Source organism: Scophthalmus maximus, chromosome 4, assembly GCF_022379125.1.
Source record: "Scophthalmus maximus strain ysfricsl-2021 chromosome 4, ASM2237912v1, whole genome shotgun sequence".
Lineage (NCBI taxonomy): Eukaryota > Metazoa > Chordata > Actinopteri > Pleuronectiformes > Scophthalmidae > Scophthalmus > Scophthalmus maximus.
Genome location: NC_061518.1, coordinates 6,051,352 through 6,172,682, shown reverse-complemented (window position 1 = coordinate 6,172,682; position 121,331 = coordinate 6,051,352). Strand labels below are relative to the sequence as shown.

Sequence of the window (121,331 nt, the reverse complement as noted above, 5' to 3'; positions counted from 1 at the left end):
GTCAACTTGCTGGAACTGATTTTTTTATTATTATTATTATTATTAATAATAATTAGCTTCCTGTGAAAGAACTTTTCTGCTCTGCTTTTCATTTCTAAATGAGATAATGGGCTCCTCCAAATTGTTCTGCCTTGTTTACACGACGGTGTAAAGAGGCTGCCGTGTCCTTGGACGTTTCTGTTGTTGTTACAGTACATAAAGTGCTTCATGGCGAGCTCAATTTTCTGGTGATTTATGAATGGACTAGCTCATAAAACTGCACGTAGTGTGTACACGCAATCAAAATCCACGTTACAGTGAATTTGGATTGTTGCATTTACTAAGTAGAAGTCACACCTGGCCGAGCCACTGAAGAGCCTGTGTGAACTTTTAACATTAAGTGTCACCGTGCTAAGCAGATACGTCCCTCGAAGGATACATTTGTTGTGCATACAGTTACAGTAGATGGTTTTAAAAAGTCAGCCATAATGTGGACGAAATTGAGAAGTTCAGGAAAAGAGTCATCTGCCCACCAGTTAACCCTCCGCCCGAAAAAAGGTCGTCTGGAGGAGACGGACAACTCCCCGCTGATGCGTTCAGTGCCCTGCTCCTCCGCTGGCCTCGCTGAGACTTCAGCTGTTCGCTGCCTTTTGTCGAGCAGTGTGAAATCATCTTTCAAAAATCTTTCACGAGCTTTTTTCATAGTTTGCAGGCAAGGGTGCGAGGGCAGCAACCTTTTTTATCCAGCACGTCAGCTTTTTATAAATCATCTTCTAGTTTGTTTGTTTGTCTCTCTCGCTCTCTTTTTTTTTTTTTTGGTTTCCTTAAAACTTTTATTTCAGGGGTCTATGACTTTCATAGGATGATGTTAATGCAAGACAGTGAATGTGCTGTAAACGCGCAGCTGCTTCACAATACACCGAAAACATCACTGCATGCTCTATGAATTCTGCCTTTAGTCTCTTGCACGTCTGCAGGAACGTACATTGTGTGTTTGAAATTAAAAAAGTTAATAATAATGTAACATAAGCGGTATTGTATGTGTGTGTTCCAGGTATCACCCTGTTGTGGGGACCTGAATCTGTTCATATACTCACATTATGGGGACGTTTCTTCCTTATGGGGACAAAAAACAATTACAAAACTGAGCACTCAAATGCATCATGTTTCAGCCACGCACCTCATCTAGCGTTAAGACAATGCCTTCGTGTTAGTCTCCAGAAAAAAGCAATGTAAATCAATATGATATTCTCTCATTTGCACACGATTTTGTGTTTCAGGTATATGACCCCTCGCAATACCTCTGCCAGGGAAGTCATGTGATTGGTTTGGTCTCTATAGCCGCGTTTCTGCCGCAGGAACTACACCCAGCAGCTAGGGTCTACATTTTGTTCCTGAGTAATTTATTTAACCTCGAAAAAGACCCTGCTTGGGACGTGGTACTGAGGGGGGCGGGGCTGCAGTGCTGAAGAATTGTGATTGGTCGAGGACTCGTCGCATTCTAAAAGCCCGTTTTGATTTTCCACCGCGCTTCGTCATGGACCCGCAGAGGAAAAGCTACGATAGATGGACCGACGGCGAGGTGCAGGCTCTGCTGAGCATTGTGGGCGAGGACGACGAGTTCGAAGGTTTTTATTAAGAGAAGTAAATTAATGAATCCAGAAGTTGCACTTAAATGACACAAAATAGAATATGAGCTTTTATTGAAATGGTTCGTGTGCGTTGTTGTTCAGTGTTAGCTCGTTTGTTTCCGTTGTTGTTCAGTGTTAGCTCGTTTGTTTCCGTTGTTGTTCAGTGTTAGCTCGTTTGTTTCCGTTGTTGTTCAGTGTTAGCTCGTTTGTTTCCGTTGTTGTTCAGTGTTAGCTCGTTTGTTTCCGTTGTTGTTCAGTGTTAGCTCGTTTGTTAACGTTGTTGTTCAGTGTTAGCTCGTTTGTTTACGTTGTTGTTCAGTGTTAGCTCGTTTGTTTACGTTGTTGTTCAGTGTTAGCTTGTTTGTTAACGTTGTTGTTCAGTGTTAGCTCGTTTGTTAACGTTGTTGTTCAGTGTTAGCTCGTTTGTTTCCGTTGTTGTTCAGTGTTAGCTCGTTTGTTTACGTTGTTGTTCAGTGTTAGCTCGTTTGTTTATGTTGTTCAGTGTTATCTCGTTTGTTTACGTTGTTCAGTGTTAGCTTGTTTGTTTACGTTGTTGTTCAGTGTTAGCTTGTACGTTTATGTTGTTTTTCACTGTTAGCTGGTTTGTGTACGTTGTTGTTCAGTGTTGGCTGGTTCGTGTACGTTGTTTACAGTGTTAGCTGGTTCGTGTATGTTGTTTTTCACTGTTAGCTGGTTCGTGTACGTTGTTTACAGTGAAAGCTGGTTCGTGTACCTTGTTTACAGTGTTAGCTGGTTCGTGTACGTTGTTTACAGTGTTAGCCGGTTCATGTACGTTGTTTACAGTGTTAGCCGGTTCGTGTACGTTGTTTACAGTGTGAGCCGGTTCGTGTACGTTGTTTACAGTCGTAGCCGGTTTGTGTACGTTGTTTACAGTGTTAGCCGGTTCGTGTACATTGTTTACAGTTTTAGCCGGTTCGTGTACGTTGTTTACAGTGTTAGCCGGTTCGTGTACGTTGTTTACAGTGTTAGCTGGTTTGCGTACGTTGTTTACAGTGTTAGCCGGTTTGTGTACGTTGTTTACAGTGTTAGCTGGTTTGCGTACGTTGTTTACAGTGTTAGCTGGTTCGTGTATGTTGTTGTTCAGTGTTAGCTGGTTCGTGTACGTTGTTTACAGTGTTAGCTGGTTTGCGTACGTTGTTTACAGTGTTAGCTGGTTCGTGTACGTTGTTGTTCAGTGTTAGCTGGTTCGTGTACATTGTTTACAGTGTTAGCTGGTTCGTGTACGTTGTTTTTCACTGTTAGCTGGTTCGTGTACATTGTTTACAGTGTAAGCTGGTTTGTGTACGTTGTTTTTCACTGTTAGCTGGTTCGTGTATGTTGTTTACAGTGTTAGCTGGTTTGTGTACGTTGTTTACAGTGTTAGCTGGTTCGCCTGATTGGCATAAGCTTCCCGGAACTTCAGGGCGCGGTGGAAACGCAGACAGCAATGGGCCACAGGATCCTTTTAGTTCCTGGTACTCATATACTGTAGTTCCTGGTACTTTTGGTGGAAACGCAGCTTTTGTTTGTTAGCAGTGTGACTCAAAAAGTTATGGACGGATTTCTAGGATGTTTTCTGGTCAAGGAGTTAGTTCGGGGATTTGCTCAGCCTGGGCGGAGGGCTACGCTCTGCGAGCGCTCTTGTTATTAAAATGCGATTAGCTGGAATACAGTTTGTCCACATCAGGAGTACGGACGCGGAGCAACCCACATGGCGACAATATGTTCTCCCTAATTGCCGACATGCTCGCGGGACGTTAAAAAATGGTTCCACCGTGTTCCAGCATCTGTGGCCGCGTGTTCCTTTGACGGGGAAGCAGGAGAATGACCAGCGGAACTCATCGTCACAAACAAATTGACAAATGGAGAGGAGAGCGGGAGCATACGGACGTCGGGATGGTGTTGTGTGGAGCGAGCCGTCATTACTCACAGGCCCGTGTTCCAGTCATGAGGTTTATCTACGGGCCTGATAAAGTGGAGCAAAACATATTGTGTAACAGATTGCAATCTGGGCGTCTCGGATTGGGGATGAAGTTAAAAACGCGTCTGAGGATTTGTACAGTAGAGGAGGGGGGAGGGGGGGGGGGTGGTACATAGAGTACATCAACAGATTTGTCACTATTTCTTTTTCCCCCCCCAGAGTCAAAGAGTGAGCGCTGCTGTATTCATAACCGCCTGCACGTATCATACGGTGGAGTTTTTATGGTGCAACAACAACAAAAAATCACTGTTCTATTTTCAGGTTGCTTGGCAGAATGCCGGCGGTGTCGGTTACAGCTGCGGCGGGAGCTCATGAGGGGATGAATCCTTCTATCCTCATCTTCTACGAACTCTGTAATTCCCCCCCCCCCCCAAAAAAAAGACCTGAAATCTGTTCAGGTGGAATTTTGTAACAACTTTGGCAGAATGTAGTTGGTTGGGAACAACCTAGAAAAAAAGTATGGTGACTACACGGTGTTGACACGGGCTGCGTAGTGAAAACTTCCATTCCTCTCTGTTTCCTGTCTACTCTGGAAACCAGTGTAACTGTGTCATGCTGCCAACGCACAGTCACTGCAGAAAGAAGACTGAAGCCCTTAAAAATACCTTTTCAGTTCGTGGATAAGTGAGTGAAATATGAACTGTTGACTTCTTTATTTGTTGCAGTCATCAAGGAAAACAGAAACAAGTTTTGTAGACGTTAGGGATCAGAGTGAGTTCGGTTCGTGAAAACACAACCTGTTCACATTCCGCGTCTTGAAATACAAGTCGGTTTTGGTTTTTAACCACACATGGCAAAGGTCGGGGCGGAGGTGGGGGGGGGTAGGATGTTTTTTTGTTAAAAATCAAAAAAAAGGTCAACGCTTCAGTTCTCGTGCTTTAAGTCAGCGCTGACTTTTGCTAGTGTTGAAGATCCCAATCTTTCCCTTGACCTTAAGCAAGTACTCTGACCCGCATGAACCATCAACAAAACATTACTCATGCTTTTAGGTGCCAGGAGGAGTTGAAAACAAATTCATTTTTCCAGTGACCAGTTTGCAGATATGAATCAGGGGCGGACATTTTTTTGCATCGGCAGTCGAGAGTTAGCAACGGTGTGTGAATGTTTTACTGTTATGTTGACGAAACAGAAGTCCAGGGGGCCCGTTCCCCGTAAGTGATTCACGAGCATCTTTCACGCGGACTGCAAGCAGTGGCTGTGTCGCATTGTTGTCAATAATCCCCGCTCGCAAATTTTGGACGTATAAGAGCAAACTGCTCCAATTTTGGTCAGCAGTGATTTTTCATCAGCAGAATATGTCAAAATGAGAAAGTAAAATAAACTAACCCCGCAGATGCATTTGGCAAATTTTGCGAAACAGGCTCCTGCAGAACATCACATTTTCCTCCAAATTGTATTTTCTGGCACATATTAGTTGCACAATAACTTAATGCGTTGGGCACCTGCTGAACCGTTATGAGTCACATTTTTCTTGAAAGGCATTTTTCCTATTCCGGACATTCTCCTCTTTGTGTGCTGACGTACTGTAAAGTGAATCAGTGCAGGCGTGTTTCAGCCGTTCCCATTTCTGCTCTGTGTCTTATGCATTTGAAAAAGTGCCGAAAAACTAACTTTTGCTTGGACTTTTTTTTTCCTTCATGACACTTTCCTTTGTTCCTTCCGACTGCGAAACCCGCACCACAGAGCGCCACTGTGTGGCCGAGCCCCGGTGCACTGGAGCCCGACCGGAGTCACCTTGTTGTCGGGCTCGGGTCCAGGAGGAGACAGTTATGGCGGTGAACCGACACCCTGAGAGCGTCGCCCAAGGACGTGTCGGCCTCTCGCTGCTCTCCTCTGTTTTGCAAGGCGAGCCCGACGGGCCTCGTGCAAAGTGCCTGCAGTGCTTGTGGACAGACACTTAGTTCAATCCACAATAAATTCATCCTTAGTTGCCTTCATTATTCCTCCCTCATCCCCGTCTACCGGTTTCCCTCGCAGCGCCGCGTTGCCCTCTCTCTTCTGTACGGGGGCTACCTCCGTCTGTCACTGCAGGTGTGTTTTGGTGTCTCGCCTGTCTTTCCTTTGATCACTGTTGTACTACACCGGTGTAAATTTTTTACCCTCTTTCAGTTCTTTGTCTTTGTAGTTCTGTCTCGCCGAGATGCTTGTTTGTGTTTTTGTTGTTGAAAGAAATGGAAGATGGAAGACTCATCCCTTCAGTACTCCCCCCCCCCCCCCCCCCCCCCCCTCAGCCAATAGAACATATTTGGCAATCACGCACAATATCAGAGCAGATATTGAATGCATCTGTCCCGGTGCACTCATTTGCTCCCTCTTCAAACAGCTGACTGGCCTCCGGCCGTCCTGAGTCCTGCATGTCCACCGATCTGTAGTCACAACATGTTTGTGCGGTTCGGTCGGTCTGCTGTCGCCGGCTGCGGCGGATCTTTCCTGGTTCGCTCCTTGGTAGTTTTAATAAGATTGGCTTGGAGGCGCGAAGACGAACTTCAACCCAGCATGAGCTCGGAAACAGATTATAAATAGGAGCGGAGGTAAACAAGAAGCCTCACCGATATTGTACATGAGATGAAATAACATCAACCTATTAGGATTATGATAGCGCACATGTTGACATGCCACAAGAGGAGAGAGAAGACGATATTTTGGAAAAGCTGGAGCTGTGGGGATGTTTTTATTTTGTGAAAAATCCTCCTAACCAAAAAAAAAAATGGGATGTAATTTTCACATTTTTGTCAAATTGTGAAAACCAGAATCATTTTTGTGACAATTGTCTTCAAAGGGGACATATTACGCGAAAATCACTTTTTCAATGTTTGTGCACATAAATGTTTGTATCTGTGGAGCCTGTCGGCCCACAAACTGTGAGCTGTCTGTCGGTTGGACTGAGCGCTCGTACGCTGCGTGTCGTCCACCTGCGATGCACCCGTTGGACGGCACCAGCTGTCAATCACTACTCAGATGTTTGCTAACATTATAGCCAGTGAGAAGTAGAGTCATTTTCTCAAAGACTTCCATGCAAACAAGATTTATTCTTGCAACCAGTGGAGTCACCCTGTGCTGGCCATTTAAGAGAATACAGCTTTCAGGCACTTTTTGCGGATTGGCTTCACTGTGACTACATCCATTTTTATAGACAGTCTCTATGGTGCAAACGGGAGGAACAAGCCAAATGCGGAGCGAGAGGCCGCTACATTCGTCACGACGTTCTGTGTGGAACCCGGAAGTCAACAAAACAATCGTTTGACATCTCCATCTCTCATGGAAATTGGGTTTTATTATAGTTCCCAGTGATTATCAAAAAGCATTTTTGCCGAACAGCCCAGCCCTGGTCCATGTTCAGTGGTTGTGGCTGCACAAAATATTCTATTGTCAAGTGTTTAGCTGACTTTTGCGAAACAGTGGTAAATTTGGTTTATGTTTTTCAAATGAAGAGCGTGTGTGTGTGTGTGTGTGTGTGTGACAGTCTGGGAAATAATTGAGTTTGTGTAATGTTGTCGCGGCACAAAGCAGATTCCCTGAGGGCCGCGGCACAGTGCAGAGTGACGACTGTATGAACAGTACAGTTGCACATCTGGCTTTGATCACCATGGTGACGGGGGTTCAGAGAGTGACAGGGCGAGCGGTGCAACGGTGGCAGATCCTCGCGGGAATCATTATCCCGTTTAGTGAGACTAATGAGAGAAAAGGTGTTGCACCTCCGCTCGCTGCCGCCGCCGCTTAAAAGCACAGTGCGCACGACCCTAATGTGCACAGGCTCACGCAGAGTAAAAAAAGACTGGCACATTGTGCGTCGCAGATGCAAACAACCCCCACGTCTTGTAAGCCTTACCAAGATAGACACACAATGACCGTGCGATCGCAGCCCCTAAACAAATGAATACACTGTTCACACTTCAAAACATGAGTCATGTCGACAAGGGGGTGTTCAAAATGCTTGTATGTCTGGTCTGCGATCAGAGATCATAGTTTTACATGTTTGAAAATGTGTCACAATCAGGTAATAATAAATATGACTACAAGAAAAACAGTGTGGGCAGTGGGGGGGCGGGGGGGCAAGTGAAGACAAATTTAAAAACAATGGTGTTTTGATTAGAAAAAAACAGTGCCACCAGGCGCCAGAGTCAAACGCCGCATCTACTGTGCCCCCCTGGAGTATTCTTCAAAAGAATTTCATTAGCGATTGTAACACCGGTTAAATTGCAATTATATCACTCATTGGCCCGCACTGGGGGACATTTTAGTGAGTGCAAACTGCAGCTTTACAAGCACACGTCGATACGTTTAGCCCTAATGAACGGAATCGGAGCGGTCGCCAGTACACGTCGTGTTCGCGTCATGATGAGAGGAGCAGGAGCGGCTGCCACACGGCCCTCCGCTCTTAGTTACACTTTGACTTAGGCTTGATTTTGAACACAAATCAGGAGTCATGGCAATCTGACAAGGACGGGCATCTGCAACAGATTCAAAAAAATGAAAACTTCCAGAGTAAAGCCTCCCACAAACCGGGTCACGCAGGCTGGAAAAGAGAAAAAAGACCCGTTCTTGTGTATTGATTTGTTTGTTTGGCGTCTCAACACCAACCGAGGAGCTCATCCTCCGACGGACACAGTCACCTTTTCTTCTCTTTTCTTTTTTTTACACGCGATGGCTTCGCTGTCACAAACACATTATTCATCGGCGTACAGGTGTCTGGCAACATGACGCGCTCACGCCGGGACGACCTGACCGACCTGACCCTCGCATTCATTGAAGCGCCTGCCTCTTCTCTTCATGCGTATTTTATGCAGTCCTGAAACAGGAGGCCGAGAATGAGTTTAAATTGGACTAAATGACAACATAGGATTAGCATGTATTGTCTGTTTCAGCACAAAATGTGTGTTCATTTGTGTGTTTTAGTTACATTATTTTTCATAATGTCATTATCTCACAGGCTTCTAAAAAGACAGATTTCTTTTTACGACCCGTGGAGTCGCCCTCTGCAGGTGCTTCCAGAGAATGCAGGCTTTCAGCCACGTCCGCATTGGCTTCATTTTCCCCGAACCCGGTGACTACGTCCCTTTTTTCATGTACAGTCTCTGCTTCAGACGCGCCCACACTGCCCCTACTGCCCGTGTGTGCACTGCACCTCGTGTGCGCGTGTTAGTGATTTTCGGTGCGATGCTTCAAATGGATGCAGGATGTGTGAGGATCATGTGAAAAGTGAGCATGTCTCCGGCTGAGAGCGGCTGTTGTTGCTGCTGCCCTGTGAAAACAGATTAAAAAGGAAGAAAAGATATACTGATCTTTTTGTGCTCAATGACGTCCCCGTTACCTGACATCCTCATCTGTCTTCGATATGTCTTTTCGGGGTTTTTTTAAAAGGTTTTTCTCACCGCAGCCAAGAAACTACACTTCAACATCTCAGTCAGGGCTTCATGTCCAAGTCCATCGATCATGCACAATGGGGTTGTTTTTTCCCCGCTACGGAGGAAAAGGCATTTTGAAATAATAAATGACCTGTTGCTGAGGATTACTACCCGTACTCACACACACACACACACACACACACCCATTTGTGCAAACATTTCTCCACAGCTTAACAAAACAAGCAGTTCTCCGTGTGTGTGTGTGTGCACCAGGGGGTCGGGCGTCACGTGCCGAGCGCTGCCAGAGCCGAATGCTGCGGTGAACTGCCGACAACTGGGGACCGGTGCGGGACCAACTCTTCATCCCCAGTTTACTCGCCGCCGCGGGGGCTCCCGAACCAGATAAGTGAGTATCTTCAAATTAGAGCGCTGGCACTGACTTCAGTGCTCAGTCATGCACCTGCTCTGTGTCAGCTCTCTTCTTTTTTAATGGGAGAAGTGAGCTCAGTGTCGGACGGCAGGAGCAGGCGACTGTTGTCTGGTGGAGCGCCGGAACGCCGGGAGTCGGTGCGGGGACATGGGCTGAGAGCTGAGGAGCACGCAGCTATGGGCAAGCCACAGGCTTTTACAAGTCACCTGGAGCGCACTCACATGGGCTGTTGGCAAAGGAACGGAAACGACTTCAAACCCCGTCTGTCCAGTCACGACCCTCCATTTTCCAGATCAAGAATAATAAGAGAGGAAGATGGAGACAATCACGGTCATCACCTACAGGCTCTCTCACTTCCGTCCTTTCCCCGACGGCTTTTTCCCGACCTCCACATTCACAGCTCAGCTTAGCACAGTTCCTTCCATCCAAGTGAAGTGTTGGACCTTCATGTGCCTTTGAGCCCTGAGAGCTCGCAGCACTGCAACTTAAAGCCCCAGTGTGTCATTTTTGTACTTTTCTGGCGGCATCCGGTGGTAAAGTGCAAACCGCACCCAACCGAGCGACCGACGGGGGACACTTTATGGCTAAATCCATTTCCGATTTCCGGCGGCGTCTGAAAATTCGACATGACGAATTCTGGACAGTTTTGTGCAACAACCGTATTCAACACCACGTAGCAAACATGGCCACTCACACGGAGGTCGGGTCCACCTCATGTAACTATATTTAACTCATTCAAAGTTGACGATAAAACACTGGTTCTTTGTTGCAGGTGACTATACATATATGAACACACAGTTATGGGCAACATATTCAATTTCTGTGACTACGTTCTTCAAAATATTACACACTGTAGCTTTAAGAAAACACGTGCAAATAGACAAAACACAAGCAAACTGAGAAAACACCTTCATCCATCTGACAACACTTGCGCAGCATTCAGAACACGCGCCGCAAAGCAAATTAAGAAAGCGCGCTGCAAATAGACCGCAACGAAACGGAGGACACTTAAAAGTGACGCACGCGTCTGGACACGAATTTGTTGTTGCCGTAGAATTTGGCTCAGGGGGCTATTAAGGTTCTCTTCCCATCAGTGGTGTTGGAAAATAAGAGATAAACATTGTAATCGCATGATTCATGTGTTGTGTTTGCCGCGCACGCGCTGTCAAATTGATGAAGATGTTTTCCCGGTTTGCTTGTGTTTTGTCTATTTGCACGTGTTTTCTGCGCGCTCTCAGGGCCGCCATGATTATGGAACTATCGTGCACAATTTTCAGACGCGCTCACAAAACAATCGAGAAATGAGAAAATCCTTTTTCATAACAACCCTACTGTTTGACTTTTTCCAAATCCAAACGACTGTTATTACGTTCGACGTCATTGTCTATAAATAAAAAAAAGCAGAGCTGTTGTCACGGGGTTGATCCGAACACACACACATGTACCAATCATATTGCGGTTCAGGGAATCAGAGGCGAGTCACGTGATCTTCACCTGTGGTGTGAAGCGGAGTGTGTATGATTTCCCCCCCCCCCCCAATGACGTCATCGTGCTCGGTGGCCATGGACCTTTCGGAACAGAATGAAAACATCTCAAATATTTAAACAATACCCAACTGAGCTTATCATTTTAATTCGCTCTCTCACACTGATGAATTCTTCACTTTCCTGACCCGTTGCAGCCTCGGTGTCAATAAAAGCTCTGTTATATGCAGTGGGAGACCCCTCCCCCCTCCCCCCTGTATAAGACCCTGTGATCAATAAAGCTCATAAGTCTTTTCCTCCAGCTGGGCAAGCTTCTGCTCCCTTCCCGCCGAGACTCACTGAGCGTCAGACAGACCAGACACTCCTCCTAAAAAAGGTGCCTCCTGTTGCATACAAATCCCGAGTCTGTCCTACCTGCTCTGCTCCGCCGGGATCTGCCACATGCACATTCCTCCCCCGGGACCCCGAGACAACCGGACAAGTAGATAACGTTTTAGTGAGTCTCGGGCCAAGAAAGAGATTAATGTCGGGGGGAGATACATATTGTCGTGCTCGTGAATGTGTCGGTGTGTTTTGAGGCTATACTTTAATGCATGCACTCGCATGCGACAGTTCGGCACATCGCTGTCGTATTTGCCTAATGAAGGAATTAAGATTAAAATGGAGTTTAGGGCCAAAAGCCACAACTTGCTCCAGAAATAAACAGCTTGTCTCGTCTAATTTGCAAATCTTGTAAGGTGTTTCAAAATCCCTTTGATTCGGGGACCTCCCCGCACTGCAATGTAAATCGGCTGCGGGAAACAAATGACTTCTTCTCCATGGCTTCATTAATATTCATGCGCATGTCAGGCTGAGCATGCAGTCGGATGACTGGGCACAAACAGGACTCTCACTTGGGATGGACGGACCGAGGCGGGCTGGGATGAGGGCGTTGTTGCAGCCACACATGCTCAAATTCCCACAACATTACCAGGGATTGCATGCAACACACACACACACACACACACACACACACACACACACACACACACACACACACACACACACTCACACTCACAAAGCCCCATTCAGGAGTGAAAAGCACGTCGGTTCTGGAGTCAGTGCCCAGGCACGGGAATATATTCCAACCAACGTTACACGTGGCTACACCGCTAATAGGAGCAAGAAGGTTGTGGTGTAAATGAGGACATGAGGTCCATGGGGGGGGGGGGGGGGGGGGGAGGAAGGGAAGATACTGACATCCGGGTGGGCAGGAAGCCCACTGATCCTCCCCGAGGTCCGACAGTCAGGTCAGACAAAGCAACGCGTGGTTTGCCTGCAGATGCCGAAAGCGGCGCCATTGCCTAGAAGTCGAGGTTTAAAGGCGCCGGTGGAGAGGCCTTAATTGCTCTTTTGCTCCGAGTCATGCCGCAGAGTAGTCGTGTGCAATTAGCGAGCGGTTCGATTGATGTGTTTGTGCGAGCACAAAGGCGCACACTGTGGACACGCATGTGGAGCAGACCAGCTCCGGAGACCGAACTTTGTTGCGTTACCTTGATTGTATCCTCTGGGCAGATAACACTGCCGTGTGATTCGGGGGCGCAGGAGGCAGCTCCGGCTCCTCCGCTCGGGGAACCGCCAGTCTCCCACTCGTTTGAAAATCACAGCAACTTCACAGTCCGTCTGAAGAGTCAAACCACCACGGGCGTCTCCTTGCACAGCGACGGCAGAGGCCTTATCTGCAGCACTGAGATGCACAGGACAGCTGGAGCATTTCATTTAATCCAAAAAAAAAAAAACATCCATGTGATCAATTTGTACTTGTCAGCAGTTTTTAAAAAGTCACATTTAAATCTTCAAAAACATACGGCAAAAAAAGATTCCATAGAGAAAGTATTTTTGATGGTGTTGAAGATGCCTCCAGTGGCTGATGGTATGCACATATATTATTATGTTGCACTTTATTTTTGCTCTGACATTTCAGGGGTCACTCACGAAGAAGTGCTATGGTTTGGCAAGAACAAACACAAGCACAGGCGGGCGGGAAGCTCAACCAGCCGACAAACGTATTACTGAATAGTATTGAGTTGAATCGAATTGAAAATGTGTTTATTCTGAACATGTAAAGAAAAAAGAAACAACAAAAGAAAATAATGAAACAAGTGGACAGATATCGAAAAGTAATATTCACAAACAATAACAGCATGGGGCAAAAGAAACTGTCCAACACTCGCTTCACATGTTTTTGAAAAGGGGTGAGGAGAAGAAGAACTTATTTAATCCCACCCCTTCTCCCCATGTCGTCTATAATTAATAATTAATCAGCTTCCTTATTGATTGAAATCTACACTTTAGTTAATATAACTTTTATCTTTATTGCTAAATTCATAACTAATATAGTTATCCTTATCAAAATATACTCTTTTTTTTCAATAAAAATAAATTCATTACCAATTTCATATATCTTAATCATATTGTCTAGTTATATTATATTGTCTAGTTATCTTTTTATAGATTTATATCATATATCTTAATCATATTGTATAGTTATCTTATATTGATATATAATCATATAAAATACAATATATGCATCTAATACAGAATATATGCATTCAAGATATATTATACACATACACCAGCATATATATACAAACATACATATATACACATTTACACATACAAACATATGAGCACATACTGTATATATATATATATATCAACTCCCATATTCCAAAAATCAAATATCTACAAATATACATTATTATTTACAATGGTAGTGGAATAAGATCACATGTATACTGAGATGATCAAGACGCTGTAACAGTTGGTTTCAACAGCAACATGGATATGTGTAATTACAACTTTCATGATGTGTATGGGTGATGAGTAGGTCAAAAGGGGGGGAGGGGGGGGGGGCGGTAATTCCACCGATGGCTGAGCACAGTCGACTGGCTGCTGGAAATAATATATAATTTGGCAATGCGTAAGTGGTTTTCTCCTCCTGAATAATATCTGATTGTTTTTCCTCCAGAGTGTCTTGTTTTGCTTCATTTACTTTGTTATTTTTATTTGTTGCCAGATTGTGTAAAAAAAAAAGAAAAGAAATCCCCAAACATTAAAAAAAAAAAAAAAGGTAATGAATCTGTATTTCGAGATGAGACTCAACTGGACTCTGTGTACTATTGATAATACTTCATTGATTTATTCATCTCATTTAGGTTTTTGTTTCTTGCGGGCAGCAAAAAATAAGCAAAACCCCTGTAAACACCACACCGATATAATCACCTAATTAAGGATATGTGGCGAATTCTTTTTACAGAATGTTAATCCAGCAGAGCAACATTAGCAGTGAGCTCACGAATTCAGATTCATTTTACATCTCTCATTTTGTCTTTTAAAAAGGCACAAACCAGTTATGTTGTTCTTCTGATAGATGCATCAGATCAGATTACATGTAGTTTCTAGAGCTTATGGAAAAAAAAACCTCAAAAGATCCTCAAAATGAAATGATGAAATACGAATTGTCTCGCAGACCCCGTCACACTGTCTTGTATTGCCATGTATCGGAGGTGAATGTGGTAACTGCATCATCGGTTCCCAAAGTTCCCACTCTGGAGTGTGGACGTGAGCCTTAAACTTGGTCAAAGTGATGTGTTTTCAAACTTAACAAAACTTTTGAGCGGGAACGCAGCCTCAGTATTCATTAAACTTGATTTCTGACGTTTCTTGCTGCCAGTGTTCTTGTTCAAAATATTGTTTTTTAACCAGCCATTATGTCAACTCCAGCTTTACCGCAGTGTCGACTTCTCACACTTATTTGGAACTGACGGCCAGAAGAGGGGAAACTAAGCTCTTTGTGGAATAAGATCCACACGTGTAGCCCGTAATGAATACAAAAGGAGCACCGACTGCCAGTTGCTCTATTCCTCATAAGTGGCGCTCTAATTAAAGCAGGGAGCTTTGTCTTGCCGGAGAGAAGAAACCAGGCTCATTTAAAGTGTCTGGAGAAGACAGAGGGAACCGTAGTATTACAGTAAAACACCCACCCGGCGGTTGGTCAGAGGCTCGGCGGCAGCAAACACAGTCCCTGAAATAGAACTGTTGAATATTTTTCGACGCACAATGGCAATTTGCAGAGCATTATGTTATTCCAGTCCTCTGCTTACAGTGCGTCTCCATGCCTCGGTCCCTGGAGGCTCTGTTTGTCTCAGTCATGTGGGATTTAAATGTACTCGGGAAAGAGTTCGCATCGGATGTCTTGGAGGACTCGTCAATGCATATGAGAAAATACTGCTGTGTGTCGGATCTTTAAATCACTCGAGAGGGAGCCGTTCCTTTGTGGTTTTTAATTGACACAAGTGGACAGGAAAAATGTGACTTTAACTGGGGGGTGGGGGTGAGACTCCCGTGTGTGTCTCGCGTACTGACTGTCAGGCTACAGGAGCCGAGCTGCCGCACGGCCTTTCTCCTGCCGTCAACGCTGCTCCTCCAACAACGTCAGTGTGCGCGTGGTCAGCGTGTTCCCACGCCGCGTGTCCCGCGACAGACGCGGCGGAGCACTCAACGCCGCCCGTCCTCGCAGACCGTCGCTCCTCCTCGTCCGTCTGCCCCACGTCCACGGGATTCCAGTTGACAGCAGCAGACGTGTCACGGCCGGGGCTCGGAGACCAAGCCCGAACAAAGGCAGGTGGAGGCCGAGTAGGTCACTTGTCTTCTTGAGGACTTCAATCCCCTTTGAAGGGGGGGGGGGGGGGGGGGGGTCTTTAGAATTCTGTCTGTCTGCGTTAAAACTCTGGTGTCATTTGAATGGATAGACACATTACATCAGCATCAACATCGGCCTTTTGTTGGGGAATTTAATACAAAAAGAGGCAACATTTTGAGGCTTGGCAAGAGTTTTTGTATTTTCCTGTCATTTGTGTCATGTGCACACGGCAATTCATCGGTGAGCCACAACGTGAAAACCAGTTTAAATGTTTTGGCCGACTGGTATTAGTGCCCAGCAAACACAGATGGAGAAGACACCAAAAAACCAAACAAGAACATACCCGACCAGAAGAACTCGCCAAATCGAGGACATCTTACTCCAAAGTCTACCTCTCATGTATATATATATACATATATATATATGTATATATATATATATAAAATAGACAATAAAGCAATGAGCACTTTGTCTTCAGTGTCACCTAAATCACACAAGTCTTTCCCTTCAGGGAAAACTTTAAAAGAAAAAGATATGTTTCTAGTCGTTCCGGGAGATAAACGTCCGCATCCAGGAGAGATCTTTCACTTCTGCTTCAAGGCTCCCCAGTGTACTGTAGTTCTGTTCATAAATGTGCTCTTAATTTAGATTTTTATCCATCAATGGACCATCCTGCCTTACAAATAGGAGATGGATAAAAGATTTCACCTCTGTAGTCCATGTCCAGTGCGAAACGTCCTCATTATATATCTTTCTCTTGAGCTACATGAAAATCTCTCATAAACTCATATCATCTTATATTTATGTACAATATTATACCACACTATACTCACACAAAATATACATTTTAAAGGACAATATATTGTGTTGATTAATCAGAACATGTCCATAGGCAAATACAAGGATAGATTTATTTAACAAACGTCCCATCGAGGGAACTCAAGTCCCTTTCTAGGGAGTGGAGCTGTTGGACTGCAAGACCGTGTCAGATAACACGTGTCCAGAGGCGATGACACGAGGGGATTCAGATATGTACACGGGGATCTTATCCCGTCTGGGATCTATGCTGAGCCAAGCGACCCGAAACCGCAGCGCTGATACGGACAGTTTTCCAACGACTGAGGCCCAGGGCACAGAGGAAACGCTAATCCGCGATGTCATCGAGAAGATACTTACACTACCCACGATGCTAATAGTGTAACATCGAAGTCTCCGATTGGTGGAGCTCACTGTTTCTACGGGAACGCTTACTACACCCGCAAACTTCACCCCTGGCTGGTGATGCTGCGTTCCGTTGTACTCGGATCTCGTCGGGGGTCGGGGGTCGTCGTTCCATTGTAAGAACTGGAAATTACAGACCTGCGAGTCGGAGGTTGCAACTCGGACGCCTTCTTAAGTCGGAGCTCCGACTCAGAGGGTCGGAGGAACCGAACCAACCCCGACTTCGGAGTTCCGAGGTGGAATGGAACGCAGCGTGAGTTACTGGTAGCCACTGCTGCCCCCGAACTCCACGGCCGTTTTACACTTTTTATGATGATGAAGGTTAAATCCAAGAAGAAGCTAAGCTGTCGTAGGAAATGCCGTTTGCTCTTACAATAATTATGTACACAGGCTTGTACCTTTTGCCTTTTCTTCCATTTTCCAATTATTTTTGTGCTCCGAATAAATCGTTTTATGGTAACGATTCATCGCGTGGCTTATTGGCTTGGTGCCAGGCTTTAAAAGTCTTGATATAAGGATTTTAATGAAATGTCAATGGAGAAAAAATAAATGGGAAATTCACTTCCAGAACCGTAGCTGCTCCAAAAAGTGGACGGTCACTGTGGCGCCCTATATCATCATCTCTCTGGCCCACCCAATGAAACAAATACACCAATTCTGCACAGAAGCTTTAGATTATTTGATTTTTTTAAGGCAGGAACATCAGCGTCCCCTTTCCCCAGTGCGTCGACCTCTCCCACCGGTGGCTTCCTCCTGTCGGTGGGTGCCCACACCCTGTTCACATCTCGCCATGTTTGGCTTAAGAGAAAGTCCAGGGAAATCCATCTCCGAGCATCTTCGAGAGGGGTCTGGTTCAAGGGGTTCCCTGGAGTTCTCCTTCTGGGTGGTGGTGGTCAGAAATCCAACCAACCACTCCGCCGTCAGTTTCGGTTAGCTGGAAGCGTGTCCCTGGAGGTGAAACAGTCAATTTATTGATCATTGTTCAGTAAGTCCGCCAGTCTGCAACTAATTCAATTATTAGGTCTGTGTTTAAGTGGGTTACTATGTGGTTGCAGTTGCTCAGTTGGGCAGATTCGCTGCTTCTCATTGTCTTGCTCGGCGCGATAGGGAATTAGTATCTGTAAAAAATAAAATAAGGAAAAACGTAATTATGGAAAATATATTTTTTTGCTCTGTTGTGACATGACATTGACTGCAAATAATCAGAGGATTATGTGATGATGAAAATTAGTCACAGTTGCAGTCCTACATAATCAGCTCGTATGTCGGTTTCAATCATATATCACACATCCTCATTATCCTCGTCTCTCTCTCCTTCGGTTTGTGCCACGGCCTGGGGAAAAGAGATAAATGAAAAGAGAGTCCTCACTCTCCCGAAAACAAAGAAATGATTCTGTTGCATGATGGTCTGCACTGGACTCGAGCCAACCCCCCCCAGGCTTTTGTCGCAAATTTGTACTATAGACAGTAAGCTGCTGCAGGTTGCATGCCATGGTCTCAAAGAGATTTTACCAGTACATTTATTATGAAAGTGGGCTAATAATGGTGGTAAGCACTGTCGCATCACAGCAACGCGGTTCTGGGTTGGAACCCGACGGCCGGCCTGGGTCTGTGTGGAGCCTGTTGTGGGTTTTTCCCCCGGCTTCCTCCCACAGTCCAAACACATGCAGCTTAATTGGAGACTTTAAATTTGCCCGTAGGCGAGTTTGGTTGTTTGTCTTCACATGTCTGCCCTGCGCTACACTCGCGACCCGTCAAGGTTGTACTCTGCCTCTCGCGAAACAATGTCAGCTGGGATTGGCTCAGCCCCCCCCCTTGAAGGACAATCGGTATTGCAAATGGATGGATGGACAAAAAGAAAGTGCAGTTAAATTCTTACAATTTCAATCGTGTCCAATTCAAACCAGTGATTCATGAAAGTCTATTAGTGCAAGTCATTAATGTACAGTATGTGCTAGTGAGCCAGGTGGAACCTTGAGGGGTCTCAGTCGTCTTGAAATATGTAAAGTTAAAATTATACAGTCATAGTGTGTTACAAGTTTCATTATCTGTACTAAAATTCTGTGATGAGGGTTGAAGATTCATGGTCATGAGAAAGAGTCTGTAAAATGTGTCAGTGAACAGGGGAGGTGTTTAATTAGTTAACTTCATTTAATTTTTTAAAGGTTAAAAAAAAAGAAAGGTATTATGAGTAATCTTATCTGCCAAATACCATTAATCTATTTGCCGGAAGCTAATACGTTTAAGCCTGGCGTCCATACTGCTTGGCAGGGTCTGACTAAGAGCTCATCCACTGTGCACCCACCTACACCTGCAACCGTGCACCGATTGGACGGTAGTAGTTAGCTGTCAATCACACTCAATTAACTCTCAAATCAAACGAGAAGTGGTGTCGTTTTCTCATAGTCTCTTCTCGCACCAAGTGGAGTCGCCCTCTGCTGGTCATTCCAGAGAATACGGACGTCAGGCATCATTTTTCCCCGAGCCGTTGACTACAGTATGTCCATTTGTACATAGGCTGGTCTATAATTCGTTTATTAAGTCGTTTTGATAATTGTCTCATAAGCAAAGAGACGTTTATATCACATATTCATGAGTAAGTTATAGTGAAGTTTTGTCGAGCGAGGTGAGAGCGAAGCCCCTGCTTGTTTGCTGAGTACAACATGTAAGTTCTTCCGTCATCAGGTTAATTAACCTGCAGAAAAATCGAAATGTATTTTACAGTTGTTAAAATATTGTTTATTTAGTAACTTGTATACATTAAGTGTGAGTTTAACTGAAGCTGCACGTTTACCAGTAACAGAAGAGAACATTTGAATTCTGTCTCAGAAATCCTACTGTGTGTATTGTACTGTGTTACTCTTGTAAAGTATATGAGGGTGTGTACTCTACTGAAAAAAATAAAACTGTCTTGCGGGTTTATTAGCAAATTGTGTGCATATGATTATCAAAAATTCTCACTGAGGAAATACCAGCACATCACCATTTCTTATGGGCAGAAAAAAAACTACATTTGAATTCTTTTAACGCCCTAATAGTTTTAGCACCTGACCTTTTCTTGTGTCCTTGGTGTTTCTGTGTTTTGCAATACAAGTCATCCAGAAAAAAGCAGTGTGAATTACTTGACATAATACGGAACATTCTACGAGAGCTAAAGTTCACAAAAATAGAGCTGGACTTGACGGGGTTTTTTTTACGATTTAGAAATTACACCTGCGCGCTCTTCTCTATTGTCTAGTCATTTTACCATGTCGCAGTGTGGCAGAGAGGCTCAAGTGACTTTATCTGTGTTTGCTCAGGCCCTTTATTCGACAGACTCATGGACGAATGCCTCAGACACACACACACACACACACACACACACACACACCTTGTTGTGACACAGTCTTTGTGTGACTTCCTTGAGTAGTATTTGAAAAATGGCCATGTGGCAGACCAGGAATCATAAGTGGTAAGAGGAAGCACAGAAATGTTGGCATTAAATGTTGCATATACACAGTCACTCATTACAGTAAGAACTCTTCTTTGTGTTCGGCACAGGAGTAGTGTTGGAGGGCCGTGGATATAATTTCCGTGTGAACGACTGGGCTTTTTCTTTTTCTCTTTGTGTTAAAAACCATCCTGGTGTTATTTGGGAAAGATATTTGATTCTGCACATGTACATCAGGATAAAATTATTGACAGCAACAGACCACTGCAGATGATTAACATAGTACAGACAAAAAACACCTTTACACCATTTTATGCACTGAAAACATTCATCAAGTCTGTGAGGAAAATCTGCAGATGGCTCAGTTCCTTGTAAAGATTGATGTCATGCGGTTCTTGTAATAGCGACGCCATGTGAGCTTGTCAGCTACAGTGAGACACAAGTCATCGGACGTATGAGAAGACTAGAAATATCTGAATGCACATAGCTAAAAACATGCACATGCAAATGCTTCCATCATATCTATTAAACTATGACATTATGAGTCTCAATAACAGCATACGTACCTGAAATTAACACAACTTGCATTCGCTCATTAGCTGTAAATAGATTCCAACACACTCATTTCACTTGGTTTGGATATATATACCAGCTGTCAGTAATATACAGACATAACACACCAGTATTCTTTCACATTAGTTACAGGTGGAACGTGTGTTCAATGAACTGAACATAACTCGAAGGAAATATGAGAATATAAGGCATCTGTGGTGTAAAAGTGTGTCTGGATGAAAAAAAGAGGAAAAAATGAAAAGTGCTCGTATGCGGGGGCCATATGGGGGGTTCAGCCCTCGACACTGGCGCTCCTGGAAGACGGACAACTGGAGAGAGTGCCATCACTATATCGTGAGTCATGATATTTTACTGATTGATCACACGCGGTCAGGTCCAAGTTATCATCCGTGCACACTAGTCCTGTTCCAATGATGAAAAAGGTGCTTTGGGTGGTTGAGGACTTTCAGACATTTTGATGTCTTAAGTAGTTTGGTTGACATGTGGAATTCCTTTCTTATTCCGCAGTTGAACCTACCTATATACCAAAACAAAATTTAAATGAGCTGAAAGGACAACAGAGTAAACTTGCACCGAGTCAAACTGAGGTTAAAGCCGCTGCAGTGAATGGAGTATTTTACATCAACAATGGATCACACAACATGTTTTTTCTTAACTTCTACTAGTATTTCAAAGCGGCTGCTGGTTGTGATGAATTTACTCGTATATATGGAGTTGTATAGCAACTGCCAGCTTATTGCTTTGTTTTCACAACCAACAGCCATTTTGGCACACTGTCACTGCTCTCAGTCATTTTGCCTGCAGCAGAGAGCAGTTTTCAGTAAAAAAAACAAAAAAACTACAACAACAGACAACAGTTACCCACCTAGCACCAAGCAACACACACAGCCAGGCACACAAAGTTAGCAAAGTTGCTGGGTGAACTTAGTGAAACATTTAGCAGCTTCATAGTTAAATATTTCCCTCAGGATATAGCAGAGACCATGAACTGAGTTATGGGTGTGAATATTGGACTTTAGACCAAAAACAACTCTGGATACATGTGTTGCTCTTATGCTGTAACAATTGTCAATATAAACCTTGTCAAATATATTTGGGGGAAAAATCACCCAATGTGGGCGGTCCTGTGTTTCCTCCTTCAACCTCGAGGGTCCTGCGCAGTATCTTGTCTGTTCCTAGGATTGTGCTCTTCTGGACAAAGATCTAAGATGTTGTTAGCTGGAGCCGCTCTCTCAGTTTGGGGGTCACTATCCCCGAGTTCTCCGATCACCACCGTTGCCTTCACTTTCCACATCTGTCCTCTGTCAGCCAGAGGTATTTTGAGAGCTTCTTGTGTGCCTTCTCCTTGACGTCGCTGTCGCTTGGGATTATTACTTCTATCACTTCTGCTTTTCTTCTGTTTGTTGACCACCACAGTGTCTGGTTGGTTAACCATCACCCTTTTATCAGTCTGGGTCATGAAGTCCCACGGGACCTCAGCTCGGTTGTTACTACCAATTCCTTTCTGTGCCCTGCTATGTGTTGAGCCATGTGCCTACTCATCTCAGCTGCTATGGCGCCTGACAGGAGCGTCCATGTTGTGCAGAGGCAGGTTATTGGCCAGTAGTTGGATGGAATAACTCCCTTCTAAGGGATCCTGGCCTCTAGCCTTCTTCTCCGTGGGGGGATACTGCCCTTTATCATCTTGTAGCCAAGCATCTCCAGGATCACTGCTGCTTTAGTTCACATCAGCTTGTTGGTCTCAGTAATGGTCACAGTAGGGATAGTATGTAGCGCTGCCTTCATATCTTCTAGCAGGTTTTCAGAAGGTACTCTGTCACTAAGCCTTGGTAACTGGCCACAGAGGTTCCAGCTATCCATCATCAACTTCAGTTGTGACGGCAGTTTGCGAACAGTGGACACTAATCTAGTAGTTGTTTGACTGTTTGGTTCGATGTTGGGTAGATAGTATCCATCAGTCCCACATCCTCTGCAAAGATCCCCTCTCAATGGGGTTGCATGTATAGTAGCATCCCAAGAACTCCATATTCTCCATCCTGGTCAATATTTTTATCTTTTATTTTGTATTGTTCTAGTGGCCCACTTCTCATCAGGTTGCCCTGGTTCCCCAAGATCTGGATAGGGCCTTGTTGACCCGGCAACGTCTGAGCCGGTTTGCTTCTGTTATTTGCGTTCTCACTCATGTCAGGGACCGATCCACATATTTGTCAAGTATTATTTAATCCATTCTTTAATAACTTGCTTGTTCAGGTTTCTTTTTTGTTGTCCTTGTTCCTAGAAGTACATCTATTTATACACAAGCAATAAGAGCAATGTAAGAAAAACAGAATCAAATTCACATACTCGGCCAATAAACCACCAAATGCTGATAACCTACTGGAGTTAGAAAATTGAGCAGGAGGAAACAACAACAACAACTACAACAACAACAATAATCCGTGTTCATAGTGCATCATGGAAGTTGACAATGAATCTTTAAACACTACCGGCTCTCAGTCATGTTATTCTACTGCTGCCAAGGGACGTGACCTCTGACAGGCTTAGCATAGACTCTTTTCCACGTGTACAAATGTGTTTTTTTCTTCCTTTGCAAATATGGAAAAATACGATACCGCCCATAGAGAGTTTTATTCTTGCACATTGTAACTGCCTTTAACACATCAGGCTGATCATACTGACTTGCTGTGTCATTTAACAACTCATGGGGGCCATTACGGTATAATTAGACGCTGCTTTTCTCTACCACCAACATGTGTCCAGACCAAGTGGATCCATTCCCCCCGCTGGGAGCACTCCAAACCAAGGTGGAATCTAAGCCCCCCTATAATCTGCCTTGTTATTGAATTAAAGGCTTATGTCTGCTCTTCACGAGTATGTCAATTACTCTTGATTCAATGGTGCACTCACGCATTTCTTTTTCAAATAAAAAAAAAAGAAGAGGAAATCCAGTGCTCAAATAGAAAGTAATGCACGTGTGAGGTGATGCACGGCAGGGAGAAAACCACACTAAGATGTAGATTACTTTCTCTCAGTAGACCTATATTGTACCAATTAAATAATTCAGTCTGTTTGTGCTGTTCCGGTAGCAGTTGCTGTAAGTGGTGTGGTGACAACCTTTTCAGGGATGTAAATCGGCCATCACCAGCTTCCTTCAGTTATATCATATCCCAGAATAGTCTTGCCTATCAGCCGTGAAACATGCTCAAAAGTTAACAGACGCAAAAGTCTGATCTTTTTGAAGAGCAATGATAATTCATACGAAGTCAATCTTTTGAAGATGCAGAACAGAGTTTACACGGCTCCGGCTTTTGTTTCATTTGTCGTCCACATTTGACGAAGAGGCTATTTATACAACTTTAAAATGTCTTGAGGCGAAATTGACTTCAGACACAGCAGTGTTTGTCAGTGGGTGTACAAGACGAAAAACAGGGAAAGAGACTTTCAGCTCCTTGCAGAATCAATTCATGTAGAAATTATGTCTGTATGAGTGCGTATTGTGGAAGTGAAAAGCAAAGATACTAAAGAAAAGGCTCTGGAAACATGTTTCATAAAAAGGATAAAAGATGTCCCATTTTGTTCAGTGTTTCCGCATGGATCAAGTCAAGGGGAACAATCTGAGGGGGAACAAAAGGGATTCATTTTTAATAACATGTTGAATGTATTTATTACCCATCAGGTCTATTCTTTTCTGTAAAGTTGAATGTTTCAAAACACTCCCGCACTGACACGTGCATTTAAATGTTTCAGTTCGAGCCTCTTTCATACTGGTATTTCATATCAGTGTCATACTGGTACCATCTGTGCTGCTTAGAATCTGCTGGTAGAGAGCGAGAGAGAAAGAAAGCCAATGATGGTATCGTGCGTTGAGAAGACTACTGTACTGTACTGTGCTTCGACTGAGGTCAGAGAAGATGTAGAAGAGGGCAAAGGGTTTACTGGAGCCTTTCAGTTGTAAATAGGACTAAGTAGTTAAGTCAGTTGTGTGGAAATGTACTGAAGTCCCCTGGTTCAAGCTTTTTACTGTATATAATATATTTTTGGAACCAGTGGAGTCGCCCACATACAGACATACAGGAGTTGATTGTTGAGTATAAAATGTGGGGGGAAGTTTGTAGTTACATTAACTTATTATAATATGTCATGAATATGATGCTGGGAGAGTTTTTTTTCCTTTTTTAGTCTTTTCTGCATCCCAGTGACAGGTACAAGTCACATTTTAGTGACAGATTGCAGGTTTCTCCTGAATGTTGTTCACATGCTCCCGTTGTCATAACACCCCATATGGCTGGTTAAAAACAAAAAAATCCATCTCAGGTTAACAAAAATAACCCAACGCAAGCTCAAATAAAATCCACTGTCTCACGACAAACTGCCACCTTCTCCACCATTGCACACCAGCGGGTGCCATTTTATCTTCGCAGCCCCACCTGACCTGGGGGGGGGTAAACAGGTGCGAGCAATCCAAAAATACTCCGTCAACGAAAGAACAATTTGAGCTAATGACTTTTTGCCGACAATTTAAGTGAGTCAAGAAACACACTGTAGCGCGCAAATGAACACGCACATCAAACTTAATAGAACAGTTGAACATTTCTTCACCACGTGGGAGGTGGCCAATCGCAGGGGGGTCGATCGCCTGTCTCCACTCACCAACAGAGCCGAAAAAGAAAGACAGCGAGCAAAGAAAGCAAAAGCAGACAACACAGAGCGACGACGACCCTTTGAACAAGTTGACTGTTTCGAGGGCAGATTCATCAATTTAGAAGAAACTGGCTTGTGTTAATTTGACCGGGGATTCGGTTAATGATTCAACACTTAAGATGGATTTGAATGAATGTTTCAACACATGGAAAAGCCATCGGAGCTCAGGGGAGAGAGAGGGAAGCAGCCTTTTTCCCCACACTCAACACGAATGAGGTCCGGGCATCACCACGAGGCAAAGATGAATATAGTTTTCAATGCCTCCGCCTCAGTGGTAGTCCTTTAGCTAAGTGATTTCCTGTCTTGTATTGATAACAACGCAGGTGCTTTATCTCGTCCCCCTCCCTCTGTTGTATAATGGCTTAGATTAATAAAACAACTGCATCAGACAAACCCCGAGGTCTTCTGGGAAACCCGCGCAGCCCGTCGGCATCCCCGGGCAAGTGGGCAGTCTGTAATCTACATCCTGTTCATCCTGTCGTGTGTGAGTTAGACCAGCAAGTCGAGGCAAAGACATGGACATGAGGAAAATCCTCCACCTGTGTCACACGACTATTTCAACCTTTGCCCCGTGCCTCATCTTACAGTATGTTGTGTAGCTGCCAGGGGTTGATTAGTGATTCCTGGTCATTATTTTGTCCTGACAAAATGCTAGGACGTCGTGGAAAAGACCAACACCCACATCAACCAGCTGTGCAGTCCACCACACACACACACACACGCACACACACACACACACACACACACACGCACACACACACACACACACACAGCCAAATGTGTACATACAAAGCTGCATCTCTGTGCATCATAGTGGTATTGATTTGTTTTAAAGAACCCATTAACCACAGGATATACCATACACACACTATATATATATCTATATATATCCAATCATGTTGGCATTATACTTAAGGAGGCCTCATAACCAAATTTTAACCCAGGAGTAATGGAATTTAGGGACAATTACAAATTAAGCAAATGAAGTCATCAGGATAGATTATAAAGGTTTTGAGTCTGGTCAAATTTCGTACTTATTTACTTACTTAGCTGAACTGTTGGCTGACTGCGGACAAATCGGTTTGCAAAGTCCTACTAGTAGCTAGCCTTCAAAAGACATATACCTACCAAACCACCACAGAGTGCAAACCAACCAATTCACATCACACATGACGTGCACTATATCCGCGACGAATCATTGAAGCAACCGATTGAGAACCAGCCTACAGCCATTCTGGCTTCCTCGCCCTGTGCAGCTTTGCAGATTCATGCTATTGTTACCTTCATATTTTTTTCTCATCTCATTTCATGTTGTGGGAAAACAGAGAGAAGATGACCAGTTGCAAGGCAACAGGGTGAGAGACAGAGAGAGAGAGAGAGAGAGAGAGAGAAAAACACCTAGGGAACTGTAAATTCACAGATTTATTTTCCCTTACATGTTCTTTTACTCTTAAACATAAAGCTGTGGAAAATGAAAGGTCAAGGGAAAAATTGGGTGTTCATCTGTTTCCCCTGACTGCTGCGTTCAGTCTACCAGAGGTCGCGGTATTGTGCGAATTACACATTCATTCAATGTTACGTGCAGCAAGATCATATAACGCTGAATATTTTAAATAGGTTGGTCAGAAATCGAAATAATGACTTTATATGCCATAATCAGTAGTGTAATACATTTTTAGAAGTAACCCCCCCGACCCCCACAAACATTGCTGGTAACACACCGTGTTTGATTTCCCTTTTCAAAATCATGTCAGAATTACAGCTACATGGACATTATCATCCCCAAGGTCTGGGACGTAAAACTGTTAGTGGGACGTAAATAAAATACGAGTGCAATAATGCCGTGTGCATTGCATGAGAGGGCACGGCATCTCTGAGTGCCCGTGTTTCCATCGGCGGGGGCTGCATGCTCTGATTGATGAGGCGATTGAGGCCCGGGGAATTTGCTACAAATCAGCAGTGTTGTTACGAAGGCCGGCCGGCGAGTCTGTGATCCTTGGATCTCTACAGTGTCTCTGCTGCTCTGCCCGGGGACAGCGGATTCCACAGCGAGGCCTGACCTCTGCGGTGAGAGGACAGCCCGAGCAATGTTTTTGACGCAGACCACTAAGCCGGCTCGGCTGGTGAGAGAGACTTCCTACCAGTTGCACGCACACGCACACACACACACGCGCACACACACACACGCACACACACACACACACACACACACTCTCTAGTCTACCCTAGTCTACCACGCTCGCCCACAAACCCCGGTCCTCCTGCTGCCAATAAAAATATGAAGAGTGAAGACAGTGCGACGGGGCTTCCTGCAATGGCACAAGGGGAGCGCGGGTAATATTCAGACAGCTTTGCCTCAAACAATGAAATCAAACAGAAGCTCCCTGTGGAGTTAGACGTCTGTTATTATTAAAGGCTGTTCTCTCACTGTCAGGGTCAGTACCAACCCTATCACACCCATGCCCGGGAAAAAAATTGAGAAAGCAAAAACACACACACACACACACACACACACACAAAAGCTCAGGGTGTGCGCTCGAACAACATACTGTTGAACGGTGCCCTGTGAAATAAGCCGCTGCCCTTGGACAAGGTGGAATCTTTCTTCAATTTGAATGATTTCAGCTCTCTTCTTTCTTTCCTTTTTTTTGTACACACAACAATGACATATTACACGACCCAGTGCATATACAGTAGCAGCTTTTCTATAAAAAGAATTGGATTTCTCAAGTACTGTGATGACCTCAGCAGAACCATCGCTCCCACGGGGATATTTGCAGCTTTGTTCAGTTGTCGGAACCATTCACTCATTTCTTTTTTTTTCCTCTTTTCACAGAGATACTTGAACATAATTGCGGCAACCCTTGGGACTAAATGTCTTGTTCTTGTACACAGATGAGTGCATTGCGATTTTTTATCAGGAGGTACTAAAATCTTTACTGTACCCTCTTGATTAAAGTGATGTTAAGTGTGACAACAATCCGATCGGTGTCAAAGTTTTCGTATGAACAAAGGGAACCTGGTCTTACTTGAGAGCTCTTATTTCTATTGTCGTGCCCAAACTTCTTGTGAGCACTGAGAACCGGTCGGTCACAAAAGGAAGATGTGTTTGAAAGTATAAAAAATAGCCAAACTCAAAACAAAGAGAGAGAAAAAGCCACCGCTTGTGAACGCACCTCAGCAATTGAAGCAACGATAAAGCCAAGTGTAATAATTGCAAATGAAAAATATCATTCAAATCAGGGGCAACAAACAATCTTGCCTGCCATAAAAACAGCAATGGTGTAACCTTAAAACTCGTGTTTATAGGACTGGCCTCCGGCCGTAAAGACAAAAAGAGAACGATGAGCCAGCTCTCGGGAAGGAACGGAGCCATAAGATCCGGCTTGCTTCAAAGTGCCATAATTCCCACTCCTCTACTTGCAAATAAGTCCGGCATCCTTTTATTTATTATTAATTTGTAAGCATTAAAAATGTTGGTCTCACACGATATTCCACGAGTTTTTCCTACACTGCCAGGCACAATATGCCCAGGGTTAGGGTAACACTTGGGAGATTTCAGCAGAGGTGAAGAATCAAGTACAGATGTTATTGGGTCAGAGTAAATGAAGATGGAACACAACATAATGAAAGATTTCATGTCCGCCTGAAAAAAAAATTCAGAGTGAATATCTCCTTTGTAATAATGCAGATGAAGCCCATTCATCTTGAAATCCATAGAACAACATCTGAACATAATCTGTGCCCAATTTCATGCTGGTCAAGTGAATCAGGGCCAAGTTACAGGCTTTAGTAGGGACGTGGTCAGACGGACTCTGTTCCATGTGAGGTTTCTCACTGATTACATCTAATAGGACTGTTTTAATGAAGACGAGTGAGCATCTGTCTCTCCATAAACGATCTTTGTAGTGCGACGAAATGTCGTCAGACCTTCGAACAGACTCCAGGTAAAGTACAGGGGCGTGTATCTCAGCAGCGCATTGGTCAAGCTGGGTGATTGACACGTCTATAGAACCGTCAGAGCCAGTAGAATCGACGGACAGCATCACGGACACCATTCGCTATCTGTGAGGGGGCGAACCCACTGTGACGCGTTTTTCCCCCGACGCCATTTGACATGCGACTTCCGCATGTGTAGTCGGAGTAGGAGGAGCAGGCGTTGATTAACATCTTGAAATGACGAGCGGTCTTTGTGCTAAACCAACGGAATCGGATTTATGGATCAAGACACAACTTTTCCTGCAAATACTTCGACGGTAAGACATAATTCACGTGTGTCGCTGTGTTGATACGAACATTGATCAGCGGCTGGTGAGCTGAATGTTTGTCTGAGAGTCATAGAGGAAGGACAGTGTTTGAATCTGCAGAGGCTGGGCGTTAGCATGATATGTAGCTTGTGTTGTTAGCATGTCGGTAGCAGCGGCTATGGAGTCTGACATCGGTGATATACCATCACGTGAAGTTGTCGTGTTTATGTGATATTCTGACTCAGTTGCTTGGTGTTTTACTTGTGTTTCGTGTCGGTGAAGAGGGTTGACATCACGACAGCGGCGTGTAGCCGAGCGTCTCCTCGTTCTGTGCAGATGCCGCGTGGCTTCATAGCTTCATGTTTAGCATGTAGCATGTGTGATTCAAGATTTAATTTTTACATGTCACTTTTTGATACAAACCTTTTTTTTACTCTTCTTCGACTGCTTATTCGATGACAGTTGGTCGGAGAGTTATAATAAAAACACGAGATTGGAATCAGTGAACTCTGAGCTTTCAGCTGATATGTAGCTTGTGTTGTTAGCTTGGATTATCACGACTGTCACATGTGCACATATCGGACATTAGTTGTTGTTGTTTTAATAGTGTTTCATAATGGTGTAAATGGTTGCTATGAGGTGTAGCCAAGTTTCTAACCGTTCTGTGAATATGCTGTGTGGCTATACTGCTTCACGTTGAGAAAAATGATGAGTAATTGTGGTCAAATTGTGTCGGAACCGAGGCCTGATTAGGTCTCCATGGAGACGGTCAAGTTTGTCATTGCTGAGACTCAAGTGTCTTACACAGGAAGAGTGTTTGATTTAAAAAACTGTCCTGATTTCCAATGTTTTTAATTTGGATTTGGAGAGGATACCATCACACAGCTCAGAGACACAAAGTATTAAAAAGACACGTGCTAACCTCAATCAGGTAACTTTTTTCATACATAACTATAATTTTAACCAGCAATACACGCAGAGAAGTATATGTGAATTTTTGAAACCTGTCTCTAAAATAAGTTCACTCTGTTTGTGATAATTGTACAGTTTGAACTCGAATCTGTCATAGTTTAAGTTTCCAAGGCCAGACAAATTGCGGTCGTTAGTTATGCCAAAGAAAATAAGTTTCTACATGTAAAATATTAATGAATCAAATTCGTAGATGTACCTGTATGTATATAATGTATCACCGTTAAAAGTTTACGACAAAACACATTTCCGATGACCCGAATGGTTTATCTATCGTATTATTTTTTGATTTCCTTTTAAGTGGATGGTGACATTTCATAAGCTTTTTGCTTTTGCCTCTTTGAGATGGAAATGCACTTTCCATGTCTAAATGTTCTGCACCGTTCTGACCTAAACGTTCACCGGAGCTTCCACTCCACTGAAGGAATTGGAAATTGGCACACAGACATAAATGTCACATTTCCATTATGTTTTCTACATTGTTTTTCACCATTTTAGTTTCTGACTATTGCTGTTCTAGCCGTGGCATCCTGTTACACCCTCAATTACTGCAATAAGTGCTATAATGGAAATGAACAAATTCATAATAGTCGCATTACGGCACTTGATCGAATGGTGCATTGATTCACATTTTCCTCGGTGAATTTCTCAAAATTCAGTTAGTGTTTGTCTTGTTCGGACAGACGCCCACCTATTAAGACTGTAAAATGCATAGTGCTGGGCTAGACTGGAAGGCTTGACAGGCATAGCAACTGTAGCCTTGGGGGGGTGGGGGGGGGCTGAATGACGGGTTTGCTGATCTAGATAGGGGAAAAGGGGAGTTGCTGTTCTTTGTAACCGCAGTAATCTGGGGGGAAAAAAGGTCCTTCAAAGACCCTTTCTGTGGCCAAGCGCCATTGGATTCTGTATCTCTTTCATCTTTTCTATGAAGTGGGCATGTGTGTGGGTGGTGATGAACATCACACATTGCCTCTTTCCTGCCCCCCCACCCCTCACAATTTCCCCCCCCCCCAAACATAGAATGGTAACAGTGGTAACACAGTTTTCTGTCACCATTTCAAAGCAATTGAGCTTCAGTCAGTAACATAATTATTTTAAGATCATTTTTAGAAAGAAATCATACATTATATAGGTCTTATGCTTGCAGCAATATCGTATTCTAGTGTCAAGTGTCATAATATTTTCATTTACATTGAGCATGGACAACTTGAGATTGATGTAGGCCTAGTGCATGTCACATGAACCCTGAAATGATCCGTCACCGAACGCTTTGAAAAATATCCAAATTCCCCCGTGAACAGATGATTAACAGCCTCATCTGCCGTATAATGTGTCTATTTTTAACGTATTCAGTGGAATGCATATTTTAGCAAAATCCCTCGAGTATTACAGGAAAGTGTGGCAATGTCACTGAAATGACTGTGTCACGATACATACCACAAAGAACAGAGACAGAAATTTGTAATTTTGTGCACCAATTATGTGATTGGTTTGGTTGTACCGGTTGAACAGTCTGCACTGATTATCGCCTAAATTATGCAATGTCAAGTCACGTTGTAATGTGAGTGTAGCTCATCTTGCATTTGTGTTAGAATGACTGGAAGCACTTGGTGTCTGGCAGCAGCAGCAGCTCAAAAATAAATTGAAGTGTTTCTTTCCTGTGCTTTCTGGTGAATTCTTAGTTTATTACAAAATCATACAAAGTTTTGGTGTCATGTCAATACCATGTACAGAACATAACATATAAATTCAATATGTTAGAGTTGGTATAATTTACACATCAAATCTCACAGAATGGTTCTTTTTGATGAGTGCATAACAGTTTAGAGCTGACAACATATTTCATAATATCAAATCATGCTATAATACCAATTATTTAAAGTCATGTTGGTTTAAAAAGATCGACGGTTGTAATGCAGACATGTAAATTTCATATTGCCCGCTCACGGGCAAAAGTGAAACAGATCTTCACCATGAAAAAGATCTTAAAAAAAAAAAATCAGTCTCTATATACAGAATATGTGTACGCATAGTCAAAAGGTTTGATTTAGTTGTGGAAAAAGCATTTTTTTCATTACTTTTATGCATTGTTTGTCAACAAACATGTTTTAGAGAAATGTACCATTAACATTCCAGCTTCCATTGTCTGATATTACAGCTCAGATACTCTCTCAAATAATCATGGCACACATCCTCCATCCATGTAGCAGCTACGTATCCAGGTCAGGTTCCTGCTAGCAGCAAAGTAAACTTTACAAAGAATTCATCATTTCCCCCGACAACTTCTCTGTAGCTACACTTAGGTGTTCCCCAGGTGCCTCCATGCCAGCTGGGAGACACGGTCCCTTTAGTGTGTGCCGGCTTTACCCCGAGGTCTCCTCCCATTCAGGCATACTTCCAAAAGGAGGTCACTGAGGTGACATTGAAGTGCAGAACCATACCCAGTTTGCCCAAACAGATGGAGAAAGTGTGTTAACCAGCAGCATCCAGGGTTGTTTTGAGCTGAATGTTGCACGAAATGAATGACGGGGAGTGGGGGCAGGCAGTCAGCATCAGTCATGGTGATGATACGAGGAAAAGTGGCATCTCATAAAGGTTAGATTGCAACATGAGCAATGTGAGCTTCATGAAGAGGTCAAAGCTGTCAGGTGTGCAGCTCAGAAAAACGGAAATACAGAGGGTTTCCATACCAATATTCTCCTTAACATAAATTGAGGATAAGTGTCTCAACGATATATATCACTTTGAAATTATTAACTAATCCTCCCCTCAAGGAATTAATAATGCCTTCGTATGTTTTTGTTTTTAAAGCCCCATAGTGATTTTAATGTTTTGGCAGATCGATGTTTTCTTAATAGTTATTTGAAGTTGGCTCTCTAGGACTATGTTTGGTTTGATGTAGAGTTCTCCAGTTTTTCGTGCCAACAGTTGAGGCAATGTTGCTTTGGCTGTGGTTAAGGCCAAAAGAATATTCAAACATGAACTCCTAAAATAACGATAGCTAAGGTACTAAAATTCCCTGGCACACAAACGCCATAGCCATCATGATTAGGGAAGCAAACGTGTGTTCGCCCTACAACAAATATCCTCAAGACGTTTTTTTGTTCAAGTTTTGAGAAATGTATGCACCAAAGGGGTGGTTTTTTTTTTTTAAACTAAATGAAAATTTTCCTTTTCACCTTTCTTCCTGATTCTGGTGTATTTCCAAAGCTCTTTTACATGCTGGAGATTTATTGATATACAGTATCAAATATATTGGCTCCACCCGAAATAACAAATAACAGGCTCTTTACATGTGCACATTAGTAGTCTGACTACAAAAGAATACATTTTTCGTGACCATTTTACTGAGGCAGGGGATCAGTCTCCTGTTTGAGGCGAGCATGTGATTAATGACTCGCACAAAAATTACTATTGGCAGAATACAGTAAATAATGAACTAAAAATGAAGTGTGATTATTGCTTTTCTGTTGCATCTGTACTGTGAGCCGCGGTGTTCATATCTACAACCTGATGTGACGAGACTCCCTCAGAGCTGACTCTGTGGAAACACCATCATGGAGACGGTGTGAGTGTGAAACAACTGTTTCCGTTATTGCATGTAAAACAGCACCCAGACAGCATGACTTCCTCTTCCACTTTCTGATTAAGAGTTGACGCAGTTGGATATAAACAGAGGAAAACACCTTGGCCCACTTCTTGTCGATGGTGTTGTATCGCACAGAAGTCTAACTCTGTGCTTGGTGTCAGCCTTTTTCTATTATTTTGGCCAGTAGTACAGATGTCATGCTGATGCCATGCCGGCAATGCAGTATGTTTTGCAGGTATGCTTGGCATTGCAGTTGCCAAGGTATATAGTGTTGTTTTCTGCAAGATGATACTGTATTCTTGACACACTGCAGATGCTGCCGTCAAACCAGTTGAGATGATGCAACAGCTTGCCGATCAGACAGAGCTTTTTTGCAGGTTGCACAGTTCGAGGTGCACTACGCAGCCTATCTTTCTGAAGCCTACAATTAAAAGAAGAGCAATGCAGTTAGTTTTTTGTTGTTTTTGTTGCTTGGCAACAACAGCATAACCTGCCCTTAACATTACCATATTTTCTTTTTGGCGTAAACCCACAGATTTGTGCATATCATTTTATATATAACAACAGCCACCACCAGTTTATCGTCTACTATTGTTACTAAGTAATTGTGAACATTGTCACCACCGACTCAAAAAGCCCGACTCTCAATTCATCCAACTGGACAATGGGGAAAAAAGAAAAACGCAAATGATGTCTGACTCCATTCTGCTTTGAGTTGAAGATTTATCAATCAGCAAAAAAAGCCAGAGGCTCTAAGTGTCTAAAATGTGAGGTGTTCAGGGCTCATTAGCAAAGTGTTTATATGCATATGGCCTATAAAAGAACTGAAAGGACCCATCCCATTATATAAACTTCATCCCGTCTGATCAGGGCTTGAGAGGGCTCTCTCTGTCTCTACTAAATCGCATTTGTGTTGCCATAAATGGTGGTTTCACAGTGAAATAAGGGGTAAAACGTTGTGACAAACCTCTACTGTAACCTAAAAACTAAAAAAATCAACAGCGACGACAGAAACATTGCTCGACTCCCCAAACAGTTTCATTTGTCCAGTAGCGCTGACGAAATGTCAGGGACCACTACAACATGTCCACAGCCGTTCACATGCACTGCAATGTAATGACTTGGCTTTTTTTTTTTTAAACGTGTACAATATTCAACAGTCCTCTCCTCCTTTTCTGTAGTTTTTAACCATAGCAGAAAAGATCAGATTTAAAATAAATAAAAATCTCCAAATGAATTATACTGGGATCCAATAATATGTAGTGATGCTTGGTTCCTTGCTTGCTGCATGTGAGTATTAGTGTTAACACCTGCTGTTTCTTTTGTTTCTTAGCATTAATCTGAATATTTCTCAAAGAGCGTAAAAATATATAAACCAATATTTGGTTTTTTGCCTGTTTGTCATCACATTAAGTGACTTAAGACAAACCAAACCAGACCAGACCAGAAAAGGGTAGCCCACTGTACTCTCAGCAGACAGAATTTACACCCGCCTGCCACCGAAGCAAGCCAATTTTGTTTTTGGCCACTAGTCAAAGATAACAGCTGTACACTTTGCAGGTTCAATGAACTCTACCAGCCCCTGGCAGCCAGTTATTCCTGTGGGAGAGGATCATAATTAGAAACATTTTGGGTCATCTTAAGAAAAGAGCCTGGGTTTGTAATGGAGGACGCAAGGAAGGAAGGAAGGAGAGAGGTTTAGCAAGACAGTGGCAGAGACAGGTAAAAAGAAAAAGATACCTAAGGAAAAAAAAATAGTGGCTTAGTGTCAGGGGCTAGTAAAAATGAAACAAATAACCACAAGCCTCCAGTGCTACGTTTTCTTTTACTTCTCCCAGCAAAGGTTCCATGGTAGTCTTAAATAGATTGGACACTCTGGGTGACATAGATAGCCTAGAGGTAAAAAAAAAACGAGACAATACTCCTGGGTGTATTATTTACCGTTGAAAGACAATTAGGGAGAATGTACAGACATGCATGCACTGCCCTCATCAGCTCCCACTGTTTGATTGTCTTCGCATGAGGAACTGTGTCTTGTAGCCTTGGGGCACAAGGCAGTTAGGATATAACAAAAAGTGTCAGTCTCTCTCTTTCTCATCTTCACCACCCTGTCATTTACTCTGTGTTTCTTTCGTGGCCTCAGGAGTTATAACAAAAATGACCCATTAAAAACGAACTTTATCCACCAAAGTTACAGCTTTACTTGCATCAGTAACTCCTGATGTGGTGGACATTGCAGTTGATACTGCCAAAGAGCCAGATACATGTACTGCAGGGAATTTATACAGGTTGGTGGCGCTCGCCAATTATACCAATTTGAATTGTTTTCCATTTCATGTGACTGTCAAGAATGGTTTGATGTCTTGTGGGAATGGAGAGAAAAAAAAACAGGAGGCAAAAACACTGACCAGTGTTGTGAATTACAACAAAATTGGTTTGAATGCAATTTAAAGCTGCTCCAATCGATGTCTCTATCTTAACATTGGATCAGATATGTGTAATGTAGAAGCTGTTTAACCCGCAGTGAAATATCACTCACCTCGGCAGCTTCCCCTCTTCAACTTATTTCAGCTTATTGTTTTGTTTTTCTGCTGCCCACGACAAGACTGTGTAGGTTCACTGTCACTGCTCTCATTTGGATCATTTCAACAGACATCTGTTGGCTTATAACAAGAAAACATAACACTGATAAACCCACTGAACCCTTTTTTTTTAACCCGGCACCTAACCGCACAGAGACAAATTCAGTGACCAGCGGTTGGACATAGTGGCGCATTTAGCATCTCATGGGGTCAGATTCTAGGATTTGGTGGAGACCAGATTTGAGCTGAAATGAGAGTCAACATTTGCCAAGTCATGCTACATTGCATATTCGTAGCAATCCTGTCATCTGTATTACAATTATACTGAAGTCGTTCAGCATTCACTGTTGAGTATATGAGTATGTTACAACTTGAAAAGATAGGATAAGAAATTCCCTTATTAGTCCCACTATGGATACATTTGCTGTAGTAATAACTTTTTCAATTCTAACACATGCCACCTGCAGGCAATGGGCATTATAACAGCTAAATATAAAAAAAATGTGACCACAATTATGCTTCTGTTTCTCCTTTGGTGTTTGTTTTAATTCTGTGTACACTTAAAAAAATTGTTTTGCCACATGCAATATATTAGCTACCATGTGGTAAAGTGCCCAGATGTATAGCACCTAATGGACTGAGGTGTTTCCTCTGCTGCAGAACCGTGGTTTAAACAGAATATGCTGTCTGACTACATCTTTTGCTTGTCCCTGTGGTAACAAGAAGGAGGGCAAAGATCTATGTGTGTAATAATTATGTGATACTCTATCGATTCCCTTATGGAAATTCTCTCTTTTTTTACCCTTGACTGCAAGGAAGGCAGACTGCTGGGTCAGCTAGAGAAGTGCACTCCTGAGGTTAGTGCAGACTTAGTGTTTTGTTCAAGCACACTTCAGCGGGATGAATGCTTGTCATCTCTTAGGCTTTAACGCTATGCCTCCAGTTGGAGGAAGATGTCCCTCCTCACTTCACCACCTGCTGCCCTGCATGCATGCATGCATGTATATGCAGTATATTGCATTTTCTGCTGTGTTGTTTTTTTATGTGCTGATGTTCAAAAGCAGTATAGGAGCATATATTGGTGAGAACTTGAATAAAAAGAAAGTCGTAACAGTTAGATGATATCATTTGATCAGGTATAAGCAGCAATCAAAGATGCAGTGCAACATTTGGAGTGGTAGACTAAGAGTGCTGTCTCGGGCATACTGGATTGCTAAATAACGTTACGGTCAGGCAGGGAACTGAACAGACTGAGCTTTATGCAGATGTCAAATTAAAAATGGCATTATCAAAAATTGGAAGGGTAGACAGTGAAAACTGAGTCTTCCATGTGAAAAGGACAGAAAAGTATATGCATTTATTCTCCTCTCAACAAACTCAGCAAGGCCACAAGCTGTGTTTTATTTGCCCTGTGTCTGTTGCAGCTGTGGAAATTGTGGAAATTCAAAACCCCATTACGAAACTAGACATATAAGCACTTTGAAAACTGTTACCCACAGCAGTCCGAGGTAAGGATACGGAAAATAAATTAGCTCATAGCCGTGTATGGGCAAACAACCCAGGTTCTCTCTTATTCCCTCACAGTCAAACAGCAAGTGTTCCCTGACAACTCAGTGGATGTTAGGACAACATAGATTATCTAAAGCTGTTTTGAGACATGAACTCTGGACAATGTTCGCAGAATTGCATCTGGACATTCTCCAGAGTTTGCCACTCACATACAGTATAAGAAAGCAGAGGGAGATTCTCAGAGTCAGCCATGATCGCAACAACAGGATCAGTCATCAACATGCCCGCTTGCTCGCTGTGAATTCTCTGTAGATGCTCCTGCTATATCACATGACCCCACTCTGACATTTTCCAGAGATTAGACTTGGCAAGAGCTGGCAAGGGCAACATGTGCAGACATTTTCGTTCTCACATACATCCCCTCCAGAGAAGATGTCTGAACTTCAGTGCATGTTTGAAAACAGGAAGGTTAACTTACTAGACCTCACAATTTGAATTGAAAACCACTCAACTAGGCTTTACAAAACTAGACAAAGGCCAGTCTGAATGAATTAGATTTCAGCTCCTTTCCAAGGCATGTACAGATGCTGCAGACCTTATGTCTGAAGGAAGGTTTTCCTAATGTCAGAGCCATGACTTCAAATGCATAACTACTTTTGTTTTTTAAACATAGAGCAAGGGACAACCTGTAAACTCTTGTTGGAAGACCTAAGTGACCTGGTAGTGATATAAGGTCGTAGTAGGTCAGACATGTACAGTACACAGGTGCCTGACCTGGTGTGCTCCATATGTTGGGAGGAGAACGTCAAAATGAGTCCTGAATTCAAAAGGAAGCCAATGCAAACAACACCGGGACGATGGGTGTGACGTGGGTCATCTTGCAGCTTCCTGTTAGTAGTGTTTGGGACCATTTGTACGCAGACCAGAAACAATTTGATGACTTGTCAGCACTTGAGGGCTTCCAACACATCAGCGTGGCCATCTCTACTAATTTCCATTGACACAAGACAACTCTCCAAGATCGGAGATCCTTTCCTTCCTAACACTTTGTTCCTACAAATGAAACTCTGTGCCACTAATGGATTTCCTCATTGACAGATAATATTGTGGCAGTGGGGTGTGGTTTTTATATCTGTCTGGGATGGAAACATTAGTGGAGGCACAGTGCTGCAGACACAGCTGCAGGTAAATTGGTAATTAGTAATCTTGTCTATTTATCTCCCCTGCAGTGAGGCTGGAGTCTCTCTACTGGTGATTATATACGCCAGCAGCATCCTCTCCTTGAGCTTCGACTCCCGAGTTGTTGTCTAGCGGAGTGGCAAGAGCCTTGGCTGTGTTGTTTATTAAAAAAAATCGCAACGTGTGCGCATATCTGTTGCGTCTCCCGCATACGTCGGACCCTGTTAGTATTTACTAAACGCACATAGCATCTAATCCCATGTCCCTTCGCTCCTTTTTCCTCCTATGACCCTGGGAAATTGATTGGGCTCGCCATCAAAAATGACATCTCACATCCCCTTTATCCTGCCCAGAGGAGCAGGGAGAGCAGAGGCCTGAGTAGAGGAAAATGATCGTCCTAAGTGGAAACCTTTATCAGATGGACACACCCTTCACCGGAAATTTTGTAATGATTTGTCAGAGTAAGTGATACATGATATGATATCATGTAGCAAGTGCATTGGCACAACACTGTTACGTTAGGTCCAGGTAGTGGCTTGGACGGATGACTGGTCTAACGTTTAATGATGCAAGTTCTACTGCAATTCAACTATAAACAAGACAAAACATGAATTTATCTGTAGTTTTGTAACTTTGTCCTATTACCCAAACCTTTTTTGCAAAGGATGATTCTTTAGCTAATATTTTCTTTTCTTTGATTTTGGTTTCTCTAAGACCCAAAGTCTATTGATATTTGATTTATAATACACTACTTCCTAAACTCCATCTGTCTCCCACTGGAGGCCTACTGAGATGTTTTTTGAGGTTATGAAACCGCACCATTCATCATTGCAAGACCAAGTCACTCTTTCCATTTGAGTTATTTAAGCAAACTGATCCACTTCTTAATACACCGAACAGCAATAGCATTAAAACAGGGATCTGGTTTAGATGTTTTGATTGATTGTTTGTGCGTCACGCATCAAGCAACATGAACCGAAATGATTAAACCCAGAGAAACAATCCAGAACAATTCAATCTCTTGCATCGAAGGCCGAAGAACCTTCCTCTTGCAAATTGCTCCTAAGAGAGTGGAGTAAGTTGATGAATAGGGATCAGCCTTTGATTACAATCCCTTCAAGATCCATTAGACACTGAACATAATCGCTTCCTTTCATTTCCCTTCCCCCAGATATTGATGTCTACACGTGTCTCCCCCACAGATGTCACTCTCCGGGGTAACCTACACAACTCCTCCATTGGCTCAGGGGCGATTCAATCCTTAGTGGCCTCACACTAAAGCTGGGAATGCTGAATCAATCCATGAGAGATTAAAGAGGATCACCAATTTATGTAAAAATCACATTTTACACAGTTTAACTGGGATCGATGGAGAGACTGAATGTTGAATGATTTTAGTTCAGGTGGTTTAGCACAGAGTTAACATATCTTCCAGGTGAGGTTAACCCGTTCAGGTGTTGCTGTTGTCTGATCAAACTTCTTCTTTGACATTTAAGAAGATTGTTTCATATTTCTGAGGTCAAAGAGTTTCTGTTTCCACATCTGCAAAAAGTTCAATTTATCCTAATCATAAAACAAAATTGAAGATATGCTTTCCCACAAAAGCAACAACATTGTAATAAACATGTACTTCAGTTACACAGAATTCAATGAAATATACATAAAGTGACACGTGGAAACAGATGAGAGCTTATTATTTTGAATGTGTATTTTTCTTGTCTATGTTTGGGTGAGCCAAGACAAATTCCAATCAACTTTGTTGATACAGAAATTGAGTATTGAATTTTTAGTAAAAAATAGCTCTTCTTCAGTATCACATTAGTTTCCGTTCCTCCACAAATTGCATCAATGGCAACTTAACCTCTTGAACTAACACTCACAACATTACATTCACTAAACTAAACAAGCTGCCTCTGTCTGCTGAAGCATATGGACATTCTAGATACAAATGTGGGTAAAACATGCAATAACTGTCACACATCATGGTAGTCCAGTGGTTAAGGAAGTAATTCAATTCATAAACTCAGTCTTATGGTGCATTCACACCAAATAGAAGTGAATTTTCGTAAGGTTGACTCAGGATGATTTGTGTTAACTTGTGCGAGTAAACCATTAATCTCACATTATTGTGAGTACACTCACTTTGGAAATTTTTGAAATAGATTATGAGCACTTTTTGTAAAAGGCAGTGGTTGCTGTATTTTTATATCATCAACTTTTTAAGGCGCTTTGCAAACATCCTTTTGCAATAATATACAGCATGAACACAAAGAAAACACGTCAGAAATAATGTTGCATTTTTCTTTATTCCCACTATAACAGTTACAAAAGGACCCAAGCTGATTACACTGAAGACGCTTTGGAAGTTGCATGTCTCATAAGTGATAACTTCGTAATCTCCGGGTTTTTCTTCCCCAAAATGCACAAAGCACCAAGATTCCTTTCCTGTAAATTTCCTTGGACTTGGCCTGTTTTCCAATCAAAAATCAATGCAGTTATTCTGGGTAACATTCTGTACGGCAAAAATAGCCAGGAGGCATGCAACGGCGAACAGCTTGCTGAACCAAATGCCTCTGATCGATTGGTTAGTGAATTATGCATGGTATCCTGGTACAGTACAAGTACACAACCCCCCTTGTGCCTCTGACGCCTTTCTTGACGTGACAGTTCGTTTATATGAGCACGGATGTGTGAATTTCAGGATATTTGTAGCGACAATTCATGAAAATTGACCCACTGTTATACTGTTTGAGCCTATAGTGATTTTAAGTGTTACTGCGCACATCGTGACAAGTCACATACCTTTGGAACAAAGGAAAGGATATTATGAAACATGGACTGGCAAAAAAACATCCACACATCTTAGCATACACACATACACACTAACAAATCCATATATAACATAGTGGTACTTCACAACTGCCTGGTCCTACTCTGTCAAGGGATCGCAAGATGGCATGAATACGGCAGTGGCTTGTTATCCTAACAATCTCTCAACAACCTTCATTTCAAATGACACATGGTGATGCCTTTTATAATTTAAACTCAAGTGGATCTATTTCATTTATTTATTCAGGCACGGCTGTTCCTTTCCTTCCACTTTCATCCTTGTTCAAATTGATTTAACTTTTGAAATTGTCACTACAAAATAGGTTTGCTTCTGCAATTACAAAAGTTCTAATTAAAAGCAGAATGCAAATATAATCATAATTGTGTTGCTGTCTTATCTGTTTCATGGCTGGTGTTACTTTAATGCAGGCAGGGTGGGAAATTACCCTAAGAATTGAGAAAGATGAGAGAGAGAGAGAGAGAGAGGATGGCAGGGGTAGGAGTGGAGGAAAAAGGGGAGAAAAGCCCAACACTGATCTAATTAGCTGACTCCGACAAATGACACTGTATTCTGACTTGTTCCCTGTCACAGCATCAATTAACTGAGTTTAACTATCTTAACCATGGCTTCAGTGCCCCCATCTCACACGCGCGCGCACACACACAGAGGATATTACATTTGACTCAATTTCTTAAAAATTAATAAATTAATTTCCTTGAGGATTTCGCTAATCTAAACCATGACTACTACTCACCTTACCCTAACCTATTTTCAAAACAATTTTCTTCACATTTAAAGACATAATTTTATTATATATCAACATCGTTGGGAATTTATGGTGCCCCCCACAAGGAAGACAAGTCCCCATAATGCATTCTAAAAAAAGATTTGGGTCTACACAACATGAGTAATACCTAAAAAACACACAAAGCACAAGGTGGGAGATGTCACGTCTGAGACATAACATTTTAAAACTGTTTGGTAACACCATATGTATAAATATTGATAATTATCTGATTCATATGCACTGACACTTTGGTTGGAATTCAAAACTCTACAAAATTAGAGAACAACACTATACATACATGAATGCGTTATGCTTGTGTGCACAAAAGTGTTGACTTTGACATTGACACCTGAATGATCATTTAATTTGATTAAAAGATATTGTTTAGAGTTAGCATGATCCACTTTATAGAATGTTGAATAAAGAGAGTAAAAACCAAGTTGAAAATGACCATAATTTCCCTGTAAAGTTAACAAATATAAGACAGTCTCAGATTAAGTAAATGTTTCCTTTACTAAGCTTAGTACCTAGGACTGAGCTACGTACTAAGACCAACACCAAACATACTTTTACAACAACCAATATACAACAGAATAGGCTAAGACCACTCTTTCTACAACACAATAAGAGATGAGAACCTCTTATTGTCCAGTAAATTGAACTTTTTATAGTTTCATTTTGAAGAAACTGGAGACCTTAATCTGAGCAAAGGAAAAACCCCACCAAGAAAGTACTGTCCAAGTAAGTGTCTGTGAAACCGCCTCAGATGGTTCTGTCTGTAAGTGGAAGAACTTCCACCCTATGTGAAAAGTAATCTAAACACTCAAAGTCCTATATATTTCAATTGGTTGTCCCATGAAAAGGAGCCAGTTCTCTATAACCTTATGGTTTTTAGGTTGACTTGCAGATCTTGACATCATCCTTTTACATGACAGGGAGATTGGGGCAACAAAAGCTGTTCTTTTCTTTTGCTGGGGTGGTAAAGCCTTTTGTATCAACAAGGTCTTATTGGGTAATTCCATAATCACTGCAGAACTGTCTTCCACAGTGATGAATTATGTGGTCTCACCACTGGAGAACAGTACCTCCTTGTAACTATCCTTCACCTGTAATGCTTGGTAGAGAGCCTGGCTCTCAAAGATCTGCTGCAGAGCCTCCCACCATGACGGGATGCTCAGGCACCACCTCGTGCTTTTGAGTTTTTAATTATTTTAAAACATTCCAGTGAGCAGAGAGTGATCCATTGCCACTATAAAAGGGCAGTACCCTGCAGGTAAACCAGTTGTCGGGGACCCAGAACACAAAAAATCTTTCTATTTCGTGAGTCATTTCATTCTGCACAGCTACAACACTTGACAGTACAAGTGAGGACCAGTGTCTATAATCATGGTAAGTTAGCTAACATTCGTGTAGAGTTCAAAGTCATACCACAACACCTAGAGTTGACTCAAGTCAGTCGGAAACAGCCCACCACAGACCCCTCCCTGTGCAGACTATGGCTCTATAACATGAGCCATATTTCTTCTTTGCTCCAAACAGACACAAGTTATAATAATTCCTATGGCTGCTAAAGTGCTTTGTTATTTAAACATACAAAACTGTAGCTTTGGGTCATTTGCTGAAAAAAAAATGATGGTCTGATTATTCTCCTGAAGACAGAACAAAACAGTTCAATGCTATAATTTTTTTGTTCAAGTTCTGTTTTTCTGTCTTTTTGAACAGAGCTTCATACCACGTATACACTATTGTGTCGTATGGCATGCATACCTGGAGTCATCATTTAAAAGAAGCTGCAGCTCTTCTTTTCCATCAGGGAATAAAGTTACCCACGCACATCCTGCAGTCTTCACACTTAGGCCATTCCAATTTGAGTCAGAAAATTTACCAGGATGATGACAACTTTATGGCTCACTGAACAAAAAACCCCCTACTTATTTCCTCTCAAATTAAAAAAGTATATATTATCAAGCAAGCCAGAAATACTGTTGTGCAAGAGTAAAATTTTAATTATTTCTCTCTTAAGTGGTGATGGTTTAGACACTGAAAGGCAGAAATGTAACCACTTCTCCAAACAGATACCTCCCTAGCTCCAATTTAGAGTTTATTAAGCAGCAAACTGTACATTATGTAACGATATATAAAATGTTTTTCTGTCTAAGTGGTGTCTCCCTCATCTATCTTTTGTTGTATTTGTCCTTCGGCCCAAGGATGAAATATATTTATTAAATGAGATCAACACCACTTTTACCGTTTGCTTATTTATTCTTCCTTTCCCGTTGCCCATACTGCGTTAGCCTGCACGAAATTATGTCACACCTTTTTTCTTCACAGGTCTCTTTGTAATGACTCATTGAATGTGCCTTGACTGTGGAGCACCCTCCATCTGGCTTCTTTTTTTTTTTTTTGGGTAGGGGGTAAAACGGTGGCTGACATAAGAGAAGAATAGATAGTAGAGCCTTCTTAGCTATCAGAGAAAACTGAATTTTAGGACTGTCGCAGTCAGAGACTATGACATTCACTTAATTTTACTCATTCAGTCTTATTCCCTCCTTTTACTCACTTCAAAGTAAATATATAAAATGTTTAGAAAATGGATAAAATTGAATAAAATATATTACTACCAAAAATAATTGATGTTGGTTTGACATGAAAAATAATCAATGTTGGTTTGACATGAAAAATAATTGATGTTGGTTGGTTGATTTCACAAAACTAAGATGCTGTCAACCTTTATTTTACCCAGTCATCTACCCTCGGTGGCTATTTTTCCAATTACTGTCATGCAAAATCATTTTGTGGCAATGTCCCTGTCTGTGGACCTCTATCACTGACTGACCCCAGTACAGTCCTGCCTCAACACAGGCTGTCACATTAAACAGCCTTTACGGTATGACAGTTCAACTTTGAAACATCTCTCAAGTGAAAAGCATTATCCTTTGTGGAAACGTGTTTTTTTATGTTCCATGCACAGCGCAAATGATGCATTTTGTTGTTTTCTTGCCCAGTCATGTGCTAGTGGTCATTTAGATTTGTCCTTCTTTGCTCTACTCTTCTTCTTTCTACTTGTAACTGCTTCACTGACTTGTCTGTTGCTCCCTTTACTCTATGTATTCAAGTGCATGTCTCATTATTTCACCACACTTCTCTAAAAATGGATGTTTAAGGTCATCCTGTACGGGATGAAAATGAGCACAGACTGGGTTGATTACTCCAGTGCTTCACTGCTTTCCAGCAGCAAATAGTGTATTTGTTGAGTTATTCATGATAAATGTCATTTTCTTCGATCTCTCTGTCTATTTTCTTGTCCACCATCAGCCCCATTTATGCTTACAGCCTTGTTCACCCCTTGCCTTTACAAATGTGCAGTTGTTGGAAAAATCCAAGGAAACGGCACATACTCGTTAAAAAAATTTAAATGTTACAGTCAAGTGTCTGATTGAATTAGGATGGCGGCTGGGAAGATGTTAAGGGATCTTGTATATACACTGTACAAAAGCTCATCCTCTACACAGGCCATGAGATAGATCATTAGATCACAGTGCTAAGGTACTTTCTGGCCAAATCACTAGGGAAAATACAAAAACAACATCACAGTGCTAGTGATATTTCAGAGCTGACACTGATCTGCAAACGCTACAATTTGATGTTCTTTTGTAAAATACCACAATTTTATCCTGTTGTGGCCAAAGTGGGATGATATTCGCCTTTCAACAGCTTACACACACACACACACACAGTTGCCTTTAGCAGATTCACTTTGTTTTTGTAGTTAAGATATACTTTTGATACCCACATTTCCTTGTTCTATTGGAACAAAAAACCGTAACAATTATTCATACAAAATAGATTCAAATACATTTCCTAGTGCAAATCAGTTTTACAAAAATGTAATTTTGAGCTCACAGAGTTGTTGTTTCATAAATCCATTCCCAGATGTTAATGTACAGGCAATGTATATTGTGACTACACGAGTCAAATTAGCAGAAACACTTTCCTTCAGTAGGCATGATAAAAAGCTCACAGCCAGATACTTGGACACAATTCAACCACTCTAAAATTGTGGTAAAAGAGAGAGGGAGAGTGTGGTATACCGCATAGGTCCCTCCCCTGGAGGTCTGTAATATTCCTTATCCATTACGCTACCAGTGCAGACATTGACTGATATATATCTTAAACAAATGAAAGGAGAACCAAATATTGGTGTCATTCACTGACACAAAGAAAGCAAATCTAATGCCAATAATTTGCTAAACACACATTTGAACAGTGCTGCTATATTTAAAGATGTGAAGCTGTTTGTAAAGGAACCTGTAAAGGAACTTGTATAAAATTGACCAGAGGTCCAAACATAAATAGTTTTTAGTGTCTTTATCTTCCCTCTGCTTTAACGTCTCTTAAAATAGCTGTTATGTCATTATAGGTCTACCATACGGTACCTGTGTGACTCACAGAAGTGTTTAGCCTTAAAAAAAAAGAAAAAAGCTAACTCTGAATACAGACTTGCCAATTATAGTTGTTTATCAATTGGCTGGGAAATGCAGCATCCGAGGCTGATCAAAAGCATTATTTCCTATGGTTAAATGTCATGCTTCACAGCCACTTTATCCCTCATCTAGCTTTGAACTTTATTTTAAACAGCCCAATTTTTAAAGCTGATCTTAAGGCTATGTCTCCTCTTCGCTGTCAAGGACTACTCTGCCCGATTTATTGGAGCTTTTCAAAAACAGCAAGAAAAAGAGCCATAGCATAGTTAACTCAGCAGTAGCAGTTATCAAGTTTTAGCCTCATTAACTACCCTTACTGTTAAAGGCTCACAGGCAAACTGATGAACCTATGACTACTGCAGTACAAAAAAACACTATCACATTGTTGGCTGGATACGTAACATAATTTCAGAGACTGGTGAACCGTGAAATCAGTTATAATTAACACATTTTAAACCTACCAAATTTAGTAAATGTATTAGTTTACTTTGAAGCACAAACCACAGATGTGGTCAGCAAAGGTTGTTTTAACGAGTAATGTGCCAAAAAATCTTCCCTGATTGTCCGCATAATTTCCGCGTACTTTTATATTTTTTCTATCAGAATCCTTTGTGTTCTTGTTACGCAACTGCACAAGGAAAGTATTGTACAGAATCACAAGTAACCCTCACAGTTAGAAAGAGTAATTGGTATGTCATTTATTACTAACACTATACTAATACTTGCTCTCAAAATAGCCTGAAGTCTTCACTGCATGGGCTCTGCAAGATGTTGGAAACACTCCTCTCTAGATTCGGCCTCATGTTGACATGACTATCACATAAAATCTGCAGTTTTTTAAGCTGCACATTGATGCTGCATATTTCCTGCTCCATCACATCCCAGAGGTTTTCTATTGGATTCAGATCTGGGAAGGCCAGTAGGCTCAACTCATTAATGTAATGTAGTTTTGTGTGGTGACATTGTGCAATATCAGGCTTAATAGATAAATCGGGTAAGTTATGGTTATAGTGGAATGCACATGGTCAGCAACAATACTCAAGATGTTGCTTTCAAATGGTGATTACTATTAATAGGCCTAAGGTGTGACCAAAAAAAAAGAAATTCCCCACATCACTAACCCACCACCAACCTGGACCATTGATACAAGGCAGTTTGGTTCCATGGATTCAGGCTGCTCGAGCCATATTTTGACCCCACCATCTGCGTGCCTCAGCAGAAACTGATTGCAGCCCATCAGCGTCAAGGTTTGATGTGTTGTTCAATCTGAGACGCTCGTCTGCTCACCACAGTTTTAAAGAGTGGTGCAGCCTTTCTCTCAGCTTGAACCAATCTGGAATTTCCCCTTTGACCTTTCTCATCACCAAGACATACTCTACCCAAAGAACTACCGCTCACTGGACGATCTTAGGTTTTGTTACCATTCTTAATAAAAATTTGGAGACTGAAAATCCCACTTTATAAAATACTCCAACCAGACCGCCTGACACCAACAATCATGTCAAGGTAAAAGTCACTGAGATTTATTCCCCACACTGAGGTTTTTGTTTCATATATTACTTTTGTTTTCTACAGTCATGGGTGTTTCCTTTGCTGGGTTGAGACTTGTATGGGGCCTCTCTATAGAGTTTACACATTGTAGTTTTTTTCCTGGCTTTCCTCCTGCAGCACACGGACATGCATGTTAGTTGAACTGGAAACCCTGAATTGTCTGTAAGTGTGGATGTGAAAGTGCTTGTCTCTATCTATGTGTTAACCCTGTTAACAGATCTTGTATAGACACTGTACTAAGGCTCATCCTCCACACAGGTCATGAAATAGATCATTAGATCACAGTGCCAAGGTACCTTCTGACCAAATCACTAGAAAATACAAAAACAACACAACAGTGTGGGTAATATGTCAGAGCTGACACTGATCTGCAAACGCCATGGTAGACCTGCCCCTGGTGTAACCTGTATCTCACCAATTGTATGCTGGCATAGACTTCCATCCCCCATGACTGTGAGGAGAATAATCAGTTTCAAAAAAAGGAGTGAAAAAAATGAATGGATAATTTGAAAATACATAGCCATTTTTTGGAATCATTCCACACAATTTTATTAAAATGTTTTCTTCGTTGGCATGAATTGGAGACAAAGACGTTCTGCCATGGACCTTATCTTACACCAACCCAGACAGCACAGCCGAGCTGAGCAAATGTAGGGCAATGTCTGAAAATATTGTCAACTTACATAAAATGATCCACAATTAAAATCTATGCAAAAAATGACAATTTGAAAGGGTAAATAAGAAAAGTTGAATACATTAGAAATGTGTATTAAATGGTTTACCTATATCCTTTATTTAAATATTGGACTAACATAGACCTCATTGCTCATGTGCTGTGTTCTGCTGGATGTGTCGCAAAGTATCATGAAGCATTGAGTAATCATAAGCACTTAGGTAGGAGTTTATCGTGTTGGGCAGTGCTGCACTGATGAACAACATCAGTATGAAGGTAATCAGGGAGAAGTCTTAGGTTATGAAGGTTGCCTGCATGAAATGTATGAATGAGACTGAAATTACAGGTCATCTGGTCAAAAAACAGCTGATCAATGAGCCAGTGGAGCATAAACTACTTGAATAATCGATTGATATGTTGACAGAATCGTATTGATCCTACCATTTAAAATAAAAAAATCTCTTAAAACAGAGAAACTGAGTTATGGATTAAAAATTATAATGCAGGATGCATTTTGTGGAGTACATTTTAAACTTACTTTTGCTGTGGAAATTGGTTGGGCGTTTTAGCTCTTAGTAAAGGGACTTGCAGAGAAGTGAATCACATGCACAAGGACAGGGTTGGGGCAAACCTGATGTTGCTAGCGAGATCAGCAGCACAACCATTTAGCTCAAAGGTTTTTTTAAGATGGGAAAGGAGTAGAATAAACTTGAAAAAGAAAAGAGCCAAGAAAACAAAGGGAAAAGCTAAAAAGTGTCAGTAAAACAGAGAGGTCATCAAGAGGAAGGCAAGGAAGTGAAAGAGGTATATGGTAATTAATGATGAGAGGAGATACAATAGTTTCCTGGATATCTTGATGCTAAACAAGGAGTAGAAAATGAGGTAGTCGTGAGAAAAGAAGAGGATCAAACCCATCTTTGGAAACGAAAAAAGGAGTAGATAACGTCAGGTTTTTCTGGTTGAAGATGAGAATCAACAAGTGCACCGTCAAGGTGGCACTAGGCACATGAGAAATGCAGCCCCTTATGGAAAAGCCAGAATGGTACTAGACACAAACAGTGGAACAGAAGAAATTGTCAATTTTAAAGGCAGACAAGCACATGAAGCAGAAATGGAGAAAACTAGGCAAGCTTTGCCTGAACTTCTCTATTGTCTGAGGAGATATTTGAAGAAAAGGTCAAAGGTACCTTGTATAGTTTTGACCATTAGTTAAGTTTTGAAGATAATGTTTTGTGGTACGTGATGGTACATGGTAAGCAATTGCGTCTCCAAAAACGATAATTAATTGCATAGCCAAGAGAGTTTGCACCAAAATGTTAACATGGGTTGTTTTAATTGTTTTAAAAAATGAAAATTTCTGTTGTTTCTCTAAAAAAAAAATATATATAAAAAAAATAATAAGTAGAAAATATGATCTCTATTCCACATAATTTAATCCAAATATTCAGTTTGCCTGTCAAACCACATTTTCTATTTGTTGTATGAAATTGAAATAACTTCTTATGAAAAGCCCAACCCTCACACATGATTATTTGACGAATACCTCCTTGTTTCAGGGAGCTTAAATAACATTGTCCTGTCATCCAGCATTGCTCAGTAGACCAGGGTACTACTGGCTGTGCAGTAGCCAAAGAAAGGTTTTCTTGAAACTGTCTGCCAAACAAGGTGCGATCAAAACTTTCAGACTTGTCGTGCTGTGCATAAGTGGAGCAAAAGCAACAGTTGTGAGCAACAGGTATAGTGAGTCAGTTTTCGCCGTTACACCATCCAATCAACATTGGAACATGTGTCATACACTTTTTTTTGCCCGGGGACAATTTCTATTTCACCATGTTCCTCAAACTTGGGCAGATGAGCAAACCTCAAATTCTCTGTTGAGGATCATCACTTGTGACAATAGCTGGGTAAAAGCCTACGACATGAGACCAAACAGCAGTCCTCACACATGAAGAGGCTGCAGTCTCCAAAGAAAAAACCTGAACCATGATGACAGCCGGGCACCCCACCATGCCAACGTGCCCTCTCACAGCAAATCAGTGTTTTGGCCCCACCAACCCAATCGGGGGCTCCCATCCCACCCTACTTGTCAGATTTGGCTCGCTTACTGAGGAGGATTCCAAAGGAGGGAGGGAAAAGAGAGGTTGACGCATCTTGTGGGCTTTGCAACAGAAAGCAATAATTTAATGGTAGATACATTTACCCATTTACAACAACATTACTCATGGTGCCTGCAGGTTATGCCTTTCTAAACAACAGAAAAAGGTGTAAATGTCTGTTATTTGTACCGTATTTGCCACTTGTGTATATGTACTAAGTGCACACCTCCATACATACATATCCATACATAGACGGGTTAAAATTTCCATGAGTGCAGCATTAAAAATGTATTTTATTTTTATTTATTTTGTCAGTGTTTTTATTTGTTTTGTCTAATATTCAGCTCATCAGTCAATTGTGAAGTGCTTTGAACTGCACAAACCGGTATGGAAGTCTGTTTGATTGACTGATTAGACCTGAACATCACCAATTATAGTTAGAAAGTATGCTACCTCGTGGAACCTTATAGAATGTGCTACGAGGTAGCACCGCATAAAGTAGCATAAATGTGCCCTCTTAGTTTAATCCTGTACAAAATCTCGTTCAGAATCTGACTAGGACCTTAATCTGACCTACAGGCAAACAGACACTGCAAAACACAATGGAATGTCATGTCAGTGCAAAGGGTTGAAAATGGAGTGTGGGCAGTAGCAATGGGGCACTCTGTTCTGCCATACTAATGGGCTGCTTTTGAGACACACAAAGCTGTGTTCGCTTTTCACCATGGCAACTGATAATGGGAATTTTGTCTCATCTCACTGTCCCCATTTGCCACTTTTCCTTTTCTTCTTCAAGAAGAGCATATATTTCATGGCATTATCACCCTCTGCTCTAGTTTTGAAAAACAGAATAATCCAAATATAAATAGGTAAATGCAATTAAATGCCAAACGCAACAATGCCCATAATGTTTCATAGGAAGACTAAGTTAACTAATACACATGAGTCGACTTGTGTCAGGTCTGTTGCAGCAACAGAAAGCTTGTTCATGTGATAACTGGCCTCTCAATCCGAAAATGTAATGAAATCATGACCTTTAAATTACAATGATATTTTGATCAATCAAAATATTCAATCATTGTAGTTCAGTGGTGACTGTGAGCTGATGTAGCTACACAATCTAATTTGACCTCTATATGGCTAAATACTCGTGAAGAATGTGATGAAACCATGAGAAAGATTAATAAATGAAAGATAAAGATATAGGCTATGAAATCCAACAAATATGATTTTATTGGAGCGCAAAGAAAAGGATTTACCTATTGTCACCCAGATGTCCATGTGAAACATACAACAGAAAACTGTAACATTAAAATGGTTATATTCTCAGAGTAAACCAAATTATAGTTAATGGCTTGTATCCACAAAATATATAACATACCACACATATTGATTTAAAAAAAACTCAAGTAAACCACCTGAAGAAGGGGAGTTACTCCTCTCTGATTGCCAGTACATGTGTTTGCTCTGTACAGGGACAACCCTGCAGACTAATACACCAAGAAGGAATGGCATTCAATTGTCCGACAGGCTATAGTGGACCAATTTCTGGTAAGCACTACATTTGAGAAAATTATTTATTTCATTTGGCGGACTGCAGCAGCAGGGGCCAGCTGTACACAGCAGGACTGAGATTTGGCTGCTAGCCGCCTGCAGACTGCTAAAATTGATCCGACACGTCTCATTTGTTGGTTGGTGCTCCCGTCAACGTCGGTTATTTGGGGGCTGCACGAAAAATACGCATACCTGTGACTACTGCGGAGTAATTTGACCTGGGAATGATATCAGATTGTGCCCTTCCCCACAGAAGACAAAAAGACAGATGTTTGTGGGTCTTATTGGGTTTTTGCCTCGAGGAAAAAGGGGCTCAAGTTAGCCAACTTAGTTAGCTTAAAACACTTTCTGTCTGTTAACAGCTTTGTGTTTAAATAAAATGAAAGAGCCAACTATGCTTGCTATGTGATCTATGAACAAGTGATAAAATGTGGTGGGGGTTAAACAAGCAGTTTATAATGACATTTGGAATCTCAGCATCATAGTTATACCTAACAAGTAAATTTCCTTGGATTCTAATCATGAGACGGAAAATGTATCTTGTGGCAAATTGAATGAGTGAGCATTCATTTTGTGAAAATGCCCAGAACTTTTTAATAAATGAAAGACATCACAAAAAAACTTGATCACATTTAACATGTTAACTTGAGAATAGAAGAACATAATCTAAAAATGCTCTTTACTGCAAAATTTGCTCTCTTTAAATATTCTAGTAAACTCAAGTCAATGCTTTATGGTTTTGAAAGACCAACTGTATTGATGACAATTGAGTCACTAGGAAGTGATTGGGATGGGTGGTGGGTATACATGCACAACTACTCTAGCACATTGGGGTTGGCATCAAGGGTTATGGAAGTTATAAGCCTGAAAATTGCTTTGGTTGAGAGGTTTTATAACATATAAATAAAAATGTTCTGTTCTGAGGTCACTGTGAACTGTATTGAAACAGACCACAACATTTTCCTCATTTTAAACAAGTGCAGTGAGAGTCTAAACATTGCAATAAGAAAATGTAATAATCCTCCACCTATGATTGGAGATTGTACTGCAAGAGCAGGTATTCTGTGCAAAAGCAAATATGTTGTCTGGGAACATTTTATACAAAACATTCAGTAAGTACAATTATCACAAAATGTATTGCTGTTTATGTTCAGCTGTATATAAACATGTTTTACGTGAGGCAGTTAGAATGCTGTTCTTCAGAATATCCATCACCCTCGGACCTCCATTTCCCAACAAAACCCATGTTGTATCTCATCCTTGTATCTAGGCCTAACAGTAGTTAGCTTGCAAGAGACCTGACAACACAATGTTTGCTTTTCATCAATTGATTCAAGCACGTCATTTAAGAATTGTCAGCCGTGTACGGTTTATTGTTGGCATCAGTAATAATGAAGCAGGGTTTTCCTTTTTATGCTTTTGCATCAGCATCAGTCAGATAATCTTGGAAAATAAACATTTCCTCAGAGTTTCATCAGTTGGACTGGAAACAGACAAAAATATATTTTATGGTGCAGAGAGACATTTGAAGGATTGAACTTCTTAATCAAAGGAGTTAAGACGTGTGTGAGTCAATTATACATTTAGTGTCTTTTGACAAAACCCCACAAGGTTCTAAGTAAGACCTAAACATTACACTTAAAATCGAAATTGAAGTCATAATTGCATCAGTAATTGAAAGGAACAGCACAGTACTTTTTTCCTTATGGGATTGGATGGGTCTGTCTTAGTAAATAATAAACATTATTAGGCAAACACATTTTCCTCTTTTTCAAACTGCTGCAGAGATGCCCATCTCCTAGAAGAATATTTTTGTACTGCAGCCCATCCCTGTTGCAGAGAACAGTGTAATGAGCCTTTCTCTCCACATTATCACGTCTGTGCAATGGAACAGAAATATGTACTTAAGAAACAACAGAAATAACAAGAGATATGTTACCAATATATTCAAGAGCCAACAGCCAAATCAAAAATCTTAGATGATTTGAAAGTTTTTAATTCCTTCCACTTTAATTCAAAGAGGTGAACATAAATCATTACTCTATCTAACTACATCTCTACTCTTTTTGGTAGGGATAGGTACCGAAATTCGCTATTAAAAATTCCCTGGGGGCTGGGGCTGAACTATTGAAGGCCGTAATATTGATAAGCTTTGATGGTTTGTTTCTGGGTATGGGAGAAATTATGAAAATAGATTTCCTATTTAATAACACAACATCAATATTATTTAGCAAATTTAATCTCACCCACTACAGCATTCATCCATGATGCAATTTCGCTGTTCCCAACACTGAATAGAGATCTCTCTATTTTAGCCTGTGTGCAAGGGGGCAGCCAGTCAGTTAAAAGATGTGAGGGATTTGTAGAAGAGCTAGATTTACTTGTGATGGTGCGTTCACACCGGACGCGATGTGAATTTGGTAGCAAGCAACAATTGGTCATTCGCGCAAACATTTGCCCGTTCTTCCTTCCACTTTCTCTGACAAACCTCATCTGAACAAACACACACGCAGGTAAACATGAACTGTCGGGCTGCCCACACACAGCAACAATAGTTATCCTCCATTCATGATACATGACAGGACAGTGACGGAGAGAGGATCTCAACGCTAAATGGCCAACGCGTCATGCGATTGAAGCGACTGACACAAATTTCGCACTATTTGCATTGCGCCATTCATGTAGCCCGACCCATGACGCGAAATTCGTGTCTAGTTGCATTTTTCCATTTACTTTGCATTTACACAGGAAACTAAAAGGTACAAAATAAAACCCCAAAAGTCCAGGTCAGAGGCAGGATGTTAAACCACTCCTTTCTTACATTCATTCTTCATGAAGACTTCTGTGCACGGCTTCTGTGTAACTGTGGTCATCAATAACTTTCCAGCAATCTTGTAGCTGGGTCTCTCTGTAACGCCTGTGCTTATGTGACTACACGTGCATATAAATATGGTGTGCAAATTTCAGACTCACAACCACACAAAGCAAAGACTAAAGCAGAGGCACACAAACATATATGATAGATAACTGCATGCTGACTTGATTTTCCCGTGTTTGTTTTCACCCCAAGCTTAATTGACATACTCTATTATTATGTGTGCAGCATTCTGTTTTCCATAGACATTATTCAAATGATTTAACACATCATTTACAATTCAACATTGGTTTCATGATGAGGAATCCAATCTCTACCAAAACAGCTAGCAGTTTTTGCCTTTGACATTTTCCCAATAAAATCAGATTAATATACTGTTTATCATTTTATCATAGATTGTTATTCACTATCATGATATCTAGTGAACCAGTGCTACCCTCACTACACTTAATCATTCTTAACATAAGGTCTAGATAAGAAATACTCCTAGATATAGATTTATAGATGCACTTTAACCATTCATGAATTTAGCTCCTGTTATCACTGCTGTAAGATTTCCATCACAGGATTTCCCAGAATAACCCAAGCCTTGTAATTCTGCCACCAGTATTGGATGTTCATTATGAAGATATTCTTTTCTAAAAGCGATACTCTGGTTGAACTGCTCAAACAAAAATAATCGGACAAAGTCGAAGAGACAATACGACTAGGGTTTTAACATTTTGAATGTTATGAAAAGGGTAGTCTTACCAGTAGTAAGGTTATTATATTATCGCTTTTTAAAAACTTTTTGGTCTTTGATCTCAGTTTAGTTTTTAATAATTTTATCATTGGGGTTGCTATTTTGGTTCTGGTATATTTTCTATTTTACTATTAACTTTTTAGCAATTAATGTGTAATTTTATTTGCACGATCGAGGATTGAGAATCTATAATTTTTAAAAAATTCAGAAAAAACATTGTGTAATAAACACTCAACAAAACATATGATTTAAAAATGTATTCACAGAAAGGATAGATGAGCAATGACAAAAATATAAAAGTGGGCAGATTGGCAACACATCACAGACCCTGCCATTGCAAAAGTAAGCAGCACTTGGATAGGATGGGATTTGGACCAAGAAAGAATCCAATGAATTATGGCATGAATTTGTGCCCTAAAAAAGGGCCAGAGTCAGGAATTTAAAAAACACCTTGCATTTCTTTCACAATGCAAGGTGTTTTGTTTTTTTGCCATTTTCACAGATTTCCCAGGGAACAATGATCTTGATACTTAAAAAAAATAAATGTATTTTTTACCATATTTAGGGGACTGTTATCAATATCTATGTTTTCATCTTAAAAAAAGAAAATGTGAATTATGCGCATTTACATCAACTGGTTTAGAGCGAATAAACTAGACCAGTTTTATCAGAAGATGGCGTTATAGGATACATAGGCCTACCATAACAAGGCTGTAATAGAACTGTAGAAGAAGTAGTGGTTACAAACTGAAAACAAAACAACAGTTGCCTTGGCAACAAACCCATATGACTTGCTGTACACTTTCCAATAGAGAGGTCTGCAGGTATTATTTTCAGTTGAGCAAGTTATCATAGTAATTTAAATTTAGTTAGTTTAGGAAATGTGTAGAGACAATGATAATAATGCTGTCTGGAGACGAAGACATAGACATGCCATCCTGATATACACAGCGGCAGCAAGTTTGATAAGATGAAAGGCACCATACATGTATCAAGGGGACCTTCAGCTGTCCGGCCCAAAACGTTACTGTTCTGCTTTACTCTCAGAACTCTTGTAACATCAGTTTCAGTAGGGGGTTATTTTGAGCAAAAAAAAGAAGTTTCAAATCTATTTGTCAAGTGTCCAATAGCTTTTTGCTGCTTTAAAGACAACAGTGTGTCTACAATGTAACTGATCACTCCTTATTTTTTGACCAATATGTCCATGCACGCTAAAATGAAATGTCTTTGATACTAAGACAGCAAGGGCACTGGAAAGCAAAATGTCAGCCGCCTCACTTGAGTTATGCTCAGTGCAGCTTTTTGCCCCTTTGCACCGGGTGTTAGATAATGCCCATGATAGGTGAACTGTGACAATTAACACAACCATAGGCATTGGCAAAGTTTTACTAAAATATATAAAGGTACTGTTGAGTCAAAGTTATCCAAGCTGAACCTTGTATAAGTAAAACATTACATGACTATAATGTAATTTGGTGACATATTGTCAGCAGCCTTCAAGCCATTTGCTAGTCTAGTGAATCAGAAGGAAGCTGATATCTGCAAGACGGAACATGCCTTTGAACTCAAATGTAAGGCTTAGGGAGAAAGTCATCAGATATGGCACAAGCCAAAAAAATTCCACCGATAACCTTCACACTGCAATGCCCCTGAATAAATGTCAAATACTATCTGCTGTTTGCTCAGTGGAACCGTTGCATCCAATCTGCCCAAATGGAAGTGAGGAGCTGTGAGAAGTAAATCCTGGAATCACAGTGTGAGTTTTTTTCAAAAAACAGACAAGAAGAAAACATTGGTAGATTTAATTCAGGTTCATTGGGTCCCTTAATTGATGGCAACATATTTGCAAAAATACCCCGAGGTTTACTGGTTTAGGTGCGCCCCCCCAATTCAATGGTAGGGGAAACACTGATTTATATATAAATGCTGGTTTGTTATCCTCTGCCACAATGTTATGCCCATGATAATTATTTGTGTGTGAATGTGTGTGTATGTACAGTATGAAAAAGAAACAGATAAATTAGAACTGTTGTTACACATCTCACCTTTGGTTAGAAGGTTTACAGTACTGTTTTTGTTCATGCAGTCATTTTACATTGTGGTAATGTCAGTCAAAAAAAAGGTGTAGACATTTATTTCTTTTTCAGTGGCATTATTATTCAGATATTCAAGACAGATTAGACAACTATAGTTATTCTATTAGAAATTATTTTATTAAATATTTTCCAAGCTTGAAAGATTATTATATCTAAATTATATAGTTTTAATTAAAAGCTTGCTTTTTATTTTTCACTCTTTTTCTTGTACTTTTAAAATCGCGTCAGTCCCTTGAGGCATGTTATTAATTTTCTGAAATGAAAATCACAAATAACTAACCTTTGGTACTGCTCTTCCCACATCTTGCTCTAGAAGCTCATTGAAATTCAATGTACTGTATGTGCAAAATATTCATCACTACATTGCTGATTGGAATGGTCAAATCCTTTGAGAACTGTAACCACATGTTTTATGTCTTATAAAGATGCACAATGTCAGTATTTTAAAAAAAAATCTTAATTTACTATAAATATGCAAAGATGTGTAATAAAATGGCAATCATAAAAGCATCAAATTGTCCTATTCATCATTATTATTTTTTTTTAGCAGAAACACATTTAGAGCTTGTTTGAATGAAGCATCACGATAAGTTCTAATTTGTGATTTAAATACCTTCTCCTCTTGGTGTGCATGTATTGGGGGATATCATCAACTGACAAATATAGAAATGGTTGTCTCTTGTCTGAGGTTGTCTTTGTCCTTCATAATTCTACTTTTGATCAAAATATATAGTTTAATTAATATTATATGTTTTTTCATTTGGGACTCATGTACAAAAAGGAGAGATTTAGAGGGAGACGATGTGATAAAGGACAGTATTGCTACACTCCCTGCCTACCCATGCTTGCCTCACCTTTTAACCATACTGTGAAATCATGGGTCCAAGGTGTTGCAGTTCTATCTTACACAGCCATGTACTCCTCATTAAGTAGTGTAACCTTCGTTTTAAAGTCGGGACCCTCAGATCTGTACGCGATCACAGCTATCTGCTTACAGTCAGCAGTGAGGTGTTCAGTTGAGAGGTCACCCTTGTACCTGTGTGGCAACTGTGGTCACTTGTAATTTGTCGTGAATTGGAGGTGAGGAAACATGGCGATGGTGACTTTAGTAGAGAGATTTTGAAGGTGCCTTTGAAACATAGGGGTCTGTGTGGGTATAGTTTTTTTTACTAATTATAGCAAAGATGGAAATTCTTTGTCAGCCCATTCTTTGTAACATTGGTTACACTACCTTTAAACAGGTCACTGCCTTGTGGGTTAAAATGATAAATATAGCAATAATATGACATAGTATAAATATATATTTTTGCAACATTTTTTGTACATTTAACAAACATTTTGACTTTCTGCATGCGATAGATACAAGCTGTTCTTCAGGCTTTCTCTTTCTTTCGACACTGGATTCTTTTTCAGCCATGTTCGTCAGTCGTCCCTCTCATACATCAGACGGCTCAGACACAGTTCAGTTGTAATCAATGCAGCCATCTATACCAGCCACCTAATGGCTTGCACTTCACTCAAATACTAACTATTTCTTGAATCATATTTCTGAGCATCAAATCTGTTTTCGTCCTGCGTAGCTGCTGTGGTGTTCTCCTCAGCCAGTATTGACAAGGTGAAAAGGGGAAATGGTTTTTCTGTGTGTACTTAATGGATGCTTACTGCCATATATACATATACAGTGGAAGTTTACCTAGGATTTCAAATATTTACAAGGTGCATGGCTGCGGCGGTGTTACCATTATGAAGCATGACAGTCTTAACATACCTCCACAGCTCACAGGGAGCAAACAAAGGCTACATCCATACTCTTATGTTTTCATTTTAAAACAGACATCTCTGTCCAGATGAGAGTTTTAGCTCTGTATCTGTTTCAATCCCTGTCTATACTAACACACATGAAAACTGTATCACGTGAAAGAGAAACAACAATAATGAAAAATAAGTTGAGGTTTTTTTTTTTTGGACCAGTGACGAGGTGGAACTAGTAATTAAAGTAGGTGCCTACAATGTTTTGCCTCGAGTCCTGACTAAAGTGAATGCTGGTAGCTGCCTCATCGTTTCCAAACATCTCCGTTTTTGTATGTCCATACACAGCAGGCATGTGATGTGTTTAAACATTAAAATGTTGCTATGTGGATGTAGCCATAGTCTAACAGGGAACTACGCCAAAGGCAACTTCATGCTCAGTCAGCAAATAGTTTGGTAGATAATCCAACTAGGATTGTTAAAAAGCTGCTCACTTTGTTGATGACACCCCATAATTATTGCATATCTATCAGCAGGTAAGCAGCAATGAACGAAAGAGCGCCTTCGAAGCGATGAACATGATTTAGTGAAGGTATAACAGAGCAGATCTGGACCTGGCTCGCTCTAGATAGCTTAATATTGCATCTAAACGCTGGCTATTTGCAGCAGCCATAATTATTGTTTTAAAGGATTGATTGGCTTGACATTGTCTCAGGCAAACATGTGCTATCTCAGACTTTAGAATGTTTTTTGGTTGTTGAGGTCCTTATGTCTGTCTCCATTGAAGAGACAGACAAACGGACAGGAGATGAGCATAAATGAAGTAGATGTCTGTTAACATGGTTGTTGTGCTTGACATTACATTAGAAAATTGAGGGAACTCCACTGCTTGTCAGTAACCTCTTGCACCGGTATGTGGGTAGAAGAGGAGTTCAGAATATTATGATAATTATGAAATGCCTCTAAATGTACAAGGCATCCTGTTGAACATCGCAAATCACATTACAGACAGAGATGTAAACATCGCATCGTTATGTTCATTGCTGTGGCCCTTTACTTTTTGGCTGAATGTGTCACTTTGGCAGCATTCAATGGCCCCAGGTTTATTACTGGATGGAGACAAACCAAGAGCGCCACTGTGCACTGTGAGGGCATCTTGGTATCCACAAAGACTGTAGGCTGGATTGTGGATATAAATATGCATGCTTACACATCACGAGCCATGGGCTGCTTTGAAAGCAGATCCCTCAGGAGTGCACTGATGGAATGTGTTTCAAACTCATCCACCACAGCAAAAACCCGAGGTCTTAATTCCTGCTCGCAGTTCCTCCAGCTCGGTTGGAGCAAACCACAGTTGCTACCGTCTGAGTGGTAAACCATTAAGACTCCTGCTTACAGGAATGTGGGCTCTGTTAGGAAACGTGACCTCTTACTGCATGCATTAGCAGACAGCGTCTCCTAACACAGTGTGGCAGGGCAAAATCCAGTGCTAACCCCTTCCCAGATTAAGACTGGCCAGTGTCAGACAGTAGTGCTTTCCAGACAGCAAGGATACATGCGTGAAATGATAAAACTGAAGAAACCTTAGAGATCAATTCGTTGCAAATGATTAAGATTTTCATATTCTCAATTTGGCATGCAGTATACATTTTTTCAGCTCGTTTACTGTTGACTGCGGTGGTGCACAAATATGGCGTTTTTCTCAAAGCAGTTGTTTCAAGCATCAAAATGATACTGTGACATCGTTTATTGGTATATTTTAAATAATGCCAGATTTTGAAACGTGGTCTTTCCTCCAAAAATAATGAACGTAACCCTTTTAGCACACAACCGGTTACATTTCAACCTAAATTACTGCTTGTGCTTTTGGCACCGTTAAGGACCAACTACTGTTACGTTGTTCAGCCTTGTAAGCTGTGGTTACAATTTGAAGTGCCACTCAGTGCTCTGTGGCTCTCTATGCCCCACACGGGCTGGTTTCTTCTTAATGACTATAGCATCATTTCAACACCTGCTAGTTTTAAGAGTGACCATGGTGACGCTTCAGAGATGAGAAGAGTTTGGTGGCCATTTGATTTATATTTAAATTCGTTAATGTTTTTTACCACTGGGAGAAGGGGCAAGACAAAAAAAGACCTCTCTTTTTTCATGGTATTTAGGCTATAATATTACACTGCTGAGAGAGAACTCCTGCATGAGAGCTGTTTGGCACCAACATTATCTCAGTAGCGTTAAAACAATAAAGAAATACAATTTTTTATGAATCAGTTGTTTTTTTTTAATTCCCCTGTGGATGCCAAATGAGGAATGGGTTTACAACCACATTAATCCTTCCTTCAGGATTTTTCTTTAAACCTCTTCCTTCTTTTTCGAGTTCTCACTGACTCACTTAGTGACTGGACAAACATTACATGTGTAACAGTCCAACGTTAATTCGGTTATGCACGTTATTTTTGATTATGAAACTGTAAAACAACTTCACATAATGGCTACGGTTTTAGCCAATGATGTCACAAGTGCTGACAATGGCAAAGGGGTCATGGTGCAAGCTTAGGGTGTGAGCACCTTATGTCTGGTGACAATTGTTTGGGTAAAAATGAACTATGAGTGGGAGTGGGCTGACATCAATCACTGACATCAAATCAGCTGCTCTCATTCCCCTAGAAAGCAATGTTCTAGCACCCTTTGCTAGTGTTGGAGCAAGCATTGTCATTAAATCCCTGAGTGGGTGCAGGCTCAAGAAAAATCTTTTAGCCAATGAAATTGCTACCCCCCCAGTGCAAGGTCACTGCAGTTGATTTGCACCGGCATGAAAATGGGCCCCCAAGATATTTTATGGGAAAATGTTCTGCACATCGTATAACCTGAAAGACTGTAAGATGTCACTGCAATTGAATTGCATTTCCTTTCCTCTTGAATCTGAATGCTCACTTGTACTGTGCTACAATATACAAAACATAAACTTGTGAAAATATAACATATGCTGGTCACATTCTTGTAGTGCTTATATTGAGTTTGTGTTTTTTTCCCCCGAGTTGGGTTTTTTCAGAGGTTAGATGTTGTATCATTTACATCAGCCATTTTATATTTCACTTTGTCATTTATGGTAAACATTACATAACATGTAAACACTGTCATTGTGAGAATTCTAACATTGAAGAGGCAACCGAAAACATCCATGCCCCTAGTGGTTCCTGGTGGTATTATTGTTTGGTCACTGTCATCCGTAAGGACGCAGGTACTCCTGAGGACGTTGTCAAGACTTTTGTCAACACCACTTTAGAGATTACGGGAAGAGAACAAAGACGTTACGTATGCTGAAGCTCGTACTTCGTTTTCTGGCGTTATCTAGTAGCAGTGTTATCATCATGGCTAACTCAATACCAGCAGCCTGGCTACTGTCCAGGGCAGAAAGCAACTGTAAAAATCCCAATTTGAACAAATAACCTTGAGTAAAACATGCATTAGTATTATATGCGGCCGACTTAATTGTGTTTTTTTGTCAGCTATTTCACGTGTGAACATAATATATTCCTCCATATGTTGTGATAACTTGTGAATAGTTATCACCATGAACCCGGAAAATGATGAATCTAATAATAACCGATACAAAATGTCGCTTTCGACACCTCAATGTCACACTGCCTTGTGCATGGATAAGAAACAGTAAGTGTGTGTGTGTGTGTGTGTTTTATCCTTTAAACTATTTTTGCTTCCAGTGTTTTACTGTGACAACACGCTCTTTTTTGGGCAGTTTATCATTCTGCCTTGGAAAAGCTTGAGAGCCACATCATCTCTCCTTTATTTGCCATGCTTCCTGTCAGGAACTGGCTGTTACCTACTGGAGCAGCCACCTGGACAGGCCCCCCAGGCTAACAGATATGTCAGCTTTCTCCTTGGCTGCAGTTGACTTCCCCTCACCTGGCCTGTGAATGCAGCCAACTGATCGTTGGCTTGAGGTAAAGCAAGGGGAGAAGGAATTGAAAGGAACAGAAGCGAATGCAAACACTGGGAGGATTTTGAAGGAGAAAATGGCTGAACTGGGCGAGAACTGCAGCGAGAAACCGATGAGCAAGTGTAAAAAGGGGGACACCCGGGACTGGGCCTTGATCCAGCTTGGACATCTTTTCACACCTGTAGCATTGTCTGTCTGGCAAGCACGAGTGAAGCGGGTAAGGCCGAGTTCACAGTAAAGGATTTTAAGCCTGATTTTCAGCCTACCGACAAATCCTGTCCAGCCAAAAGTACAGAAAAAGCCTCGCTAATGGACAATAGCCCTCACCCACCACCTGAGCTGATTAATTAAAATGAACATAGTCTGGTCGCTAAGGCAGTCGTAATCCAAGGCATTGGACTGGCAGTATTAATGATCAACCTCACCAAGGGGAAAATCGTAAGGTGTAAAAGCCTGTGAAGGAGATTAATCTCTCTAAATGCAAAATGTGTGATATCAAAAAGTACAATAATAAATCATCAAAGTCTAAAACAATTTTTAAAAAAAAATCAATTTTAGGCAACAGGGATATCAGAGCTGGCCACCCATTGCAGAATTTAAAGTCATTAATATATTATTGAAAGATTTGTTATATATTTCCATTGTGGAGGAAATGACAGTGTGCCACAGCATATCTGAGTTGTTTTTACATAATTTAAGGGAAGAAAGACATACTGATCAAAGAGCTACTAATACCCCAGTCTCTCTGTCTGTGGTATCAGCAGCACAAGAATCCATCGAGTATTTATGGTGGATATTAATGATTCACCACATGAACTGTCTTGCATGTGTCATCCATGTTGCTGCACCTATCAGGCACACAACGAAATGTAAGATCTAACCATCAGCTATTATCAATTTTTCATCATGGATCAACCCACGCAGGATTTATGAATTTGTGTGTGTGTGTGTGTGTGTGTGTGTGTGTATTAGGATGTAATCTTTCTTTTCGTTTCAGAGGCTAAATCTGTCTAAAAATTATATCAATAAAAATAATTCCTAACAGTATAGATACAATTCATGTTCTTTACAGTCTAATACCAGGTTGATGTCAATCTAAGTCCTACTAGATAAAAACATCAGTACACAAATTCACCAATTAATTAACTTGACTTCTGCACCAACAGGCAGAAGTTAATCGATGTCAACATATTTAGTTACTGTTTCAATTTAACTTCACTTGCTCTTATCACACATACCACTCTTATATTTTCATATAATATTGAAATGATTATGCACAGAATCACAATGATTATAAACGACATGATGACAGCATCTCAGTCAAAATGAGTAGGACCATGTAATATTTGATATCTAATATTAGAATTATTTTCAAGTTTTGTTTTGCATGATATTCCTTAGGGTATTGAGTTAGATTAAAAAAGAAAAATATATTGCATGATTTCTAACCAATTAAATATCTGAAGATTATGTTTGCAATTGATCAGTTCGATATTGAGTCTGTTCTACTATTCCTGAAAAAAAATACTGCTGTATTAAGTGAGTTTAACCATATGACATTTATTGTGTTTTGTGAGACATTTCTGTCTATTGAAATGCTGTGGCCCAAAGTATAACATCAAGTCACTGGAATGGGAAATAGCCCATGGAAGAAACAAATAGTTATGTGGCCAGAAATTCTAAGAAGAGGAACAAATTCGCATTTGGCGACTGCATCGTCTAAATCATGTTATCAGATGTGACAGAAATGCTGCAGGCGGCACTCAATAGAGGGCAACAGAAGAAAGTGTGTCATGCTCTTTTTTTCCCCTCTGTCCTCAAAACAGGCATGAGGTGTAACATGATCAAAATAAATTGATAAAAGTGAGTAGGCTAAACTGTCTTTCTCGCAACAGGAGAACTTACGGTATAAATTGTTTTCTATATCAAACAAATCTTCTTTACCAGCCAACAATATTCCGGTTGAGAGAACACTTAACCAAGCATTTATCCATAGGGAACTTAAAAGGTGTGTCATTTTTATCTATTTGCTGCCTCCCTGGAAGGTATTGGGGAGGTGTGAGCCTGGGAGCTTTGTACTATATTGAAACAGATGAGATATACCTCTTATTTATAGTCTGTGAAGCACAGGCTTGGTTTTTCTTCACTGTGTTAAAGAAACAGTGTTCTCAATTGTCCAAAACACCGGTGTCTAATCTATTCAATTTAGCAGTTGATGAAAAATTTCATTCATGTTTTTTTTCCAGGTTTTAAAAAACAATGTTGCTTAGTTAGTATCAGTGTGTTTATACCTGCTTTAATTGAATTCTCAATTAAAACAGATTTAAACAAAAAAAAATACCAGTCAGTCAGATAAACTGACATATTTCAAGATTTAATTTAAATTGGTTGAAGAATGAATTTGCTTTGCTGCACAAAACCCCATTTTCTGTGTGAATGGAAATTCTGCTATGCAGCAGGGTTATGACTGCAATATTTGTTATTTGTTTTAACCATAGCTTTTATATAATGTTCTGTCTACATTTCCATTAATTTCCCTTAACAAATCCACAGATCAGCATTTTTCTTTCCCATTAGAATTTTTTTAATTGTTTATACAAATGAAAAAATGCTGCTGCTTCTGCCTGAGTTACACACTTACACATCTATATAAACACACACATATATATATATATACATGAACAGTCATTTCAGAAGCAGAGCTTGGAAATGTGAGCATATGTCATTTGTAAACTAGCATGGGACCAACTGTCATAAAAACACTTCTATTATGAATCCCCTGTGAAAGTAGCCCAACTGTCACATTTTCCTTGAACGTATACTGGTCCCACAGCTCTCACAGGAAGCCAAACCCACGAAGACACCCATCCACGGTGAGATTAATATCTTAACATAACTCCCTCGATCTAAGCTATTATTTTCTGTGCAGCACTGTCAATAAAGTCACCTCGGCTACGCTGAGCCCGCTGAGGTAAACAAAATGAACAATGGCAAAACTGTGGTCTCTCTCCACATTCCCCCAGAGAGTAGAGATGAGGAAAATACAGTGGCCAAGCTCAGCGGAAATAGGGCACACTTACCTCTTTGAAACTACACAACTGCCTTGGCCACCTAGTGAGATCACACTTTATTTGAAAAGGATAAAACCCGAGCAAGCCGCTTCCCGATACGTTTAAGGATAACTATTCTCATACAGTAGAGAGCACCATTTTTTATGCTGAACACAACGAAAGCTGTTCTGCATGTTTACAGATTGATTGTGCAGTCGTCCACACCCATTTTATCCATCTGTCCTGTTTTTACACAGCAGTCTTATTAACATAAAGAGCAACATAAAACATTTTAAGGTAAAATCTGATTTTATCTAGTTCTCTGCAAAAGATACCAAACAAATACCCATGGTGTCTTACCATATGTATACGTGCTATTTTTTTTAACAATTTAGTATAATCTGTTTTCATTTTACTTTATTGCTTTTATTCAATTTTTCAATTTTTTCTCTTGAATTATTGATTGATATTGATAGTATGTATTGTAAATCAAGTTTGTTTGATCGATTTGTTGGTAAACCTACACAAAGTCAAAACTACCGACTGCAAATTTGCTTTCTATTCTAAAGTGAATATAATGGATTTTATTCTTATCTTCTCTTATTGTGTTTGTGTTGTGTTTTTCCTTTTTTCATTTCTTCACATCTTTACACCTTCACATTTCCTTTATCTCAAAGTCTAATCTGTCTCTACCTCAGCTCCCCACTCGCCATTTTCTCTTCTCTTACTCATTCTCTCCCTCCCTCTTCACAAAAGGTTTTTAGAGTCGACATGAGAGACTCATCTCGGGTGCTACTGACAGAGACGAAACTGCAGGACATTAGCTTGGTGATGTCAGAGTGATCTTTCTCCCCGCTGATGACTGAGAACGGTGACCTGATGTTCAACCTTCTATTTCATTTCATGTTTTGTTGAAGGCATTTTCTGTCTAAGTCTCCTTCTTGTGGCTTTCCTTCACGCTATCTCTCACCCTCTCTCCCTTTCAAAATCCGCCAATCATTAACTGTCTGTCTGTGGAGGTCTCACGAAAAGAGATACCGATCACTATTACACAACAGATCATTGTTTGACAAAACCAGAATGGCAACTTTATCTGCAGACATGCCTTTGTAAGATGACTCACAGGTCCTAGCCAAAATTCAGTGGCCACTTAATGCCCTGCCCATGAATATCACAAACAGGAAAAGGGGAAAATGTGCATCCTTGTTGCGGACTGATCTCTCGGTGATAGTTATTTGTGTGCCTGGCTTGAAGTCTAAAATAGGAATGCCAAATTTACAGCTGCAACCCCTAGTACCATACTCATCCAGATTTATAAAGATAACAGAACATCTGGGGAGAAAGGGTCACAAGCTTTAAAGCTACAGTGTGTAATATTTAGAAGAACGTATTCACAGAAATGAATATATTGTCCATAACTATGTGTTCATATATGTATACTCATTCATATATATATAATCACCTGCAATAAAGAACCAATGTTTTTCCATCAACTTTGAATGAGTAAACTATAGTTACATTAGGGGGACCTGACCTCTTCAGCATTAGGTTGTAGAAAGCAGTCCAGAATACGTCTCATTCGCATTGAATTTCCAGCGCTGCGGGGAACAGGAAATGGAATTAGCGGTGCGCAACCATAAAGTGTCCCCTGACGGGTGCTCAGTTGGTAGCAGTTTGCAACTTTACCACCAGATGCTGCCGGAAAAGAAAGAAAAAATTACACACTGGGGCTTTAAGTTAAATTTACACAGAGAAGATCAGGATGCTTCACTGTCGTTTTTTTCTTGGCACAACTCCATTTCCAAAGATACCCCATGGTAGACCCAGAATACCCTCGAGGGTTTATCTATTCTTTTTGGCCAGGGACGGTTGCAGGATCCGCCAGGATGATGAGAACATTCTCGGAAATTGACGTTTGGGCTGCCTTGATTAGCTCGCTGCCACTGCAACCGACATGGACCTGGTAATGAGACGAAAATGGACCGATGGATGGATTAATGACTGAATGGATGGAAGGCATTTGCTAGGTGGGTACCAAGGCCAAGTAGTGACTGTACCCTGAGGGGTTGGGGGTTGGTCCTTGCTGGTCAAAGCAGAACACGTTCAATTTAAGTGCTGCACTACTCTGTAGGGTTGGTAGAGCTCAAGGAAGCCAAGCTCAAGTGACAACAAATGATCATATTCTAGAAAAAGAATTAATACAATAATTACTTTTTCCCCTTTTTTAATCAAACAGGGCTATGCATTATTTTCTTCTACACAGTGTACCTCTTCAAAGCACTGTGCCATGCAGCACTATAGATTGAAAAAAACAAACAGTTTAATCTCACTATCTATTTCAGTTATTATAGGCACGAATGGTAATTGCATGTTCATATCTTGTTATGTGATTTATTTTGAATTGTATTGCATTTTTTGTTTTTAGCCACTTTCAAGCCATGATAAGCCCTTCAGATACAGGGATAATCTTTTTCGATCAGATGAAAAAAACAAGCTCTAACAAGACGAACTCACAGATAAAACCTAAGTCAATCCAACGGAATGATGTTTTAACGTCGGAACATGTTGTGAGAGAGAGAGATCAAAAGAGAGCAGTCTAATCCTTTAGGCATTTTGGGCAGCTGTTCAACTATGCTCTACCTCCATTGCCCTTTCCTTTCTCTCTCTGCCACGCACATACTGCGTGTGCGTGTGTGTGTGTATACCTCTGTCATAGGCTACCATTGGGGACAAACTTCAGACTTGTTAATTGGGGACGGCCTGTCCAATTTCCCACATGTTCCCAGTTGGGAAAAAGATGACTTTTTGGGTCAGTGGTGAAGTTTAGAGTTAGGTTAATGTTTGGGTGGTAAGTGTTAGGGGTTTGGCATGTAGTGGTCAGCATTAGGGCAAGGGAGTCTCCAACCATGAAGGAAATTCATGAATTAAAAAAACCCAGAAATACAAAAATTCTCACGACAGCATATATTTTAACATAAAATAATAGACTAACATTTCCTTCTGGGTGGACCCCTCTGGCTGCTTGCCTGTCAGGGTCCGGTATGAACAAAACCCCCACGTAGCTTTTATGTGTCATTACTGACTCATGGCGACTATTAAGAAAAGTCAAGAAAATGTGTAAGACTTTACACAAGAAAAATAATTTTAAAAATAATAAAGATAAGTGATGAAAAAGAACAACCTTAAGAATCATTACAGCTGTCACCAAGTGCTTGCACATTATGGGAACGGTTGAGTTTCTTTATGATGTTAAATGGTCTTGACCTTACTATGTAAAGTGCTTTCAGGTAATGTATGTTACTTGGCGCTATACAAATAAGATTGAAGTGAAAATGGAATAGAAAAATGCAGCTAACCTGAATGAGTTTCAAGGACAAATAACAAAGTGTTTTTTCATCAATATAAAAAAATAAAGACATGGCAAAAACAGCAAAGGCTATTACAACAAGCAATAGTTAAATCAAAACTACAGACAAATGACTGCATAGACAAAACAACAAGTACATAATACAATATATAATGTAATAAAAAATTTGATCCTTGAATGACCCTTGGAAAAGTTGAGCTGATTTAGGGGAGGGTCTCTGGGACATGAATGCAATGCAAGTCAATATAACGTCCCCAGACACACAGCACTTATTTATAAATATGAATGAATTGATGGTACATACAGAAAGCTTTCCTCTCTGATCATGTTGATGTTGTAAGCTAAAAAAAAAAAAATTCACCAACAACTGTAAACTGGCAGATAATAATGTAGAAGCAGTGGACCTTCCTCCATTATTTACCATTTCATGTCTGTTTTTTTTCCGTCATGTAATTATCCTTGAAGGTTCCGTTCTACATTGATTAGATATGGGTTTGTTACTTGCCTTTGCTTGTCTCCTCCTGAACAAGTCTGGACCTCACAGACACCTGAACAATTAAGTGATGTCCCAGCAAAATGTTCTAATTTGTTGCTCTTAAGCCCCTTTCACACTGGCCAAAAAACCCATTTAAATCCGCTAACACCCGGCCTTTTCTGCAGTGTGAAAACGTTTAATCGGCATTCAGCCCCGGGTCAAATAACTCTGCAATAGACCCGGGTAATAATCGGCTTCACCTCCAATCGGCATTGATGTGAACGTCAACCCGGGTGAACCCCTAATTTGTCCGAGGACGGAGGCAACGAAGGCTTGATTCCTCCGTCGGTAACTGCTGTTACCTCACCAGCTGTAGTAAAGACACCTCGCATGTAGCTAGCTCGCTTGGCCTAGCTTTATCCCGTTGGTGGTTCCAACTAACACAATCCAGATCATCGATGAGGTTTAGAACGGGGCACTTTATTTCAACCCTTCGGCGGACATACACGGCCTCATCAGGCGGCCTCTCATTACACAGTGGCCATAAACTGTCGGTAACATGGATGATGTGGGAGCCCATTCTCCTTGTGGCTGCAGCTACGTACAGCGCCAACCTTCTTCTTATCTCGTACACACACACTTCAAGACCCATATGGCCACCTGCTTATAGGGCCAGGCTCGGCTCGCAACACTGCGCTGAGGTTGTAAACTTTGAGAGAGTGACAAGTACAAGATACAAGGTAACGTTGACCACCGGCTCACAGTTCTTCTTCTTTGTTTTACAACGGGCGCCACTCTCTACCGCCATCTATGGCCACCAACTGTCACTACACGATCATCAGACCCTGGTCTGCTTGCAGTGTGAAAGGGGCCAATTGCTGATTAAACACGGGTCGACCCGTATTTAAAAAACCCAGGTCTACACTCTAATTTTGGTGTGAAAGTGGTATTATTAACAATTGGTAAAAGCTTTGATTGCATACGTCTTTGTGTTGCAACGTAATGCTGCACCAGTGGGTAAGCAAGTACAAAAGAAGTAACAAATAGCCCACTGGTTTGAACTTAATTGAAGTCTGTCTACTGTCTCGCGTTTCACCTCATCAACCCGTGTCGAAAGGAATTACATCAAATCAAGAATAACCTGACTTGAACATCGACTTGAGGAAACAGCATGTTAGCTGATGTACATAATACTGATGGACAAAAGAAATGGTCATTGATGCAGTAATTGATTGTATTCATTTGTATGTACATATATACATACATAAACCAAAAATGGCCAAACGTGCATAGAAAACGTTTCTACATGTCAAATATAATGCCAATGAAACCAACCGTTTACAATGAGTAACCACAGTGCAGTTGTACTTGGTTGGAACTACGGAGCGTCTGTCTTACTAAAGTTGTTAAAACTTCTTTTCACATACCGTCATTCGCTTTAACAATTGCAGTCACAGCTCACAGTGTGTCAGGGTTAGGGTCAGGTGGTTTCATGTATTCTCTATCGTACTTTGTCAAATGCAATTTCAATAGAGACAGTTTGAATGAACTGTTAATGAGGAAAAGGACAGTTGTGGACTTTTACGGCAAATCTAGGAAAATGCATTTCTGATCTTTCAGCGTCCTTTAAAAAAATCTGTCTTACATTGTCCTGTTTACTGTTTACAATGTTTTTGTTTGTTTATTCAGGTGAACATTGTCTTAAAAATTGATGGAAAGATCTTTGCCATGGTAAAATGACAAAATTGACTGACTGTTGTTATCGAATAAAAAACAATGTATTGCAGTCATAATTGCTGATGTCAATTTTCCTAAGGACATTTTTAATTCAACAGATTTTATCTTAACCGGAGCTTGGAGGTGTGCACTTCTTCAGTTGGCTGTAGTCAAACATTTGGGTGGGAAGAAGTATGATTGTTTGGTGATTAACACCTGAGTCTTCTTTGGGAACAAAGTGCCAATTTAGGCTTCAAACATTGTACTTTTCTTAATGTAATAAGGAAGAAATATCAAGAAGCGTGATAACAGGGTTTCGATTCCTTTGGGAAATATTGCAAACATCATATTTAAGAATTTTATTGTACTCTAGTATGCCTGGACTAGATATATGTGTAGATGATTTGAAGAGGATTTTTAAAATTCCTCTGGAAGCAGGTTACAGCAGACACAAAACACATTTATTTCTAGCATACTGGAAAACACATCATTGCATAATGGATTTCTTTGTTGAAAATGTACTCTAAAAGAATGAAAGCAAAATTAATGGACAATAGAAACTTATCTATAAAAAGACTTAAAATCAAGTTGAACAGGTGGGGTTATTGTAGATGGCATGATTAGGTGAACTGTATATACAGTCACAATCCAAAAGGAGACGGTCTGGAGGAAGTTGATGGTATTCTGAATTCACAGACTCAGACACATATCACAAAGCTGTTCAATTTGGTACAAGATGGCTAGTAGATTCAAAAAGAACACATTTTATAGTTATATATTTGTGTGTGTGTATATATATATGTGTGTGTGTGTGTGTGTGTGTGTGTGTGTGTGTGTGTGTATATATATATATATATATATATCTTGCTTTGCTATGCTGGAATATGAAAAGCAAAACCTGATGTCTGTCTATGATTTCTGAGAATCAAAACCATTGCATACTGGTTTGAGTTTGCAGCAGAGCTCCTTGGGGCTGTGGTGGTTTAGTGTAATATATATTTACAGTCACAGTCTTCCTTCTGGGATATGCCACATAATATGCCAAGAGAGAGGTTTTAATTATGATCTCACCAGTATGCTGTGTGCCTTGTGTTGGCTCCGATTAGTGCTTAGGGAATCAAGGCTGTAATTGTTTGTGCTAAGCAACTGTGCATGTGTGTGTCTCAGTGATGAGACTGGTTGGTCACCCATAGGGCTTATGTTTCCACTCTGAACAGAGGAGAAGTGATTTATTTGCTCGGGGCCACACTGCGTCCAATCAGCATCAAGCACCCCAGGGTGACACCATCATGGTCATCTCTTCAGCAGGAAATGATGCAAGCTCTACTGAATTACATAGGGTGTGAGACCAATAAAACGGGGCCTATTCTCGTCAGGGCATCAGATAAGGACTGGCTGCTGGATGCATTGCCGCAATTACTGCAGGTCTGCGCTCCTCGGCTGTGGAATTGGGAAATGATCATCTGCGAAGCACAGCAGAGTACCATCGCCCTCAGCACAATAACTCAACATGTCCACTTGGCTATGTCGGCGCTGCATGCAGGTAGAATGGGAAGGATACAAAGAGGAAGAAGAGATAAGTTGAAAAAGGAATTAAAAAAAAAGATTACACTTCCCAAATTTTGGCCATTTTACAAGTTCATAATTTTAATATAGGTCTTAATTAGAATATATACTATATGCATTGTTTGTCTGTTGGTTTTTTCTGTAATATCGTGAGGTCTCGTCCGAGAGAAAGTTACAGTTCTTTCCACACACACATATACAAATAATATTGCTACAATGTTGGCCCCATAAGTGCCATTCATATTAATCCGAAAGATCATCCTGCTCACAGTTGACACTTTTTCCTTTTTTTTAAAAAAAATCTCACCCTTTCCTTTGCTCTGATTGGAGTTGTTTCCCACTATGACTATATTTCCAGTACTGTTAGCCTCTCGAATCGTGTCTTTTACGAGTTCGCACATAGCAATTGGTGACTACCGATCGAGTTCCCATTTGGCTCAAATCTGGGACTTTTGTCAGCGAGTTCCAAAATTCAACGGCGAGCAAAAAATCTGGCCAAAACTTGGCTTAAAGGAAAAGGGAAAAACCAGAAAAGCATAATTTGGCCGCTGTAGTGTATGTCAAAGATGAAGAGGTGATAGCAAGTCCTAAATTGGATTGTACTTTGAGTAAAGACAGAAAGAGAAATGACAATTTACGACGTAGTGAGAGAATAGGAGAATGACAGTCGCTTTCAAATAGTGAAGAAAATGTGGGAAGATGTTCCAGCCACAAGAAGAGAACCGATTCAAAACGAAGAGCTAGAATAATGAGGTAGATGTCTATTTCTATCACAGGAGACATAGATGGTCGGCCATCTGCAATCCAGCCCTTTTTATAGCTCCACATTGGTTCGTGCCAATATGATGTCATCTCCCCATGGAAAGGTAGGAGCAGTGTTTCTGACAGGCTGACATCCTCCCCGTCGGAGGGGGCTGGTGGGCGCACAAAGGGGGTGAAGTTGAGAGGGTTTTAGGTCAATGACTGTATTAGACACAGTCATTGATCCTGTGGAGGAAGGTGCCATCTCACCTAATTAATGAGCGAGAGACGGTTATGTGGGGTGGCCCTCTTCCACTGACCTGGAAAGGAAGACATGAGGGGGAGAACACTGCACCTCCACGTGAGACGGAGGGAAAACTAATGATCTGTTTATGCATTTGTATACTGTGTTGCATTACCGTGGAATTGCGTTATTGCAATTGTCTGTCTGCGCATGCAAGTGTGTGAAGCCAATGTGACCACTGACCTGTGGAGAGCGAGGGAACACAACGCTATTATAACTATATATACTTTCAGATGAAGCGCCCCGTTAAAACAACGGGGAACAGAAATGTGCTTCGCGGGAAGGCAACATAAACCTTTTTCTGACGACGAAAAAGAAATAAAAATAACATCAATTCCCTGGTGAAAAACCACCCTGTCAACTGACACTCATGCCCATTACTCTGGTAAATGCTTCACTTTCAAACCTGCAAAACTCCGACTAAGAAAGGTCTTGATACACTCCTGTGTGTATACTACACGGAAAAACTGTTTTCAGTTGAATGTTAACTGAAATGTTGTCTGCGCCAAGACTATAACACATCTCCTTTTTAAGATTTCATGAGGTGGTGTCTCCTATGGGTTGCAATATCCCGGAATCATTTCACGTTTCAAGTCTGCTTTGCATCTAGTAAGCGAGAGGGGCCGGGCTGAGTGCGTTTGCTTGACAGGGGCAATCTGGCTGCGTGTGGGCACTGATGGCATTTATGTGTACGTTTTCAGGATGTGTTAGTGAAACTGTGCAGAACGATGTCCCGGCACAGACAGAAATGGAGCTTTCTCAAGGGCTCAGGGAGAGATGGATAAATGATCGGACAGGGAGGGAGAGAATAAGGGGAACTGTGACTATATGACATTACAGTGTAACCTTTCTTTGTTTCTTACTGATCAAACATTATTGTACAGGAATAAAAGTGTCACAGTATAGATGGTATAAATGAAGGGTAAAGATCAGCAGGGCAAGAAAAATGAACAGTCAGACATCATAATGGCATAATAAAGGGAATAGTGGATAAATATTCTTACCCAGGGCCTATGTTCAGTAGATGTGTAGGATGTATATTCTCTTTCGAAGTAGTGTGAAAAGGTAACAGTGTAATGCATGTCTCACATCAACAATTGATGTTGCTATGTTTTATTAATATTCAACCATTACAACCATAACCCCAGCACAAACTAAATGGTTTTAGTCGCTGTATAGTTGCCATGTTTACTATTGAGATAACATTGGCCATGCAAAAAAAACCAAACACACATACCTCTTGAGCAAAATCAAAAGGCTGTGGGAGAATTTGGGACGTCACAACGTTATGCAATTTCATTCTTGGGTTCATTTTCAAAAACAGTTGGATAATAAAGCAAAAATTGGGCCTCCTGATTGTGTGAATGCTCGTGCGCCTCACCCTGTCGGGCACTGCACACTCAGATCAGCAGTTAGCTTCTTGTGTGTTCAATGTTATCAATGGACATAAACTCAATGAGCCACTTCCTTTGTCTGCTTTGACTGTGAAAGCACTTTGTAAAACCTGTTCATAAAGGTGCTATATAAAATAAAGCATATTATTATGTTTTCCATTATATTCTCATTCCTATTCTTTTACATTGTTTCCTTGTTTTTCATCTGTCTGGAGAAAGCCAATTGTGATCCACCCAGGGCAATAATTGTCAGAATTATATATTCTTCTTTACCCTTTTATTGTACTTTGGACAGACTGTTTGTATATGGCCTGATTTAGCTCCTGTTACACTATTGATGTCATTTACAGTTTATTCATGACAAACAGATAGAGATATCCCTCTAGTTGTTCTGTCATCACAGGCTCTTGCTTAACCTTGCAAAAATATTGGTAACGTGCTGACGTGAAAGCATAGAATGATTATGACAGATGTTCCAAGTTTTAGGTTTTAAAAGTATTAGTTGTGGCACTCTCACTGTACCGGGCAGGTTAAAGGTGAAGTGTGATTTCCTGCTGTGACGGTCTCTCATTAATGCCCATGTTGGCGCGATGCAGATAACCTCACTCCGCAATTAATCACACCAACCATAATTATCTCATTATGAAAAGCCAATTTTCCCCTCATGTTGCTCCTCAAAGAGAGAGGGGGGGGGGGGGGGGGGGGGGAGAAAGAGCCTCGATTCAAACTGAACATTTGTAGAATAATCCCCTAAGATATGAAATAAAATAAATGTTCTTTCTAGCCTTCTGACTGCCCGTCTCTCTTTTTTCCTCCCTCCCTCTCTCTCTCTCTCTCTCTCTCTCTCCCCTCCTACCTGGCTGTTTGTCGCGCTTGCTGACAGCAACTGTCGAGAGAGAGAGATCTGCTCCTGCAGCAGGCAGCGGTGACGCCTCATCAGACTTCCAGCAAGCCCTGTGGCCCCTGATGGCGCCACAGCTGGGTGGATGGACATGATCACTCACTCACAGACAGGATTAACCCCCCACCCCCCCACAACTGCATCTGTCTTTGCTGTCCTGTTTCTAATCTCTGTCTCCTGGCCTCTGTCTGTCTTCCCGCCTCAGCTCGTCTCTATCCCACTGTGCTCTTGTCCGTGTCACAGTGGTGTTAAGTCTAGACGTTGGAGGCTGTAGCCCATGTTCTTCAGACCACTGTTTACCGAGCAGGCTTCCACAGTATTGGGCGTTTTTGTCGGTAAGATGCAGAGTTGTGCTGCAAACGTCCATCGAGGACTATCGCCGCGGCTATGTTTCATTACATGTATCATATTCTTCTACACATAATAAAATAATTGAAACTTTTGGTTGAAAAGATTTTTGCTCTCTTACAGACTATTAATGATAAGGCTTCATAATTACTGCTTTAAAATATTCGACATGATCAAAGTTCCTGCGCTGGCTTTTGTCAGAAGAGGAGAGGACCGATCATTTGACTTTTACAGCGTTTAAACGGGTCCCATTATTACGTCCCAGAGACTCTGTGATCACACGCGTGTTATCTGAAAATGCACTCAATTTTAATGTCTATTTACTGTCTTTGAATCCCGCTGCTGTACAGAGAACTCTGTGATCTTTCTCCCCTAAACATAAAACAGAACTGGACAAAGCTCTTTAGTCTGAGTTTAAATATTCTCGCAAAAAAAGCCTTCCCCTTTTTCCATAATCAGATTTTAGATACATTTGGGCTCAGTTGATCTCTAATGATTTTCCTTGTTACTGCGCCTTGGTGTCACATTAAGGAAAAAGAAAAAACAACCCTTATCACATTATTCAAAAAAAGGAAAACTTTAAGACAGTGCACAGCTATATTTATGAGCTATAAACCCAGTCTAGGATACTGGATAGCCCACTGTTATCAATACAAATCACCAGCAAAAAGGTTAAGATCAAATGTAAAGTGACAAAAACACCTAAATGCTTGTCTCATTTATAGTTCATGGAAAATACGCTTGATAAAATCTTGTTTAAATTGTTAGATTTCACTCAGGCCTCAAGAAAAGGGAGAGGGACACAGATTCCCAAGGTTGTTGAAGCGGATCCTTTGAAACGGGCACCAGTGTGGTGGAGGACCATGGTGGTCCCGAGCCGGATCAGTGCGGGCCATTGGCTCCAGCCCAAGTAAAGCATGAAGCCCGTGTTCTGGAGGCAAGACGGTCTCTAAGTGGTGATGTAACTTTAGTTAGAAGTGTAATGTAAGCGAACGTTCAAATGAGTTGTACTTCTATGTAATTAGTACCATGAATATTTATGTGGCTATTACATAAAATGTCCAACAATTCAAGAGCAACACACTGCCACCCCTACCAATAATGGTGTTCATACGTAGCAGGTTCTCCATAAGAGAACGTTTGTTGTAGAAAGGTCCCAAACAGTCGACTATGTCAGCATTACCCTTGCAAGTTCCAACATGGTTTGAAACACTGGGCGGCTTTTTTTTTTAAAAGCCATGTTCAGCCCAGAACATTTTTTTGACATTTGATAAGAAACTGTTACATTAAAATGTCAATCTGTTTGACTTTTACAGCTAAAAAAAACAAAAAAGAAAAACCCATTCATGTGTCCAGTATCACGTTGGTCTGATAACTAAAAATGTGAGACTGATAAATTTGTACAAAAATGAATTATGAATACACATCAGGTGCATATAAATGCATGGACGGACAGAGAGAGCCTTTGAAATGGTTCCAATGCGATACGCAGCGCCACCTTCAAAGCCCGTTCGGTTCACTGCCACGGTGGTTCAGCGTCCCGTGGTGCAGGGCTCCCACTAATACACTGACTGGCGTTTCGAGCCGCACCATAACACACCAGCACTGCCCACTCCGGCTGCACTATTCACACCAGTAACCGTTTGTGTGGGGTCCCAGCGGACACATACAACAGTGTCACGCTGAGCTGCTTTGATAGAAACAGCTTACAAGCAAATGAGATATGGTTGCTAGGGGGGTGTTTGGAGGGGGGGGGTGGGTGACAAAGCACTCCATCAAAGTGTGGTAGCAGTACAGTTACTCTCATGCGACCCAGTCATTTGCTTTTCTCACGAGCACACAAACTCGCAGTACACTTCACAAGCACAACGTTTTGTTATGACTATTCCGGTGATGCGATTCGTCATCGCTGACCCATTGGGTTGTTGTTGTTGTTGTTTTTAGTTTTTTTGAGAGTGGGCCACCAGGAATATTGTGTGTCACTTCTCGTGCTCTTGGTTTTGTTGAGGACACAGATCCTCAGACAGAATTTCATTGCAGCTTTTCTGTACCTTAAAGCTACAGTGTGTAATATTAGGAAGAACATATTCACAGAAATTGAATATGTTGTCCATAGCTGTGTGTTCATATGTGTGTCATCACCTGCAACAAAGAACCGATGTTTTTTCGTCAACTTTGAATGAGTTAAATATGGTAACATTAGGAGGACCCGACCTCCTGTGTGAGTCTCCAAGTTTGCTACGTCGTGTCGTGCTGCGTTCCGGTTCCACTGCGACTCGGGAGGTCGGAAAAAAAAATCACTTCCGGTGTCCGAATTCTGAGGTTTAATGGAACGCAGCATTAGGTTGGAGAAAAAGGTCCGGAATACGTTGCATTCGCGTTGAATTTCCAGTGCTGCAGGAAACTGGAAAAGTGAAATTAGCGGTGCGCCATCATAAGTTGTCCCCCTGTCGGTTGCTCAGTTGGTTGCGGTTTGCATCTTTACCACCAGATGCCGCCAGAAAGTACAAAAATTACAAACTGGGGCTTTGAGTGAAATTGGCAGCGTCTGGTATACCTAGTAAAATTTGAACTCTTCTTCGTTTTAACAAAGATAACAAAAATGGTTAGCTCACTTTTATTTATTAGCTGACCATGAGATTTGCTGGAGCTCCTTCGTGAACGATACTGATGAGACACCTCATCATCAGTTTTTAAAAATGCTCCTCTAAGTGATCTCTCTCTGTGTGTGCACACTTCCCCAAAATTACAATTATTATTGTCTTGATTTAAAAACAAAAAGCCCACATCATTTGAACTACGACAGAAACAAAATTCATTGTCGATAGTTGTCAATAAAACACTGATAAGTAAATAGTAACGCTAATCCAAATTAAGGATGAATTATCTTTAATTTAAAGGCCAACTGGAGCAGTTGTGCCCCTCTGCAAACACCTCCCTCCAGGGATGCACCACCTGTCAGGCTCTCCTCCAGCGGTCTCCACTTGTCAGATGTTGCGCCCATGATACAGGAGCTAATTGTGCATGAAGGTGACAAACTAACAAGGGTCCACTTGTAAGCCCCCTGCAACACACTCCTGTCATTATGGAGCTAAATGCAACAAGACGGCAGGTAAAACGTACCCAGGGCTGTGCGTATGAGAACTTGTCAAACTGATCAACTTGATCAGCGAGTTTAAAAGGAATACAACTGGATACAAGTGTTCCTATAGCCACATTAAAGATTAGACTGATTACAGTTTAGAAATTCATGTTGAGTTCTCCTTTTCATAAATATTAGGGATTAGAGAATGCCACTGCAGAGGCACTGCGCAGAAGGACGTTTAATATGAGCAGCCAGTGAAGTCACTCCCTGCTGGTCCTTTGAGAGGATACAGTTTTCTGGCTTCACTTTCACTTTCCCGACCAGGGGTGATTTTTCAAATTGGCTTAGGAAGTTTCCAAAATCTTGAAGTCACCCGGAAGTATTTGATCAGCAGCCATGATAAGAGCTGTTCAGATTCTCTAAACGCATAGGAAAGGAGCTTCAATGCTTCCTTTCCTACCACCTTTAGCATAGGGTACACTGGAGCTTCCTATGCGAAAGGAAAGGAGATATAGACGCCCCACAATTCATTGTGGCAGCGATATTTAACGTGACGCGCCATGCATGGACGTAAACGATTCAATCCGAAGAAGAAGTAGAAGAGTATGAATATGACCCAAAAGAGACGCACGGTCATCATGTCAGTTAGGTGGGGGGGCCACGCCCGTCTGTGAATGTGAATATGAGCTCGCTGATTGATCTGGTTTCCAAACTACCTTTCAACAGGCTGTCGGAGTCTTAAGAGAGTTTATTTAATCAAACAAGGTGTCTAGTAATATGACTTGCATCTGTCATCCAAAACCTCTTCACGCGTCCTTCTCGTGAACACGTGACTGTCTTTTGTAATAAAACGGCTGAGGTGCGTGTGTCGAGTGAAGACTGCTTGAGATGTGTGTGTTCCCAACACAACAATATTGCAGCATCAAATATTCATAGTCATCTGTGATCAGCAATGCATATGCTGCCATTGATCTGTGCAGAAAATGCAGCTGCCGGTAACACAGACTTGATCCATCAGGGGCAGCAGAAATAAGAGGGAGGGACGCGGAGTGCAGGAGCAATTTGCAATCACGCGGTGAAAATACATGAATTTCCTGGAGTGGAGTGTGAAGGTGAAAAATGTTGCGCCTACGTGAAATTGGAAGCCGACACAACTCTTACATAAATATGATCCCTAGACAAGTGGCTTTTCTCCATCCTGACAGCTCATTTTCTGGGCAGACAGATGAGCGATGTTTCAATGGGTGTGACAGGAAGAGAGGCGCTGACTGTGGTTTTTCTTCTCTTCTTCTTTTCTCTCCTTTTTCTTGCAGGATGTTATGAGAACAGGCGTCGATTTGCAGAGAGGAGTAAGTGGAGGGAGGGGATATGTTAAGTGATGGAGAGAAGCGGTCTGATCGAAGGAGATTTTTAGAGGAGAAAGTGAAAAAAGAAGTTACACAAAGATGAAAATGAGACTGCAAAGAGGACATGGTTGGCTATTAGCCCCAAGTCCACTTGACAACCATTATCTTTTAAAGTAAAAATCTGAATTGTAATTTCTTTTAGCTCCAGTTTTGATGCATGGTAAAGGGCTACTTTGTAACGATCATCAGCACATAACCCCGAAATTTAAATACATATTTACATGTACATATTTGTCAAATCAGATTGTATAAAGAAATGTATCATTCTACAAACGTACATTAGACCTTGATATATGACCCCGATTCTAAGGGCCTCAAACAATGTCCAGTCTTCACAGTGTGTATCTCGTCCTCACAGATAATGGATTTATTCATTTGTTGGATACAGTATCTTTCAAAACACTCAAGGTCGCCACATAACGGCAACGGAAAAACATCAAGCCGTTCGACAAATCATTTAGAGCACAAGATAAGTGGTAAAGACAACGGGCTATCTGCCACAGTCGAGGACAAGCAACTGCACAGGACACACTGAGCAGAAGGATTGTGAAGTCAATCGAGAATTGGAGCCAGGATGTTTGTCTAAAAGTGAGGTGGTCACAATGTTTCTGTTCATTCATGTCAAATAAATAAGAGCTGTTGTACGGCAGCACATCTCCCCCAGCTGATAAAGTCAGAAGTACTGTGGTCTTGAGTTACTAAGTGAATAGTTATCATTAGCTTTTATTACAGTTATATTACAACGTTATGAATGTACAAAATTGTACCTCTTAATATTTCTATGACATGACAGATTGTGTAAGTTTTGCGTATTTGTATCGTACTTCTCTGTTCCAGGCCGCACTACAAATCTTCTGAAAGGGGCCACGGTCGCACAGAAAGCCCTCGCTTGGTACGGCGCAAGTGTAAGCATCTGGTCAAAACAAAACCGTGAGGTGGTGGCATAAACTGATCAAATGTTACGAGGACTCTCATAACATGACGCATGTCCTGTCGTATACGACAGGTTCGAGCTCGGTAAGGGAAATAACAGAAAAACGCTGACTTCATCATCATGGTGCTGTGTCAACCGGCTATGGAATGCTTCACTGTACTGCAACTTCCAATGCAGCAGAGAACTTTGGAAGTCCATCAAATGACCCTGCCTGTTGAAAAAATACGATACGGGTCACTTAGTGTTGTAGAAAGTAAAGGGGTCCTGACAGTATGGGATGACCACCCTCTTTAAACGGGACCAAGCGGCCTCTTTTAAAAAGATTTTGCTTTTTTGGGGGATATATATGATCTGTTCATGGCAGTTGAAAGGATGCTGTCTGCTGATTGACCTTGCTGAGGAAAAAGTAACCTTTAGTGTGCATCAAGTGGCAGTACTCGACACAAGTGTCGAATGGTCTTTTCCTGTAATAGACCAGAGGCTATTGACGCTTACTTTTCACATTATTGTCATATTTACTATCTGGATGAGCAATGTGAGTAATTTCAATGCAGGAAGAAGCACGCAATCATACATTTTCATAAACGATTCTGTCAAATGCATGGTTTGAGAAGAATGCCTTTGAAGCTGCAGATATGCATCAAGGGGAAATATGACTAAGCAAGCAGCCGAACCCAGTGCTGCTGAAACGGGGAAAAATAGCCTGTCAGTAATTTTGAATGTGAACAGTTTGTTAGAATCTGAAAATGATGGCAGCGGAATAATTATGTTGACAAGTCGATTGATAGAGTGTTGGGCTGTGGACAAATTGCAATAACAAAATCTTGTTTCTGTCAGCCACTTTTTTTTTGTATTACCATTCCCTTTTATATGAATAGAACACATTTAACCCCAAAAAATAGTCATCTGAATTGATACAATCTGTCATTTACAATATATTTTATATTTCTTTGTCAAATTTAGAGATCTGCACACATGGCATTGTGATAAAATAATGTTTTAAATAGTATTTGGTTCATAATATGAAAACTGTCATGGGTTTAAGCAAGAGCAATGGACTATGCTGTGAAACTAGCAGACAGTGAAGACTGTTAAAACGCCAAACACAGACCAACTCTGTAATAAGTGTCACACCCTGAGAGTGCTCTCCGGCTCCATAACTTCACAATTTCAGCAGTTTACCTGGCGATGAAGACAACGGTTTCTATCTATGATCCGAGCAAGTCAAGTTGATGACAAGTAAATGACCAGGGGTGTTTTTGCTTCTTTCTTTTTTTGGCAGGAGTACCAGTGGTTATTACCTGAAACTGTAGTGAATATGAGGCAAATCAACACACACAGAAGTTTGTAACAAAATAGAAAAACAAAATCTCAGAGTATAAATGAAATAAAGTATTCAATTAAGTATGAAAAACTTATATTCTACCCAAGTCCCACCATGACATGACATTGATTTGTCAGCTGCTGTTGTGAAGCCTCCAGTTGAGAATTTTGGCCATCTTGGTTTTTTGAAACTGTATTTGGGTACCCATTAGAGTATATGCAACAATCTGTTCCTTCACTGCAGTGAATGCCTTTTACTTGCATAGTAAGCCTCGCCTACCTATGTGTATGCAAGCCATTTCTGTCTAGAGAGCATATGGGTTACTCGTGACTTCTCCCAACGTCTTCTACTGGCAGCCTCAGAGATGTTGGGCGTCCCGTCCAGTCGGCGCCAAGCTCCGAGCTGGACCGGCACAGAACTTTGTTCCATTGGGAGTTCCCCAGCCTGGCTTTGGTCTCCACGCTCATCCAGCTGGTCTCTCAAGTCTTTTCCACTTGTTCTCTGCCTAGATGTTCTCTTCCTATACCCTCTGAATCTACACCATACATTTCCCATCTTAACCAAAAACCTGTGACACAGCAATGATCATGCAGCTCATTGTTTCGTGGTGCAGCATCCTGTTGGTCCATCAGTCAATGATGCACAGTTTTGAGCTTCTTCCTCTCTACTTGTTCAGCCTTGGCAGATGGAAGCAGAGAAGCATTATTGAACAACTACTTTTCATCACATGAAAAGAAAAGGAATAATATTCTTGATAGAAAAATGGCAAGAATAATCCAGCAGAGTCTCCACTCGATTCATTATGCAAGTTGTCTGGAATCTTTCTTTCTTCATGAATGAGCGAAATGCGATCCCCCTATTTAATGATCAGACTTTAAAACATTTGAAAATTTCCTGAAACACTTCAGCGAAACAACATCAACACTAGCTAAGTACGTGTTCCCATAATGATGGGCTGAACGCCCCAAAAGAGACAATTAGAAGCAATGAGAGAATTCCGCTGACATCGCTGATCTGTGGAATAATGAACACCTCTGCCCTTTGTGCTGTCCCTGCGGAGACACCTTTTTCACCCCAGTGGTGCATGAGTCTGTTGGAAAGTTTTAACCACGTTGTAATAAACACAGACACACGTTTGTTGAACATGTTCAACAACAGGCAAACGCTGTGGCAAATGCTAAATTCTACAGCCAAGACACTGAAGTCTTTCGGCTTGGAAAAAACATGTCCAATAATCTGTAATGTAGACATAGACACTTTGTGGAGACTTCCAGTAAAAAACTGCTTTGTCAAGCGTCATATTCTTAGATTCAGCAATTGAGGCCGTGAGGAGCACATTGAGTGATTAGTGTTCTTTAAGTTTGGTCCGGTTGGTTTTTAAAGGGAAATAACAAGTACAGTTGCCATCAATCAGTAATTTTTGTTCCCTATGTCCGCCCGTCTCTTAAAGCAGCAGAAAACAGCCAGCAGTACTTTTTAAGTACTCAATAATTCAAGCAAGTTTAGTCAGAATCAGATGCATATTTCCTACTCAATATAGACAAATGCCTCTGAGGGGTCTGAGTTCAGACTCCATCTCTCTCTGGAGACTTTCCGCCTCCAGTCGAGCTAGTCAGTGCTGACTCCATCCCCCAGGCACCATTACAGTCATACTGTCACCCTGCAGAATGACATTATTCAACCACTAAGTAATGCAAAAGGCTTTGAAGGCCATTAAATTATGCTCCGGTGTTTGAAGGTATAAAAGCCATTTGAACAATATGATGGATAATAAGAAAAGACACAAACACAGTTTTCGCCTTCGGAAAAGGTTACTTGTTTCAGTCATTTCTGCAACTGAAACCTCTTGAAACGCTAAATAGATAAATATGATCTATACATAATTTCTACAAAACACTTATGGGATTTATATGTCACATTTCAGACATTTACATTTTTTTCCTGCATAAAAACTTATGTAGTGTTCTTGAAGTTGTGATTTGAATTACATTCCACCTATTTTAAGGAAGACTTACCCCTGACTTACTGAACAAATCTACTTTCAGAATGAATTATTCCTAATTCAAAACGTGTCACAGTTCTCAATTCGTCCATCATTTAATTTCTTGATATTTTGGAAAGAAAAAACAACAACAAAACACATTGCCAAAGGATAAAAGCAGGACTCATTTAAAGGCTTTGAAATAGAGGAAATCTTCTCTTTGAGTAATGGTTAGTGTCAGGCACAAGGATAGGCCGGAATTCTATGATAATATGTGCAAAAGAAAAGAACAGCCTTCGTTCCCTCAGGTACCCAGTAAGTCCTTGTCAATTTAGCAAATTATATTTCCATTATTTTCTTTTCATTCCACTTATTAGAACTGTTTCGAAATTAATGAGGGATATACCCGCAATACAATTTGCCATGAAGCACCGTTTCTTTCCTTCTCTCTGCTAATCACATTCCTCTTGAAGGATAAAGTGAGAAACATGGGGGAGATAGAGAGAGAGAGGGTGTATGTTGGGGATGCAAAGGGAAAAGTTGTGGGGTGAGTTGGGAGGACCCTTGGCAGCAGCTTTAAGAGTCAAAGATAAAAGTGGGGGTTAATGTGCCTAGGCTGAGCAGGTGAAGAGCACCGAGATCAGCCTAGAGGAGAGATAATTACACAGAAGCACAGGGATTACCGCGATTCTAGATGAAGTGGAAAAGCCATGCAAAGCATATTATTATGATGAGAGGAAGTAGAACTAGATCTGTATGTAATGTATCCTCTATGGCAGCACGAGAGGAGAGAGCTGAAAAAAAGAAAATCCAACAACTTATTTATCCCTCGAGGAGTTCAAGGTATTTAGGTTTAAAGAAGGGAGACATCAAAGCATGTCAGCCCACAGAAAGAGCTCCAACTTTAAAAATTGCTAAACAGATCTATTTAACCGTGAGATCACTAATTCCTAACAGTATTTTTTTCTATATATAAACTTATTATTTCTGCATGTATGGATATTCAGAGTTATGCCTGCTAACCAATTCCAGCTATACAGAATGCTGAGAGATCAAAATCCATACGTGATTTCACAAACATACAGGACTACATATGTGCCCTAGAATATCATTTGTGTTATTTGTGATTCAGCCCGCAGGTTCTCATATGGTTTCTCACTTTAAAAACCAGGAAGCCAAGTCATTGTTTTTGCTCCAAGGAAGTGAAAGAAGAAAAGAACTTTCACACCTACGTCACAATTTAAAGGTGTGGTCTCATTTAGACCGTGTGCCGTTTTCCATTTGCACGGCAGCTGCCTGGCTCAAACAGTACAGTGGAGCATTGAGTTCCCTTTACACATTTCCGCCAGCTGTGTTTTTGTCAGCATGTAATTAGCCGTAGATGTTGGGCAAATTAGTCTCCGAGGAAAGTGTTCGGTTAATGGCCTAGCACGATGCAACATTTTTGTAACATTTGTATTGCAGGATATATAGATTCTGCACAGTTACAATTGTAAGATCAAGATGTAGACCTAATGATGATAACTGTGCAATTATTATATTATTATTATATCTTACCTATTTGGGTCCACTAGCATGAATTCACATCTCTTCTCTCTTATTTCAATTTGATGATACATGAAGTCAGGCTATATGTCTTAACATCAAAAGGCTATTCCGGAAGAAAATGGATGGGGGATTCTAAGTCTGAATTGACTCAGTGAATAACCTGTATTTAAACATTCAATGTCAAGCGATTTTATTTAAACATGAAGCCAAATTTATCCTGAACATGTACACATATTAAAGAGCAGCATTCCGGGACATAATAAAGAACAAATGCTATCACAGGAATAGAAACACCCACAAATTTTGAGTTTCAGTCCATTTAAAAAGTGTGGTTGAATTGACAAAACTGAGAGGCTGTTTACTTGATACCATGAAGAGTGAAAAAATTGTGAGAAGTGAGATGGTTTGTTTGACACACAACACTATGGTTCATGACGGTGTATGTCGAAAATTAAAAGATTCCAGGTTAACGTGTGCTGTCGATATTCATGATTAGGCGTTCTAATGATTCTGGAGGCAACTTGGTCCCCCGACCCTTATCCTTGCTTTACCACCAGCCCACAGTTTTCTGTTTTCTTCACGAGAAGAAGATAACTGAAACTGGTTGATCTGGTTTGGGTTGTTGTGCGGCAGATTGTGGATGAGTCATCTTATCATTGAGGGGCTGTGGGCAGACCAGACACCTCATGGGTGTCAAGATAGCAGGGTATAGTGCTTTCAAGCCAAAGCTGATTGGACCCCAAGGCGAAGCCAATTAAGTTTGCTGTTTGAAACTTGCTGATTCTTTAGCTGTACCGGGTGACTCACTCGTTCCCACAGTAGCTGCAACACTGTAAAGAGCTGATGTGATGAATGTTAAGAAGAAGAAGGAGTTTCTCAAATTTTTAGAAGAAGTTACTCAACTGGAGGTCGACGTGAGGAGTTAAATGGTGCGTCTTTAGCTTGAATGATATTTCACACAGACGAAACATTAAGTGCCAAGTGTTAGCACACAAGCATCACACAAGGGCCAGTATGGTAACTCTTACCTTAAAGAGTTAATGTGCAGAAAATAAGTGTCAACAACTACACTGAAGGGATAGCTCAGTGATTTTGAAGTGGGTTTGTAGGAGCTTAGTTAATATGTGACCTTATGGAGATGGTGATCAGCGATGTAATTTTACGGAATTTGGAGGAGAAGTGGAAGTAGCGAAAGTCACAGTCCCACCGTTGCAGAGGGGACCACGGCAAAAATATTTTTTGCCACATTTTTAAATGCTTACCTTAAAAAAAGAAATCTGTTAAATTGTACGCAAAGTTATGTATTTTTTTCACTGCTTTAGTTTACCGCCAGACAGCCATTTATTTTTGCAGCATTTTAAAATGTGGCAAAACGTGCACCCCCTCTGCAACAGTATGACTCTGACTTTCGCTATTTCCACTGGTCACCATCTCCGTAAGGTAACATATTAACTATGCTTTAGTAACTCCACCACTTAACACTTTAAAATCACTGAACTATCCCTTTAATTCAACTGTTGATCACCAGTCCACAGCTCATGTGGAGAGATAGTGGTGCCTCATTTTCGGAGCACCCTGTTCCTCTGACCCTTGTCTGAGCTTTCCACCCTCAATGTCAACCCACAATCCTCCTGGTTGCGTCTCCATCACGTCCAACCTTCAGATGGTTGTTGCTCTGTTTCTAATTTTTTACGAGACAAGAAGATTAGATTGAGATACAGACACAAAAGCACACACTCATCATTCTTACTTATGCAACTAGACCACCTCCATTGCTCGGTTCCCAGATGACAGAACTTCAGTCCATGGTTGCCCTATAGGCAGAGTGCTCTTGTCAAGGCCCCCCGTGCTCTGTCAATAATCCAAGAGTGTTATCCATCAACAGTTTTTTTTCCTGATCTGTGATTGCCACCAATTTCATTCTGAGGAAATCGTTGGGGTTAATTTCCTGTGCTCCAACTAAGTGTTGAAGCAGCCAACAGAGTGCTCCAGCAAAGTGTTGGAATAGCACCGCAGCAGAGTCCCTGTTACACCCACACCCCCGCGCCTCACACTGAAACATCACGGTTTCCTGCCAAAAGAAGTGTGGAGAAAGTGTTTTCACAGTTAGCGCAGCAGATTTCGTGCACAGCAGTAGATCTGACATCAGTGGATCTTTCTGTCGGGCCAAAAGTCCTTTTGGATCGGTGTGCCAGGCTTCATCGCAGTGTTGATACTTACAGCATTAATAACCTGTCGCGATAAAAAAATTGAATAAGGAAATAGTACAAGGGCTGAGGGTTAAAATATGAAACAACACATGAGCAATACAGTTGGTGCTAGAAGCATAGTCATTTTCAGCTTCCACAAAATTATTTGAGTGGGCAAATGAGATGTAATCATTGAGAGGAGAAAGGTGAAACAGTATCACCACAGCTTGAAAAACTCCTGTGCTCATGAAGAACCACTCGTGTTTCTCAACAGGCGACACGTACAAAGAGCATGTTGTAATGCCACACAATCAATTCCAAATTATACCCCAAGTCTGTGTCATGTCTCCATCTCTGGAGAAAAAAAACTGTTGGCAGGAAAACCCACAGTGCTCTCCAGGCATATTGAAAAATTATTACGAGTAAAAGCAAAATGTACCAGAGAACATAACCTAGCTGTGGACAAATGGAAACTTGCGAAGCACGATGAGACACTCACTGGCTGATTTAGAAATGAAATTGCAGATCACATTGTCTTGTTCGTGATATAACATACTGCTGACAGTCACGAATCCATAAACTTTGTTTATAAATACATGTTATACTGTAGGGGGACATGAGATATATCTTATTAGTATTGGAAACGTACACTGAAAAGCAGGAGGGCATGTGGGCATTGTGAAACACCCCCGGGGAATGGATCTAAAGGTCTCGACAAAAGTTAAGCATCAGGTAAAGAGTGTCGGGTATGCGTTCACCAAAAGTTCCACGACATCAAAGTTGTTAAAATTTTTCGGGTGCTAAAAGTGTCACAACTTTCTGAGGTCTCCATCCCAAACTAGGGCTTGCGAGGTGGATGAATATGCTTTCATTTGTCATCCCCTGTCTTGCCAGGGAGAGCGAACTACCCTCCATTTGCTAAGGTCTTTGCCAATAAAGACAGAAATTTGATATCTTAAGATAACAGGAATGATATCAGCCAGGAGCCATAACTGAGTCCTGTCAGGGAGGAGACGGAGTGAGTGATTTCCCCCAGTTATGCAAGAGTTGATCTATCCCATTAAGCTTTGGGGAAAGCGCAACCTAGAGCTTGTGCCACTGAAGCTCACTGGCGGTTATTGCCTGACACGAAGATTCCTCTTCAAGCGTAAAGTGTCAGAAAGTAGGATTGATGCGTCTGCTCATTATTGCTTCTGCATTTTGGGATGAGAAAGGTAATATTAGTTTGGAAAAAATATATAAATCTCAAAGCTCCATGATTGATGTTACTGGGGATTTTGTGTCAGTTGAGACTTGAAGTGATATAAATGAAGGGATATAAAAATATAAACTGAAAATAACTTAATAAAGCATATACGAAAGAGAAAGATGAGAGAGGAGAACAATAAATAACATGGTACAACTATGTATAACAATGTGTTACATAAAATAGAAAACATCCGAGTATCACTACTCTTATTTTATTTCAGTAATCAGTGATAAAAAAAGTCCTCTCATACATCAAACATCGTAGTAATAAATATGGCTTTCAGGATTTCTTTGATGGAGCTATGCACTTTATGTTGTCAACCCTCTGTAGCCTCAAATAAGTCAATATTTCATCGCACTACTTTGAATGTTGAATTCTGTTTCTGTTGCATTGAATGACAGGATGTGTAGTAGAGAGGCTGATGTCAGGAGGACGGGAAATGTCCCAGAAAAAGAAATAAAATACTTTGCAGACAAAAAATGCTTTATTCTCACAAGCCAAAACAAAGATATTAAAAACCAAAAAAAAACCAGCCATGATTTATACTAATGTGCATATCAGTATATCATATGGCTCTGGGAGCCGTATGTGGAAAAAGGAATTGAGGTAGCACAGCCAACTTGAGTCGTTATTTCTGGATTGCTGCGGACTTTTTTATTCTTATTCTTATTTTATTTTTTTGGCATTGCGGTTCATTGTATAATGGGGTGATAGCAGACATCTCCTGCAGACATCTTCAACCCTCACTATGTCAGAGTGAAACAATTTGGATGGAGCGATAGGATTCCCCACAGAGAGAATAAGTATGTGACCCTCTTAAATAAGTTTGCTCAGACTACGGTTCCGGGGTACTATGCCACTATGTTTTAGACCATCCGTCATAATATCTGCCGCATGTCTACATTTAACTAAATCATGAACAGACTGGTACAGAATACACGACAGAGTTGAACTCTCTGAAATGGAATTTGTATGGTTACGACGTATGTGGGTTTTAAAGACCGCAGACCCTCCGGCGGTAGTTATGCACATGGGCGCTAGAGGTCAGCAGTGGACCTGAGTCCGTCAAGTTTGTGTATGTGAATTGATTTCCTTATATTCTGTAAAGTAATGGTGCTGATTCGCTGCCATGTCAACCGCACCATCACCCTTACCTTCACAAGCATGTGTTTAAAGCCCATGACGCTCTGAGGCGGAAAAAGTATTTGTGGTGCCGTCTGTCACCACTAGGGGCGCTGTTTTTCGACGACGACGGTTGTTTTTACCTCATACGACAGAGTTCGTCGTGTGAGTTGAAGGATTCGTTTTTTTTTCAGACATGAACTCTGCAAAACTCTGCATACCGTCATTTTCTGAAGTTTGCCTATCACATATGTCAAACAAATTCTAATCATGGGTTGACTTGGACATTCTCTGGATATTTTACAGGAAGGAAAAGTTGTCTGGTTCAACATTTGTGGACACTTGCGTTCGCACATGCAGCCCCTTCAGAGAAGTTCAGGAAAATGCCCGGACTTCAGTGCCTGTATTGACATTAGAGTGTACACTTACATATATACAACACAGTCACATTTCACTACATTTGATTGAGTTGACTAATGTTAGTAGGACAATGATCTGAAAATAAGATTATCAAGGTAATCTTCACTCACTAAGCTTCACTGATGCACACACTTCTTTTTTTTTCAATCTAGCTAACAGTAGCAAAGTAAAGGTGCAATCTAAACATCATTTATTTTTTGTTGCTGAATTTTGTAATTTGAATTCTGCAGAAAAGAAAGAAAAAAGGAGAAAGAAAGAAAGAAAAGAGTAAAACAAATCGAAACGTGGCACTCTGAATGAATTTGGTATTTTTAAAATAGAGATATTTAACTGTATATCAGTATGCAATGGAACATCTAAAATGTATTTATTTATTTATTCATTTTTGTGAACTGACCCTGAAGTGTTTAATATCCCCCTACTGGTCTGATGTCAGACACGTTGTTCACCCAGTCAATCCACAACTGTTATTCACTTCACTACAAATAAGAATATATTATCTCTGCAGCAGCTGTTTGTTTTTTTCTACTTTTTTTGGATTGCCCCAGTCAGTTGTAACGACCACATTGCTCGCCGTGCATACATTCTGGTGACCTGGGTTTTTTAAATCATAACATTGTCAGTGGTGTTGACATCGTTTCAGACACCGTTGGAGCCACATGCTGTCGACCAATCAAGGACAACAAAGACAGATGGGAGGTGGAAGGAAGCCCCAGGGGAAAGGTCTTACGTCTCAGTTTCACTGGCGACAATGGCGCACGTGCGCTTGGTATTGTCGCCATTGTTCACTCACTCAGCTGACCAGAAAACGACATCACATCCTGCCCCAGCGCTATTGATCTTGAGCCGCGGGGCCTCGCGCTATTTTCTCGGATGAGGAGGTTTCCTTGGCCATCTCCTCTTTTGAAAGGGGGCCCCCCGTGTGACCCCGGCGTCTGCCGGTTGCATCATTCAAACAGGATAAGGAAAAGCATGCTCGTATTTCCACCAATCACACTGTGACATTTTGAAGGTGTTTAGTGGATTCAGCCAATCAAACACCTCAATGCAAGTTTTTCCCTTTTAAACTATATTGCTCCACTGGTGGAGAAATGCGTTACAGGAGGTGTAGTGATAAAGGTGTTTTGTAACCAAAAGACGAAAAATAACAGTGCCTGGTCACTTGAGTGATTTTTTAAAAACTGAATTCTGTGACAAAAAGGTAAACTGAAGAGAAATTAAAAAATGCTGTAAGTCAGCGGCTGTTAAGATTTCAACAAAATAAGGTGAAACAATTCCTACAAGGACTGAATAAAAAATGCTTTATAAAGTTTGGTTATTGTTGTTACCTTTATTTTTGTTTTGTGTCGTCTTTAATATCTGGCAACACATTAAACAACAATATGCCATATCTGGAGTAGCCCAGGACGGATTGCAACTGTAGCGTCGTTCATATGTGAGAAGAAAAAAAATGTATGGAGCAAAAAATGTTGCTTCAGTAGAAAAAGTAATATTCACATATGTTTAATTTTAAAGCCGTTTTCATCTTGTGTCGTGGCATTGGCAATCTCTAACAAAGCATCTACTTTTTTGTTTGACCAAGGCTTCCTGTTTGCTTTTGAAAATCAAATGTTCTTCACAAATGCATCATGCTGTCTCGCTGTCGGTCAACTGCTGTTAAATTTGAATTCCCCTATTGAAAATGTGTGGAATGTTTCAACAGGCCGCCAGCTGGGTTAAAGAGCAGCACAAAGGGGCCTGGGCACTGAGGAAGCTGATGAAGGAAATCGTTTTGAATGCGAGGGGCTGGACTACTACTGCAGTCCTATTGTCGGCCATCTGTAAGTGTGCCTCTTACACACACATACACACACACACACACAACCTTCTGGGCACGAGCCAGACGGTGGTGTCAATAGACTTGTTGGGGGGATGGGCCGTGTCAACCGTTGAAAGGAATTATGTTCTCCAGGGGTCGCTCCGTGGCCTTTGCTAAGGAAGGAGTTACGGTGTTGAGAGGCCATTTAAGGAAAGGGAATTTGTTTTCCGTTGGTGCATGGAAGGGAAAGTTTTGTCGTTGGGAATTGAGAGATGCGGGTTGAGAGAAATTCTGGAGCGACTCTTGTTCTCCAAACCATTTTGGAAGAGTACAATGAGCATCTGGTTTTAATCACTGCACAAATCTCCTGGCCCCAAAGGTTTTTTTGTTTGTTCATTGCTTTGTGTTGCTTCACTTTTGTGTCGGTGTTTGTGACAGACAAATCTATAGTAACGTGAGGTTTTATACCATCTATTAAGAGTGAAACACTTGAAACTTACTGAATCTGCTCCCTCAGAATGGGGCTTGATCAAACATCATTCGAGTGACCTGTCCACACAAGGAAAAGACGTCAACCAACTGCCGTCGCATTTGAATTCAAACGATGCTAAAAAAGCATCATCGGAGCTCAGTGGTGACATCACCTTTTTTTCCCAACTGAGCACATGCTCTTACACTGACACCACTCCACCCTGTAGCCAATTCTTTACCATGGCAACTCGCAGTGTTGCAACAAAAATAAAGCCGAGCAAAAGCGACTCCCCCCAAAATGCATTTTCTCTCCCGACAGAGAACCATTATCAAAAAAAGGCCTCTGTACAACTGTTATCACGAAACCTCTGACTGCAAACAAGTGTCTTATTTACTCCTTCCATAATGAGTTTTTAACATGCAGAGGTTTTATTTCAGGTTTTATATTTGTAAAATGTTTCCCAGAGTGAAGAGAAAAAGTTATTATATGTACGGTTTTGGAGCCTACTGGGCCTGAACAGGCTTAATTAATTGTCATAGTATAACTAACTTTGGCAGAAGATTTTGTGTTCATGTAGAAATTGGATCCCTCATATAGCCACAAACTGACCAGGTGCTTCTGTGAGAGGTTTTGGAAATGTACAGATCAGAACACTGAGTGACAAATCATGGAACTTTATTCTGCCTTGACGCTCTGTATAAAAGGTGCAAACACGAAAATGGAGGGCGTCGTTGTTCCGGAAATAATTCGGCAGAGGAGGTTGTCACGTGCGTTAAAAAAAAAAGAAGAAAAAAAAAGGGAGCCAGCAAAGCAGACAGGGGTGCGACGTCTTGATAATGTATGTGACCTGCCACCGCGGGATATAAATGTCTCTGAGGGAACACTTAGCGGCTAACCAACAGGAACCAAGATGGTACCTCAAAGAGTAGTGGCGGTAAAAGATCGACTGATATCAGAAAAGCTTTTCTTAGGAAAAGGCTCAGGTGACAAACAAACGGAAGAGCTTGGGTTAAAAAATTCCACAAGGTTAACTACCATGACGGCAGAGGTGATGGAGGACAGTTGGAATGGCCATTCGATTCGGGGTGGGGGGGCAGCTACTCTGTTAACCCAGTTGCTCTACTGAGCAGAATGGAGGAGGAATTTTGAAGGGGAGATCACACTCAAATGGAAAGGCCCACGATGACAAGGTGAGGAGAGAGGTACAAGAGGCAGGGAGGGAGGGAGGCTGACAGACGGGAGCTGCCACAGTAGATGAATGTCTCGGGCAACGTGTTTTGAGAGATTCAGCGAGGGATGCCGAGTCAGGCATCTCTTCGGCGGGACCTGATTTCACGCATTCCGGCTCCTGCGCCGCAGAACTCAACTTCCACATGACAGTGCCCCGCTGCCGCGCCTCAAATGCAGAATTATTCCCCGCCAGCACACACACCCAGTGACTACCTCAGCTGTAGCGGCGGCACGACTAATTCGACCCAGCTACTTCCTGATCCTTCATCCGGCAGCTGGACCGATTGTACAGTTACGTTTTGCCTTTTCATTTTGGAACATGTTCATTGGCACGGTCAAAAGTTATTACTTGTGAACACTGTTCTGCCCTTATTTTGTCATTTTTTTTGTCTTTTGTCTTTTTTTTCTTTTCACAACATTTTGAAAATTTTTGTATTTTAATGTGTGATGTCCCTCCCACTCCCTCTTTTTTATTTATTTTTTATTTTTTAGATCTTACAGACTCTTAACCTTATTCAATCTGTTAACAGGCCCAACGTCATACATCGGAGGTGTTGCCCTCATCTGCTTTTAATTTGGTGAACATGCCTGTAACTTATCCTAAAGCTAGTGGTTTTAAAGATCCACAGCTCCCTACTCCTATTCCTATACCCTTCAACATCCTCTCGCACCCGCAACACTTGTTCTGCTGCTAGTTGTTCTGTACTACATCCATGAATAATCCCATAATATCCACTCGTGATCCAGATGCTCTGTTAGAGCCATTTAAATGTGCCTATCCTTCCTTGGCTCAATGATCACACTCGAGCCCTTGGAAGACTCTCTCGCCAAAAATATGAGAAAAGGTGGAAGGTAAACAAATCAGAAATCAACACACACACTGACACATATACATCACTTAATCAGAAAGCAGTTGAGGACCAACAATGTGGACATTGGAGACATGTTAATACCAGGTCTAAATGTGATCAGGGTCAAAATCCTATCTTGATACAAAACATGTTTAATGCCAATGGCACTAAAGCGTCAAGGCATTGAAAGTGTCACTTGATAGTTACAGGGGCTGTTTTAGTGCGAGTCAAAAAGGCCTTCACGTGTTCAGTGGGCCGAGCTTTTTCTTCCTGCCCATGTTGGGAACTACTGTGATTGCTGGCTGCTCTCCACGGTGGAGTCGGATCGTTCCGGCTTAGTTGATGCAACACCGAGGGCCTGCCACTGTTTCGACTGGCTGGCTGTAATGCCAGTTAACATTACAGTATATAACTGACCTGGCAAGAAATAGTAGTCAGCAGAAACGGAATCGTTTGAGTTATAGGTCTCAACGCTGACATTTTGCTGTTGTGTTGATTTTAAAAACAATCCGGTCTTTACATCCGGTCGGTCCCGAGGGGAGAAGTTCTGAAGCAGGGGTCAAAGGACCCAGATCTTTCAGGCCCCCATGCTTCCCAGTATTTCTAGCAGTGTCCCTGCCTGGAGGGGTGCAGTGGAAGCACTAGGGCAAAAAAACGTGTCCGCCAAAAATAGTGAAATGAGTTCAATTCCTGGCTTGATCCTGCTTCCATCAGACAGAATCACAGGTTTTTGTGGGACCATGTTCTCGTTGCTGCTCTCGTGACGCTGTGGTTTGTTTTTCGGATGCCTGCGTTGAGGGGGGAATTCAGTGTTCAGTGGGGAGTAGCGGGAACGTGTGAGTACGTTATGCCCTCAAGGTGAAGGTTCTTGCTGACAGGTGAAAAGCAGCAGGCGGCTGCGGCGGTGCGTAGTAGAGATGAAATGTCACATTCTGCTCTAACTGGGGTACATAGTTGGAAAGTGAGTGAAGAGTGAAGCAAGTGGAAGTCAGGAAATCGAGGGGAAAGATATCTGAAGATTCTGCAGACGAGTTTGTGTAAAAAAAACAAAAAACTGTGTGTTGTTGACCGGCAGTCTATAAAAATGGAAGCTGTGTTGCATCCTGAGTCATATGTAATACCAGTTGCAAAATTAACAATCAAGGTGTCCACACCGGACGAGATAATCCCGTTATGGATAAATTAATCCATCTAATATACTTTTTCTGCCTCCCACTAATGACTCATGGTTATTTTGCAAACTAAATATTTGTGGAGTATCATTATTATATATTTTTTAAATATTTTCCACTGCTCTAGGAAGATACCAAAACCAAACCCAAAAAATCAATCAATCACGAAAGTACGTGCAGTCTCTGCCTTTTATTTTGCAGCTTAAGTGATGTTTGCTGTATAAGTCGTGCTCATAAAATATTTATCATAACTTTTTTTTTGGTTCTGTTGGGCGTCACAGGGGCACTGAGTTATATATTTTTGTGTTTGGTGTATCGTCATATTTGATCACGCGATAACAAAGGTAGTTATCATTGTGATAAACAGAAAATTAACATCGATCTAATATTACATTTCAAAATAATAATAATAATAACTCTTTAATCTGCCTTACAGTAATGTTATTAATTTGCAGAGATGATCCATATGCTCTTTTTGGGGAACATAAACATATTTAAAAGGAAAGACACCTTTCCGACAGAAAGTGCTTGCAACCCAAGTTGCTTTAGAAAATTAAGCTGAAACAGCTGTATTGTCCACCTTTATAATGAAGAGTGGAAATTTGATTATTTACTTTTTAGCTGCACAAAATATAATATTCTTGGTCATTACGTTTAGGAATTTACAGCACTTTCAAAATAAGAGGGGAATAAGCATCAGCTTGTCAGTGCAATGGCGGGCCAAAACAAAGGTGGCAAGGGCCAAAGGTGGCCCATGCCAGAAATAGATATACCTAAGGTAACGTTAGGTTTCTTATTTTAAAAAAAAATTATAATTCAAAAGAAACAATATGTTGCTCTGTAAGTATATTTGGATGAAATAGAAAGAGGCAGGGGCTGTCGTCACTGATCTGGGGTAAATTGATGATACTTTTGAATCGCCAACAACAGAAAACTGCAGCTTACTATGTTCGTACATTTGTGAACTTAATGGCTTGCATTTGTTGGGTATATTTCATTGCCTGTTATCGTACAAATGTCTTTGCAAAATGCAGATGCCCAAGTAAACCAGGCGCGACCCAGTAGATTTCAGTGCCATTAGCCACCTTGCTCAATAATAAGCTTCATTTGCTGAGAAAACAAGCCGGGGGCCAGATGGTGGGGCTGATGAGTGTCCATCGATCTGGGGTCCCTCTTGCACACTTGTTTGATTTTTGGAAATGGAGGGGACGTCCCTCTGAAGGCTGAGGAGGGAAACTCTGGGGCAGATGTGACTTCTCTCCTGTATGCTAAGCACATATTGGGGAGGGCTTTCGGTTCAAAAACAGCCCCGCTAGCGAGCCCTGTACCTTCACTTCGCACTACCAAGGTGCTTTTGTAACTGCGGCCAGTTAGACCGCTAAGCGTCTGTGAAATAAAACTTCTCATCAAGATATAATTTTACGAATAACCTTCAATTTAGTTCACTTTGGTCTGTTAACGTGATGCTATAACGGTTCCAAGGCCTCGTTTGATAAGTCGCAGCTGATAGTTACAGTCGTGCTTGATGTGATCTTATTTCTCAGGTAGAGGAGCTTGATCCCACATCTTATCTGATAATTGTTCAAGTAACGTTTAACCTGCAGTCTGAGGTTTAGTTTCCTCCTCTGCTTTTATGTATCCGTGGTCTTCTTAATCAGTTTTATAGAAATAAACATTTGTGCTTTAAGTAGTGGTGAAAAGGGAAATGTTTGAAAAATATTTAAACAAAATAATGTGTGTTTCATAATATAGCCATTATCTTGGCACTGTAATACCACAGAATATATCTTAATATTTAAATCTTTTTTTCTTTAATGTTTCAACAGAGATTGAAGATTTCAGGATTAAAAAATAAGCAGCAATTTCATCTGGATTTGACCCGAGTGACCCTCCTACTTAGGCTGAGATATAGCCCCTCGTCCCTGTAGAACAGGCAGCTTATTAAAAACAACCCTTCATTACCATAAGACATAGCAAATCACTTGCCTCCCTAATCTTTGGGAAGCTCCAGATGAATATCTATCCAGGACCCAAAAGTTGTTATGGTCACGGCAGCACATTGCAGCGTTTGCCCGAGAGAAGAAACTTGTGGTCGCTGTTTATTTACCTTTTTGCTGGTGTTGTGGTCGAATAACCAGTGTCTCTGTGAAATCCTGTTTAGTCATGCTAAGATTGTCCTCTGTTGGCAGAGACATGGTTGTTGGATATTGGTAGCTCTGATTGGAGATGGTGTCAGGATTAGGGTTGCACACATTTAGTCAAAGCTAAACAACAGAATTTTTTTTGCATGAAAGAGATATGAAACATGTGATTCAGATCTTGGACTTAGACGAAGACCAAATGACCAGAGGCACACGTAACCTGAATCCACGCCAGGTTATGACAAATGCAATGAGGCAATGACAGATGCTGGGTGAATACCAATCGATCTGGAAACAATGTGATGGCAAAGGGGCCATGGAAGGAAAAAAGCCTGCGATCCTGGTTCCAACTGTACCGGTAGCAAGAGACCATGGAACAGATTGAGCTGATTATGCTGCTGAATGTGTTAGCAGGAAAAGAGACAAGCAGCGCCGATGGCAACGGAGGAACGGGCCCATGACGTCTTAATGAACAGCTGACTACTTAGCAGATGAAATGGTATTATTTTTACAAAAAAAGAGTCAAAGCCCTAAATTTGTCCAAGCTGTACATTTGTCCATACAGTACATTGAAATGAGTCTCAGAGTGTGCTCTCTTTTGCCATCAAATTAATCCCCTTTTATATTAGTACATACTAGCTCTTTTAGTCTCATATTCTTGAGTTATGATCATCTAACACCACATCACAGAAACACACCAGTGCTGAACCGTCATGTTGCTGTGGTGTGATTGAGTAAAGCATAAAGAAAAACCCCTTAATCCTTTGTATTTGTATATTGCATTTATAGAATCAATGACAAGACATTCCATTCAATTCAATTTTATTTGTACAGCGCCAAATCACAGCATACATTCTCAAAGCACTTTGAGGTCGAGACCTCACAATATTACAGAGAAGCCCAACAGTTCCCAAGATGAGTGAGTGCTCGGCGACTGTGGAGGGGAGAGAAAAAAACTCCCTTTTAACAGAAAGATATTTTTTTGCCGAAGCTGGACTCAGTTGTGGGCGGAACATCTGCGACCAGTAGGGGAGAGAGGAGAGGTGGCGAGAGAAGAGAGAGAGACAAGGAACAGTTGTATAACAGATGTTTTTAAGCTCCGTCAGACTGGTTCTTATAATGACGATGATAAGAGGGACACTGAAACGAGAATAATAATAATTATGACAACAGCAACAATAATAATAGTGTTGGATTTGCAGCTCTGGAGTCAGAGATTCACACACTAGGGGAGAGAGAAAACACAAAAAGGGAGAGAGAGAGAGAGAGAGAGCGAGAGAGATGCCCAGTGCATGATGGGAGTTCAACCAGCAGTCTAGGCCGGTAGCAGCATAATCAGGAATCACCTGAGTAGCTCTAACTATAAACTTTATCAAAGCAGGAAAAATTAAAATCCAATCTTAACTGTAGGGTGTCTGTAAGGAAGAGTATTAGGGCCAGGCATAAGGACAAAAATGACAGGAAGGAAGATTGAATTCAACTTGCATTTCGAGAATAAAGTCGAAATGTTGAGAAAAAAGTTGAAAGTTGTGACCAGGAAGCACTTTGCAGCAGCACCAAACAACCGGATGTTGGTGTTTTGTTAGCCAGTTTGCTAAGCTAACGCTAGCTCCTAACCAAGTTGTAAAGTTGCGATTATTATGATTGACGGTGGAATCTGGAAGAAAAGATGCGGTGACAACGGGTGTTTGCACATGAACCTCGACGTGTGTCCCGACACGATAACGTTCAACTGCAAACAACCGTGAATGGGGCGTGCAGTTACCGAAGGTAGCGTAGCTTTGCTAACGTTATTTAACGTGGATGTGTGACAGCTGAACTGGTCCCACAACACGGCCGTTTAGAGCTATTTCGACTTTAATCTCAACATTTCGCCCTTTCTTCACGATGTCGTATTTCAACTTTATTCTCGACATTTCAAATTTATTCTCGAAATGTTAAATACATTTTAAAAAATCGACCCCGTCGTTTTTTTTTTTTCTTCTTATGCCTGGCCCTAATGCTCTTCCGTATGTCTGCCTCCCAGACACAAACATGAAATGAGAAAGGAAACAAAGCCAATGAGGAAAATGAATTACACTGCACACCGGAAAAGAAAAGGAAACGGGAGTTTGGGAATTTTTGGAAATATTAGAAAACGTTTTATTTAAAAAGAAAAGATTGACACTGGGCAAAAGAAAAAAAATGTTTGGGGGACATAAATAACTTGAGGGTGACACTGAATAGAGTGAGGGAATTAGACGGGTTCTCAGAGACATTAGGAGCTACAGCCCCCGGAAGACCCATAATATCCATTTCAGGATTAAACAGTCCACCGGGCAGCCACGAACAGTTCAACTTGGTGTACAACTGATTCGAATCGGCTTGCTGGGTGAAAACAAATTATACGCGTGTATTATATTTTCAAATGTTTTTGAATCCCTTTGTCATGCTGGAAAATATGGAAGGCACAAACATATAAAAGATCTCATAATAAATAAATAAATAAATAAATAAAGGAAAAGAATTGGAATCTGGTGAATCTGATTCGATCATTTACATCAGCTAAGGCTTTTTGTGGTTCAGTTCTCACTGTTGTAACCAGACCTCAGAGGAACTAAGTCTGCTGCACAGAATATTCCCAGGCTCACAACCAGCTTTCCCTATCTCCTCATCACTTACGTTACAGATTGGCAGTAGATTAAGACAACTACCAAACCCGTTTTAACATGTGTTTTCATCATAAAGTGCACACACAAACACACACACACACACACCTGCTACACCTCAACCATGAGTAGGTTTCTGAAAAAGGAAAAGCTCGGAAATTGCTGAAGTTTCCCATGATGCAGAGCACTGAATAGAGAGTCTGTTGCGCAACGCTTCCCTAATAAGTATGTGTTCTGGAAATGTAGCTTCATGATTGTTGTTTGGCGTCAAAAGCCTTTGAGGAAAACACCCTAACCCTGAGAATACACGGTGACAATCTGCGTCGCTCTCTTAAAAACCATATCAGGATGTCAACTGAAACGTATAGCCGATCCCAATCAGAGTTAACGGGAAATAAGCTTCTCCGTCCAATCACAGTTTATATTAAAAAACTAGAAGTCAGTGGAGCGCATACGTTCGCCACGGCCCAACAGTCATCTTGAATTCCATCAGGCCACACCAAATTGCCCACACTCAGATGTATTGGTCCCCTTAATATGAATGATTTCCACCCATCAAGATCCATGCATTATACTGTTGGAAAATGCGCCATCAAAAAAAAAATCCTGGATACCTCCCTTTGTCCCAATCCGCAAATTATCTTTATACTGTATGTCCCATCCTTCCACCAGGTTCTGTGGAAATCTGTTCACCAACAAACAAAAGGACATAACCTCCTTGGAGGAGGTATTAAATTGATACGTAGTAAGTCAACAAAGCTCTCGTGTAATTGAAGAAAAATGTTGTTTTTCGAACAAAAACAACGCCTCCAGTTTTTTTATTTATTGCAGGCCCCTGTTTTACAGAGCACCGTGTACATGTAGGCTTCACTGTGCATGTTGTGCACTGCTTTTAATCCATTTCTTTTTTTAAGGTGTGTGGATTGCCGCTAAATCAGAGGGGGGCGATAGAAAGGCCAAGGCTTTCGACAGAAAACACAGGGGTTTTTTTTCTCCCCCTGTTCTTCCTCTTGCAGCTCCAATGGCGGGAGCATTCCCCATTACCTGCTCTGAGCCCCGAAGATGGGATTCCCGTGGTGCGGCCCGGGAGCCGCTCCGCTGCGCCGCATTGTGATGAGTTCTCCACAGATGTTTTCCTGCTTTCGCTCCTCTCAACTCTGCCAGCTCTACTTTTCCCTCCCGCTTGTCTTCGACCGCGGCGTAGTCGCCTTCCCCGAGATGTCGAGTAGTTCAGTGCTCCGCTCTCTTCTATCCTCGCGCTGAATTCGTGTGCACTCGTTTTTGGGTGTTTTCTTCTTGTGTGTGTGTTTGTGTGTTTCTCTTCCTACACGTCAGCAACTTATCTTACTATTCCGAAGCCCAAACTCCTCTGCTGGTACGAATAATTTTTAAAAAAATACAGTGAAAATTGAAACACTCTACATTTCCATGGTGTCAGTCTTTAAGTTGTCGGCCTCTCATCTGCCCAAGTGAAAATACACTGGAGCAATAATTCTTTTTCCTCAGTTCATTCTCAAGCCCAGCACATACACGTAGGTTTGTAGACTAAGGTAGAAGGAGCCAATTTTAGAAAACCTAGCACATTATCTTTCAACATTTTACATTTACACACTTCAGCTACAGCGGTCGCCGGGCATACAAATGCGTTCTTTGTCGAAGTCGAATCATCTGTGTGCTGACGGTGACTGACCTTCCAGGATGTGGATCTCCTCTTCTTTGTTGATAGACGACGTAACACAATGCTCGGGTCCTACACAGCTTTTTTTTCTTTCTTCCTTGTATTCTTTTTAAAAATCCACAGTTCTTACGACCAAGCCCGAGCTGTTACCAGCTGCGACTGAATTAACCCTAACATCTTTCTAAAGGAGTGCTGAAGAAAAAGCATCTCTCTCCCAGCGAAAGTATCAATTTCAAATGATGGATTACACTTTAAATCAGCAAAAATATTTGAAGCAGACTTACAGTCATTATGGAGTGAAAGGCGGCGGAACGTAATGAATCCATAAATTACATTCATCACAAGCGCGGCGGCAAAACTGTGTGTGTGAGTTTTTCTTCTCACAAAGGGACAGACACTTCTGGATGTCTGGTCCTCGCTGCCAGTTTCCTCTGGTTATTTTTCAACTTCCTTCCTCTTCCTTCCCCCCCATTTCTCTCCTTCTACTAATTCTCTTCTGTGTTGTCACTCCACGTCCCTCTATCAGACACCATCATCGTCTCATGCATTCAACCTCCCTAGGGAACCCTGTTTGTCTCCTTATTCCCTCTACGTTCTCCTCTCCTCCCCGCTTACTTTTCCCTTTCTTCCCCAGGAGTCTCCTGTCACTTTCCGTGCTCCCTGTGGTACATCTCGGGAAAAAACAACCCAGAGACGGCGATGTGTTATGAACAGAGTCAAACTGAATACAGACTCCGGATGATCTTGAATGTTGCGTTGACAATGAGGTGCTGCGATGTCTCTCTAATAATGCTGCAAAAGCCAACGAGGAATTTGCGTATTACACATATATATATATATATATATATATATATATATATATATATATATATATATGCCTGTGTGTCTTGGCTTGTCTCTGTGAATGTAAATGTGCTCAGAAGACGGACTTGATGAAGCAAAGAGGAAGTCGCATATTCCCCAAACGCCCCCTCGCTGCTCCCTCGGGCTCTTGCCCCGCCTACTTTCACACCCATCCTCGGGGTAGTTCTGACACGGGAGCCTCTTTTATCGTGGGGTTGACAGGAACCGATATCTACCAAAATAACTCTGGAGTGCCGCCCCCCGCTTATTCCCTCACGTCTGTGGGTGCGCCATTGTCGAATCACCTCCTCCACACTCCGATGGTGGCCAGCACCTTCTACAGATGGAGGGAAATTGGATGAAGCGAGAGAGAAAAAAGAATTGGAAAATAGGACAAGCTGGGCCTGAAGCAAATAAAACAGAAGTGGGAATCAATTTTATCATCCAATTATCATTTTGGCCTGACCCCTGTGCACTCAATATCACTAGTTTCATTAATAGATTGAAAAGTGCTTTCCCCAAGATCCCTAATGAGAACGGCTGCAAAGACATGCAGATGGACGTCTTATTGGGTCACTAAACATTAAAGTTGCATATGTTTATGTAGTTTGCACCTAGGAGAAGTCAATGCATAGATGCCGAAGGCATTTGTGTCAATTAACTTTAAATGAACAAAGTTGTTTTCTTATCCTTTCGAAAATGCACAAAGCCTCTCTTCAAAATTGAAAAATACAAAACAAATTAAAAAAACTGTCTCAACATGATGTCCACCAGTGAATTAATGCGATTAATCGTAGCATGCTGATAAATTGTCTCGCTGTCATTTGCCAGGAACCATCACAAATATGTATGAGGTTTATTCCCTCGGATGGAATGCTTACTATTGTGGACGAACAAACTAATGTGCAGGCAGCCTGGTGCCAGTGGAGTTATATGCTGATATGATCCTCGCATAGCAATCTGCATAACTGTGTATGTCATATCAAATGCTATACCTAACAGCATGAAGCATCATCCGCCCATTTTGACAGTGTAGTAAAACGTAGGGTAACATTCATCAAACTGTCAGAGAAGCAAACTAAAAAAAAAAAAATCCTTTGGAGAAGTGCTGGCACAGCGTAACAAGTCCAAGAATTTAATTGTACAGATATGACTGATGTAGTTTGTGGCACGGTTGGGCATAAGTAATGTGAAGTGATATCACATTTTTCAATTTTACATCAAATCAGTGACAATGTACAGTATTTTTATGTATATCTTCCTGTTATCTGACATTAAAAGACTTGCGTGGCTCAGCGATTCAGTTTTGGCTTTTAACTTGACACCTACTGCCAATTTAATGAGTCATAAAACAGCTGATAATAATAATGATAATCTTTATGTAATAAAATATTGTTGCATTTATATTTATATACACATATTTTAAAAAAAATATTCACACACCTTATGCACTTAGAATGGTCAAGAGCAACATCCACATTAGCTTTCCTAGTGTATGTAGGTGGCTAGACTGTTTACCATCAGGGCCTGAACTGTATATTCCTCCTTATCAAGAAACCTAAAGATATACTTCCAAACAAAACGTTTCCATGCATTGTCTTGTTGTGCATGTGAGGAGCGCACAATCGATTAAAGACCAAAATGTCTCAAACTACAATAAGGCCTACGTGATAGAAAATCCTTAAAAAAAAATGCCACTGAATTTTACAAATGAGAGTTTAAAAACAGCTCAGAGTGATGATTTGGTTGAAAAAATAAAAAAGGCTGATGGACGTATATGTTGTGAAACACAAGTCCCACCTGGTACAGGAAGTACAATATGAAAACCTGTGTTACCTGTGGAAAAAATGAAGACAACGACTAAAATAAACAAATCAGTAAAGTGAGTTAGAATTATAGGTTCAAGCACCGTGTGACAAGTGGACCGTTTTATTACAACATTGGATTTGCAGATTCATCATATCACAATTTACAATTTACAACTCAATTTTACACCAGTGATTTTGATCACAGCAGTGTGACAGGTAGAGGTTGTACAATGAAAAAAACGTACCCGTACCAAATAATCCCCCCACTTCAGAGAGTGGACATCGTGGTATGTGACGCACGACATGTAATGGTTTTTCCTTGTCCCTGTAGCACAGTGTGCAGACACCGGGCATGTTTGTTGAATAGTAAGGGGTCGTTGACCTGGAGCCCTCGTGATGGTTATGTGCCCCGTGTGTGTGCTCTCCGTCACTCCTGGTGCACACTCCCGTGGCAGCCACCGGTGACCCCTGCCAGCGTGTCACAGACCTGAGCTGGCCTCAGGATTATGGATAAATTATGCGAGGAGCTGAACAAACCGAATGAATGAATGAATGAATGAGTCCAGTCCAAGAAAAAAAAGAAAACGGACAAAAAATTGATTTGCCTCGTGTAAAATCTATAATCTTGATGTAAAATCTAAACGAGGGGAATTGCACCACTGGTTTAGTAAACATGGGGACATTTTTGGAGGGTGGATTTAATTCCTTCAGGGTTACCTCCCTCCACCCCCAGACCTGGAAGGCACGCAAGGCAAAGCGTAGTCACAGTGCAATCACAAAAGCAATGAGACCCATCATTTAGTACCAACCACTCCAATCAGAGGATGGGGGGGGGAAAGAACACCAAAACAAATGTTCCGTCTCAGTGACGGAGGCGATTGGAGTCCCATCAGCAGTCGATACATTCTGCCCCAAAACCTTTCCTTAACAAATACAATATGTAATTTCATGGATTTAATAGAATGTGGTGGTATCCTAATGCACTTTTTCACTGATACAAAGTTCAGTGCTCCAGTTGTTGTCCTCTTACCGAGTCACATCTGCTTTTACTCAGTAGGTATGACAGAATGTGTGTGAGTTTACACCTGTGCTGACGGCTCCGTGAGGCTGCACTTAGGCACAGCAGCGCTTAACTCTTACTCTGCTAGATGCTAAAGTCAAATATTAATAAATAAATCCATTTTCTTTTTCTGTAGCACTTATCCAAACAAGGCTGCAAAGTGCTTTACAATACATGGGGATAAATGAGCACAGAACAAAACAAAAATTGGAAAAAGTTAACATAAAAGAAAATATTTCAATGAGTTACACTAAGTTACCAGTATTGACTTAGGAACTACAAGGACCCAAGTTATCCTGGACCCCTGGTTCCTTTCCTGATGTAAGGTAACATCTTAAAGACTCCAAGCAGATGTATGGAATCTTATAGGGGACTTAATTCAAATGATAATGTAAATGTGAAAATGAAAATCTAATTCCACAACAGCATTATAATTTTCCACAAATGTATGTGTCTTTTGAGTAAAAATGTAGTGCAGGTTAAGTCTTTGAAAATGAAAAGTCAAATGGAGTTTGCAATTTCATTGCTATGAATGCATTTTTTTCATTTTAATTGTGACCTACATGTTGCTTGCTTGAATTCAAAATTAGGCTGCATTTTTTTATATTGCATTCACATTTGAATATTGTCCACTGAAATGCAGGTTAAGTCTTTGAAAATGAAAAGTCAAATGGAGTTTTCATTTAAATATTCATATTGATATTAATTGCATTATCATTTTAATATAGTCACAGAATGCCCATGCAAGTATGTGAAAATGAAAATGAAAATTGGATTATTGCATTTTCATTTAAAATTTTACTCAAAGGACACTCATTTGTGGAAAATTATAATGCTATTGTGGAATTACATTTTAATTTTCACCTTTACATTATCATTTGAATTAAGTTCTCCTTTAGGCTTTCCATACAGATGTCATAAAAATGACCAGAATATACCTTTCTGGAAGAGGTTGGTAAATTAATTTACAGGTTGGAACCAACTGCGTCATCTGTCACGCCCAGTTACAGTGTCAAAAGTCGGGTGATACATATATATATTTTTTTAACTGTTGTTTATTTATTTATGTGTTGCAATTCATTACGTCGTATAAGTGCTCCTCACCAACTTCTTTGTGCTTTAATGGGGCTGGATGGGTTACATCTGTTGGGTTGGCTGGTTCCATCCCCACCACTATAGAACTAATGTAATTATTTTAAGTGTGCCAGGGGAGACTCGGCGCACAGATGCGGGGCAGCACAATGGGTGAGGTTAGTAATAAAACTCAAAGTAATTGTAGCAGCCACCGTTGAGACTGGTAGTAATCCATACGGGGAGCCCTGCAGAGATTAAAGCGTTTGACCTCAGTATGGACCCTTGTAGGGAAAAGTTTCATTTACCTCGATAAATGACACGGGGAAGAAACGGATTCGGCTAAAAGTGATGACTTTCATTCTTCTGCTTCTCTCTGAAAGCCAGTTAAATCTGTGCTTTTATTTTGTCCTTTTCCATATTAAACATGAGATATGGTATTTCCATTTTGTTTTGAACAAATCCTTCATTGAAAATGCTTGAGCAGAACAAAAAAAAAAAATCACACACTGTGATTTAATAAGATGACACTTCAGTGTCGTGATACAACAAAACCATGAGGAACGCAGCAAAAACAAATGGGGACAAAATTGAAAATGGAACAATTTGGATAATTCGATCGATCATGTGAGGCCACGACACTCCTTCGGTGAAATGATCTCACACCTGGGCCCGGACACACATGGAGGAGAAGAAGGTCGTCTGAAGAATTGGCCGCGTGCATGTGTGAGATTCAGCTTCTTCTTCTTTTTTCTTCATTTGTGGGACGACATTCCCCCTTTTCCTCGGCTATGTAGAACTGCGCGGCTTATCTCTCTCTGTTTCACAATCACATGGACACGCTTGTCTTTTGTAGCTCGTCTTTTGAACTCGCCGCTCACACTGTCACACGCTTGCATTTATCATATCTTACATTTACCACATTTTTTCTTATTTCTTCATTTTTGATTTTAAGCAAAGACTATGACTCAGACTGTATACGTGCACATGACACAGTGGATGGGGGTCGCGCTTTGTTTCTGCTTATTTCAAATATGTGAGGACACCAGCAACACTCGTCAGGCAGACATCTGGCACATGAAAGACCCAGAAGGTGGTCACCTCAAAGAAAGTCCAAATGCGAATAGACCGAGAGACAGCGATGGAAAGAGAAACAGAGAGAGAGAGAGAGAGAGAGAGACAGGTGAGCACAGTATGCAGCATCCATTCATCACCTGAGACAAAGAGTAATCTCTAAGACATCTCTGGACACATGCTATGAACATAAATGAATTCATCTTCGCTTGAGTGTTCCGGTAAATACGTGCAATCCTTCTGACTTTAGTGAGTTTGTGATACTGCACTTTTGTGTTCAGCACCAGTCTGAGAAATGTAAACTGGGTGTCACCCCAGATCAATATAAATGACTGGGTATGTAAACTCATTGACAAACAGCATTCAGAAGGGGATCACCTAAAGGATGTCACGATCGCACATGGGTGTAATGATTGACGTCCAAAAGATAGAACAGCCTGAAATTACAGTGTATTGGTTTTTTAAAGATTATTTTTGTGGGTTTTTTCCGCCTTTCATTTGTCGGGACAGCTAGGTGAGAGAGAGGAGGGAAAACATGTAGGAAATCGTCATAGGATGGATTCGAACCCTGGACCTCTGCGTTTGGTATAGGTATGCTTGCTCTATCCACTGAGCCATGCCAACCACCACTGTATTGTAAAATTAGCTAAATTAATATTTAGACAGTGATTAATTGAAGCTTATATTTTAAATGTGAAATAATAAAAGAAACAATAACTCCTGGACTAAGTGCACAATCTGCCTTAATGAGGAGCTAGTGTAATCCATATCAAGCAATCCTTAAACAACCACAGTCTTTATTGGCCTTTTGAGATGGAAAACTCCATCTTTTGTTCTATTTTATTAAGTTACACGGTGTGAAATTATCTTTTTGAGTTTGTGCTCAACAATTATGCAGAACATTGACTTCAAATGGGCCAGTGTGTGAAACCAGAGAGGAGTACAGAGTTTCTCCTGTTTCACATTCAGCCTTGCATGCGCTTCCATACTTAGAACATGCTTAGAATTGAAAGAATACTTTTCAAGGATTATTCAAGTTTTTTCGAGGAGGTGCATTCCCCCCGTGGCACCGTCTACACTGGACGCGCGGCATTGAGCAGCATGTTAGTGGTCAACAAGTGACGTACGGTGGTTTACGTGGGACTTTGTAAACTACGTAGTGGCACAACAGCCTAAAACCAGGATGAATACACTGTTAGATCAAAAAATACATTATCGGCACAAAGAGTCAGATAATGATGCATCACATCAGCTCCTGTTATTCACTTTAAAAAGCAGCAGACAGTTTTCTAATGGACGAGAAGAAAAGTCTTTGCTAGATTCTTGTGAAAGAAAAACTAAGCAAACAAGACATAGAGATACGAGTCTCCTCTTGCTGCCAGAGGGCAGATGAGATTCCCTGTCAGGCCGCAAATGATCAGAGAAAACACAAATTCCCTGTTACTGCTATGTTAAAATTGTAGGCATCAGTGGTGTATGTGCCTTTGGGCAACAACTATTGTAAAGTCTAACAGAACATGTTTGCATTCGTCTTTTTTTCTTCTTCCTCTTACTCATACATGTGGGGGCTTTTTTGCGATGAAAATGCTGAAAGAAATCATACACTGCTGCAAATATTGAAACATTTTCTACGTCCTGACCGCCCTGTTATCATACAGGAAGGGTAGAGATTCTAGAAATGTTATAACTAAAAAAAAGATTGAATTGAATTGAAATACTTTATTTTAAACATACAAATATAGAAGTAATAAATACATTTTTTGTTTGTTTTTTTTGTCCGTAAAGGAGTAGGAGAAGCAACAAGGTTATCCAGTCCTACCCCCATTCTATACAATAATATTTTTAATAATACTGATAATAATCAATAATCATTTTTTTCTATATAAAAAAAGGAGAGAAAAAAATAATAATAATCCAAATCACCACAACAATGATATTTTTGCATGATTACCTTGGAATGACTCTTGGGCATTCCAAAGTAAGACAGGTACAACTATTTAAATGGGCCATACCGTATTTTAAGAAACAAAGGTAATCCAAATTGTTTCAAGTGTAAAGATACACCGAGTAGCGGAGAGTCGTCTCCCCCCCTTTTCCTCCTGTTCACTTCAAATACCGAAGCCGAGAGCATTACATCACTTTCTTCTTGGTCAATTTCAGGCATTGAAGGGAGATCAATAAGACATCCTGTTATCCTCTCATGGTGTTTGGATGGAGTGATGAATGGCAGAAGAAGAGGCTCGGCCGCGGAGAAAAATGAGCTGGGACGGGGGGAGCGGGGGGGTCAACCGGGTTAATGATATTGGCTGTGATTATTTGCAGGTGTGAATGATCCGCGATTAATCATTTGGGAGCAAAGCTTGAATGACGGGAGGTGAAGAACGGTCAATGATCAAACCAGCGGGAACGTTCATGAGCTCTACGAAAACCTCTACTGAGGTGGAACATCGACACGAGGCCAGGGGAAATGATGCGCTTGTCCACTCTGCGCGTGTGTGCGTGTCAGGACGAAACGCTGAGGAATGTCAGGGAATGTACGCTCGGTGAGCATGTGGGGATTTGATACTTGGTCAGAATCGGATCCTCTTTCAGTATGCATTCAAAAAAGATGTTACACGCACACACATTTACATATTACAGATCAGCCGCATGCAAATGATTGTTTAAAGACAATCGATGTACTTCGCATGGATGTAAATTCGTTTGTACACCGAGCTTAAGACATCAAGACACATCTGTGGAGTCGGCTTGATTGCACAGCCTGATGTTTCTGCATGTATTGTTTCTCAAAAAAACACACAAAAAAAAACTCAGGTCCATTACGAAAAGAATATATGCAGCGCTCGCTCAGTGACATGATGGACACGTTACAGAATCGCCTGATTGGGCCAAAGCAGATTACTTGAGGCTCTGACAAGCAATATATATATGTTTTTTTAAGACACACATGAGAGCCCCAGAAAGCAGCTGATATAGATTTATTGGCTCTGTTTGAAATGCATCTGCACGTACATCTGTCTGCGCGGAACAATCAGCAGCGTAGTTGCGGGAATCCTGTTCCAACAAGGAGAATGTATGGGTACAGTTCCAGAGGGAAAGACTCTGATGACGATATATATATATATATTAGATGTAAATACATGCATATGAAATCCGTCTTTAAATTTTGCATTCATAATCTGTTTTCGATATTTAAAGCAACATATGGCTTTTAATGTAATGCAGACATTATTCATCATTTGGGGACAAATTGTCCATAAGTGTCAGAGAGTAAGTACCGCATGTAGGTCGCTTGAGCAATAGATGCATCAGGGGGGCTAGACTCGCGGGGATTACGTGATTTTATTGTGAACCATTTAAATTCTTGTAATTTAATGATTATGACAGGGTCCATTTTCATAAAGCGCACGTTTAATTACGGAGAAAAGGGCGCGTTTTTTTCTCCTGCCGGTCCCCTGTCATTGTGGTAAAAGCTCGCAGCGTGGGTCTGAAGCTAATCAATGGAGTGACCTCAGACTGAAATGTTTATGTCATATGCAGCTGACACATAATCGATTGATAAAACTGGAATTATAAAATTTAACCCATCAGATGTTTCATTTGTAGTCGCCAGCGATTCATACGTGAGCTGCGTGACTGGCATGAGCAGCATGCTTAAGAAATGATGGATCGGAAACTGGTGGGGAACAACGTGGAGGCCAGGCGACGTACAGGCGAGCAGCAATGGTAATTGTGGGCATGATGAGAGAGAGAGAGAATGTGCAGCAGTGATACATGAATCCATATCGCATTTCCTCACAGATGCTCTAGGCTTACTTTTTATTCTCAGTGGCAGCTCTGAACTAATGGATTGCTTGTTACTCTTTATTTAATTTCACCTTTACCTTGAGGCATATTATAAAAATGTTCCTATGGAATTTTGATCAGGTCCTTACCTGCATTCCAAAATTGTAAACATATATATATATATAAAAAAATCTATAGCACAGAGAGGTTCTTTCTTTTTGTAGACGGACATAGCCAATCGAAATGTAATAACAACGTCTCTCCGTTGCATTTCAGTAATATACAAGATAATGATGTTTATTTGTGTACTTCTAATCAAAAATCTGTGATACACAGTTCAGACATGAAGAAAAAAAATAAACAAGAAGCCAACTGCACATTGCAATTACCTAATCCTTTAGACTTATTAGGACATATTTGACCTGAGCACACCATATCATCTATTTGTGCGTGTGTGGACCTGTGAAAATTGATAATTTTAAAAAGCATAAGAAAATCCTTTATGTTTGTGCCCGTCTAAACTTAAACACTGAATGCAACAGTTACAGGCATTCCACAAAATAAAGAATACTGATAAACCGACTACATTATACCATCGAGAACTAAGATAGCTGAGCCAAGTTGATTGACCAAAAAAGAGGGGAGACGAAACAGTTAAAATGTCATTTTAAATTTTGTTTTCAAAGATCAAAGTATTTTACATGAATCAACTAGAAATTGAAATTGAGTAAAATCACAGCGAACCGAATGAGAGAGAGCGGGAAGATTCTGAGCATATACAGTTTCACTATTTTCAGTCCTTCATCAGAGAGGTGGGATACAGTTGGCCAGTCCTTCACAGAGCCGGCATTCAGAGACTAACAACCATCACTTTCACACCGGGCAAATTGAGAGTTGCCAAATGACCAAAGCTGCATATCTTCTCACTGCCACGGAGAGAACATACACCATTTTGGTCAAGCTACTACTGTCGGCGGACCACTTCCACTGATTGGGAGATTGACCTGCATTTTACGGGTCACGGCTCACTTTGCTGTAAAAAGTTTAAAAGATTTCATATTTTTTGTTCTAAATGTGAAGTCGTACTGATGCTTCAAACATTTTAGGCGTGACATTTCACAATTGCGCTGCCGCACCTCTGTCCTGCTCGTGGATCTGCTAATCAAATTGCCAAAAATCGCTCTTCAAGTGGGCCCCTAATGGCAGCGAGAGAGCCCCCCTGTAATTATAAAATAGGTCCAGTTCTGTTCACCATCACCCACACATCCATGGCTATAGCTAAGACTGTTAATGAGGTAATAGGAAAGTCTCATTAATTTCGTCACAGGCTGCGTGTGCTTCGAAAACAGTCAGAGGAGCTGAGAGATTTCAGAGCTGTAGTCAGACAAGGTCATGTCAGTGAAACAAGGTAATGGTCTGGTTTGAATGTGCGCCCGACCTGAGAACCCAGCGTCTCGGCGGCTCTTGTGCAGGCAGGGGCAGGCGGACGGTGTTTGTGCTTGTTCCACGTCCGGGGCCATGGTTTGACACTGGGTGGGATTAAGAGGAATACATAACGAGGAGTTGACATTGGCCTCGACCTACTCCTTCGCAATAAAAGCAGTGCATTCAGCGAAGTGGGCTTACAGACATTCGTCTCGGCACACTGTATGCAGCCATACCCTCAGTGAACACGCTGTGTCTTATCAATGAGTTTGGGAGGGGTTCATATTTTGTATTTATGATGCGAGGTAAATGCGAGGGAACAGGTCAGCGGCGCGGATAATCAGCAACAGCCCAGTGAATGACGTCTGGTGATACACAACGCGAAAGCACAGTTGAGTTCATGGCAATCTTGAAACCATTCAAGGTGGTCCATATTCAGCGGGATATCAGAGTTCATCTTTCAGAAGACAAAACGAAAATTGTAGCCAGAAACTACTTTAAGGATAAGCCTTAAATATTAAACTGGCAGTATTATTCCGACATTCTGGTGAGAGATATTTATCCCAGGAACATGGTTTAACCACTGAGGTCAGGGTCAGTTTCATGATTTTTGTATCAATCTCTCAAACAGTCCCAAACAAAATGTACCGGCCCTGGAATAATGGGAGGAAGCCTCTTCAGATGCATCATGTGAATTGCATCATGTTGAGATGTTGATTGTGACATTAATCATGATTATAATTGGTCTAATCCCCCTCTCCAAAAGAAAAGATGATTGGACTGATTCTTAAAAAAAAAGAGAGAAAGAATTAAGCTTTACATGCACACTTCAAAATCAGGACTGGGGTTATCAGCCTCCTTTAATTTTTTTTATCTTTCGTCTCCTGTAGGCATATCAGCAATGTCCTTGATGCCAAACAATCCAAATCATTCTTGTGTTAACTTTTAAGATTTATGAAATGAAATGTGTAACAAAGAAACATTCCATGATAAATTGTGCATTCGGTATTCTGGAGGCGAAATCCAAAAGAAAAAAAGAGGGTAGGTGCAGAATCAAATCACGTCCATACTGCTGGAAGATTAAAAAATCATAAATACACTAATGCAAGACTGAAGACTCGTAACTCAAAGATTAGCTGAATACATGAGCTGCCATACCATGTTTCTTTTTCATAAGGTTAAGAAGGACAACAGCTCCCTGTTTTGACATCACATAACTGTCGACCACTTAACCAAATTCAATCTGGGATATTGCTCTCCAACATACATATAAATTTAAAGCACTTGTTAACAGCTTGCAATTTGTTTTGCGAATCTTGGAGGCCATACATTTCCTCGACTGCGAGTTTATAAATCTTAAGCATAAGACCATAAAATCTGCTCCGACATAAAGTGTTCTTAGGATATCTTTGGCGCCGTGTTCCTTTCTGAATGGATCTGAATGTGTAAAAACTCCGGCTTCACTGCAGGTGTTTCATTTTTCGGCACAGCTGTTGAACAAATCCTTGCAAAGAGAATCTCTGCCATGAAACGACTTTCCCAAAAAATGGTGAGTGCCATTTTATATGTCCGTAGCATATGGTACCACAAAGTAGAGATGGACTATTTTTAGCGGAGTGTTCTTTTAAAGGGTACGGCTTACAAAGGAGTAAAACGCAGTGTAATAAAATGAGCGTTTGCCCGGCTGGCCTCAAACATGTCGTTTTGAGAAGAGAGGAGTCGCAAGGACAAAAAAAACAAAAAACAGGAATGTTCCTCAGTATTGTTCAGCATGAATTACAATAAGGCTCATTGATGGACATAAAAAAAAAAAAAACAGTTTGAAAACCTCTACGTCTGTCCATGGAAGTCTAGAGGTCAACACAGTGAGACAATATAAAAACATTGTGTGAATTGGAATAATAATAAATTAAAAAAATGAATTGCAGAGGGAATGCCACGGTCCTGCGGGCTCAAACCCCCCCCCCCCCCCCCCTCCCCACTCTAACTAATGAGAAGCCATGAACGAGGAGGTTTGGATAGTGTTTATCTGTGTGGCTCTGGGGGGGCCAAGGTGCCCTCGCACACAGTCGAGTGTAGAGAGGGCGACTGCTGGGCATAATACTTCACACATCAGCTGCCTCTCACATATGGCCGTCCTCGCTCGGCCCCGGCTCCTGCCCCATCTGCCGTCCCACCTCGGTCCCCAAAGTTTTTTTGTTTTTTTTTCCCGACCCAGCGATTGGCCGCCGCTCGGTTCCTCATTGGGTCGCCCACGCCGTCCCCGACGCCGGCCGCTCCATCACTCAACGCCCTCTTCTCCATTGCCGTGCGCACATAACAAATCTGCCCTTCTCCACAAAAATACGAGCGCGCTCACCACACAACCTTCCCTCCTGGACCACTGCCCTCATCCTGCCAAGCTTGGCACAGGGTCACATCTGGAACGGAGAATTATCACCGCCCCGTCCCAGCCCTGCCTTCCAGCTATCCACAGATGGCCTGTTGATTTTTTTTTCTTTCAGCCCCTCTACTGTACAGTGGCGGCTGCGCGTTGACATGAAAAGGACGGTTAATAATAAGTGCTGCAACGCCTCAATTGTTTATGGGAAAACAGACACGAGGATCATCACAAAACATTCAACGCGCGGAAATTTATTCGGTAGTGCGTAGTCACCATTGGAATTGGGCCTGATGCTTAAATTATAACCTGCTACCATTTTACATAAGTGAGTTGGACAAGGCTGGGACGGTTGTTTGACCCTGTGGATGTAGGATGAGGAGTTAGCTGAATAGTGAGGCTCTTTTCTCTGTTTTCTGAATACTTGTCTGATTTTCACTCTGCTCACGTTTTTTTTTTAATGCATCGCCAAATTGAATGGATATAAGTGTAACAGAGAACAAGGGCCCCTTCATCTGCCACTGATCCATATACGGTACGTTACGCTGCACTCGGGTATTGATTACATGGTATTTGGAAGGAGCACTACATGTACATGTACAAGTTAATACTTGCAAGAGTGCACTGATAATCTCAGCACTAAAGGGAGGCCGGGAGATGTTATCAAATCATCTGCAGGGTTTTTTTTTCATGTATATATTGTCTTGTATTACATTTATTGTTGGTGTTCAATTCATGTAAACAATGTATTCAATTATTTTTCTCTCTCTTTATGTTTAAGGAGCTTGGGGCGAGTGTTTTCCAGCCAATTATGTGCATCAGGGATCCTTGAGCAACTGCTGGATGCTCTCAGTCGAGGAAGGTGTTGGCGTCGACGCTGGGGCGGTTTGCGATGATTAACCATTTTCAAGACAGACCGCAAAGGTTGCTTTCCCATATATTGATCTGTTGTTGTTTTTTAAAGCCACACGTGGTAGACTATACGTACTACCTTTGTGCCATGATTCTTTACTGTGGAATTCCAGCTACTATACTTGTTATATGGATCATCTAATAATGTGATTTAGATGTCTCTGATACAGTTAATTAACAAGATTTAAATGTTCTGTAATTAGTATAGTTGTCTATATACAGTATAGGTATGATATTGTCCATTATTATGCAGTTTTAAATAAAGCGCAGAAGAGGTGACACGAGCGCATAGTGGGAAATAAAACACATCATTGAGTTGTTTGTCTTAGTAGCTAAAAATGCATTTGTACCGTGATGTGTATGATCCATAAATCATTATTTGCAGCATTTCCCTGCAATTATGAGATGAATTCACTTCAGCTACACTTTGAGACGTGTGAAAGGAATGATGACTTTGCCAATTAGGGCGATCTTCCTATCAGCCGTTTTATCTGTTTTGGTCAACTAAATAAAGGGGGATTTCTATAATTGCAACCTTCCCAAGCTGATTGACCATAACTGCATGTGCAAAATCTACAAAGCAGAATAAAAATTAGATTTGCATACACAAAGGAAAAGGACACGTCGCAACGAGTGTACTGTATTTACACTGGATTAACAGTGAGGCTTGTTTTCGTTACATCTCATACGATTTTTAAAAAGAGGCTATGAAAGGGAAAAAAAAGGTTGTTTTCTATCATCGTGCCAAGGTTGTCACAAATTTCAGGAAAATTCAGTTTACTCAACATTAATATGCATAATAACACACTATGCAAAAACACACTGTTGTACAACTTTCTACATTCGTTCTAAAAGTAGAACATAGGAACGCGGGGAATAAACCTCAACAACAAAGGGGGAAAAGATGTCCAGAGGAGATTGGGTTGGTTAGATTAA

General features: G+C 41.1%; 1 long non-coding RNA gene across 4 annotated transcripts; it reads left to right on the top strand.

Moving 5' to 3' along the window:
• Positions 1-1,464: 1,464 nt before the first annotated feature.
• On the top strand, positions 1,465-120,894 carry LOC118302218. 4 transcript variants are annotated; one of them, XR_007030573.1, is made up of 4 exons: positions 1,465-1,623; positions 9,210-9,342; positions 95,749-95,866; positions 120,265-120,894. It is a non-coding gene; the product is annotated as an uncharacterized LOC118302218 (long non-coding RNA). The 4 variants fall into 4 exon arrangements; XR_007030574.1 differs by having other exon boundaries at positions 1,509-1,607; XR_007030572.1 differs by lacking the exons at positions 1,465-1,623; positions 9,210-9,342 and adding an exon at positions 29,441-29,715 and having other exon boundaries at positions 120,265-120,893.
• Positions 120,895-121,331: the final 437 nt, after the last annotated feature.